This window comes from Myotis yumanensis, unplaced genomic scaffold (assembly GCF_028538775.1).
Source record: "Myotis yumanensis isolate MYYU_CA2020_CCGP unplaced genomic scaffold, mMyoYum1.0.hap1 SCAF_4, whole genome shotgun sequence".
Taxonomy (NCBI): Eukaryota; Metazoa; Chordata; class Mammalia; order Chiroptera; family Vespertilionidae; genus Myotis; species Myotis yumanensis.
Window position 1 is genome coordinate 112,111,695 of NW_027223755.1, and position 104,778 is coordinate 112,216,472.

General features: G+C 46.7%; 3 protein-coding genes across 3 annotated transcripts; 2 read left to right on the forward strand and 1 right to left on the reverse strand.

Annotated features, from left to right (window-relative positions):
- Nucleotides 1–23,858: 23,858 nt before the first annotated feature.
- On the forward strand, nt 23,859–40,295 carry CRYM (crystallin mu). Its single transcript, XM_070413704.1, has 8 exons — nt 23,859–24,062; nt 24,489–24,642; nt 26,422–26,484; nt 31,916–32,017; nt 34,192–34,375; nt 37,992–38,113; nt 38,731–38,815; nt 39,960–40,295. The coding sequence occupies exons 1-8, from the start codon at nt 23,893–23,895 to the stop codon at nt 40,022–40,024; spliced, it is 945 nt and encodes a 314-aa protein (XP_070269805.1). The 5' UTR covers nt 23,859–23,892; the 3' UTR covers nt 40,025–40,295.
- A 2,186-nt stretch (nt 40,296–42,481) lies between these two features.
- On the reverse strand, nt 42,482–55,554 carry ANKS4B (ankyrin repeat and sterile alpha motif domain containing 4B). The gene is made up of 2 exons (XM_070413705.1): nt 55,363–55,554; nt 42,482–45,003 (listed from the first exon to the last, which is right to left on the reverse strand). The coding sequence occupies exons 1-2, from the start codon at nt 55,524–55,526 to the stop codon at nt 43,923–43,925; spliced, it is 1,245 nt and encodes a 414-aa protein (XP_070269806.1). The 5' UTR covers nt 55,527–55,554; the 3' UTR covers nt 42,482–43,922.
- A 23,480-nt stretch (nt 55,555–79,034) lies between these two features.
- ZP2 (zona pellucida glycoprotein 2) lies at nt 79,035–90,955 on the forward strand. The gene is made up of 18 exons (XM_070413830.1): nt 79,035–79,096; nt 79,193–79,272; nt 80,066–80,149; nt 80,513–80,607; nt 82,405–82,557; nt 83,572–83,613; nt 83,757–83,921; nt 84,658–84,754; nt 84,846–85,027; nt 85,771–85,897; nt 87,178–87,359; nt 87,437–87,528; nt 87,620–87,744; nt 87,849–88,038; nt 89,227–89,362; nt 89,431–89,527; nt 89,926–90,006; nt 90,790–90,955. Exons 1-18 carry the CDS (start codon nt 79,035–79,037, stop codon nt 90,933–90,935), a joined length of 2,136 nt encoding a protein of 711 aa, XP_070269931.1. The 3' UTR covers nt 90,936–90,955.
- The last annotated feature ends 13,823 nt before the right edge of the window (nt 90,956–104,778 follow it).

Here is a 104,778-nt window from a genome sequence, read left to right on the forward strand (position 1 = left end):
GACATGGGAGGACGTCATAACTGAGAACCTGAGAGGAAGCAGTTCTCTGTCCCTGTTCTGTTGATGGACATGGACTAACAATGGGCTTTAGAGAGCAGAAATTGAAGCAATTAAAATCTAGGGTGTCTGAAGAGTAACCTGTGTTATGCCCAGATTTCAAGATTCCCAAGAAGCCACCAGGGAGCCAGCCAGTCCGATGCAAAAGCAAAGAGTCTTTTATTTTAAGCCCAGGCTTAGCTCCTCTACCTTCCTTACTGACGCAGCAGCAGGTGGCAAAGAGAGGGCAGTCTGCTCGAACCAGGGGTTTCATAGAGGGTTGGAGTAGGGGCGGGAGAGGGGGCTGTGCCCCCCGCCGATTGGCCAGGTGCGAGCTGGTGACCCATTACACAGGATGTGGTCATAACTATGGCGCGCACTTCCCTTGATTGTCATTGGTTAGTTTAAAATCCTGGGCGTGGCCAGCAGAGGCCTGGGCTTCCGGGAAGAAGGCCGCACGTGGCCCCAACATGGAGGATACAGGCAAGATGGAGGGCATAGCCCTCGCCCTTTCAACCTGCAGTCTCTGCTCCTATATCTTCACAGTTTCGAATGTTTTTTTACGTTAACAGAGCTATTACCACAGGTTTAGAACAGAAATGAAGTAATGCACTCAAAAGAAAGAAGCCTTAATGTTGGATTTTCTGCTAGTGTATACGCCTCTGCTTTTTTTTAAAACACCAAACTTTAACATGTCAAAGACATCCAAAGGAATGACTGATGGGTTACTGAAGCTTCTTTTCATGCCAGCAGAGCAAGAACCAAGAATTCTGAAAGGTGAAGCAATGACTTCTTTGGATACATAAAAACAATGTATTAAAAGCATGTCATAAAATGCAGGAAAGGGAGGCATGTCACATAATAATTAGAGCCAAAACATGCTGCAGACTTTACTGTCCTGACTGGAGGCGAGAGAGAGAAATTCCTTCAAGAGTTCACAGCCCCCGGCAAGGAAGCTGCTTCAGCCAAAAAAGGTCCAGACACGGCCTGGCGGTTTTGTGTTTGTTCTTTAATTTTCATATAGTGACAGCTTTACTGTGAACTTGACCTTACAAAGTTAGAATAGCAATTACACTTAATATTATCTCATTAGAAAGTTTAAATATGACATTATCGATATGCCCTTTCTGAAATTCCAGGAGATATTTATTGCTACCTATTTTTTCACCTGGCATATTCTTATTTTCTTACCCACCATTTGCAGAACTGGAAGCATCTGCCTGGCCAGGCAGATTGGCAGAGTGAATATTTTTACTAGTTTCTATTACTCCATTTTCTGAATGTAAGACCTTAGATAGCAGAGTGTGGTTTTTCCTCATCCGTGTAATGCACTGGTCATTAAAATAAGTTGAAGCTGCATTCATTCCACGCATCATCATGTACCTACTCTGTGCCACAGTGAGGTCTCCGGTCTCTTGGCTGTCACCAGAGTTATGCATCTGAGACACCCTTTTCTTTCTCACCTTTTGAGATGGTCTCGGGGTGAGTCATTTCACCCAAGTGGTATCATCTCCCGGGGGCTCAGTTTAGAGGGCCCCCATGCTCGGTTGCCTGCACAGGCTGCGCATCTACTTTGTGTTGGGCAGTGGGGCACGCAATTTATGATGTGATCCAGTTGGCTCTTCCAAACCCTGCAAGGAGGGCCTCTCATGCCCACCCCATCACCTTCAGAGAGTGAAGCTCAGAAAGGTGGTGACCTGTCCCAGGTCACACAGCTGTTGAGACACCAAGTCAGGGTTTCTCATTTCCAGGTCTGGGGCCTCCATGTTCTCATCACACCACATCTGTGGCTCCTCGGCCCCTTCCATTCCCTGTAGGCGGCAGCTTTCCTTATCACCCACCCTGACCTTGGGGTCCTTGATTCCCAGCACAAAAGAGCAACCTGAACATCAGTCTGTGGTAGCTGAATAATGACCCCCATCAGTGTCCATGTCCTATCCCTGAACCTATGAATATGTCACCTTAGATTGCAAAAGGGACTTACAGATAGATTAAGCGGAGGCTCTTGAGATGGGAAGATTGTCTTGGATTATTTGGGTGACTTCAATGTTACCACAAGTCCTTAGAAGGAGGAGGCAGGAGAGTCAGGACCAGAGAGAGATGGAGGAAGGGGCCACTAGCCAGGGAGTGTGGGCGACCTTGAGAAGCTGGAAAAGGCAAGGACACAGATTCTCCCCTGGAGCCTCCAGAGGGACTCAGACCTGCTAACACTTTGATTTCAGCTGCAGAATAAATCTGTGATGTTTAGAAAGGAAAATTAGCCCTAGCCAGTTTGGCTCAATGGATAGAGCGTCAGCCTGCAGACCCCAAGGGTTTGATTCCGGTCAAGGACACGTACCTCGGTTACAGGCTCCTCCCTGGCCCAGGCCCTGGTCAGGGCGTGTGCAGGAGGCAACCAATTGATGTGTTTCTCTCACATTGATGTTTCTCTCTGTCTTTCCCTCTTTCTACCAATCTCCCTAAAAATCAATGGGAAAATATCCTTGGGTGAGGATACACAAAACAAAACAAAAAGAAAAATTAAAGTTGAAGTTGGATTTAAACCCTTGCTGCACTATATACTATCAGTTATAATCATGGGCAAGTTACATTTTTTCCCATTTAAAGAATGAGGATGTCACCTTTACCTCATTAAATTTCTGAAACATGAAAGTATAATCATGAGGACTTCAGATAAAACTTTCTCACCTTAAATGGCAACCTGTCATTGCTATTTTTGAAGTCATGATCAAATACAATAGCAGCCAGCACATGAATAGACTTTTCATACTAAATGTACTTCTCAAAACATGTTTCTGAAGAAAGGCCTCAAACTGTAGACAGAAAATTCTAAGTAAGTCATCATATAATGCAAAATGTCTAATGATTATTCCTACTATACCATGAATACCATAATCCTGTCATAACATTATACATTTTAGAACATTTTTCAAATACTAGTAGCCCAGTGCATGAAATTCGTGCACATTAAAAGGGAATTAACTAGCGGAAATATTTTAATATTGCTATTTGCCCTTTCTCTATAATAGAAGTGTGAGAGATGGAAAGAAATTAGAAAAATGTATATGAAAATAATATATAAATTTATTTATTTTTTAAAATATATTTTATTGATTTTTTACAGAGAGGAAGGGAGAGGGATAGAGAGTTAGAAACATCGATGAGAGAGAAACATTGATCAGCTGCCTCCTGCACACTCCCCACTGGGTATGTGCCCACAAACCAAGGTACATGCCCATGTCCGGAATCAAACCTGAGACCTTTGAGTCTGCAGGCCGACACTCTATCCACTGAGCCAAACTGGTTAGGGCTAATATATAAATTTATTAATAAATAAACAGTAATAAAAGGATATAACAACAAAGGCTGATATAAAAACAACAGTGATGCAAACAATGACTGATAAAGTGATCAAACTTATTCTAATATCTCCCTGTACACCACATTAAGAGTGAAAACACTTTCAGAGTGCTTGACTAATTTCCCTTGTGATGAAGTATTTAGAACTTTAACTGTAACGTCATATGCTCTTCAAACTCGAGAGAAAGCAACATAACTGATCACGTGAAAAAACAGGTTCAGGTAGGAATATTCCTACTCTGTCTAGAGTTTGTCCTTGTGATTTATTAATAATCATCACAAATGCTGGCATCACGGGAAACTGTCATCGAATTAATTGAAATGGGAGGCCAGTGTCAGACAGGGACAAATCAATTCTTGGAATCAGAACAACCTCTCCCTCTGTTAATACTTCAGCTTTTTTTAAAAAATATATTTTATTGATTTTTTACAGAGAGGAAGGGAGAGGGATAGAGAGTTAGAAACATCGATGAGAGAGAAACATCGATCAGCTGCCTCCTACACACCTCCTACTGGGGATGTGCCTGCAACCAAGGTACATGCCCTTGACCGGAATCGAACCTGGGACCCTTCAGTCTGCAGGCCGATGCTCTATCCACTGAGCCAAACTGGTTAGGGCAATACTTCAGCTTTGATAATGTTAGGTCGTAATCTTTTGATAATAAATCTGGTACCATTCCAAAGACCCCATTTACTATTAAGATTTCTCAATAGCATGATGATTGCACCACTTTCAATTTTAATTTATGACACAGCATTCCCGAAGGAGTAATACTATTAAGAAATTCGATGGCAAAATTTTCCTTTTCAGCATCATCTGTTGAATCAATGGAATCATCACTCAAATATGTGTGAAAATCTCCATCGAGTATATCCAAAATGTCTTCATTTAATTTTTGAACGTGCTCATTTTTTGGACAAAGAATTGCATGTTTAGATATATTTTTAATATTATCTATAGATATACTATTTCCAAAGGTAGCTTCAATAATAGATCCATTACAAATCATTTCACAGGGGATTTCAGTAATATCCATTCCTAAATGAAAACTGCTATGAAGTTTGCATCTCCAAGTTTTACTAACTATTCACCCTTTGCACTCCGCTGTCCCCTCTCAGGGGACATCGGAATTCTAGCATATCACTCGGATGTCCCCTCTCAGGGGACATTGCAGTTTATTAGTGATTACGGGGAATTGAGTTATTTCAACGCAACTTTTTGAGACATGCATGTTTCCCTGAAGTTTTATCTTGAAATGGCACAAGAAATTAAATCAAAATATCGTAAAATTACTAAGATATATACAAGAAATGTCAGCGGGTTTTGTGTCGGACGAGAACGTGAGATGCGTGCTCACGACGGTCCGAGCACTTTGAGACGCCACTTGAAAAGAGCGATAAGGGGAGTTTGTAGAAGAAAGGTCGGTTTTCGAACATAGCGCGAACTGTATAGTGAGATATATAATTACAAATAAACAAGTCTACATCTGGAGGAAAAGATTTTCAAAGCTGAGCTCATTTTGGTTTGAAGCTTCGAGCAGTGCACATAGATCTAACAAGGAGAAAATCGGAAAAGTGATTCTTTTCTTAGTGAATAAATTGTTTGGTGAAAGCTATTTTGGTAAATATCATCTTGTCAGTTAGTAATAACAATTAGAAATTTTCAACCCATGCATTTATTCATATTTTTTATTAGAACAATGGCAAAGCATCCAACCACGAATGAGTCTCATGACACAAGTAGTAGTGAAGATGAGCTCCAGATAGACCTCTATACAGACACGTTAGAAAGACTAACTGTAGAACAAAACGACAGCAGTGATAGTGATATCGTTCAACCTAGAAGGCGACGAATTGTTCGCATAGATAGTGAAAGCGAAGCGATAATAGTAGTATGGAAGAAAACACACGGCAACATGACAACGTATCGTCAAGTGAAGAGTGGGAAGATGTTACCGAATCGGACGTTCCTCCAGCCACGATAAATTTTGATTTACACGAAGAAATAGCCGGACCACAAGTTCTGAGTAACATAAAAGAGCCCATAGACTATTTCACATTATATTTTACTGAAGAATTAGTAGACAGCATAATAAAAGAGACAAACAATTATGCCAAAGAAGAAATTGGAAAGAAACAGTTGCATACAGAAAGAATAATACTATGCTTCTTGCGTGGAAAGATAAAAGAATTATTACCATGCTCACCAATTATTATAACACAAACCTACAATCTACCCAGAGAACATTATGTGGTGGACATATCGTAACAGTCAGTAAGCCTGAAATGGTGTTAGAATATACGGCAAATATGGGTGGTGCGGATCATGCGGATCAATACGCTTCGACGTATTGTTTCCTCCGTAAATCGCTCAAATGGTGGAGGAAGTTATTTTTTGGGGGGTTGGAAATGTGTGTGATAAACTCATACATAATGTATCGCATCGAAAAACAAACAAGTAATGAAACGCCAATGACACACCACAAGTTTGTCAAGACACTTGTTGACCAATTAAAGGGCGATTTTCGTGTATTGAGAACGCGTCCATCCACATCTTCTGCGGACAATAGATTAAACAATAAACTACATATTCCCGATGTGGGACAAAGAAAACGGGATTGCATTGTGTGTTCTAACAGGAAAACACCTGGTGGCAGGCGTCAAACCACTTATTACTGTCAAACATGCACTAATCAGCCTGCAATGCATATTGGGGAGTGTTACAAAACTTATCATACTGTACAAAATTATAAACAATAAAATATTGTTTTTTTGCAAATATACATTCCTCGATGTCACCCAATTCATATAAGTCCAATATCATTATAATACGTTACTTGGTTCCAAAATTATACTAAATAATACGAGGGTCTGTAAATGCACGTTTCCGCCGCAAAGTAGCGTCGAGTAGCTGGTAGCCAATGTCCAGAATGGTTCGGAGTGCAAAGGGTTCACTATAAGCAGAATCCTCTGATCTCATATTTGTTTTAAGAGACAACTTTCTGAAATATCCCCAAACATTACAATACTTTAAACTTGTTTGTACTATGGCCGATCGCATAGCATGTGGTACAATACTGAGACATTGTCGAAAATCCCCTCCAAGGAGAACTTTCCCACCAAATACAACATTCAAATTCATAATTTCTCTTAGTAATCTGTCTATGGCATTTATAGCATGACTTGGATGCCATGATGCATTCATCAATAATGAGAAGTTGGGCCTTTTTAATAGTTTTAGCAACTTCACTGTTTATATTGAGTCTAGAAATTGAAGTTTCATTTAAAGGAATTGGTAATTTATATTGGGAATGAAAGGTTTTTCCACCGAGAAGTACATTTGCAGCAATTCCTGTAGACGCTGTGGGTAAAACAGTACCCCACAACCTCTAATATAATGTATTAAAACTTTATTGTGGGGAGCTGCTACAGTGTTTTGGACAGGTTCAAGCCTTGGACTGATGAGAGGGCACAGTCCTCTCATTGCCACGTGCAAGTCCCAGCTTGGAGGCCAGGGTCCTCCCAGCACAATTATAGCCAACAGCTATAGTTGTAAGCTTGAACCTATGGTCCAAACACATGGCCCCATGTACCTAGGCTTGATAGAGTTCAGGTGCATGCAGTTGAGTAGGATTGAAACCCAGGAGAATGTTGTAAACATCTTGATCACGCCCTTAGTTTGCCTCAAGGCATCTGCTATAAAATAAAGACATGGCTGTGGGCATGGTCGCTGTCTGTCAGAGAAGCAGCGTCCTACCGAGACCCAGCTTTCATTCTCTTGTCTGTCTTTTCTAAGCCTTTCAGCCGCCCCCACTCAGGTTCACCCTTGGCCATGCTGGCACAGCACACTTTATAAAGATATGCCTCCACGCTCTGAGGGCCGTTTCCTGCCTCAAACCTTGCCCTCATGGGAAACAGCTCCGGGAAACTGCTCGGGGAGGGCACAGCCATTGCCAAGACAACCCCTGCAGGACTGACTTCCTCTGGATGGTCGAGCCTCGGGTCGTGATGTTACACCCAGGGTTTTTATATAAATAGATTGGTATCATAACCTGATTTTCTGTCCACCATTAAAGAAAATCAATTCCAGGTGGACCATAAATATGCACATAAAACACAAAACAAAACAAAAAGCCCCATAAAAGATAATGGAGAAAAATATCTTCACAATTCTTGGGTAGGGAAAGATTCTAAACAGAACACAAAGACAATAAGTGTAAAGAAAAAGATTGATAAATGTGGCTTTATTAAATTAAGAACTGCTGTTCTTTAGAAAATACCACTACAAATGAGAAGGCAAGACACAGACTTGAAGAACTGATATGCAATTCCTATTTATAACCAACAAATAAATATAGGAATAACTTCTATAAATCAATAAGAAAAAATAGCCAATCAACTATAAAAATGGACAAAATCTTTGAACGAATCTGTCACCAAAAAATAGCCAACAAAGTTATGAAAATATGTTCAATGAAACTAATATTTAAAGAAATGCAAATTAAACTATAATTATTACACTGCACACTCATCAAAATGGCTTAAGGTTTGTAAGATTATATCAATATTTTTATTTACTAAATTTAAAACATTAAAATGTGTTTCTATATTGATAGAAATATGACATTTACCTAAAATTTTAAGTGATTAATGCTGTCTTCTAATAAGATCCAATGAACTAGTTCCTTCATATTTACCTGATACAAAGGCAGGAGTTCTTTTCTAGTTTCATACATATACTGGACTGAGCTAAGATAAACTCCCTTTGCTTCAAACTAATAGAAATGCTGGATACAACATAGCATAATTCATAGCTAATAAAAAATGAAAAAGAGGAAGGAAGGAAAGGAGGGAGACAAGGAGGTTACAGAAATGAATAGGAGGGTTTAAGATTTTGTTTCTACTCTCCATTTTCTAAAATCCTACACTTTAAGAATAAGCAAATATCTGTTTTCACCAATGTGAAAAATTTTAAACAGCATCTCTAAATAAAATTCACATGCCATATAACTCATTCTTTAAAGTGTATAGTTTAGTGGCACTTAGTATATTCACAGATATATGCAACCATTGTCAGAGTCATTTTAGAACATTTTCATTAACTCAAAAAAATAAAAACCTGTCCCTTCAGCTATCACTCCACTGCCATTTCCCTGGCCCTCAGCAAATACTATTTTACTTTCTGTTTAAAAAATACTTTTTTACAGTATAAACAATTTCTACAGAAATATCTTGGAAATGTCAGAAGAATAGCAGCGTGAGAGATCCCCTCGGCCTCTCTCCCGGAAACTTCAACAAGTTACTCAACTACAACTCAACAAAGGATTCCCTGCTCAATATAAAAGCACAGCTGAGAGACCCGAGTATTGAAGCATCTAAAGGTGGGCAACTGGGAGTCAGTGGGAAGGCAATAAGGGAGGAAAGCTCAGATACTAGTAGCCAAGGATGCAGCCCTGAAGCCAGGAGCAGGCGACCAGCTCCACTAATATGCCTACTGCCTCTATAGAGTTGATACAGCAGGTCCTCAGGTTACGTGGGAGATCCATTCCTATGGCACGAGGTAATGTGATTTTCGCCGTAAGTCAGAACCCACCTACATAAGCACCTACGTCACTCACATGGAGCACATACACAACAGTAATGAAGTGAAACAGTAAAAAATTTAAAAGAAAGATAACAATCCCTGACCTTAGCTGTGGTAAATAAATAATAAGAAACATAAAGCACATATGTACATATGTCAAAATGACGGAATTTTTTTATATATAAATAAATGGGAGATGGCGATGTAAACACGAAACGACGTCCGACGCGTCCGACATAATCCGAAGACTGTTTGTATTTTACCAAAGAGATTGAAACATTAAAAAAAGAACCAATCATAAATCTTGGAAATGAAGCAATTAAGGAGATTTGGAGTGAACAACTGAGCATAGAAAACAGAGCCAACCAGATGGAGGAAAGGATTAGTGACATTGAAGATAGGAAAGAAGATAGAGATCTGCATGTAGAAAGAAAAGAAAGAAAGAAGAAAGAAAGAAAGAAAGAAAGAAAGAAAGAAAGAAAGAAAGAAAGAAAGAAAGAAAGAAAGAAAGAGGGAGGGAAGGAGGGAGGGAGGGAAGGAGGGAGGGAGGAAGGAAGAAAAGAAGCTCTATGAGAACTATCTAACTCCACCAGAAAAAGCAATAAAGCTCAAAAGCTCAACTGGTGTGGCTCAGTGATTGAGCATTGACCTATGAACCAGAAGGTCACAATTCGATTCCTGGTCAGAGCACATGCCTGGATTGTGGGCTTGATCCCCAGTAGGGGGTGTGCAGGAGGCAGCCAATCAATGATTCTCTCTCATCATAGATGTTTCTATCTCTCCCTTCCTCTCTGAAATATATATATATTTTTTAAAGAAAATAAGAATAATAGGCATACCAAACGAAGAAGAGAGGGAATAGAGAGCCTCTTCAAATAAATAGTGGATAAGAATTTCCCAAATCTATGGGAAGAACAAGATCCTTGAATCCAAGAAGCAAACAGAACACCTAGTTACCTCAATCCAAAGAGGCCCTCTCCAATGTACATTTTATTAAAACTGTCAAAAATTAATTACAAAGAAAAATTCTCAAAGCAGCCAGGAAAAGAAGGAAGTGACCTATAAAGGAAAGTGCCGGAAGCCGGTCCATCCTTGCTGCTTGACACAGTCGCTGCAGGAAAGAAACATCTGCACAGCATATGTTTCAAGGGACCTGGCATATATAGCATATTGTTCTTAATATGTTTGCTCTCCTTAGTGCCATGTGTTTTAACCAAGGTCACCTCTCTGAGAAAGGTTGTTTCCCCAGGTGGGGATTTTTCCCTGAGGTTAGGGAGGGGATACAACCCCTTAATTAAGTGCCAGGCAGGTAGTTAAGCTATATAATGTTTACTCCCTGGAATGGAGATAAGAAACGCCCTAACCTTTGTAATAGAAATTGACAGGATTAAAATGGGCTGGTATAAATACGGATGTAACAAGACAATAAACATCAGATCCTCATCAGCTCCTGATCAGTTCCTAACCAGAGCTCCGACCAGAACTTTGGCGGGAGACCCTGACAAGAGAACCCGACTATGATGATCAACTGAACGCAGCCTCCGTGTCATTCCTTCTTTGCCGACTCTGTCCACACCTTTGGGGACCCCTGGACCTGCTGGGGTTGGACCCCAACAGGAAAGCCCATCCAAATTTCATCCAACTTCTAAGAAGAAACTCTATAAACCAGTAGAGAGTGGAACCAAATTATTCAAATGCCTGAAAGAGAGAAATTACCAGCGCAAATAATATATCCAGCAAATTATCCTTTAAATATGAAGGAGAAATAAAGACATTCCCAGATATATAGAAGTGAGGGGTTTTATCACCAGAAAACCTCCATTGCAGAAAATACTCAAGGGAGTTATTTTCCAAAACAAAGAATAGAAGGTCACAAATCTATGAGTAAGATCATCAACACACTTACAACATAAACAGGAATAATTTATGACAATAAAATAATAAGAAGGAGTAAAGGTATAACTGGCAAAGGAGGATGGAGATCAGATGCACTCAAAAGAAAAAAACCTATTGTATGTATGCAACTTTGTTTTTTATCATCCTAATGATAACCATACACAAAAATTCCCAAATCAGGACACATAACTTAAAAAAAAAAGAGGAAACAGGAAATAAGTATGGAAAACCACCAAACAAAAGCGACAGAAACACAGAGGAAAAGAACCAATGGAGACATAGAGTTACCAGAAAACAAAAGATAAAATGCTATAGAAAATCCTCATACATCAATAATTACCCTAAATGTAAATGGTCTGAATTCACCAATAAAGAGGCACAGAGTGGCAAAGTGGGTCAAAAAAGAAAACCCAACCATATGCTGCCTACAAGAAACACATTTAAGCTGCAAAGACAAAGGTAGATTCAAATTAAAAGTTTAAAAAATGATTCTCCAAGCAAATATAATCCACAGAAAAGCAGGTGTGGCCATACTTATATTTGACAAAATAGATTTAAAGACAACAAGAGTCAAAGATGGGCACTTTATAATGATAAAGAGGACACTACATCAAGAAAACATAACACTTCTTAATATATATGAACTCAACCAGGGAGCACCAAACTAAAGGGAGAAACAGCTCAAAACACAATCATAGTTGGGTATCTTAATAGTCATTGACAGCTCCAGATAGATCATCAAAACATAAAATCAATAAAGAAATATCGGCCTTACCTGAAACACTACAACAAATGGACAGAAAAAGCACTCAATAAAATCTAACACCCTTTTTAGATAATAAGTGGGAATTGAGGGATCATATCTCAACATAATAAAGGCCATATATTGAAAGGGCGAGGGCTAGGCCCTCCACCTTGCCCCAGGGTAAGGGCTACGCCCTCCACCTTGCCCCAGGGTAAGGGCTACGCCCTCCATCTTGCCCCAGGGTAAGTGCTCCATCTTACCTTGGCCACATGCTTGGCAAGGAACTTCTTCCCAGAAGTCTAAGCCTCTGCTAGCCACACCCAGGAACAAGACACTGACTTGCTCCTGGCCAATCGGCAGAGCACAGTCATTTCTCCTCCCCTTACTCCAACCCCCACTATAAAACCCATCTCCACACAGAGTTATCTCTCTCTCTGCTTCCTGCCGCTGTGTCGGCAAGATGGGGGAGCTGAGCTAGCTCGAATAAAGACTCTTATGCTTTTGCATCGGACATGGCTGGCTCCCTGATGTGGTTTCTTGGGGATCCTGAAATCTGGGCATAACATTTGGGGGCTCATCCGGGATCCCCAAAACCATCGAGGGACCCCCCAATCCGTAGAGTCTGACTGGCCGCGGTAAGTGTCTGTGTGGTGTGTATTCTGTTCTGTGTGATATATGTTATCTCTAAGGGACTTTTCCTGTATCTGGAGGAATGGCTTCTAGATGGTACTCACCGTCAAAACTCGGACTGGCTTTCGAATCTGGCCTATCTTTTAAAAAAGGTAGAAGAGAAGCATTCCTAGGCAGTTTTCTACTGCCTCTGTTCAGGGACTTGTTCTGTATCTGTTCTGTGTGAGCTCACTTCTGAAATCTGTAATCGCCCGCAATGATCTAAGTGGACGCACAGGGGGATCAAGGGCGGGAGGAGTCGGGGGACGCCTCGACCCTCCATCTGGAGGTGTGTAGTTTTGCTTCCGTGGAGTCGGAAGGTCTGTAGGAACCCCTCAATCTGAGACGAGGTGGGTCGCTCCCGCCAGTTTGGCGTAAGGCCATCGTCTAGTTGCTTCCATGGAGTTGGAAGGCTGTTCTTTGGGGCCCTCTGTTTGTCTGTGTCTGTGTTTTTCTGTTTTCTGTGGACTTACTGGACGGATGTTATGGGACGGACTCAGACTGCTCCTTTGGGTATTGTGATTGATCATTTCAAGGAGATTGGGGGAGGCTGTAGAGCTCCCTCAGGAGTTGGGAAATTGTTATTGTTTAAACTCTGAGTGAATGTCTGGTGAAAGTGTGTGAGTGTGGAGGGAGGGGGCCTGCCCTCTCCCCTCCTTTGTGTGGCTCCACGACTTCGGTCAGGTGGGCATCTGAGTGAGGATCTGTGAAAACAGGTCACCCCCTCCCCAAGTAAATGCGTCTGGGATTTCTGTGCACGTGTAGAGAGAAAAGCTGGCTTAAAACTAATGCACGCACTGTCCGATTTTGGATAGAGTTTTGAGCTAGAGTCTCTTTGCAGATGTGCAGGATGGAGCCCAAGACTGATCATTTACCCAAAGAAAAAAACGGATGCTAGCTAGATTCTAGACTGATTGAGAAATGCTGAATATTTTGACTTGCCAGCTAAAAGTTTAAGGTTCATATTGAATTGGGAAAAATTGTGTTATTGTGGTAACTAAATGCCTTTGCTTATTGGTACAGCCAGCATTTTGGGCTGCATGACTTGGCAGCCGCCATGTTGGCCGCATGGTTTGCCGCTCCCCTGGGGGCCACCATCTTGAAACAGCAAAGGCCCCTCCCTCTGATTTAGTCAGGGGTGGAGCTTTAAGGCAAAGTTTTATGGGGCAGAAGTATGCTTGCGGATTTATTTTTAAGCTAATCTCTTAAATCTAGAAAACCCTGCTTTCCTTAAACTAAGGACAATCAAAGGTTATGTCAAAGTCTTTAAAAGGGACTGATAGCAATAATCCAATGTCTAAAAGTCAGATAGAGACTGTGGTTTCATGCTGATATTCAAGGGCATATTTTTCCTTTGCCTGGGAGGGACAGTGCAGCTGTCCCAGGGTCAGGAGGGCTCCAGCTAACTTGCAACTCAGTGTTCAGGAGACCCAGGATATGCCTAAGTTTAACGTAGGTTACCCAAGGACTCTAGATAATGTGTTTATCCACAGCTGTGGTTTGGATTGCATGCTGTCTCTGCTTCTGTAAATTGATCTGTCCTTATTGCTTAAATATGTATCCTTGTTAAATTTGAATGTATTGTTAATCTGAGGAATGTCAATTATTTACATGTCACCTAAAAATTAAGACTAAAAGTTTTAACTAACTGAAAAGCATGGCTTTGGTGTGATGGGAGGAAAGAAATTTTGAATGGATGGTAGGCCAGTAAGCTGGAACTGGTTACTGGTGGTGGATTGTGAGAAGGGCTGGACATTGCCTAACTTCTCCTTCCTTGGTACCCCTGAAACATCAGAGGGTACTTCTGGCCTTGATTTTCTTGGTTTTTGGTTTTGGGTTTGTTTGTTTGTTTGTGATGAAAACCGTTTCTATCTGAATGAGACATAGGTCAAGAATCCTGTCCTGGGATGTGGGAAAGGCCCCCACATCTGTTCCTGTCAGGCCCCCATCAGGGGACTTGGGCGATGTTCCTGTTATCAGCTCAAGAGCCCACGACTGTAAAAATACTTGTTCACTGAAAAGGTGTAAGTGTAAATGTTTATTTGATGTTTGTAAGCATCCCTGTTTGTTTGCTGGGAACTTTGATTTGCTATGTGATATTCTGTGCTGGGTTGGGATTTTGGAATTCTGGGGTAGATTTAAAAGGTATTTGTGGCTTTTCTAGTCTGATTGGGACATTTAAGGGTGGGGCTCACAGTTCCTCAGGGCAGAGATTTCATGGGCCCTTCCCCCTGCCTGTGAAAGAAAGGCAACGGGCCCTAGAATCTGTACAAGACCAGCCCAACCCCAACTCCTCCTCATCAGCACAGACCAGGAGATTGGGTCTACAGCAGAAGGCACCGCCAGGAGACCCTCGAGCCATGTTGGAAGGGTCTCTACACTGTGGTGCTGACGACCCCCACCGCTCTCAAGGTAGACGGCGTCACGACCTAGGTCCATCTGTGATCCGGGAAGACTTCGTCACCAAATGGAGCGTCGATCAAGATCAACGCAACCTGCTCAAGCTCAAGCTACGGCATGCTTGACCTGCCTGATGCTGGTAACATTGCTCGCGATCACTCCTGCTACCGGGAGCCCCCACAATACTGTGTAATAGACTGAGATGATGCCTGCATCTTCATGGACATGGCTCCAAAGAGACAAGGATAATTCATAGGAAGGTCAAGAATAGACTTTAGTAGGATTTGGCTGCCTGAAGCGGCCATGATGCCAATATTATGTTTCATTGTATTGATATGTTATATTGACCTTTGATTCTCTTGCAGGTTTGAATGTATGTTGGCTGTCCTGGAAGGGGACTGTGTGGGGTGAACCCCAAGAGTAGAGGGTGTCTGGCTGCCAAGAGGGCAAGTGCCCAACTGGGCAGGGAAGGGTGCCCATCAGGTTTTGGTCTCTGTTGAGAGACAGTTGATGGTTGGCAGCCTGTATATTGTCTTGCAGGCCTGCGTAACCATGCCCATGTCAGGGGTAGTACAAACCTCAACTGTAGAAAGCTGGGAAAGGCCTGTTTGGAATAGAAGGTCTAAGGCATGGTTATGCATGGAAAGAAGGTTTAATGCCAACAGTTACTGTTTTGTTATAACTCCATGAAAAGGAATTGGCAAGGAAAAATCAGAAAATCTTAGAGCAGATCAGTATGTTTTTCTTCTTACATAATTCCTCTGAAATATTGGCAATGCTAAATAAGTCATGGCAATACATTTCTTTGCATAGATTCAATAAGACTGGTTCCTAATAGTGGTCTTATTAATGGAAAACTTTGACTGGAGTATCATGTTTTAAAGAGCCCTGTCTGAGCTCTAAAGACTTGAAGCCAGTAAGAATGCCATGAAGAAAGCCTGGTATCCTGCTTGGGAGCCCTGAAGATGGCTGGCGCTGGAGCATCAGGCCCATGCCCTACCATCACTGGCGGTTGGTAAGAGTGGAAGGGGAGCAATAGGGATGCCTCTACGTCCCTGTGGAACCCCCACACACTCTGGGCCACAATGAGTAGGTGGGCTTCTGAGATGGGCCTTAAAGCCTGGAGCGTGGGCTCAGGTGGAGTTGCTACAGGTGAAGGATTCACCTAACTCAGCAGATACTGCAGGCAGGCCTGATGGCAACTGGATGGCTTGGCTTCCTGGCCCTATGGGGCACATTAAGATTCAACTATGAGATTCCAGCAAAGGTGGTCGGTTACCATTCTTGTTGTGTTTATGCAAACATCAGGCCAAATTGAATACAGTAGATAAATTAATCTTGATTTGGTTATTTGATTGCCATGGAGGAATTTTAAGAAGAAAAATCCTATTTCAATAAAAGTTGTTAAAGCTAAAATGGTTTCTTTCCCTTCCACCGGACCATTTGTTAAGCATATAGGGATAGTTCAGTTGATAGTTCTGTGTGCCAGTTCGGGCCTCTAGCAATGGTGGAATAGAAATGCAGTCCGTCTCATGATTGAGCCGGAAGTTCCAAGACAAAGGGGGGAATGAAAGGGCGAGGGCTAGGCCCTCCACCTTGCCCCAGGGTAAGGGCTCCATCTTACCTTGGCCACATGCTTGGCAAGGAACTTCTTCCCAGAAGTCTAAGCCTCTGCTAGCCACACCCAGGAACAAGACACCGACTTGCTCCTGGCCAATCGGCAGAGCACAGTCATTTCTCCTCCCCTTACTCCAACCCCCACTATAAAACCCGTCTCCACACAGAGTTATCTCTCTCTCTGCTTCCTGCCGCTGTGTCGGCAAGATGGGGGAGCTGAGCTAGCTCGAATAAAGACTCTTATGCTTTTGCATCGGACATGGCTGGCTCCCTGATGTGGTTTCTTGGGGATCCTGAAATCTGGGCATAACATATATGACAAACCTGCACCCAACATCATTGTCAATGGCCAAAACTAAAACTGTTTCCCCTAAGAACAGGAACAAGACAGGGATGTCCACTTTCTCCACTCTTATTCAACATAGTACTGGAAGTCCTAGCCACAGGGATCAAATAATAAAAAGAAATAAAAAACATTCAATTGGAAAGGAGGAAGTAAAACTCATTATTCCCAAATGACATGATATTATACATAGAAAACCCTAAAGACTCCACCAGAAAACTACAAGCTTTAATAAATGAATTTGGCAATGTAGCAGGATACAAAATTAACACCCAAATATCAATGGAACTTTTATACACCAATAATGAATTCTCAGAAAGTGAAACTAAACAAATAATCCCATTTACCATTGCAACAAAAAAGCTAAGATAGTCAGGAATACTTAACCAAGGAGGTAAAAGACCTGTACTCTGAAAACTACAGGATGTTGAAAAGAGAGATTGAGGAAGATATAAACAAGTGGAAGAATATACCACGTTCATGGATTGGTAGAATCAACATCATTATAATGTTCATACTACCCAAGGCAACCTACCAATTAAATACAATCCCCATTAAAATACCAACAGCATATTTCACATATCTAGAAAAAATACTCCAAAAATTTATATGGAACCAAAAAACAACTGAATAGCCACAGCAATCTTGAGAAAGAAGAACAAAGTTAGAGGGATAATAATACCCGATATCAAGTTATACTACAAAGCCACCATAATCAAAACTGCCTGGTACTGGCACAAGAACAGGCATATAGGTCAATGGAATTGAATAGAGACCCCAGAAATCGACCCAAGCCATTATGCTCAATTCATAATTGACAAAGGAGGCAAGAATATACAATGGAGTAAAGACAGTCTCTTCAATAAATGGTGTTGTGAAAATTGGACAGATACGTGCAAAGAAATTAAAATAGACCCCAACTTACCATACACAAAAATAAATTCAAAATGGATAAAGACTTAAATGTAACTCATGAAACCATAAATATCCTAGAAGAAACCATAGGCAGCAAAATCTCAGACATCTCTCCTAGCAATATGTTTACAAATTCATTTCCTAGGGCAAAGGAAACTAAGAAGAAAATAAACAAATGGGATGACCAATCAATGATTCTCTCTCATCATTGATGTTTCTGTCTCTCCCTCTTCCTTCCTCTCTGAAATCAATAAAAATATATTTTAAAAATAATGAAAATATATTTAAAAAATAAAATAAATAGCTTCTGCACAGCAAAAGAAACCATCAACAAAATGAAAAGGGAGCACCCCTATATGGGAGAACATATTTGGCAATGATACATCTGATAAAGGGTTAATATACAAAATATGTAAGGAGCTCATACAACTTAACAAAAGGAAGACAAACAATCCAATTTTAAAAAGGGCAAAGAACCTAAATAGACACTTCTCCAAAGTGGACATACAAATGGCCAAGAGACATATGAAAAAAACTAGTGTCTTGGTGCATGGATTTGTGCACATTGAAAGAAAATTAGTCCCTCTGGTGCAGGAACTAATGCAGGCGGTCCCGGGTGGTGGCTGGCAGGGCTGGACTGGGTGAGATGGGCTGGACAGGCCCTGGAGCCAACCTTCTGTGGTCCCTCCCTGTCTGGCTGCCCCTGGGCTGGCACCGCAGCGTGAAGGGTGTCTGCTGAGTGAGCAGGGTCCCTCTGGCAGGTGGGATCCCTCGGCCTGGCCTACAGTGATCAGGCTGAAACTGGCTTTCTGACATCCCCTGAGGGGTCCCAGAGTGTGAGAGGTATTGCAAGGAATTGGGCTCCCTCCTCTCTGGTTCCAGGGTGTGTCAACCAAGAACCGATGCTGCCGCCAAGTGACCACAGCTTGGTAGCTCCTGCATTGAGTGTCTGCCCCCTGGTGGTCAGTGCGCATCATAGCTACTGGCCAGTTGGATGACCACTTAGCCTTTTACATATATAGATGCTCAAAGTCACTGATCATCGCAGAGATGCAAATTAAAACAATGAGGTATCACCTCACACCTGTTAGAATGACTATTATCAACAAATCAACAAATGACAAGTGCTGGCGAGGATGTGGAGAAAAGGGAACCCTAGTGCACTGCTGGTGTGAATGAAGACTGGTGCAGCCATTATGGAAAACAGTATGAAGTTTCTTCGAAAAATTAAATATGGAACTGCCATTTGATCCAGTCATCCCTCTTCTAGGAATATATCCTAAGAAACCCGAAACACCAATCAGAAAGAATGTATGCTCCCCTGTGTTCATAGCAGTGCTTTATATAAATAGCTAAGACCTGGAAACAGCCCAAGTGCCCATCAGTAGATGAGTAGAAAAAAAGCTGTGGTATACTTACACCATGGAATACTATACATCTGTAAAAAAAAAAAATAAAGGAGGATCTCTTACCCTTTGAGGCAGCATGGAGGGACCTGGAGAGTATTATGCTAAGTGAAATAAGCCAGTGTGGATGAAAAAAAAAAAAGGCCACATGCTAAACTGACAAGATCAAGGAAGGTCTTGCAAACAACGTAAAGACCTAAAGTAACCGCAAAGGATGGTCTAAAATTAAAAGTTTAACTAAAAGCAGTTATGGTGGGTAGTTATGTCCTAGGCCTGTATCTTCCCTGATGAGGGCAATTTTTACCTTAACTGAGCCTATTGTCCTTTTGCATCTAAGATAATACCTATGAAATGTAACCCCCCTTTCCCCTGACCCCTGGGGCACAACCAAATGCCCTGGGTACCAGGAGATCATAAATTCCTTCATTGTTATTGTTATCATGTTAATTGTTGACTGTAAACTATCCTGCACCCACCTAAGTATGTGCCTATCATTTTACTTTTTATCCAATCCCAGAGGTTTCCCCGCTTTGCTTTCTCCCACCTCCCTAATCTATCACCAATGGGTTTCATGTAACCCACCTTTGTCCCCTCCTTTGATTGTAAATGTATAAAAATAGATGAGAACTCACCATCATCCAGAGCATTACCCCAATCCATTGAGATTCTGCTTCCTGGCAATTGTTGACAGTTTGACTCAAATAAACTCACCAAAATTCTTCACAGGTTTGAATCTTTTTATGGTAACACCAGTCAGAGAAAGACAAGTGTCATATGATCTCACTCTTGGAATCTAATGAACAAAATAAACTGATGAACAAAATAGATCCAGAGACACAGAAGCATGGAACAGACTGGGGAACCTCAGAGGGAAGGTGGGGAAGGGTGGGTGTGTGGGAAGAGATTAAAGAACTTGTATGCATCTATGCATAACCCATTGACACAGACAATAGGGTGGTGAAGGCCTGGGATGGAGGGTAGGGGTGGGCTAGAATGGGTCAATGGGGGATGAAAAAGGACATGTTTAATACTTTCAACAATCAATATTTATTATTTTTTTAAAAGACATATAGAAAGGAATGAGAATGACATCAAATCTTCTGGGATGCAATGAAAGCAGTAATACAAGGGAAGTTTATAACATTACAGGCCTAGCTCAAGAAACAAAAAAAATCACAAGTAAACAACCTCACATCACATCTGAAAATACTAGAAAAAGAAGAATGAAAGCAACTGAAAGTCAGCAGAAGAAAGGAAATAATAAAAATTAGAGCATAATTGAATGAAATAGAGAACAAAAAGCTGATACAAAAAATTGATACAACAAAGAGCTGGTTCTTTGAAAAGATTAATAAAATTGACAAATCCTTCTTTTTTTAAAATATATTTTTATTGATTTCAGAGAGGAAGGGAGAGAGATAGAAACATCAATGATGAGAGAGAACCACTAATTGGCTGCCTCCCGCATGCCCTGTACTGGGTATTGATCCTGCAACCCAGGCATGTGCCCTTGACCGGAATTGAACTGGGAACCTTCAGTCCCCAGGCCGACGCTCTAGCCACTGAGCCAAACTGGCTAGGGTGAGAAATTCTCTTTAGACTCACTAAGGAAAAAAGAGAAAAGTTCCTAGATGGATAAGTTCCTAGAATTATATAACCTGCCTAGGCTAAATCATGAAGAATTGGAAAATCTAATTAGACTGATCAGCAGTGAAGAAATTGAAACAACCATCAAAAACCTCCCCAAAAGCAAAAGTCCAGGACCGGATGGCTTCACCAGTGAATTCTACCAAACATTCAAAGAAGATTTCATATCTATCCTTCTTCTAGAACTCTTCCAAAAATTGAAGAAGAGGCAATACTTCCTAATAGATTTTGAAAGGGCGAGGACTACGCCCTCCATCTTGCCCCAGGGTAAGGGCTACGCCCTCCATCTTACCCTGGATCCCATGTGCTCGGCAAGGCTTCTTCCCGGAAGCCCAAGCCTCTGCTAGCCACACCCAGGATTTCTTTAAACTAACCAATGACAATCAAGGGAAGTGCGCGCCATAGATATGACCACATCCTGTGTAACAAGACACCGACTTGCGCCTGGCCAATCGGGAGGGCCCACAGTCCCCTCTCCTCCCCTTACTCCACCCCCCTATAAAACTCCTCTTCCCACCGGGCTAGCCCTCTCTTTGCCACTTGCCACTGCGTCGGTAAGGAGGGTAGGGGAGCCAAACCCCGGTTTGAATAAAAGACTCTTTGCTTTTGCATCGGACACGGCTGGCTCCCTGGTGTGGTCTATTGGGGATCTTGAAATCTGGGCATAACAATTTTATGAGGCCAACATAACCCTGATACCAAAACCTGGCAAAGATAACACAAAGGAAGAAAACTACAGACCAATATCTCTGATGACTACAGATGCAAAAATCCTAAACAAAATACTAGCAAATCAACTACAACAGTGCATCCAAAAAATAATACATCAGAATCAAGTGAGGTTCATTCCAGGGACACAAGGATAGTTCAACATTGCAAATCAATCAATGTAATGCACCACATCAACAAAAGGAAGGATGAAATCATATGACCTTATCAATAGATGCAGAAAAAGCATTGAGAAGATACAACATCCATTATGATTGAAACACTCAACAACATGGAAATAGGAAGCACCTCACCATCATAAAAGCAATATATGATAAACCCTCAGTTATATCATACTCAATGGTGAAAAACCGGACACTTTTCCTCTGAGATCAGTAAAAGACAAGGATGTCCGCCCTCACCTCTCTTATTCAACATAGTGCTGTAAGTGCTAGTCGGAGCAATGAGGCAATAGAAAGAAATAACAAGTATCTAAATTGGGAAGGAAGTAAAAGTCACTTTTTGCAGACAATATGATTCTGTACATAGAAAATTCTAAAGACTCCACCAAACAACAAACAAATACAGTAAAGTTGCAGAATACAAAATCAATGTACAAAAATTCACCGTCTTCCTGTATACTAACAGCGAAACATCAGAAAAAGAAATGAAAAAAATTCCTTTTATAATTGCAACCAAAAGAATAAAATACCTTGGAATTAACTTAACAAAGAATGTGAAAGTCCTATATACTGAAAATTACAAAGCATTATTAAAAGAGATGGAAAAAGACACAATGAAATGGAAAGATATCCCGTGTTCATGGATTGGAAGAATTAATAGTTAAAATGGTAATTTACCTAAAGTAATGTACAGATTTAAATGTAAAAATGGGCAAAAGCTTGAACAGATCTCACCAAAGAAGATGTATAGGTGGCAAATAAGCATACGAAAAGGTGCCCTACATGAGCTGTCCTCAGGAAAATGCAAATTAAAACAACGAGATACTCTTACACACCCATTGGGATGGCCAAACCCCAGGGCACTGACCCCCAAGGACTGCTGAGAGGCGCCGCTGAGGAGCTCAGTGCAGAGCGCACGGTCTCCTCGTGGGTCTGGCCAGAAGGGGGCGGCCAGGGCTGCAGCGCAGACGGTGCTGAAGCTTGGAGATCCAGCCCAAATCTGTCTGGCAAGACACACTGCCAAGATTACACGACAACTTGCCTCCCTCCCCGCCGCCCCTCCCTCCCCGCCGCCCCCCCTCCCCCCCAGCCTGGAAACGCCTCTGCCTCCCTCTCTGCCAATGCAGGGGGGTGGCTGGGAGCAGAGTTCTGGAGGAACTTCAAGGGGAGAGCCCAGCGCCTCTGCTCGCTCGCTGGGTGACTTTGGACAAAGCCCTCCTCCAGCGCTCGGAGCCCAGAGGGACAGGAAGGCGCAGGACAACACCTGCCCACCACAGAGCGCGGCCCAAAGAGACGATGCGCAGCGAATGCGCGGGGCAGCCCCGGTGCAGAACCTACAACCCGTCCCTGTTATCATTGTTGTTTTCATTATTTTATATTTAGCCTTGGCTCATTCCTCCTCCTTCATAACCAGTATCCACCCACTCCTGGCCAGAACAAGTTCTCTCTTTTCTTTGATTATCAAAACCATTCACTTTCCCATCATTGACTGCGCGAGGAGTATTCACCGTCCTGAACCCTGGGCTACCTTTCCGTGTCGCTGCTGTTCTATGTCCTCCTCTCAGATGTAAGATTTTTAAAGAAAAGACCCAAGTCTAAGTCATCGTGTGCATTTCGGCTCTTTATGTGACTGAGGCCCTGGGACTCCCCCTCTTTTAAAGGAGACGGTTGGCTGAGTTAGTTGCCCTGAGAGAAAACTGCACGCAAAGCGATGGATACCGGCAGTGCTGTGGATGGGAATGGAGTAGAGGCAGATTGGGGAAGGACTCCAGACGGGGCCAGAACTAAAACAAAACCGTTTTTAATAACAACACCTTTCACCTAAGATCTCCCAGCGCGCGGGCTGGTGGCTCAGGTGAGTAGAGTCTTCTTGGTGCCCACGGCTGAGAGCCCATCCGGTCAGGCGGTCAGGCACATACAAGAGTCACCAATGGATGTATAACTGAATGGAGCAACAGGTCTCTCTCTCTCTCTCTCTCTCTCTCTCTCTCTCTCTCTCATCAATAGCAACAAAATCTCCCGGCAGACTGCAAACATTAGCAGGGGGGAGCCCCGCCGTCGTCCCCCCCACCCCCTGTCTCTCCTTTGCAGCCGGGGGCAGAGAAGGCCGACAGCGGAGGGTGCTAGGAGAGCGGCGGCGCCCGGCTCTGGGAGGACGGCGACCGCGCTCCTTACCGGGGCAGAGTGAAGCGGGGACTGGCCTCCGGCCGCCACGGAAGCTCCGACGCCGGGCCGCCACGGGAGGGGGCCCGCTCCCGGCGCGGCGGCGGGTGGGTGGGGACCGGCCGCGCCCCGCCCCGGGGCGGTGACCGCCGCGGGAGCTCGCAGGGCCGCCGGGAGCGGACGGCGGGTTAGCGGGCGGCCGGGCGGCGGCGGGCGGCGGGATGAGCGCGGCGCCCGTGTTCCTGAGCGCGGCCGAGGTCCAGCGCCACCTCCGCGGCTGCAGTCGCCTCCTCGAGCCCCTGGAGGCGGCCCTGGCCAACTTCTCCAGCGGCCACGCGGGGGGCGTCGCGCAGCCGGTGCGCACGGTGGTGCCGGTGGCCAGGCACCGGGGGTGAGTGCGAGGCCGGCGGGGCTGGAGAGCCGGGGAGGAGGAGAGAGGAAGAGGGGAAAGCGGGGGAAGGAGGAGGGCGGGGAGGACGAGGAGGAGGACGGGGAGGAGGACGGGGAGGAGGACGGGGAGAAGGACGGGGAGGAGGACGGGGAGGAGGGGGCTTGTCTAATGGCGCGGACCACAGCTGCGCGGCCCGGGCGCACTCTAGGGAGTCAGTCCCCTTGTTTACCCAACACCCCTGACGGGTGGGCAGGACGTGCCCCGGGTTCCCGGCCAGCAGGCGGCAGAACTGGACTCTAGAACGTGCTGTGGGCGCTGCCCTGGGCCCGGCGGCGGGGAGGGGGAAGGGAGGGAGGGGAGGCCGGGCAGGGGGGTAGGGGGGGCCGCGTTGGGGTGTGGGCGGGGTTGAAGCCTTGCCCCCCGCAGGTTCCTGGGGGTCATGCCGGCCTATAGTGCTGCGGAGGACGCCTTGGCCACGAAGCTGGTCACTTTCTACGAGGGCCCCCGCGCTGTCCCCGCCGGGCCCTCGCACCAGGCCACCGTGCTGCTCCTGGAGCCCAGCACCGGCGCCCTCCTGGCGGTGAGCGCCCCGCGGGCGGGCGGGCGGGCGGGCCGGGCCCTGAGCCGGGGTCTCGGGGTCTCGGTGACGACCGCACGGGCCTCTGAGTGACGGCTGCGACCGGGGAGGGTGTCTGTGACCGGGGGTCTGCGCCGGGACCGCCTGGAGACCGCACAGCCCCGCGCCGCTCCCAGGCTGCGGCTGGAGAGCAGTCAGCTCGCCACCCTCAGGCCCAGACCAGTGACTCCGGTGCCCAGCGGAGCAGCACCTGAGCGAGAAAGTGTGCGTGCGGTGACGCTCTGTATTGTGGGGAGAAGGGGGACCCTGTAGCCCCTGAGCCTTTCCGAGGGCACCCGGTGCGCTGTTTTACCATTGAATGGGAGTGTCACAGAGAGAGCACCCCGTGAGCACCCTGAGTGCAGGCCTGTTCCGAACACTCCGCATGCAGTGACACTCAGGACCACCCTACCAGATGAGGAAACGGAGTCATGAAACAGCAGGCAGGCGAAGGACTTGTGTGCATGCACATCAGCATAAGTGCTGGATGTGGACAACAGGGGTGAGGGTGAGGGTGAGGGCGGGATTGGGGGGATGAGGGGACATCGGGGGGATAAGGACACATTTGTAATATCTTATTCAATAAAGGAGGAAAAAAAACAGGCCCCACTTACCCAGGCTGAGGCGGTAGTAAGGGACTTCAGACACACTCAGTGCAAGTCCAGGGCCTGTGCCCTCCATCACCTTTCTAACTGCCACCTACTGAGCACTGAGCACGTGCAGGGCAGGAGAAATTTCCCTCATTCAATTCTGCCACCATTCCTCCCTGGAGTTTCTTGTTACTCCCGCCCTCCACCCCCCAAGTTCCCATTGAGGTCCTGAGCCACTGTGTCTGAGGCCACACGGCTGGTTAGTGAGAGACCCAGCAATGCCCGTGCCACATGCAGGCCCATGCTCTGTGCCCCCCAGGCCCGTGCCCTGCCCGCAGGCGCCTGTGATGCCAGGCAGCTGAGGCCCCACCAGACACTCTCCACAGTCCACCCAAACCTACCCTGGGTCCTTAGCTTCTCTCTGAATCTCCTACTTCCCAGGAAACCTAACTGTTCATTCCTCCTCTGAGAAGAGAATCTCGCTCAGCCGTGGGCAAACTACGGCCCGCGGGCCGGATCCGGCCCGTTTGAAATGAACAAAACTAAAAAAAAAAAAAAGACCATACCCTTTTATGTAATGATGTTTACTTTGAATTTATATTACTTCACACAAACACTCCATCCATGCTTTTGTTCCGGCCCTCCGGTCCAGTTTAAGAACCCATTGTGGCCCTCGAGTCAAAAAGTTTGCCCACCCCTGATCTAGCTCATCCCGTGGCGTTGACACCCATCTGCCTGCCAACAGCGGCTCTCAGGGATGCGGGCCCAGCCCAGGCTTTCCAGTTACAGGTGGGCCGTGGACCCTTCCTGGTCTGCTCAGCAGTGGCTCCTTTCTTGTCTATAAAACAGGAACACTGTACTGCCTGGTGGGGACCAAGGGAGATGGGTGGCAGACACAGAGGACAGTGGCGCTGGGGATGGGCCTGCCTCGTCTTTGTTTTCACAGGGAGGAAAATAGTGCTCAGAGGATGGTTAAGATGTGTGTTCAAAGTTGCAGGTCTCAGAAGTGGAAGAGTTGGGTCCAGGTGTAACAAATGAGCCTTCACTTTGTCGGGCACAATAGCGCCTTCGCGGGCTACGCTTCTAGAGTGCCCTCTTTCCGCGAACACGGTGGGTGGGTGCTCCGTGCTCGCTGTCTGTCCTTCCTTCCAAGGTCATGGATGGAAATGTCATAACTGCGAAGAGAACAGCAGCCGTGTCTGCCATCGCCACCAAGGTGAGCGTGGTGCCTGGGCGGGCTGGGCGGGTGGGGCGGGTGCTTCAAGCTTGCGTGTCTAAGGGAGAAGTGGGGGACTTACCTTGGTCTTCTTACGAACATAGCTGGGACTCTGCACGCCAGATATGGGGTGTCAGGTGAGCGCAGTAATTCACAGCTTTATTAGCTACCACTTAAGCAGCCTGGCCAGATTCCAGGTACCTGACATGCATTATTCCTGTTGTTCACCTCAATCTTGCAAAGTAGATGTGATTGCCTATATTTGCCAGTTACAGGGAATGTGGTTCAGAGGATGTGCGAGTTGTTCAGGATCACAGAGCTACTAGGTGGCAGAGAAAGAATTTAAAATTTGACCCCTTTGACCCCCAGGACTGCTTTTGCCCCTGCACTACTGTTTCTGGTAAATCTATGGTTGCTCAGAGGCCAGAGCCACGCTGCACGGGAAGCAGAGAGCGAGCCAGACCGACTCCTGGACTCCTGCTGGTCAGCCGGACTCACTGAGGCCCGCGCCTGTGCAGTCGGGGATGGCAGCGAACAAAGCGGAGTGACACACAGTATGATTTGCTGAGATAATTAGCAAACAAGCAACCTCTTTTGAGTTTAATAACATGCCAGGATTTGCTTTAAAAACAACAATACTGCCACCGCCAACAAAAAAACAAATAGTACGTTAGTATTTGAAATTAAAGCAGAATCAAAATTATTGGGAAGGGGTTACATTTTAAATTATTCAGAAAAGACTTCACTGAGGAGGTGACATCTGGGTAAAGACTGAAGGAAGCCAGTGAGTGAGGTGGGAAGGGGCGGAGCTGGGAGTGGGGCGTGTTCCCGGCAGCTGCAGGGCCTCCTATAGCAAAAGCAGGATTTCCAGAGGTGAGTTACCAGCCCTGGACGACGGCTGTGGGGTCTTGCTCGTCAAGTGGAAAAGGTCTGGGAACGCGGGGCTAGAGGCCTGAGTGTGAAGGAAATGGGATCTGGCAGCGGCTGGCCGGCGGAGACCAGGCGGGCAGGCTGTGTGTGTGGTGATGCGGAGGGAAGAAGACGAGGATTAACTGGCCATTGTACAGGAAGGCAACCTAAGCACACACCTCGTTGAACTGGTTTTTAAAAATCCTATCCGGACCCAATTCAAATCGAAATAACACAGGGGCTCCCTTGGCAGTGCTCGTCACTGACTTAGGAACAGAGTGACAGGCGGCACTGCCTCCCATGGGTGAAGGATGCGGGTCCTTTCCAAAGCCCTCCCCAGCCCATCGTCTCGCCTTCACTCGGGATTCAGTGAGGGAGGCAGAGCGAGTGTCACTGGCCTCGCTGAGTGCACAGGGGATGGAGACGCCTGCCCCCCCCCCCCCCGTCACACACAAGTAGCTGTGGGTCTGCCAGGGCTGCCTGGTCTTGTCCCCTATCAGTGGTGTCCAACCCAAGCAGTGCAACAGCGTTACCTGGGGACTGTGTTCCCCAAACCCTGGTCGAAGCCGCTGAGGGCGGGCACGAGAACCTCGTTTTTTAAAAGTCTCTGGTTGATGCTGATGATCAAGCAGCTTGGTAACCAAAGGCTTCTAGGCCACCTCTCCTTCGAGGTGCCATTGCATTGACAGCAACATGCGCTCCCAAGCCCGAGGCTGTGGCCTCAGGGCTCCCTTCCCCTCTTCCCCGGCAGGTAGATTACTCTGTAAGGAACAAAGGGTCTGTCTGCTCCTTGCTCTGGGAGAGTGCGGTGTTTTGGTGTTTTCTCCCTCACCTCTTCTCTCACCGAGGCTTCGGGAGAACACATATTGGAGTTCTCAGGCCAGGGGACCTGTACCTGCTTTGCATTTGCGTTGCACAGAACCTGAGTTGGGGACTCTGGTGTGCTTTCCCCAGGCGACACTCTAGCAAGATTCATGCTTGGCATGTGGTTACTCAACAAATGTTAGAGTGCCCACCCGGCTCCAGGCCTGTGCTCAGCATGGGGCCTAGAATGGTTAAGTAAAACTAGACGCAGTGCCTGCCGTCAAGGAGCTCCAAGTCCCTTTGGGGAGACATTATGCAAAGATCACACCAATAAATGTGAAGCTACAGCCCTGCCACATACACTGAATGAAAGGGGTGAAGACCTATGAGAGTGTACAACGGGGTGGATTGGGGAGGCTTTTCCTGAGTGAGGGGTATCTGAGCTGAGATTTGAAGGAGAATAGGAGTTACTCGCGAGGGGCGGGAAGAGGAAGGAGCCTGGGCAAAGGCCCTGTGGGGACAGAGGCATAGGTGCCTGGGAAACTGCCAGGAGGCGGGTATGGCTGGAGGTCAGACTCCCATGGCGTGAGGGGGCTGGGAGGTAGGAGAGCCAGACTGAGAGGCCTTATCAAATGCCACTGAAACACAGGCTTGCCGACTCTGTGAGTGAGAAGCCCAGCAGATTCATGTACGCGTTTTTAATGATCTGCATGCTTACAGGAAAAGACTGAGGTGTGGCGAATCCTGCTATGATTCAATAAATCTTAAAACATTATACTGTTTACAAAAAGATACATCAATTATAACGTTACCCTCAAGGCAACAAATGATCGAGTAAGGTGACCCCTCAGAATTAGACATTTAGTTTCAGAGCATGAGGGTCACTTTTCCAGGACACTGCAATGTCCGAAGCCCAGGCTTACTCCCGGAAATAGATCGCTATTAGCTGAGAACAGAAGCAGTGGGTTAGTGGAGGAAAGATCACCCAGGTCTCCTGATTGGGCACTGGCCTGTGATATCGTCATTTTGAAACCTTTTCAAAGCAGATTCTGTGATGATAGCTTGTGTCGGGAGTGGTATCCCTCCTGCAGCAGTAGGGGAGGTGAGCACCTGGTAAGGTTTCTGAGCCTCCTTTGGCCGGTAATTAATGTTAAGAAGACCGGTACTTTAAGGTGACACTCCAGAATCTCAGTAATCAGCATTGTAGGAAAGATCAGACCCCAGAGCTGAAATTTTGCTAAATAAAATAGAGAAAAGACAGAACGGGGTCTTACTTTAAAAACTGGTGTCCTTCCTTTAAGCCAGTGGTTCTTAACCCAGGACAGCCGTGCCACCTGCCCTGGGGCACTGAGCATCTGGAGACAGTTTTGATTGTCAGAGGTGGGGGTGCATGGATGGAGGTGCTACCAGCACCTAATGGACAGAGGCCAGGATGCTTCCAAATACCCTGTGGTGCACCCACCTCCCGCCAGCAGAGTGGTCCAGCCCAAATGTCAGTAGTCTCGAGGTCAAGAAACCCTGCCCTAGGGCCAATTCTGTGCAAACAAGGCAGCTCCTGTCCTCATGGGCCTGTAGGTCAGTACAAGCAAATGCATTTATAAGTGCTGTCAGAAGTAAGAAAGATTTCACTGAAGAGCTGACATGATATGAATTGATGAGAACCCCATGCCCAGACACACACACACACACACACACACACACACACACCCTCAGTCTGTGCCACAAATGCCAGCTCCACATTCCGCTTTAAAGTGAGACGGGCTGAGAAAAGACAAACAGGGACGGGCTCAGCAAATACAGCCGAGACCGGGTCTGGAGGGCACATCTCCAGGCAGCACTTAGCACCTGGGAGCTCTGAGGCCTGGGCGTGGCTTTTCACGTCCCTAAGAGGGGGTAGCATTAGAAGGAGTGTGGGCTTTGGAGAAGGAAAGCTGTGGGTTTAGCACTCTACCACCCAAGTGGTAGTTGTGGGGCCCTGGGCAAGTTACTGGTCTGCTCTGGGTCTCAGTTTCTTCACCTGTAAGAGGAAGATAGGATAGAAGTGTCTAGCTCACGCAGTCATTGTCTGGACTAAATGAGGTTGTGCAGGGAAAGTGTTGGCATATATTAGGTGCTCAATGAAGGCGCCTTCTTTCTCTCCTGCTCTCCTGAGAGGAACAGAAACACAAAATGACACCTCCTTGATTTCCCAAGAGATTTTTAAAAAATATGTTTGTCACCTAGCACTGTAAATGTAAGGGGCACAACATGTTAATTTAGCACATTTATATATTGTAATATGATTGCCACTGAGCGATAGTTAGCACCTCTATCATGTTATATCATTACTAGAGGCCTGGTACATGAATTTGTGCATGGGTGGGGTCTGATGGGGCCATCAGGGCCAGGCCGGCGGGGGAGGGGACATGGAGGTTGGCTGGCCGGCCTCATCCCCAGTCAGGTTGGGAGATGGGGGCAATGGGGGCCAGGCCAGCTGGGAGGAGTGGCCAGGAGGTTGGCTGTCAGCCCTGTCCCCAACCGGTAGGGGGGTTCGATCAGGGGCAGGGCCAGCTGGAGGGAGGGACTGCAGGAGGTTGGCTGGCCGGCCCCGCCCCTGATCTGGGGGAGGGGCTGTGGGAGGTTGGGGCGGGCCGATTAGGACCCAGATCAGGCTGTTTGGCTGATACAGTGCTCGTATAGCGACCGGTCATTTCAGTCGTTTCAGTCATTCCGTTGTTCCAGTCACTTGGCTTTTATATATATAGATCCTTTCTTTTCAGTGGTTACAATGATTAAGTTCTAGTCTTTTTGCAAGTTTGCTGATTATAATACAACTAGAGGCCCGGTGCACGAAATTTGTGCACCCTCAGCCCAGCCTGCCCCTATCACAGTCCGGGAGCCCTCAGTGGATGTCCTACTGATGGCCACAGTCTGGCAGCAGAGGCTTGGAGCAGGCGCCGTGTGTGTGTGTGTGTGTGTGTGTGTGTGTGTGAGAGTGTGTGTGTCCCCCCGCATTGGAGGCTCAGAGCAGTCACCCTGTGTGTGTGTGTGTGTGTGTGTGTGTGTGTGTCTGCTGGGGGCCTGGCCCCAGCCACACCATGGAGGCTTGGAGCAGGCGCCCCTCTGTGTTGATCTTTCAGGCTCCTGGCCTCGCCTGCGTGTTGTTCTCTCCCTTGAGCTGTGGCCAGGGTGGGGTGCTGCCTGCCGGCCGTGCTTGCCTGCTTGTGGATCACTGTGACGACCGGGAGCAGGCCCTGCTGGGGGCTGCCTGCTGGCCAAACATGACGCCACAGTGACCCACAAGCAGGCCCTGCTGGGGGCTGCCTGTGGCCTGCTTGCCTGCTCAAGGGCCTGCTCACGGGTCACCGAGGCAATGCCTGCTGGGCTCACATTGCCAGGGTGACGCCACCAGCGTCCTGCCCCACTGCTACGGGCACCGCCATCTTTGTTGAGGAGTTATGGTTAATTTGCATATTACTCTTTTATTAGATAGGATTATTAGATAGGATGTTCTTGTCTATATTCACTGTACCATGTGTTAGATCTCTAGGGCTTAATCTAAAAAAGCCAAAGTCATGAAAACAGAGCATTAAATGGTGGTTCCCTGGGGATGGGCGGGGGTGCTGCCAGCGCATGCTTGAGGGAGCTGAAGGTGGGAGGAGCCACCCGGCTCAAACTCATGTGTTCCTCACTCACTGCAATGTCTCCGTGAGCCTTTCTTTTCATTTCTCTCAAATAGTTTTTGAAGCCACCCAGCAGTGAAGTGCTGTGCATCCTGGGGGCTGGGGTCCAGGCCTACAGCCACTATGAGGTCTTCACTGAGCAGTTCTCCTTCAAGGAGGTAAGTCCTGGGAGGGCTGGGTACTGGGGAGCTGCCCTGGCCAGGGTCTGCTCCGTCACTGCAGCAGGGCTGTGCTGGACAGTGAGGGAGAGTCCCATCTCAACCATCCTTGAATGACTTTCCCAGAATTCCTGGGTCCGACAAAGAGGCGGGGAGGCCTGATCACCTCTTCCCAGTGTCTCAGCGCACAGGGTTTGTCTGAGGGTGCAGCCAGCCTAGCAGTTAGTTTAAAGGGCTATATTATATCTGTTGCCTAGTCCCCTCACTTGTCCTTTTGTGCCCTCCCCCCCCCCCCCCCCCAACACACACACATCTCTTAGGAGAACCTGGGAGTCTAAGTCTTCAGGGTTATGGATTCAGGAATTGGGAGAGGCCTAGAGAGCAGGAGCCTACAGCACCCCCTTCTACAGCCCAGATATGGGCCCACCTTTCCCCAGACATGCCTCACTCTTCCTACTGGGAATATTTGATTCTGCTTTTATTTTTTGCACATGTGTGAGAGTGCTGGGGCTGATTTAAAGTATGATGTTTTTAGGATAATTGGGAAATGTGGACTATAAGGACGAGAACAACAGAAAAATGCCCTTATGTCTATTTTAAAAACAGCAACAATTCACAGTTTCCAATCTTTCCTCACCAGCATTTTAGGTTTTAATCATATTAGATATACAAAGTTATATATCCCATCTTTTCATTGAATGTTCTAACGTCACTACTTTAATAGATTCCTTAATTTTTGTATAATATTTGCATAACTTTCTATCAAGAAGGGTGGTATGGTTAACCATTCTCTTATGACTGGGCGTATTGTATTGGGTTTGCATTTGCATGCACAGAACCTTGGTTGATAAACTTATGTAGACACAGGTTTATTTCTACATTATATTTCCTTATGAGAGATTGTTTAGGTCTCATTTTCAGTTGAAGGCTGGCAGCCCCTCTCCAGACATGGCTATCTGCTAGGCAAGCTGTCCAGTCCCACCGCCAGGGATCTAATTGTAGCTACTACACTTGCCCTTTACATCACTGCACCATTCACTCCTCAGACTCTCTGATCTTTAACTCCCTACAGGCCCTTCAGAGAGCAAGTTATTCCACACAAAGCCCTGCCACAGAGAACCCCATACCAGCTATGACTCCTTTATCGTTCCCATATTACAGACATGAAAACTTAGGCTAAATGAGGTTGAGTAACTCCAGGGAAGTAAGTGAGAGAGCAGGTTTGAGTCTAAGCCTATCTAGGTCCAGAAGTTGCTCTGCTAATTATTGGGCTATGTAGTAGCTATTGCATTAATGATGTTGTATGTCCTATGTAGAATTGAAAAATGTCTCTCCTAAAATGGGGGACATCTGTAATACTCTCAATAAAAAAAATCTCTCTATATATAAAAGCCTAAATGACCGAACGACCAGTTGACCAGTCACTAAGATGTGCACTGACCACCAGGGGTCAGTGCACTCCCACAGCAGGAGTGCTGCTCAGCTGACTGACAGGCACCAGACACCAGGCTTACAGCTGGTGAGTGCAGTTGTGACAGTTTTTGAAGCCACCCAGCAGTGAAGTGCTGTGCATCCTGGGGGCTGGGGTCCAGGCCTACAGCCACTATGAGGTCTGCGCTGAGCAGTTCTCCTTCAAGGAGAGCCTCTCCCACCTCCAAGGCAGCACTATGGAGCGGTGGCAGCAGACACAGTGGAGCCATGATGAGCGGGAGCTGGTCGGTGCCCGGCCTGGACTCGGGCTCCTCCCCAGCCTCCTGACACTTTGCGCACTACTACATCCCTTGGGGGATGTCAGACTGCCAGTTTTGGCCCGATCCCTGCAGGCAGTCTGACATCCCCCAAGGGGTCCCTGATTGCGAGAGGGTGCAGGCCAGGCTGAAGGACCCCACTGGTGCACGATGGGCCTTTAGTAAATAAATAAAAAGAAACAAAGAAAAACTCCCTTCTTTAAGAAGGAAGGACTGGAGGAAGGTCATTTTCAAATATCTGGCCAGGTGTCTGCGCAGATTAATGTTGCCTCCTTGATGAAACTTCCCTTCTTCCTGGAGTGACTTACGGTCATAAGCACAGCCTGACCCGAGGGCTTCAGCTTTCCTCGGGATGTCTGGGCTCGTTGAAACGCAAATAGCCAAACATTCATGGCACTCACGTCCCTCTCGCTGCCCCCAACGAAGGTGAGGATATGGAACCGCACTAAAGAAAATGCCGAGAAGTTTGCAGACACAGTGGAGGGAGAGGTGCAGGTCTGTTCATCCATCCAGGAGGCTGTGACCGGTGCCGATGTGATCATCACAGTCACCATGGCAACAGAGCCCATTTTGTTTGGCGAATGGGTGAAGCCGGGGGCTCACATCAATGGTAAGTGGTGTGGTGTCTGGTAGTTGGTGGTGGACTGGCCCCTAGGCTGGACCAAGGGCCGCAGCTGCAGAACTGTGTTCTGCCACATGCCAAGCTTCACACGGGCCTCAGAGACCTGTGAGCCCTAGAAACAGTATTCACTCCAAAACATGAAACAAAAACCACAAACCTGAAACTAGTAGAATTTCTATGTAACGTAACATTATGGCAATTGGCCAGTCACAGCTCAGTTTTTTCATGTAATGAAGTTTAAATGACAAAGCCAAATGACTCATTTATTTTTAACATTTAGAACTACAAAAAATTACAACACAAAAGACACTTAATGTGAAATGTGAATACTTGCTGGTATGTGATTGGATGGGTGCGACTCTATATAAGAGTTTCTGCCTGGCTGGTGTGGCTCAGTGTGAGTGTCACCCTATGAACCAGGAAGTCACTAGTTTGATTCTCAGTCAGGGCACATGCCCAGGTTGTGGGCTTGATCCCAAGTAGGGGGTGTGCAGAAGGCAGCCGATCTATGATGTTTCTCTCTCATCGATGTTTCTATCTCTCTATCCCTCTCACTCTCCCTCTCTAAAAAAGAATAAATGAATAGATAAATAGAATATTAAACATGGGAATTCCTGGGGCCTCTGAACATAAAATGGCCCTGGGGTGATAGCAGGAGCTATTGCAGATGCTGTTCTAAACTCTTTATGTGTGCTACCTGTCATTTAATCCTTTCAACAGCCTCACGAAGTAGGAGCTATTTTTATTACAACCCCTTTTTACAGATGGGTAAACTAAGGCACAGAGAAACTAAGCCAGTTGCTAACTTGTTCAAAGTCAGAGGTCCTTAGCCGCAGAGCTGGGATTTGAACTGAGGCTCTTAAATGCTACTCAGTATTAGTTTTCAGTAAGAAGACTGGATTCTGGTGCATGAGCAGGCAGAGACTAGGGCATTTAAACATGCTCTCGGTGTCCCGTGTTTTAGTGACAAGCACATGCCTGAACTCAGAACCTGAGATCCCTGTACACATTGGCAGGTGAGCTGCAAGAGCGAGTGTCATGATTACACACTCATCCTCAAACACTGGATGCCTGCCCTGTGCCAGGCACTGCTGCGGAGGCTGCCGGTCACGGAGACCACACTCAAGGTCCCTGCTTTCTCCTGAGGGGAGATAGCAACAAAGAAGTCAACAGATAAGCGGATTAGATGGTTCCAGCTAAAGACCAGTCTGTGAAGGAAACCAAGCATGCACCTGTGAGGAATGGGAAAAGCAAGTTGAAGGTCTGAGCCTGCAGGACTGGTGTTACGATGTGGGCCCATGGGGGAGGCAGGCAGTGGTAGGAACGTGTATCGAGCCTGGCTTTGTGGACAGTAAGACCATTCCTGAAAGGATCTGGGAGATCAAAAGAAACCACTACTTGGTGAAACGAACATGAGCTGAATCTTCGGCAAGATGGACTTGATTTTTTTTTTCCCAGCTGAAAACAGCACATGTTTGTTATCTCACAGTTTCTGAGTGTGGTTCCGCTGGGTCCTCTTCCAAGGGTGGCACAAGGTGCTGTCCAGGCTGCAGTCTCGCAGACAGCGTGGCAGCCTCTGCCAGGCGCAGGCGGTGGCTGGCTCCTTCCAGTGTAGGTGCAGGTGTCCGTTTCCCGGGACCCTCTCTGCTCCTGGCAGCAAACTCCACCTCCCCTTCCACATGGACGCTCCATCTTCAAAGCCAGTGATTGCAGAGCCTCCTCACATCAGACCCTCTCACACTGTGAATTGCTCCCTGGGAAAGGCCAAGGGATTTTGAGTCAGGATGTCTTTGATGTTTTCCTGGCTGCAGGGCAGACGTGGTGCCCGAGTTCAGAGAGGCCCACTTAGGAGCGTGCGCTGCAGGTGCAGTCAGCAGGGAGCCCCAACAGCAGATTGCACTTGCTTTCCAGCGGGGCTGAGGCAGGCTCAGCCTCCCCTCCCCTCCACTTCCCTGTGGCAGAGTGCACGGGAGAACAATCAGCCAGCTCTGAGGGAGGAAAGTTTACCTTTATTTCACAGATCTGCTCATCCAGGGGAATTCTGGATCCAAAGCCGGAACTGAACTCGTGGGGAGGGTCTGACCTATAGCTCCTCCTGTGGTGACCCCTGAGGGTCCCTGCCCCTCCACCCAAGTCAGCTGTGGCCGGGCCCTGGGGTTAGGTTCTGCAGCTCCGCCCAAGTCCGTCAGAGTGGGAAGTAAGACTACAGTTGTAACCAGATACTGAACTAGGTTGTAAGCGCCCCCCTCCCCATTTTCCTTTTCACCTGCACTCCACCAACCAGGGTCTGGCTCTCCCCCAGTCTAGCCCCTCTGAAGCAGGCCAGAGCCAGCCTGAGCGGCCCTGCCTCTGCTGCCTGGCCCACCTCCATCTGCCAGAGTGGCCTCACCCAACCCTTTGAGAGCTTGTCCTGCTCAGAACCAGGGAGCAGAGCAATGAGAAGAGGTGGCCTGAGAGGCCGGGGTTTCCCACCATCTGATGGTTTATTTACGAGCTTCGTTAGTGCCTTTGTGCTGGAGAACTTCTCACACAGACGGTCTTCAAGATGCTCAGGTTTTACACCACTCTCTCTCTGAGCATTAGGGCGAGGGAGAACAGGAGAGAGGAGCGGGCGGCAGGGAAAGCTGGCGGCACATGACGCTGCCTTACGCTGGTGCAGCCTCACCTCTCCCTCCAAGGTGGGTTGGCTGCGGGCCAGGGCTGGGCCCGCCAGCAGATGTGTTTTGCTTGGGCCATTGAATGTTTTAAAAATCAAGAAATAACACACGCAAATAGATGTCCCACTTCTGTTCAAAAGAAACTGGAATAGCTAGCAGTGTAGCAGTGGCCTGCATCCCCCCGCCCGCCCCCCTCCCCCCCAGCTCGCTGGTGACTCGGCCCTCAGAGGGCCTGCTTCTGCTGCATGCTTGGGTCTCCACCGTTCCCAGCCCCTCTGACAGCTTCGCTCATAGTCGCTGTCTGCATGGCCCTGCAGGCACTTGGTTACAGCTCTGTGTTAGCCGATGTGCCTGGCCAGGTGTCAGCAGAGTGGCTCTGGGCTGCAGAGGGCGTGAAGCTTGCACCAGGGTGGAGCCAGCTTGCTCTGCATTGGCTTCTCCCAGACACTGGCACGAGGCTCCCTGGTCACAGTTAGGAGAGAAGTGGTTGGAGGTGAGGGCAGGAATGGCGAAGACCAAACAGGCAGTCGGGGGTCTGAAGAAGTGCCAGGGTTTGGGTAAGGAAGTCACCGCCCCCATAAATGGAAGAGGGTGAAAGGAACGGCACTGTCTCAGAGCCTTAGGTGTACACGCACAAACTACATACCTGTGGCAAGCACCTGAGCTTCTTTGAGCCTCAGTTAGTGCATCTTTTAAATGGGAACCAGACACAAAGTGAATTAAATAATATGTGTGACACATCTCCCAGGTGGTAGGTACCCGATAGATGAATGCTTAGTTGCCTCACAATCTTTAGGGAATGAGTGGGCTAGGAAGTGGCAAGACCACACATGGCAGGCTCTGTCTGTTCTTGTGAATGGGCATTCATTCAGTCTTGCTGGCGCAGAGGGGCGTCCCCGATACCCCCGGCCCCTGTCTGCACTCAGGTCTCTTGTGCTGTTCCTTAGCCGTGGGAGCCAGCAGACCGGACTGGAGAGAGCTGGACGACCAGCTCCTGGCGGGCGCTGTGCTGTACGTGGACTCCCGGGAGGCAGCCCTCAAGGAGTCTGGAGACGTGCTGCTGTCGGGGGTGAGCCTCTGCTCCTGGTGCTGCTTCCCGGTGGCCTCGCCGGGCCCCAGGCTCATGGGCTTCCCCGTCTGTCCCGCTCCAGGCCTCATTCACCCCCACCTCGTTGCGGGGTGACAGAGCCTAAACATCTCTCACTCATTTCTAATCCCCTTTTAGAATGACATGGCCATTTTGCTGGTGGCCTGTTTTTGCCCCTGTGCCTGGAGAGAAAGGCTGCTGGCTTTACCAGGGGCCTAGGGAATTGGGCCTGTTGAGCCTAGAAACCTCCAATGTTGCCAACAAAGTATGGCGATGGTGGGCCACCTTCTGCCCTCTCTTTGGTGATCGGGGCATGTAAGCCAGAGCGGCTGCAGAATGAGTGTTGAGGGAGGCACATGCCGTTTCCTGCTGACCAGTGTCCCGCAGGACACCCCGCCGTGGGAATTCGCCGTGTCACACAGGCAGAGGGTCCCGAGCGGGTTCTAGGGGGAAGCATCGTCCTGACCGCACCCAGTTTACAGATGGTCTGTTTATCAGGTTTATCTCTTAACCCACTCCCAGGCTGCCCCCTGCCACCAGCTGTACAGCCCACTGGGCAGGCGTGTGCTGCATGGCCGGCCCGTGTGCTCACTTTGCAGGCAGAGATCTTCGCTGAGCTGGGAGAGGTGGTGGCGGGAGTGAAGCCAGCCCTCTGTGAGAAGACCACGGTGTTCAAGTCTCTGGGTAACGCCATTGCTCCGGGCACATCTAACCATTGGGGGGAGGAGGAAGGAGTGACCAGGCCCCGGGGCGGGCTAGTTGTGACTCCGCCATTTGGGTCCGTTATTTACGTGCCATAGTGACGTGCTTGTGCCCATGGACTCGAGTCAGGCAGCCCTGGGGCGGGTGCCTCTGCCGCTCCTGGGGCCTCACCGATCCACGCAGGGCTCCCTGCCTGGCGTTTGGTGCGTGTGAAGTGCGGTGTAGGGTGGCTCACACACAGCACATATCAGCAGCCTCATCTAGACACAGATGCCACTGAAACTGCTGCAGAGGTGGGGGTGAGAGGGAAAGAGGTTAAAAGATGGAGAGCTGAAGGGAAATGGCAGGGAGACCCAACCCGAGGCTGCTTTTCCTGCTGGTTGGGGCACAGCCCCCATGGGGCCCAGCCGGGCTGCAGGCGGGCCCAGCAGGGGCTGGCTCAGCCAGCTCTCCACCCACCAGACAAGGAAATGGACACATGTGGCAGGTGCATATTAAACACCTGCGATGTGCCAGGCTCTGTACTGGGCTACAAAAGTTTCCTCAAGTACCCTGCCCTTGAGGAAAATAATACCCATTTGAGGTGAAGGAGTTGGCGTTTGGATGGAACAGGAGCCAGTGCACTGCAGCCTGTGGGCGGAACCTGGCCAAACCACCAATTTTTGTGCCACCTGAAAGCTAGGAATGGTTTTTACATTTTCAAATGGGGGGTGGGTGGGGGGGTTGTGTGTGTGAATGAGATTTCAGAACATGAGCATTATATGAAGTTCCGACTTTGGTGTCCATAAAGGAAGTCTGGCTGGCACACAGCCGGGCTCACTGTGTCCCTGTGTCGGCACTTCTGCCCACTCAGGAGGCCGAGCCCACAGCGCAGGCCACAGCAGTTACCATCGGGCCTGCACTGCACGCTCCTGACCCCGAACGGAACCGGGGATGACATTGGAAGTCCGCTGTGGGCGTTTCTTGCTGAGCATCACATTCCCTGCCGGGGCCTGCCCTCCGCAGACCCTCTGAGCCTCGCTTCCTGGACACCATCTTGATGCCCTGATGGCCGTCAGCACCACGGACAGGGCTGCTTCAGGAAAAGCTGTTCTGACAAAAAGTGACCCAATTTCTGTCCTTCCAGGGATGGCGGTGGAGGACGCGGTTGCGGCCAAATTGGTGTATGACTCCTGGTCGTCTGGTAAATAGCGTGAAGCGTGGCCGCCGAGGCGGTGCTGCAACTCCAGGGGCCTTGCCGCCAGTTGTCCTGTAATTTCTAGATCAAACGAGGGAACCCCGTGCCCCACGGGCTGTAGTGTTGTGCTCATCCTGTCTTACCTTAATTGGCGAGATCCTCCTTGCGTGGTAGCTGAGGGGAGCTGGGTGGCCGGCCCCGCGGTGCGGCTGCAGCAGCACCCCTTCCCCAGGCATCCCACCGGCTCTTGTATCTCCCGGAAATAAAGTGATTTCCTTTTCTGCAGTTTTTGCTTCGGTAACTTCTGTCCCTCATGGCAAGGAAAGCGAGGGCACAAGTGCTCCCACTCACTCGCTGGGGGAGTGCCAATGACAGTAATTAATTTTGTTCTGTTTCTTAAATTGAGGTACAATGTGTGCACCACAAAATTAAAGTGTACAGGTCAGTGGTCACAGAGTGGTCAGCCCTCACCACCGTGTGATTCGGGGCATTTCCATCACCTGAGGAGAAGCCCCAAGCCCTCCGCCCAGCCCGGCAACCACTCACCTACTCCCCATCGTATAGACGCGCCCCTTCTGGGCGTTTCATATAAGGAGAACCAGGCATTGTGTAGCCTTTTGTGTTTTGCTTCTTACAATTAAAGGTTCTGGGAACAGTTTAGCTTCCACGTTGGTCAGGACTCCTTTGGTGACAAGTGGTAGAGACCACAACTCCAACTGCCTTAAGCTGAATGCATCCTTGGATGGGGAATGGCATTTATTGGCACGTGTAGTTAAGAAGGATGTAGGCAACGGTCAGCCACTGCTGCACCCGGGCTCCAGGTGCCAGCAAGACCCAGGGTTCTGCATGGTTGGCACCACCATCAGCAGGTTTCCCCAGGGGCAGGGTGGTGGCCGGCAGCGCCTGTCAGCCCCTCCAGCAGCCCCCGCAGAGACAGGGTCTCTTCCTCAGCAGTTAAAGTCCCAGAACTGAGGCTCGCTGGCCCATCGCGGTCGCGTGCCCAGTCCGGAGCCTGGCACCGTGGCTGAGAGAGGAGTGCCCTGCACAGCTCGCACCGGCGTGAGGCAGGCCTGGCTTCTGGAAGGGAAGAGGGAACCCTTTACTTCGCTTCATTTGCTCCCTGACATGTAGGCCCCACACTAATTCTGACTGTTCTGTTCATACATTTTGAGCCAGTGCCCAGCGGGCTATAGTGTTGTGATCATCACAGACATAGCATTTACCCTTTAGTTCAGGGAGTGGTTGATAAGCCTAAGGACTCTACCAGCTGGGCCACTGTCATTACAGTAAAATGCCACAGTTCAAAACATACACTTAACTTCCAATGGCCCCTCCCGGCCTCACAGGTTCAGTTATTCACTGTGAAGACATGTTTCCCCCTTTCTAACCCAGCACTGTGATGGGATTTTTATATGAGGTATTTAAATCCATGTGTCCTTCAGATCCATACCCTTCTATCTCATCCCAGAATCCACACAAAGGCTGAGGGATAATCCCCGTGAGAGCGTTCAGTTCTGAGCAAACACACGCTCCCCCCTTCCCCCGCCCCATATTTGCTGAGCCAGTTGCTACCCCTCCCTCCAGCAGGGCAGCACAGACAATCCCAACTAGAAAGGATCACCTCAATGAAGTGGTCAGAATGAAATCGTACAGGCTGAGTTCCAGCAGCACTTCCACTGCCTGCCTTTCCCTGTCTCAAGCACCGGGGCGTTCCACCCTCTGCCTTCATCCTGCGAGAGGGGGTCCGGCACCTGCAGTTCGGGTCCTAACAGAGGCAGGATCGGGCACAAGTGCTTCCCAGGTGACCACTGCATTTGTGCACATTATGGAAAGCAAATACAACTTCACTTTATTCCAGACCAACAAAATGCAGTATCTGCAAACATGATCATCCCTTCGTACATTGTTATCTACTCGAAGACTGACACCCCTCTGAATCCATCCATTGTGAATCCAGCCAGCTGTCCGTCACACCCCTCCCCATGCTTTCGTCCTCCGTGGTGCCTCCCAAAATACACAGACCGACGTGAGCCAGGAAGCATGCTGAAGAAATCGCTGTTTCTACTTTATACACGTAATTGATGGTAAATGTCATCTGATGTAAGTCTGGCAATAAAAATGCAGTGAAGCTTAACTATTCAGTAAGGTTTTGGTTTGAATTTGAGCTGCCACTCAAAAAGTGTCAGAGCAATGTTGCCCACTTACATTACAGAAGCGGCATGGACTCAGACATGCACCAACGGGGATGGGCAACAGGAAATGAAAGAGGCACGTAGTTAGCTAGACAATGTAAAGGTTACTTTTATAATCAAATTTTCCTTACAAAGAAATTAGGTATTTTCCCCTTTAAGTTTCAGAGGGTAAGTGCCCTTAGAAAAATCACCAAATAAGCCAGACTTTGTCCCCTGTATGTTTGTTTCCCTTCCTCCCACCCTCTTGCTCAGGCTTCATAACAAAATACCACAGATGGGGCAGCTTAGACACGGAACTTTATTTTCCTACAGCTCTGAAGGCTGGGAGTCCAAGCCCAAGGTGCCTGCAGGCCTGGTTCCCCTGAGGCCTCTCGCTCTGGGTCACAGATGACTGTCCTCTTGCTGTGCCCTCACGGGGCCTCTTCCCTGTGCGTGTGTATCTCTGGTGTCTCTCTCTTCTCCTTATAAGGGCACCAGTCATATGGGACTAGGGCCCCATCTATGACCCCATTTAACTTTAATCACCTCTTTGATAAAGGTCCTATTTCCAAAGCCAGTCACATTGGCAGGTAGGGCATCAGTCAATGAATTTGGGGGAAACACAGTTCTGTCCATAGCAGGTACCCTATATTCTAGTTCTCTCTTCACTCTCCCTACCTGACACCCTGTCTGGGTACTTAGGCAGAAGTATAGTAGATCCACTTTCTTTACTTGCAAACATGTAGACATCTGTTAGAGAAGTGGTTCCCAACCTTCTTTTGGTCACGTCCCACCTAAGCATCTCTAAAATCCTGATGCCCCCCGCCCCACATCCCCCGTGACATAGAATTCCTATTACTCAAAAAGTGAACTCCTGTTCACATAGAGGAAGCCTAAAAGGCTATTAACTTGGTCTAAACAAGCTTCCAAAGAACATGGCACCCATGAAAGAGAAAAATAAAAGATCAAAAGGACAGTTGAAATACTGAGAAAGAAATCACTAAGAAATTGTTAAAAAATAATAATATGAAGTGATATGAAAAAATAGCAAATACAGTTTCAAAACATAATAGAGCACTGAAATGCATAAATATGTCACAATATATATTTATATACTGTATATGAGGCCCCTAGAACCATAATAACTGCAAAAAATTCATGGTTAATAACTCATTCTCTAATTGCCCCCCTTAAAAATCAAATTGCCTGCCTCCCCTGTGGGGCATGTGCCCCACGTTGGGAACCACTGTGTTAAAGGTTTATATACATTTCAGTTGGGTTTCAAATCTTACACAAAAGAAGGAACTTTGATCTCCACCAATAAACAAAGTCTAGAGCTAAGGACAGAACTGGAGTTAGAATCCTCAGGCCATGAGAGTCAGAAAGTAAAAAGCAGTGTGATGAGAGTTATAATCTTAAACCTAGAGTTGGAAAAGTAAAGTCTTTTTCTCTGCCATCCATTTAACCCTTTCCATATTCATAAATATTAAAAATAAAACTGAAGAGAAACGCCATTTTTTATTCCCAGGTCTCCTTGAGTTTCTCACTGGTGGTTTATTTGTATAGGTATAGAGACTTTCTCAGAGTAGTTTGGGCCTCAAACTTTTAGGTGGGCATTTCCAAAACCCTAGACACCATCCCCAGCTGTGGCATTCAGTAGAGAGCAGGTACTGCCTGGAGTGCATCCAGTGGGCACTGCCTTGCCCGCCCTGCAGGCTCCCCCTGCTGGTCAAGCACGCCATCACAGGCTGGTGTCGACCAGTTGGCCAGGCTGCTGGAGCACTTGCTTCCTTCTGTTTATAGCATTGAGAACTTTCTTCCTGGGACCCAGCTGCATTTGTATGCTCTGAAGGTCCTCATCGGAGCAAAGCAACAGAGCTTCTAGATCAATCTGCTCTCTCATGAAAAACGGAAGGAATTGTTCCAGGTGGTGGGACTGCAGGAACACTTCCAGGGGTGTAGCGTCCCCCACGTCTTCCTCCCACTCTACCACATCCTCATCCCAAGGCAAGGCCTCTTCCAAGTTGTTTCCATCTCCCTCTTCATCAGCCTCTGCTTCCTCAGGCTGTGCTGCTCCTTGTCGCTGAAACAATTCACTGGACATTTTAAACTCCAACTCTCTCTTGTCGTCTGACATGTCTTCAGGACTCAATATTCTGTTCCTTCTAAAAACAATATTCCCTAGACCTGGACGACTGAGAATGGATTCGTGTTGCGCACAGCTGTCCTCTGCTGAGAGCTTCTCTCTGGACTCCCCTGAGAATGTGTCTTCTTCCTCCTCGCTGAACACTTCCATCACGTTCCTCTGCCCGTTTCGGCACCCCTTCCCTCCCTGCTCTGCTGTATCTTTATTCTTCTTGAACTGTATCTTGAAGGTGCCTTTAATGCCCTTAGACAGTGACCCAAATGTGCTGGAAGCAGACGCATTTGAAAGGGATGACCTGGAAAGAGTGCTCTTGGAAGAAGAGAGGGTCCCCGCTTCCTCCTTTCTGTAGGTGCGGGCCATCTTGTTCTGGTGCTTCTCCTGGAGCCGCTCACACTCTTTGATCTGCCTCCTGGCGTTCTTCTGAGCCTGCTCCTTCAGCCTGGTGACCTTCTTGGGGTTCATGATGTTCTGGGCAGTGGCTGCCTTATCCAGGAGAGCAACACATTCACTCTGCTCTCTGCTGGCAGCAGCATCCAGTGGGGACTGTAAATCATTGTCCAAGGCAAAGATGTTGGCACCAAAGTTGATCAGGAATGAGACGCAGTGGGCGTGACCATTGGAGGCTGCGTAATGTAGAGGAGTGTTTCCCCAGATGTCGCATCTATCAGGGTCCCCTCTAGAAGAGAAAATATCAAAATTACAGCTCATTGTTTCCTCTGAATATAAGGTCCTAATAAAGAAAGGAAGAAAGAACAGTGCTTGTTAACCCTGCCTTGGCATTGTTAGAAGATAACCACTGAAAGTCTAGGTATGTCCCATCCGGACATCACACGGCCAGAAACAGAAAGAGCCCATTTCTATCCTGGGTCTCATTTATTTTAAGCAAGAAAATATTTCCAAAACACTCCCTCAAAAAGCAACTTTCATGTCTCATTGGCCAGAATTGGTTCACATGCCTAATGAGAGGGAAAGAGAGCTGCGACATATAACTCAGATTAATTAAAATTTCTCCAGTAAATGTTTCACAACTGGCTCATCCAGGAAAACAATCAAAGCCCTGCTTTATAATGTGTGCCAATTTATGTGGTGTAAACACAGCCACCATAGTGAATTTCAAGCTACTTATGCAACATTCCTGGACATGGAATTTGGAGGATGTGCTGTAGCAGACCATTATATGTTATTCCCACCATGTAGATAGAATAGGCATGCATAATCTTAAGAGAAGAAATAATAGTAAAACAATTAGGAAATAAATCATTTTTAGTATTTTTAAATATAATTCTTTAAATTACGGGTTTATATAATTTTATTAACAATGTTTGTGTTTTACTCTCAAACTTCCCAGCAATTTAGCAGTCATCTTTCATGAGCTACTAAGAGCGGTTTCCAGCACACCAGTCCCCCGCTCCCCTGAGTCACAGAGCAAAGTAAAGCAGCCATTATTCACAGGAACATCGCCACCGATCCCTCACCTTACTTACTTCCATGCAATTACAGTGTCACACATGTGAAGAGTTTTGCAGTGTTTTAAGGTGGAATTGGGGGCACTAGTAGATGATATTCAGGCCAGAGACCCATTCCTGGTACAGAGATGGCCATGGTAGGTGCTCAGTGAAGATCTGTGAAGTCGATGCATGCCTACTGACGTCCTGCCCCGGTTACCCCACCCCACCCCGGGCTTGAGTTACAAACAGGCACAAATGGAAAGTAAGTGATACCTATTGTTGCCCATGGCCCTGGCCCCACATCACGCTGGGAATTCTGATAATACAGGTCTGAAGAGCCCCAGCCCAGACTTCCTAAATGAGAATCTGGATTCCCAGATTGCCAGCTCACTGCCAGGCTGAGAAGAGCTGTACTAGTTAATGTGGCCTAACCAGAGTCCAACAATTTGATGAGTCTGATTCCTAGCTCCCCTGTGGAAACCCTGGCCTCCTCATGCCTTTCAATTACGAGCATTTATACATTCACTGCCCCCTTCTCCCCGCCGCCAGCAACCAACCCAATCTTCATCGAGCAGGAAGATGAGGATAACTATCAGATGAGTGAAATGACCAAGAGCGGGTGATGGACCGCCCAGGGGCACACAGGCAGCACACCTGGGCTCCGGCACCACACAGTCATGCTTACACACCCAGCTTTCCTCCGTTCCCAGTGACAGGGCTTCAAGCTGTTCTAGGCTGTTTCCTCATCTGCAAATTGAGGATAATATTACCTACTCACAGAATCATTATGTGAATAAATTAATATGCAAATCATTAGAGAAGTGTTTTTTTTTTTCAGGTCCATCTATGCTGTTGCAAAAGGTAAAATTTTCTTCCTTTTTACAGCAGAGTAGGAGAGAGAGAGAGAGAGAGAGAGAGAGAGAGAGAGAAACATCGATGTGAGAGCTGAAAGGGGATCAAACCCGCTCACTAGGTGACAGACCAGCAGAGGACACTGGGCTCAGATGGACTAGAAAGTCCCAAACGTGAAAGTGGCCCAGCCTCATTTCGTGGAACAGCCTGCGGTCACCTTATCCCGCACAACAGAAGGCAGCAGCACCGAGGGCCAGACAGCAGGCCACCGATACCAATGGCGCCTGCAGCCCACAGCCTCCATGGCCAGCACTGATCGGCCTGAAGGACAACGAACTCTATCCAATCAGACTAGAACAGTTACATCCCCCAGCCTCCACCCTTTTCGATTTTTGCACATAAAATTCAACTCCAAGGACAGCGGAGGCTGAATCCTAACCTTCCCAGGTGTGGCTCCATCCCCCTTCCCTCTAATAAATGCCCCTGTTGCTTGCTGCATTCGCCTAATTCCAACCCACGACCTTTTGGTGTATGGGATGATGCTCCAACTAGTTGAGCCACCCGGCCGGGGCAAGGCCTGTGTCTTTTTGTCCTTCATGGCATCTACATCTCCTGGCAGGAGTGTCAAACTCAGCCTGAAGACGCGGAGCGGGTGGTGTGAGAAGGGAACAGGGCCAGCTTTGTCCTTCCAAGCTCCCTCTAGGAAGACGGCCGGTGCTCAGCCGTGGCTGAGTGCCACTTGGAAAAAGCAGGCACAGTATTGCCAGAACTTCCAGTTTCAAGCCAGAAATCCAGGATTTCATGAGAAACTTTTTGATTTTTAAATGTTGGCTCAGATTTAAAAGGAAAGGACAGTGAAGTCCAAATAAAACTATCTCTGGGCTACAGCCAGCCTGTAAACTGGCAGCTGGCAACCTCCTCACGGGGTGACTGACTGCCACAGGTGGGGAGCCCAGAGTGTTCTTACACACGAGCAGAGTGCACGGAGCTGTACAGAGGAGGGGAAGGAAGTATTAGATGACACAGTTGTGTTGGGTGGTTGCTTCCCAGGGGCTCTGGGCACGGCCTGATTTACTTGTCTTGAACCAAAGGAAGCCTCTCAACAGCAGTGCAGTTATTGCTGTAACTAAACACCACATTTAAAGGACAAAGCGATGAAGACATTACTATAAATATAACAAAACACACTGATTACTTTATCTGCAATTAGTCTTGGGATTGGAGAAATTACAAAAGAAATTATTGAGAGGAGTGAGTGGTGGTGGGATGTTAAAGGGTATTAAGAAGCTTGGGTTAGCCCTAGCCGGTTTGGCTCAGGGGTTGGCATTTCTGTCTGCAGATTGGTGGCTTTCGGGTTCACTTCTGATCAAGGGCATGTACCTCCTCGGTTACAGCCTCAATTCCGGCTGGGGCGTGTGTGGGAGACAGCCAATTGATGTGTCTCACATCAATGTTCCTCTCTCTCTGTCTCGCCTCCCCCCTTCCTCTCTTTCTAAAAATCAATGGGAAAAAAATATCCTCTGGTGAGAATTAACAAAAAACATTTTTCTTATAAAAGAAGCTTGGGTTAAATCTACACACTTCAAGCCACAGAGTAGTGGAATTTTCCATTTCAAGGGATCTTCAATGATCCTTTTAAGATAGAAGTAACATGAAGAAAACCTGCGGTGGTTGCAAATATGAATCTTCTGCCCCAGCTGGTTTCGCTCAGTGGATAGAGTGTCGGCCTGCAGACAAAAGGGTCTGAGGTTTGATTCTCGCCAAGGGCACATGCCCGGGTTGTGGGCTTGATCACCCCCCTACTACAGGGCATGCAGGAGGCAGCCAATCCGTGATTCTCTCTCATCATTAATGTTTCTATCTTTCTATCTCTCTCCCTTCCTTTTTGGAATCAATAATAATTAAAAAGAGGTCTTCTGTTAAGAATATTTTGAATGCAAAATTCCAGGTTTACAGATGAAGCCGTCAGTAGCGACTCACGCCCCAGTGCATCTCAGTATGTCCACTTGAAGAAATCCTACTGACAGACCACCTTCCAAATGGATGTGCAACTGACATCAAAACAGTTTCCAGTGACAGGTTCCTGGGGTCTTCAAACTCAGTCTTTGTCGTTCAACCCCGGTGTCTATATAAATATAAATTCTCCATGAAATCATTATATACACATCCAGGCAGGTGTTCACAAACGGGCCCCACCTCATGAGTCCAAAATTGATATTACATGGTTTCTTGTGGACACATTTAGTCATGTTGATTTTTTTCCTATCTCCCCTTTTTTTCTAAAAGAGAAACTCACTGAAAAGATTTTTAAATAACCATATTTTGCCCTTGGATTTTGGTAGATCAGTACATTGGGGCAATACTTTTTACAGCTGGATTGCTCCTATTGTCACTAAATAGGCAATTTGCTTATATTAAATTACTATGAACATTTGTTCCATTTCAACTTCCCCTTGAAAGTCGACTTGATTTTGTGTGAATTTCTTTCTCAGAAAAAAAAAAAATCATTCTTTCAAAGACATTTTTCCACATAAGAAGGAATATTAAGACTCACTAATAATCAAAGAAATTCAAATGAAAACAAACCCTACTCTGTATGCACCTATCAGATAGGCAGTGATTAAGAATAGGAGTCCAGCCCTGACCTGTTTGGCTCAGTGGATAGAGCATCGGCCTGCGGACTGAAGGGTCCCGGGTTCGATTCCGGTCAAGGGCATGTACCTTGGTTGCGGGCACATCCCCGGTAGGGGGTGTGCAGGAGGCAGCTGATCGATGTTCCTCTCTCATCGATGTTTCTAACTCTCTATCCTTCTCCCTTCCTCTCTGTAAAAAATCAATAAAATGTATTTTTTAAAAAAATAATAGCAGTCCTGCTGGGCATGAGGTGGGGACAGACACAGCTGGAGGACACATAAAGGCCTTCTGTTCCAGGCCAGCATGTGCCACAGCCTCTAGCACAGGGCATGCTCTTGAATCAACAACTTGCCTCTAAGAATTTATCCTAAGGGAATACCAGATCCTCGTGTAAAGATAAATGTCAAGGATGTTTGTCCTAAGTTATTTATAAAAAAGATTGGATTTAAGCTAAACATCATGAACAAGCAACTGATTAACTAAATTATGAGGAAATCATAAAACAAACCATGAAGCCATTAAAAATAGGCAGGATCTCGACTCTTTAAGTGCAAGTGGTCCATGATGTGTTGCCAAATAATGAGGAGCAGGTTTTAGAAGAGTTTGTATAACATGATGGCCCTTCTCATGGGGAATATACATGTATGAGCCTGTTCTCACAGGGAGAAGACTGGCAGAACATCCATTCAAATGTCGATGACTGTGAGGATTGATGTGGTTTTTATTTTATTAAATGTATCTTTCCAATATGATATGAAATGTTACAATAAGTAGTTTTCCTTTAAAATCAGAGAGGAAGGAAACATTTCCATTTTAGAAAATGAAACAAAACTAAAATAATTCATGAACATTTTAAAAACAAAATAACATTTTGTGTAATTGGGACCATCTTTCCAGTATAGAATGACATGTGTAATTATTACTTTCCATCATTAAATTTAACTAAGAAAGCAAAACAGTTTTTTGTTTTTTTTTAATAAAGGCAGAGTTTGGATATTAATGGTCACCACATGGTCTCAGTTGGGTAGTGACAGATAAACACTGAAATCATCAGACTGGAATAGACCTCAGTGACTGATTAACTTCTAAATTCAATTTTTAATTGGTTTCCCATTTTAGCTCCCTTAAATCTAATTGGCAATTGGATCTCATACAGGTTCCTGAAGATTGGCTATGGTCAAAATGTGAGGTGACTTAGGAAAACCCTCAAAAAACATTTTTTTCAGCCTATACCGGGCCAACTTCACACAACCAGTCTTAAATGCTTCTGGGAGAAGGAAGCAAAATCTGAGATGTGCTAGACCAATCAGAAGACAAGAGTTGAGAAGGAAGAACTAGAAGAAGTAGGGCCAGAAGAATTTGTTTGCCCACAGTGTTTAATAAATACAACTTAACGGGCTGGATTTTGAGATTGCATTGAGAGAAATTACCTTGTCAAATAAATGGGAAAAGGATGAATTGTATAGCAAATTGTGTTGGGATAAGTGATTAACTACTTGGGGAAGGTATAGTGAGATCAAAACCTCAAGCCTTAAATCAAAATAAAGAATATATGAATTAAGTATTCAAAATAAATAACTTAATAAAATAAATAAAACTTAAAAACTGCTAAAAACATGTTTTCATTTATATTTAAAATATTTGCCAAAACCGGTTTGGCTCAGTGGATAGAGTGTCAGCCTGCGGACTGAAAGGTCCCAGGTTCGATTCCGGTCAAGGGCATGTACCTGGGTTGCGGGCACATCCCCAGTAGGAGATGTGCAGGAGGCAGCTGGTTGATGTTTCTCTCTCATCGATGTTTCTAACTCTCTATCTCTCTCCCTTCCTCTCTGTAAAAAATCAATAAAATATATTTTAAAAAATATATATTTGTTGTAAAAATGTGAATTATGAATTGTGAAAATATTTGCAACATCATGACAAAAGACTGGTATTATAACTTTAAAAATAATTTTTTATGAATCGATGAGAAATGTTGAAGATCTCAATAAAAACATGGGACAAGCCCTAGCTGGGCTTGCAGGTTCCCTCCCCGCCCTGGTTGGGGCACATGCGAGAGGCAACCAAATGATGTGTCTCTTTCACATCAATGTTTCTCTCTCTCTCTCTCTCTCTCTCTCCCTCACTCCCTTTCTCTCTCTCTGAAAAGTAATGGAAAAAATTGTTTAAAAAGTGGGAGAAGGTTATACACACACAGTTCATAAAAGTACAAATATGGCCACTAAACATAAAAAGAATTTTCAACTTCACTAGTAACCAAGGAAAGGAGCATTAAAGCCACCATGATATATCATTTTGGACCCATGATATTGACAAAAATGTGTACTTACTTTCTAAAGAATAATTTGTCAATATACACAAAAAACTATTTAAATTGTGCACATGCCAATTTAAATCTTACTTTGGAGAAGTTATCCTCAAGAAAATGAGAGCAAAGATTTATGTACAAATGTACTCATCACAGCAGAGTTTAAATAATGGGAAACAGATTATTTATCCAAAAAAGAGACTTAGTAAGAAATATATTTATTGCCTTGAATAACAAGTCCCTAAAAATTAAATTATAAAAGAATGTATAGTCACAGAGAAAAATTATCATTATATACTGAGGGTTAAAAAAATAGGATGCTACCAAAAATGTATACTTAGATATCATTTTTTGTGTGGGTGTGTGTATAAATATACACACATTTATACAATACCTTTACATGTATATTTATATACACTACTAGAGGCCTGGTGCTCAAAAATTTGTACACTCGCGGGGATGGGGGTCCCTCAGCCCGACCTGTGCCCTCTCACAGTCTGGGATCCCTCGGAGGATGACCACCTGCTGGCTTAGGCCTATTCCCTGGGGGATTGGGCCTAAGCTGGCAGTCAGACATCCCTCTGGCAGCCCGGAAGCCCTCGGGGGATGTCCACTTGCCAGCGGGGAGCAGGCCTAAGCTGCAGTCGGACATCCTTAGTGCTGCTGAGGAGGTGGGAGAGGCTCCCACCACCACCGCTGTACTGGCAGCCATCAGCCTGGCTTGTGGCTGAGCAGAGCTCCCCCTGTGGGAGCACACTGACCACCAGGGGGCAGCTCCTGCATTGAGCATCTGCCCCCTGGTGGTCATTGTGTGTCATAGTGACCAGTCATTCCCAGTCTTTCTGCTGTTAGGGTCAATTTGCATATTACCCTTTTATTATATAGGAGTGCCTGGCCAGCCTGGGTGAGGGGCTGATGGCTGTTTTCAGGCTGGCCACAGCCCCTTCAGTGTGGGGATCCCCACTGGGTTGCCTGGCCATCCTGGGTGAGGGGCTGAGGGCTGTTTGCAGGCTGGCCACAGCCCCTTCAGGGTCGGGGGTCCTGCTGCGGTGCCTGGCCAGTCTGGGTGAGGGGCTGAGGGCCATTTTCAGGCTGGCTAAGCCTCCCAATGAGGATCCTCACACCATGAGAGTGTGGCCAGCCTTAGTGAGGGGCTGATGGCTGTTTGCAGGCTGGCCACAACCCCCAGCCACCCAAGCTCCCAGTGGGGATTTATTTGTCTTCTATAATTGAAAATTTGTTGCTATGAGAGGAGGCCACAGCCGGCTCAGGGCAGGTGGCAAGCTTGGCTTCCTCCATCGCCTGGGCAACCAAGCCTCCTGCTTGCTCCAGCTCCATGGCTGCTGGCCGCCATCTTGGTTGGGTTAATTTGCATATAGTTGTTCTGATTGGCTGGTGGGCGTGGCTTAGGGCATAGCGAAGGTACAGTCAATTAGCATCTTTGTCTTTTATTAGTGTAGATATATATTATACTAGAGGCCTAGTGCATAAAATTTGTGCACTGGGGAGGGTGTGGGGTGTGTCCCTCAGCCCACCCTGCATCCTCTTCAATTTGGGACCCCTCAGGGGATGTCCAACTGCCAGTTTAAAACTGGCAGTCAGACATCCCTTTCACAATCCAGGACTTCTGGCTCCCAACTGCTCACCTGCCTGCCTGATTGCCCCTAAACGCTTCTGCCTGCCAGCCTGATCACCCCCTAACCACTCCCCTGCCAGCCTGATCGATGCCTAACTGCTCACCTGCCGGCCTGATCACCCCTAACTGCCCTCCCCTGCCGGCCATCTTGTGACTACATGGGGGTGGCCATCTTGCGCAAGGGCGTGATGGTTAATTTGCATATTACCTCTTTATTATATAGGATATACAACATACAACTGTTAATAGCATGACATTATACAACATTTTTCTTTTATAATTTGTGTGCATATATATGGTTTATTTTCTGGGTTCAGCTTAAGTTACATTTGTCATAAATAAAGACCAGCAGAATAATGAGCGTAAGATAATGTTTTAGGCATACCAAAGGAGAGAGACAGAGATGGATAGGGAGAGAAGGAGGGAGGGTGGGTGGGAGGGAGGAAGGGAGAAAGAGAGAAAGAGGGAGAGAGAGAACCTAGGCATTGCCGTTGCCATTTAAATTGGACCTCAAAGGGAGCAAGGGCTTCCGGTTGTGAAGGAGCTGCCATCGTGCGTTTGGAGCAGAGGTGGAACACTCTGAGTAGAGGAGGAATTTTGGGAGAGGGGAGAGCTGGCAGGGTGTTATGATCCGGAGAACACTGATTGATGGGGGTGGGGCAGGGTGTCATCAGCAGAAGGGATGGGAAAGCGCCATTCCACTGACTTCCTCATTCAGTTCTCAACTCAGAAACTCTGCCCACTGCCTTTGGTTCTTCTAATTTTTCCTAAAGTGCCCTACTTCAATAAAGGGTGCCAACACTCCCAAGATGTTGAAGCCAGAACCTGGGGCCTTGATCCTCCTGCTCCTTTATCCACCTGCCCAACAGGGAATCATAATGAGTTGTACATTTAAACTGCCATCAAATCCATCCATATCTCCCATTAGCACTGCTCTACCCTTGCTCATCTCTCATCTAGACCATTAAGAGAGTCCAGGCTTTCTCTCTCATGGCTGCACAGCTGCCTGAGCAAATCTGGCAAACACAAATCTACCTGGCGCGGCCCTGTGCAGACCCATGGCAATGCTGCCTGTGCCCCGCACAGAGTTTACAAGGCTCTTGTGATCTGCTCTTGTCTCTTACCACTTGGCCTCTCTCACTCAAGCCATGACCAGCCATACTCAACTTCTTCGGTTCCGAGAATGCACAGTGCTCTCACGTGGAACACTCCTCCTTCCACCTTTATTTGGCCAGCTCCTTCTCTTCCTTCAAATCCCAACTGAAATGCTCCAGAAAAGCCTTTGCTCACCCGCTTTGTAGCACATATCATACATGACTTAATTTCTGTCTTCCTCTCTCCAATCCGATCACCATGAGGACAATATGTGTCTCTTGTTGACTGCAGCATCCCCAGCAGCTAGCAGAATGGCTGACACATAGCTGACATGTATAAATAAACAAGTGTTGAATTGAAATAAACTCACTGGGCTCCTTTGTTCACACTTTTTTCTTTCTTTACCCCTCTTGGGTTATGGTTGCCAACACAGCCTGGCCCCTCTGTTAACATGCAGAAGAAAAGAGCTAGCTGGCTCTGAGCTAGAATCTGTAGGGAGGCGGGAGGGGGTGTGCATGGATGTGTCTGACTGCCAGAGAGGTGATGAAGGTAAGACAGACTTAAGGTCTCTTTTACAGCTTGTAAAGTCAGCAACTTCATCTAAGAATCATGGACCCGCCCTAGGTTTAAGAGTTAACAGAAGGCTATGGGATTTTAATGGCAGAGATAAAAAAATAAAATGACATCATTGGTTCCAGTCAGGGTTGACATCTTAACACCAAGTAAAACAGTGATCTCTTTGTCAAAGGGGCAACCATTTATATTATGGACAACATTTTTTTAAGGCACAGAATTAAAATATCCTTCCCATGAGGGTGAAAACATGCCTTAGAGTTCAGGGTTTCTCCCCTGTATGCGGCTCACAGAGGACGAGCCTGCCCCACGTTGCCAGTTCTCAGTGAGTAAAGAGAGCATCTCCAGGCAATGTTCCCCCTTTCTCCAGAAAGACAATTGTTTAGTCTAGAAGGAGGTAAAGTATTTTCACTGAGTTCCCTGCTCTTGCTGCTGGTCTGCCAAATCCTACGGAAACAGTTTCCCGGGGAAACTCCAGGCTGCACTCACCCTCGGCTGCAGATGATCTCCAGGGCTTCCAGGTTCCCGTGGTAGGCGGCCAGGAGTGTGGGCGTCATGCCATCCTCATCAGAGAGGTTCAGATCCCTCCTGGTCGCCTCTTTCAGAAGTTCCAGGTAGCTGTCACTGGCAGCTTGGTGGTAGCGAGAGGACATGTTTCCTGCTCACCGACGCTTGGCCAGGTATCACCTCCAGGCAGAGCAGGATGTTGGTGGAGCAGCCTTTCTACAAAGCTGGTTAATCAGTGACAAGGAAGAGTGTCACCCAGGGCAAAGCTCACTGCAGCCTCCCTCCTGGAAGGCAGCCAGAAACACTGATGGCACTGAACTTGGACTCTTTCTTTCCAGAATGGCCATGACGTTAAATATTGAAGACTGCTGTGTTCATCTTGAGTGTTTTGGGGACACATTTAATTTTTGAATTTCCATGAACAAGTCTTGAATATAATATTGGTTATCTAGGCTTAGAATGTTGAAAATAATTGCCAAAAAATTCAGAACTAGTTTAGGGAACTAAACTAGTTTGCCTGGGGAGGCCTATTTTTAGAGCTGTTTTATTGAGGTTCAATTTACATACTGTGAAACTCATCCATTTTAAGTAGACAATTCAATGATTGTTAGTAAATTTACAGAGTTGTGTAATTATCACCATAATCCAATTTTAGGACATGTCCATCACCCCAAAATCTCCCTTATGCTCACTTATAGTCAATCCTCATTCCCACTCCCAGCTCAAGAAAGCACCGATCTGCTTTGTGTCTCTATAATCTTGCTTTTCATGGGAATTCCCTATAAACGGAATCATAAAATATACAGTGTTTTTTTAAACATGTATTGAACTACATTTTTAGATTTTTAAAAATACATTCTTTTTTTTTCTTCCAACTTTATTTTGTATTGGTGTCAGTTGTACACCTTAGTGTTTAGACAATCATGTACTTTACATAGTACTCCCATCAATTGGTGCCATAGTTATCACAATATTATTGATTATATTCCCTACCAGTATGTTTTACTTACATCTCCATGACTACGTTGTCACTACCAATTTGAACTTCTTAATCCCTTCACCTCTTTCACCCAGTCCCCCAGTGTCCCTCCCTTCTGGCAACAACCAGTTCACTCTCTGTGTCCATGAATCTGTTGCAATTTTATTCATTTATTTTGTTCTTTAGATTCCACATATAATTGAAACCATATGGTATTTGTTTTCCTCTAACTTGTTTTACTGAGCATAGTACCAGGTCCATCCATACTGTCGTAAATGGTAAGATTTCATTCTTTTTTATGGCCCACTCATCTATTAATGGTCACTTAGGTTGCTTCCATGTTTTGGCTATTATAAGAAATACTGCAATGAACATAAAGGTGATATATTCTTTCCAATAAAATAAGTGTTTTAAGTTTCTTTGGACAAATCTCCAGAAGTGGAATCGCTGGATCATAAGACAGTTCCATTTTTAATTTTCTTAGGAAACTCCATACCGTTTTCCACAGAGGCTGCACCAGTCTGTATTCTCACCAACAGTGCATGAGGGTTCCCTTTTCTCCACATCCCCACCAACACTTATCATTTGTGGATTTATTCATGATAGCTATTCTGACAGGTGTGAGGTGATTTTAATTTGCATTATGGGTTTAATCTCATTGTGGTTTTAATTTGCATGTCTCTGACATCAAGCATCTTTTCATATGTCTAGTGGCCATCTGTATGTTCTCTTTGGAGAAATATTTGCTCAGGTTCCTCGCCCATTTCTTAATTGTATTGTTTGTTTGTTTATCTTTTTGTTTGTTTTTGGTGTTGAGTTGTAAGCGTTCTTTATAAATTTTGCATATTAACCATTTATCAGATGTATCATTGGTGAACATGCTCTCCCATAAGGCTATCTCTTCCCTTTGTTGGTTTTCTTTGCTGTGCAAAAATATTTTAGTTTGCTGTAGTCCCATTCATTTATTTTATCATTTGTTTCCCTTGCCCAAGGAGATATGTCAGAAAAAATATTGCTATAGAAATGTCCGAGATACTGCCTATGTTTTCTTTTAGGATTTTTATGGTTTTGAGTCTTACATTTAGGTTTTTAATTCATTTTTAGTTTATTCTTAAATATGGTGTGAAGAGGTGATCTAGTTTTATTTTTTATTTCTTTGCAGGTATCTGTCCAGTATTTACAACACCATTTATTGAATAGATCATCTTTACCCCATTCTATGTTCTTGCCTCCGTTGTCAAATATTAATTGACCACATAGGTGTGGGTTTATTTCTGGGCTCTCTAGTCTGTTCCATTGATCTGTATGTCTGTTTTTATGCCAGTACCATGATGTTTTGATTACTATGTCCCTATAGTATAGTTTGATAACAGGTAGCAGGAAACCTCCAACTTTGTTGTTCTTTCTCAATACTGCTGAGCTATTCAGGGTTTTCTTATGGTTTCATATACATTTTTGGACTGTTTCTAGTTCTGTGAAATACACCATTGGTATTTTGACAGGAATTGCATTGACTCTATAGATTGCCTTGGGTAGTATGAATATATTAATGATATTAATTTTTTCTATCCAGGGACATGGAATATTTGTATCTTCTTCTATTTCTTTCTTCAGTGCCATATAATTTTCTGAGTTCATGTCTTTTACATCCTTGATGAAATTTATTCCCAGGTATTTTTTTATGGAATTGTAAATGGGGTTGTTTTCTTAGTTTCCCTTTCTGATAGTTCATTATTGTTATATAAAAATGCAACCAATTTTTGAATGTTAATTTTCTATCCTGCTACTTTACTGAATTCATTTATCCATTCTAGTAGTTTTTTTTGGTGGAGTCTTTAGGATTCTCTCTATATAGTATAATGTCATCTGCAGATAATGAGAGTTTATTTCTTCCTTTCCAATTTGAATGCCTTTTATTTTTTCTTCTTGTCTGATTGCTGTAGCTAGGACTTCCAGTGCCATGTTGAATAAGAATGGTGAAAGCAGACATCCCTGTCTTATATCTGATCTTAAGGGAAACATTTTTAGTTTTACCCCATTGAGTATGAGGTTAGCTGTGGGTTTTTCATATATGACCTTTAAAATGTTCAGTTATGATGATAATTTTTATCATAAATGGGTGCTGGATTTTGTCAAATGCTTTTTTTCATCTCTTAATATGATCATGTGATTTTTATCCTTCATTTTGTTTATGTAGCATGTCACATTAATTGATTTTCAGATATTGTATCAACTTTGCATCCCAGGAATAAATCCCACTTGATCATGGTATATGATCTTTTTAATGTATTGCTGGATTCAGTTTGCTAATACTTTGTTGAGTATTTTTGCATCTACATTTATCAGGGATATTGGCCTATATATATTTCTTTCTTTGTAGTGTCTTTACCTTTTTTTGGAATGAGCTTGGAAGTCCTCCCTAAACTTGAATTTTTTGGAATAGTATGAGAAGGATCTGTTTTAGGTCTTCTTTGAATGTTTGGTAAAATTAATCTGTGAAGCCACCTAGTCCAGGACTTTTGTTTGCTGGGAGTGTTTTGAATACTGCTTTGATTTCATTAGTTGTAATTGATCTATTCAGATATCTTCTTTTAAAATTAAATCTTTATTGTTCAGATTATTACAGTTGTTCCTCTTTTTCCCCCCATAACTCCCCTCCACCCAGTTCCCACCCCACCCTCCGCCCTCACCACCCCCACTGTCCTCATCCATAGGTGCACGATTTTTGTCCAGTCTCTTCCTGCATCCCCCATACCCCTTCCCCCCCCCCCAAGAATAGTTAGTCCACTCCCTTTCTATGCCCCTGATTCTATTATAATCACCAGTTTATTCTGTTCATCAGGTTATTTATTCACTTGATTTTTTAGATTCACTTGTTGATAGATGTGTATTTGTTGTTCATAATTTTTATCTTTACCTTTTTCTTCTTCTTCCTCTTCTTAAAGGATACCTTTCAGCATTTCATATAATACTGGTTTAGTGGTGATGAACTCCTTTAGCTTTTCCTTATCTGTGAAGCTCTTTAACTGACCTGCAATTCTGAATGATAGCTTTGCTGGATAAAGTAATCTTGGTTGTAGGTTCTTGGCATTCATCACTTTGAATATTTCTTGCCATTCCCTTCTGGCCTGCAAAGTTTCTGTTGAGAAATCAGCTGACAGTCGTATGGGTACTCCCTTGTAGGTAACTGACTGTCTTTCTCTTGCTGCTTTTAAGATTCTCTCTTTGTCTTTTGCTCTTGGCATTTTAATTATGATGTGTCTTGGTGTGGTCCTCTTTGGATTCCTTTTGTTTGGGGTTCTCTGCACTTCCTGGACTTGGAAGTCTATTTCTTTCACCAGGTAGGGGAAGTTTTCTGTCATTATTTCTTAAAATATGTTTTCAATATCTTGCTCTCTCTCATTTTCTGGCACCCCTATAATTCGGATGTTGGTACGCTTGAAGCTGTCCCAGAGGCTCCTTACACTATCTTCATATTTTTGGATTCTTTTTTCATTTTGCTTTTCCGGTTGGGTGTTTTTTGCTTCTTCGTATTTCAAATCTTTGACTTGATTCTTGCAATCCTCTAGTCTGCTGTTGGAACTCTGCATAATATCCTTTCTTTCAGTCAGTGTATGCTTAATTTCTAGTTGGTCCTTTTTCATAACCTTGAGGGTCTCACTAGATTTCTTGAGGGTCTCACTACATTTATCGGCGGTCTCACCAGTCTTTTTGAGGGTCTTACTAAATTTATCAGCGGTTTCTAGAAAGTCCTTGAAAAACCTTAAAAGTGTGGTTTTGAACTCTATATCCAGTCGTTTGCTTTCCTCCATTTCTGTCATTTGTGTCCTGTTTCTTTGTCTCCGCATTTTGGCTGCTTCCCTGTGTTGGTAGAGTGGCTTTGTGTGCTAGGTGTCCTATAGGGCCCAGTGGCTCAGCCTCCCCAATTACCGGAGGTGGACACTCTTGGTGCACCCATTTGTGGGCTTTGTGCACAGTCTTGTTGTAGTTAAGCCTTGATTGTTGTAGGTATCACTGGGAGGAATTGACCTCTAGGCCAATTGGCTGTGAGAGTCAGCCGTGTCTACGGTGGGAGAACTTCTGTGCTGAAGACACACTTATGAGGCAAGACTTGCTTCAGTGGGGCTTTGGTGCTCACTGAGTCTGCCCCCTGAGTGTGTCCCTTATGGATCTGAGGAGTTGTAATTGGATGGTCCCACTCTGACCACTGGGTACACTGGCTCTTGGATCTAAATACTGACTTCTGCGCATGGGCCACTAAGTTTCAATTGCACTGTACATACGTGCCCACACGTGGTATTTTGTGGAAGAGCCACACTCAAGGGGCCAAAGAGTCGCATGTAGCTCGCAAGCCGCAGTTTGCCGACCACTGCCTTAGACTATCCTCATTAATTTTTTTTTCTTTTTTGCATCTCTGATGGGTGTTTTCCGCTAACAAATCACTGATCCGACCTTCTGCTTCATCTAGCCTTCAGTTAATTCCTTCTTGTGTATTCTTCATTTCAGATATTGTATTCTTCATTTCCGACTGGTTCTTTTTTATGGCATCTATGTCCTTTTTTATGCTGTATAAGTTTTCACTACATTTCTTGAGCATCCTTACAACTATTGTTTTGAACTCTGAATCTGGTAACTTGTTTATCTCCACTTTATTTAGTTCTTTTTCTGGGGATTTCTCCTGTTCTTTAATTTGAGACATGTTTCTTTGTCTCCCCTTTTTGGCTGTCTGCCTTGGTATGGTAGCCTTATGTAGTAGGTGTCCTGTGGGGCTCAAAAGGGCAGTCTTCCTTATTGCCTGAGGTAGGTGCTCCAAGAATGTCCCTTGTGTATGTCATGTGAGCCTTCCTATTGTAGCTGAGTCTTGATTATTGTTGGCCCATCCGTGAGCTGAATTACCTCTCTGGCTGTCTATGAGGATTGACCCTGAGCACAATGTATAAGCTGCTGTGTGGGGGGTTGACTCCACAAAGCTGAATTTGCCCAAATAGGTTCTGGTGTCTGCTGATAACTCCCTTTGTGTGTGTCACTTGTGGAGTTAATGGGGTCATACTCTCATGTGGTCTGAACCACTGGTTGTGTTTGTTCTGGGGCCCCTTAGAAGGGGATCTGGTGCCAGTGTTAGTCAATGTCAGGTGCTGCTTGTGACCAATCCTGGGCTGCCTATTTGAAGCTATTAAGCAACTCACAATTTATAACGGCCTCTTGGTGTGTTGGGAGAGGCATAGCTGCACACCAAATTGGTTTCCACCAGCATTGAGCCCAGGGACAGGTCAGCAAAGGGCCCAAGTCTTCCTGAGATCCACCTGCACCTATTAGCTACCTGCTAAGTTGTCATTGAAAGAGCCTCTGATAGTACAGGAGTTGCATAGGGAGGTTCTAGTGAGTCAGGAGATAGGGGCTAGTGGTGTTCGCCATATTGATACAGATTCAAATTCAGCACCAGTGCTGGGTTTGAGGCCACTCAACAACAGTCTCAGAGTACACTAAGGTCAGCTGCCACCTGTTGTGTGCCCGTGGACCTTTGTGGTGGAGCAGGGTCTCATGGAGTCATCAGGGTGAGGCCAGCAGTGTTCATCAGGTCCACACAGACCAAGATTTGACCTTGTGAAGGGAGGGCTCTGCACAAGAAGGTAGAAATGGTGCAGGATTTTGGGGGAAATTGGTTCTGCCCCATAGCCCCACCATTCAGTTTTTCCTAGAGTCTTTCCAAACCCACTGGAGCCTTCTGCGCCAGGGACCATGGTGGCACAGCCCACCGACAATACTCCCTGAGTGCAAGCTCAGAAGGGGGGCCACCTGGGGTTTGGAGAGTGACACTAATGGTTCTCTCCTGGTGGGGCTCATGGATCCCCTCTGGTCTGCAGGAAGCGGGGCTCTCCTGGGTATGTGGCAGTGGTGCTCAGTTCAGCTACTCCTGTCAGCGGGGACAGGGAGGTAGGACACCCCACACAGCTCCTCTGCTGTGCAGTGGGGAAAGGGCAGTGGTCTCCGCCCCAGAGCCACACACCTCTGTCTCTGATTCTCCCTGAGTTTGTTCAGAAAAGTCTATGCCATGGGCCCAGGCAGCAGATTCCTCCATTGGGCATGAGCTCTGCCAGGTGGGCTGACAGGGGGCTCAGGAGGATGGGGCTTGTGCAGTCCACCCAGGCTGATGCAATTTGAAAGAGAGTGCTCAACCCAGGCAAGATGGTATCTGTAGGCAGTGCCAGCATGCCCACAGAAGAGGGTCTCAGCACAGGGACCCTGGTGGCTGTCCCTTCAGCTCTCTTCTCAGAGCCACACAACTCAGTCTGTCTTCACAAGACTCTAATCTATTCTGAGCCACCCTGCCTCCATGGATCCCAGGGTGAGTGGCTGTGAATGAGATTTTGTGCACTGGCCCTTTAAGAGGGCACCTGGCTTTCACATAGACTCCTATCTCTCCCTGCCAAACAGAGGTTTTACAGCCTCTTCTGGGCTCTGTTGCTCTGGGCTGGGAACCCTGCATGTTTCTCAGGGAGGACTTTGTGACTGAGATATCCATCTGCAGCACGTGGGAATGGGGCCAGCCCTTTTCACTCCCACCCCTACCCCCACCCCCCACTTTCTCACCAGCCTCGATGTGGCTTCCTGAGTAAATCCTTGGTTATAAGACTTCTGTTCAGCTGGTCTTCAGTTGGTTATTCAGGTGGATTGCTCTATAATTTAGCTGGAATTACAATTCAGGCCTGGGAGGAGGTGAGTGTAACTTCCACCTGCTCTGCCACCATCTTCTTCTTCCACACATATATAGTATTTTGTGTCTTGCTTGTTTTTAAGCTTCACATAATTTTTGGAGGTTCATCCATGTTACAGCACGTAATAGTACTTCCTTCCTTCCTGCTCAGCAATACTCCACTCTGCTAATACCCCGAATTTCCTATTCTCATTCAGCCGCTGATGGACATTCGGGTTGTTCCACTTTGGGTTTTATAAGTAATGCTGCTCTGAACACTCACATCCAAGTCTTTGTGGACATGTCTTTTCATGTCCAAGGAGTAAAATTGCTATTGTATAGCAATTTGTATTTAACTTTTTAAGAAATTGCCAAACTGTTTCCCAAAGTGACTGTATCCCTTTACATGTCTCCAAATCGTCACAGCCCTTGCTATTGACTCTCATTTGTTTATGGCCATCCTAGTACATGTCAGATGGTAGCACTGTGGTCCAATGTGCATTTTCCCAATAAGTAGTGATGTTGAACACGTTTCAAAGTTCTTATTATCCATTCTTACATCTTATATTTAAATTCTTTGCTCATTTTTCATTTGGATTGTGTGGCTTATCATTATTGAGTTATAAGAGTTCTTTATATATTCTGGGTACAAATTCTTTATCATAAATATTTTGAACTGAATGAAAATGAAAACACAAAATATCAAAATGCATAGGATATAGTTAAAACAGAGTTTAGGGGAAATCCTGCAGTTTTTAATGTCTATATTAGAAAAGAAGGAAGATCAAATCAATAGCTTACACTCCCACCTTTCCGAAAGGAGTAAAAACAGAAAAATTAATTTAAATAAATAGCACAAGAATATAAACCGAAAAACATGGTCCTAATCTATCTGTAATTTAGAAATGTAAATCGACCAAATTCACCAGCTAGAAGACTCAGGTGTATCTTATTTACAGTAGACACATCTAAAATATAAAATTGTGAAAAGACTGAAAGCAAAAAATAGGAAAGTTATGTCAAGCAGATACTAACAAAATTGGTATAGCTATCTTTATATCAGACAAATACAGTTTAAGCCAAAAAAATTACTAGGTCTAAAGAGACAAAATACCTAATGATGAAAAGAACAGCTCATCAAGAAAATATGGTGCCCCTAAAATTGTATGTATTTAATTATAGAGCCCCAAAATAAAGAAAGCAAAAATTAATAGATCTTAAAGAGTCAGAACAAATCTACAATTACAGTGGGAGATTTCAATGCACCTCTTAATGTAATATATCAAGCACACCAAAGATTAGTGAAGATTTGAACACAACAAGCTCAATCAAACAGCCAGATATAAAACTCTGCATTCCGTAAAAAAAATGCATGTTCTTTCCAAGCACATAGAGAATATTTATAAAAATTGCCCACCTAATAAAACCAGTGCAGGTCTCAACAAATACCAGATACTAGGCTTCATGCAGGCCATGTTCTCTAAAGACACTACAATAAAATTAGAACCCATCATCCTACACAACTGATCAAATAATCCCATGCATTCTCTTGTGCTATAGTCCTCATCAAATATATACCATTTTGCATTGAGTCTTTTCTCTTGAATCCACCATAATTTTTTTCTATATTATTACAATAACTTTAGTATGCTTCGATAATGGTCCACTGAATTGATGTTCTATTTTCAGTTCTATTTTACTTGAAAGTTCTATTTTAAAAATCTGTAACTGTTTAGACCTCATCTCTCTTTGTCTAAGTCTTTATTCCAAAATGAATTATTTGCCAACTCTGAGCAAGTTCAAAGCTTTCATCTGCAGTTTCCTCAAAACAGTAACTGGCCAGAGGGTCCATATTTGTTTCCTTTTCTGGTTCCTATAAGAATACACATAGAAGCTGCAGAAGTGGTTAGGGGGCAACATTATATACCTGCAAAATAATATTTTTTTTTTAGCCCAGAGAGAGTGAAACATCCAAACATAATTGTGGTTACTTTGAGAGAAAGATATAGTTTAAGCCAAAAAAATTACTATGTTGTTCCTCAATTCAATTTTGCATGAGCCACTTTAATTTAGGTACAATTGCATTCATTAATGCACTCTGAAATTGAACATTATTATAACCAGAGAGAGCTTCTCAAAGATAGATTATTTGTAGTAGAATGCTAAGTGCCAATCAAACAAGGAATCTGGTACCACATGATGAGGATGATGGTGATGATGATAATGATGAGAAGGAGAATAAGGATTAGGATGGAAACAAAGAGGATGACAGAGCAATTATAGAGGAAAGGAAGAAGGATTGGAGATTCAGGACAAGGAGGAGAAGGAAGTTTCTTGATTCCAGTAGTACTTACTACAACTTAGACCAACTTTCCTGTAAAATGGTAAGAACATCAAGCTTTTTTTTTTTTTTAAGGTAAAGATCCTGATATCCTTTTGGCATTTTCTTGGGAAAACTTCTTCCTTGAAAGAAAAATGGATGGGGGGAGGGGAAGGAGAAGAGGAAGTAGAAACAAATCTTAACTTGCAAATCCTCCCTTCAAGATGAGGGAGGGTGAGAAAGAGGGTTGAACTTGGAGCTAGAAGACCTGGAGTCCATATGATCTGGGGAAAATTAGTCCAGCTATCTGAGTCCATTTCTTTGTGGATAACACTGGGGAATATTGCTCATAATCATATCTTCATCACCTAAACTTACAGTAGTAAATATGAAATGAGATAAAAATCCTTACAAACTAGAAAGTATGGTTTAACAAATTGGGAAAAGAGCATGACCAGGGCTTAGTTTGCAGATAGAGAGAACAACAACTCAATATTTGGTCAATTTTTTTTATTCCCCAAAGTCCAAAGGAAGCAAATTGGTGGGAGATAATGAAAGCAGAGATTAGTGAAAATAACTAACATATGTTAGCATATATTGTAGACACTAACTCCTTGTGAGGAATGTGGATAATTGTGGGGCAATGGCTTTTGACTGTATGTTCTGAAGTATTGGTCTTGTGGAAATAAATATTTAAATCTGTTCCAACAGTCTACTGCTGTACTCTCAGAAGTTTGGAGACTACCTCCCACACACACTAGTGGGGAGATTTGAGGATAAGATTTAGTTGGCAATGACCGTCTCCAGCATTGTTTGGCTATCTAGCCAGTCAAGTTCCTCATCAAACTTCCTGTTGGAACCAACCCTGGGCCCCCCTCCCAACCCCTCCTCACCCCCAACCCTCCACTCCCCACCCCACAACCCAGTAATATTAGCATAACTTTGCAGAACCATCCTGCCAGTGACTCTGTGTCTCACTGGCTGCCACTCAGGTTCTGAGCAGTAGGCTTTATTTCCTCCTTTGCTTTCCTAAAATCTAGAAACTCAGTTTGTTACCTGGCACCTCAAGCATTTAACTATTTCACTTTGAGAGGCCCTTCTGCCCAGATACCACTTCTTTTTGCCAATGGCCCAGAGGAAATCAGGGTTAACAATACCCCAGGGAGGAGAAACCAAGATGGCGGCATAGGTAAACACCGGAGATTGCTGCCTCGCACAACCACTTCAAAAATACAACTAAAAGACAAAACGGACATCATCCAGAACCACAGGAAGGCTGGCTGAGTGGAAATTCTACAACTAGAAGGAAAGAGAAAAGCATACCGAGACTTAGAGGAGGTGTGGTGCGGAAGTAAAATACAGAGGTACAGAGGCGCATGCGGAGAGGGTTGGCGGCTGAGGACACGGTTGTCTTTTTCAATCGGGAGGGAGTCTCAAGCTCTGAGCGAGTCTCTGGGGACCCAGACTCATACGGGAGAAACAGGACTGTCTGGCATCGGTCGGAACTCAAGGGCAGCTTTCCCTCGGGGGGTGCTTGCAGTGATTGCCCGGACACTGAGAAGTAGGGCCTCTGAGGGCAGGACTGAGAGCAGCCATAACTGCTTGCTCTGCCCTGTATCCCCTGGGGCCCCTCCCTGTCCAAGCCACGGATGCTTTTGCATATGAAAGGCCTGGCCCTTTGCAATCTGATAATTACCTAACAAACTGCAGCTGGCTCAAGGCCCCAGGGCAACTTGCATTGCCTCACAGCTGGCTCCTGCTGGATAGCCTCAGGCAGAGGCTAGATTAGCACCTCCTTAGAGATCCAGGAGCCAGTGTGCCAGGTGGTCAGAGTGGGACCATCCAGATTGCAGCTCCTCGGATTCATAAAGGACACACTCAGGGGGCAGACTCAGTGAGCACCAAAGCCCCATTGAAGCAAGTCTTGCCCCAGAGGGGTGTCTCCAGCACAGAAGTTCTCCCACTGCAGACACAGCTGATTCTCACAGCCAATTGGCCTGGAGGTCAATCCCTCCCAGTGTTACCTACAACAATCAAGGCTTAACTACAACAAGACTGTGCACAAAGCCCACAAGGGGGTGCACCAAGAGTGTCTACCTCATGTAATTGGGGAGGCTGAGCCACTGGGCCCTATAGGACACCTAGCACACAAAGCCACTCTATCGATACAGCGAAGCATAAAAAAAGGCAGAGACAAAGAAACAGGACACAAATGACAGAAATGGAGGAAAGCAAACTACTGGATATAGAGTTCAAAACCACACTTTCAAGGTTTTGCAAGAATTTTCTAGAAACCGCCGATAAACTTAATGAGACCCTCAAGAAATCTAATGAGACCCTAAAGGTTGTGATAAAGGACCAACTAGAAATTAAGCATACACTGACTGAAATAAAGAATATTATACAGACTCCCAACAGCAGACTAGAGGATTGCAAGAATCAAGTCAAAGATTTGAAATACGAAGAAGCAAAAAACACCCAACCGGAAAAGCAAAATGAAAAAAGAATCCAAAAATATGAAGATAGTGTAAGGAGCCTCTGGGACAGCTTCAAGCGTACCAACATCCGAATTATAGGGGTGCCAGAAGATGAGAGAGAGCAAGATATTGAAAACCTATTTGAAGAAATAATGACAGAAAACTTCCCCTACCTGGTGAAAGAAATAGACTTCCAAGTCCAGGAAGCACAGAGAACCCCAAACAAAAGGAATCCAGAGAGGACCACACCAAGACACATCATAATTAAAATGCCAAGAGCAAAAGACAAAGAGAGAATCCTAAAAGCAGCAAGAGAAAGACAGTCAGTTACCTACAAGGGAGTACCCATACGACTGTCAGCTGATTTCTCAACAGAAACTTTGCAGGCCAGAAGGGAGTGGCAAGAAATATTCAAAGTGATGAATGCCAAGAACCTACAACCAAGATTACTTTATCCAGCAAAGCTATCATTCAGAATTGCAGGTCAGTTAAAGAGCTTCACAGATAAGAAAAAGCTAAAGGAGTTCATCACCACTAAACCAGTATTATATGAAATGCTGAAAGGTATCCTTTAAGAAGAGGAAGAAGAAGAAAATGGTAAAGATACAAACTATGAACAACAAATACACATCTATCAACAAGTAAATCTAAAATCAAGTGAATAAATAACCTGATGAACAGAATAAACTGGTGATTATAATAGAATCAGGGGCATAAAAAATAAATAGATAAATAAATAAAATAAAATAAAACAATATCCCAGGGGCAACACTTAGAGAGACTCTTCCACCAATGGTTCTCTTCCTCCCCACAAAGCAATGGCATTTTCAACTTTCTTGTCGTGTTTATAATTTTTGGCCTCTCCTGCTTCAATAGCACTACCTGCTAGCTGGGTGGTCTAACCTGGTATCCCATCCACCGTGGAGTCCAGTCCTGGCCAAGAAGATGGAGAATTCACTGGGGTGGAGAATTCACCTAGGATTTCGACCTACCTATAAAACAGAGTCCTGTGTGTTCTGTTGCTCAGAGAGAGGATAAGAGGGGAAAAGACTAGTCCCATTCCACCCCAAGAAAAACCAACGCCAGCAAAGTGGAAGCCAAGTTTCTCCCTTGTTTTTCTGGAAAACCATTCACTTCTAATTGGGAAAGAAATTCAACAGCTTGTGTAGCCGAGAAACACATTTTTTAGTAACGAGATTGTCCCCTGCACCTCAAGAGATCTGGCCTTCAAAAGCAGACTGTATTTGTTCTCCAAAGCTATTCATGTCTAATTACAGAGGAAATTCACTCGTATGGTAGAAGCACATTTTTTACGTACTAAGGGAAAAGAAAAGATCCAAGCAGAACATTTGCTCTTAACAAAATTACTTTATCTAATGAGGACCTTATTATGAATTTTAATGAAAATAAAAACAATACAGAAAGTAAAGGGAATTACAAAAGTCCTGTTGTTACACAGAAAACTTACAGGAATCAAGACGAGGGTAGAACAGGCAGACTAACACAACACTGTAGGTGTTGAACTTGGGTTTATGAGAAACATGTCTGCTGAGGTAAAAACATTACCTGCATTTTCAAGTGCATTATTAATAAAATGTTACTCAGACATGTTGTCTTCTCTTTAGCACAGTAATAAAACTCTACAACCTATTTGATGTGGGGTTTTCCTACTTAAAAGAGATTTCACAACCCACTTCTCCTTTGAACCCATATAACACTTTTTTCCCCACAGAGGTCACTGGCCTTGTTTTCCTTAGAGGCATTAAATACAAACATGAAGCAATCAAAGGAACCAGTGTCTGCCCTTTTGGTTTTTCTTCTCCAAATGAAAACATTTACAAAAATACTTAGGTGGGCAAGTTGACTATTAAAATTGTAATGTCCCTGAAGTATTGATTAGCTTAATTTATTCACATAAGTTTCAAGCTATTCAAAGCCTTATTTTTTACTCCAGAAAGACAGACAGAGCTGTTATTGTGCCATCTGCTTGCATGAGGAATCTCTTGGCATCTCTTAACTGCACATTTTATAAATTCTAAGTACCAGATGGCTTTCACTGTCACAGTGGAAGGCTTTATAAAGATTTTCAAAAACAAATTCTTTACAATGTGAACACTGGCTGGTCTGAGCAGGGGCTGTGAATTTAAAGTGCACACTTGGATCAACTGCTTTGTCAACTGGACAAATTTCCTTTGTTCTTATGCCCTTTCCCTTCATAATTAAGTTTTGCTTCTGTGAATTGAAGACTTCAATCAATTTACAGTAATCAGTCTGGCCCACATGGCTCAGTGGTTGAGCACATACCTATGAACTAGGAGGTCACAGTTCATTCCTGAGTCAGGGCACATGCCGGGGTGTTGGACATGCAGGAGGCAGCCGTTTGATGATTCTCTCTCATCATTGATGTTTCTATCTCTCCCACTTTCTTCCTCTTGAAATAAATAAAAATATATTAATATATATCTACACTAATAAAAGAGAAACATGCAAATTGGTGTCACTCTGCTATGCTCACCAGCCAATCAGGATGAGTATGCAAATTAACCCAACAAAGATGGTGCTTAATTTGCATATGCAGGCATGGAGCGAAGACTGAAGGCTCCGCCCGAGCAAAAAAGATGACTGAAGACTGAAGACAACTAAAGACTAAAGACGACTGAAGAGGCTTGGCTTCTCTGCTGCGGCCGGAATGAAGGCCTGGGTCCCGGATGCCGGAGGAAAACTGGTGCTGGCAGCCAGGGGAAGGAAGGCCTATTGCACAAATCTCTTCATGCAATGGGCCTCTAGTATATATATAAAGGCAGTGACTGTGATGACGGAAAAGACTGTTTGACCGGTCACCATGCAGTGCTAGCATAGATGCATAGACATAGGTAAAGTCTATGAGTGAACTAAGAATGAACAAGACAAATGCTTGCCTTCACGGAGCTCGCACTGTAAGAAGGTTAGGTCAGGGATGAGAATTCAATATTGCCACCAGCACAGCCCTAACCAGTTTGGTTCAGTGGATAAAGCATCGGCCTGCGGACTGAAAGGTCCCAGGTTCTATTCTGGTCAAGGGCATGTACCTTGGTTGTGGGCACATCCCCAGTAGGGGGTGTGCAGGAGGCAGCTGGTTGATGTTACTCTCTCATCAATATTTCTAACTCTCTATCCCTCTCCCTTCCTCTCTGTAAAAGATCACTAAAATATATTTAAAAAAAATTGCCACCAGCACAGACCTGAGGTGCTGCTTCTCAGAGCGGCCAGAGATACACCCAGTAGCGGACTGGGGGCATGACTGAAGGGCTGGCGCTGATGTGAAGGCAGGGCTGTTCTGGATTTCTCAGAGGAGCCAATGGCTGCCTAGGAGGCGGAGCTTTTGACGCTGACTGACATAGAAACTGATCAATCAGAACCTAATCTGGGTGAACTGCGAAGGCAAAACCTAAGGCGGGGGCAGAGAAGGGGTTTTAAGGGCAACAGCTGTTTGGTGTAAGGTGTAAGAAAGTGGTTCAATTTTTTAATAACCAGTTTGGCAATATAGTGCATATGGCTGGCTATCAGTCCACATATAGGGATTATGTATTTTTGTCTCCTGCTGAAAAAGGCTCCCCCCTCATTTAAGCAATCCTATCCTATACAATCTATCTATACTAATAAAAGGGTAATAATATGCTAATTCGACCAGGTCGACCAGCCATCTTCCAGATGTCTGATTTCCTTCTGGACAAAGCCATGGTTGTGGTGGCCAAGGCAGAGGCAGTTGGGGCCAAGGCAGAGGCAGTTTGGGACAATCAGGCCACCAGGGGAGAGCAGTTGCAGGGCTGGGCAAACTTTTTGACTCGAGGGCCACAATGGGTTCTTAAACTGGACCGGAGGGCTGGAACAAAAGCATGGATGGAGTGTTTGTGTGAACTAATATAAATTCAAAGTAAACATCATTACATAAAAGGGTACGGTCTTTTTTTTTTTTTTTTTTTAGTTTTATTCATTTCAAACAGCCCACGGGCCGTAGTTTGCCCACGGCTGAGTTAGGGGCAAGATGTACCTTAGTAGCAATGGGGCAATGGCCATAGGGGAAGCAGAAGAGGAGTGGGAATGGCTGTACTGGTTGTAGAAAGGTAGAGGGCCTCCCCTCTTTAGGGCATTCACAGATGCATACGGGTATATTTTCCTAAATGTTCTCTTTCCTCTATATTTTTCTTCTCAATAACTGGGACTTGTTTTTTGTTTGTTTGTTGTTTGTTTTGTCCCTTATCATGATACAGTAAAAAGACAATACATTTTGTATTCACCGAGTTGTATTTCAAGCTGGGAACTTGTATTCGTTTTCTAGGGCCGCCCTAACAAAGCACCACAGCGGGGCGGAAACCACAGACACCTGGTTCTCTCCTCTCTGGAGGCTGCTAGTCAGGGTGCAGGAGAGCTGCTTCCCCCCAGGCCGTGAGGGAGACTCTCTCCAGGCCTCTCCTGCGCGTGTAAAAGGCCATCTTCTCCCTGTGTCTCCACATGGCCGTCCCTCTGTGCATGCCTGTGTCCAAACTTCCTCCTCTTACAGGCCACCAGCCACATGGCATGAGGGCCCCGCCTACAGACCTCATTTCAATTTATTCACCTCTGCAAAGACCCGATCTGCAAATACGGTCACATTCTGAGGTCCTGAGTATTAAGACTTCAACATGAGTTGGGGGTATGGTGGGGGATGTTAGGTTTAATGTAAGGTTTAATCTGAGATATAAGATTCAATCTGACCAAAGCCAATAAATTGACCAAGACAAGCAGGGTAAGAGCGAAATATCGTGTTTATTGGAAGCTCTCGGGTGAGGTCCCACGGTCTGGGGGTGCAGGCCGGGGGAGTCACACCCGCTATGCCTGGCAGAGATTTTTTATGCTGCTGTTGGACCAATCAGGTTTATCTGAGGTAGCTGGTGGCGGGTGATTGATGAGCGGGAAGTTGGTACAGCTGCACCCTGGCCATCTTGAGAAGTCTCCGGTGGTTATTTATTGGCCATCAGCACAACAGGATGCTCTGGTGGGTCCCAGGATGGCAGCTATTGTCCAGCAGGATGTGGCTCGGCAGTTCTGGGTTGTTTTGTCCAACTCAGCTGGTGGGATCAGGAAAGACCCTATTTTCCCAGCCCCAGACCTTACAGGGGACACATTCAGCCCACACAGCTTTCTATTTAGTAGCTATCACCTGGCGGGGCGGGGAGTAGGGGGTCATTTGAAGGACCCTTCATTTCCTTTTCTTATTCCTATCACAAAAGTGTCTACATCAGAGTCTGCACAGGACCTGTACACAGCGGGCCTTGATAAAAACATCCTTCCCTCCTTCCTACAGACTCATCAAATCACATGGTTTTGGAGAACCACCTGCTCCTTCCCAGTACTCCCTGTGAAATGTGGATTAACACCTGCCGGGGCCCAGGGAGGAAGGAGTGTGTCAAAGAGAGGCCTCAAGGGAAACTGAACAGAGCTCCGCTGTCACCTAAGTAAGAGGCAACCTTAGGGAATGGGCACACTGGCACCTCCATCACTGTCTATTGGCCAAAGCAAAGCAAAGCACAAGGCAGTCCAGATTCAAGGCAGGGAGGCCCGAGGAAGGATCGCCCGGAGCAGGCTGACTCAAAGCACAGTGGGGAGGATAGGAGTGGGGCGGGGCAGGCGGGGGGGGGGGGGCAGGCATTGGGACCTTTACAATCAGTCCCCCACATCCTTCAGAACTTTAACATTTAACATATTTTATATTTTATTAACTACAAGGAATCTGCTGCATTGCCAAGGAACCTTTTCTCCATTTCTGTCTTGACCATTGCCCTAGCTGTTAGCTGTGGGGTAATGTGTTGATATTTTATGTAAATGAGTCTTCATTGAGAACTTCTGAGCCCTGTCATCTGTTTATCTAAGCAGCCCTATCTTTGTATCCCCAGGTCAATGAAGCCTTTTATTCCTCTATCCTAATTCTTTCTGAACCCTTCACCATTAGGAGGTTTATCAGTTTGGATCTGTCTGAAGACCCAAAGGGGAAAATAACATTAACATAGTATAGTTACATTGTTAGAGGAACTAACATAAGATATTCAAGAACATTTTCATTGACATACTCTTATTTTTCCAAGTTAAATTTATATTTGACATTTGAAAGCTATTTTAAGCTGATTATCATAGTGGTAGAAGTTTCTATATTTATTTATCGTATGCTGCTGACTCTAGTAACTGCCATCTTGTGCTTTTAAAGCTAAGTGAACTGCAAGAGCAGCACAAAGTGTGTAAGTGCCCCCTGGTGTGCACACGCATGGGAAATAACAACTGGACTGGCTGGGAGTCCGCATCAGTCCTGATTGCTCACGGAGCTCTGTGACTTCGGGCAGTTACTAAACCTCTGAGGCTTAACTTCATCTCACAATAGGGAGCTGGACTCTGGAAGCCTCGTGGACGAAAGCCATTCACTTCCGTGTTCTACTTTATACCAACAGTTCTCAACCTGTGGATTGCGACCCCTTTGGCGGTCGAATGACCCTTTCACAGGTGTCGCCTAAGACCCTCCTGTATATCAGATATTTACATTACGATTCATAACAGTAGCAACATTACAGTTATGAAGTAGCAACGAAAATAATTTTATGGTTGGGTCACAACATGAGGAACTGTATTTAAAGGGCCAGAAGGTTGAGTACCACTGTTTTATACCATGAAGTTTGAACACTATAGCTCATGTATAGTTAAATCAGATAGACTGCTATTGCTCTTATCACTTTAAAAATCATTTTAATTATCACTAAACAATTCAATCAATACAGAAGTAAATAAAGTAAAAAGAGCAGGAATCTTCCATCTCCCTGTTCCTATTCCTAGGGATGGTATACATATGAGGAGACAGAAGGAAGCTAGGTAGACAGGGGCAGGGCCACGGGAAGGAAAGTAACCCAAGAACCCAACTAGGCAGGTGGGGGGGCGGGGGTGGGGGCGGGTAAGGACACAGGTGAGAGGCATGAACTTTTAAATACTAAGACAGAGAATGTGCAGATAACCAATCACAAGGCAGTAAGGCGTATAAACCAATCCTAAGGATGTTGCTAAGACAAAATTCTTTGAAAAGACCAATCAGGAGCTAGCAAGGCTGTATCCACTCCCTAAATTTAAAGGTATGTTTCCTTCCACTCTCTCTCTCTCTCTCTTCTCCCCTGCAGCAATGGATTCCTGACCTTCCCTGGTGCCCACGTGGCTTATGGCCATGTGGACCTCCACACGTGGACTAACAGACTTTAATTTGCATGGATGCTCTCAATAAACTGTGTTCCACTAACCATGTTTGTCCATAACTTTGTTCTGCTTTGAGAGACAACAAACTCGGACTCAAAACACCCACATTTGGTTTCATATACATGACCAGTGAAGCAGGAGCACAAACAAATCAGAACAGACACAGTGGTGAGCTGCCCGGTTGGCCCCTTCGGTGGACTGCCTTCCGGCCTGCATGCTCTCCCCAGGACCACACTCAGCTCTCTGGCCTACCCTTCTAGACTTTTATTGCAAATACCCTTTTCTATTCCCATACAGACACATAAATGTATAGACACACACATAGGTGGTTGTTTTTTTCTTCTCTTTTTTAAAGCAAAATATGGGAACATACTAATTACAATTTTAAAACTCCAATTTTATTGTGGACATTTTTAATATCCATATTCAGAGTTCCAACTGAATCCACAAACTCTCTTCTTTTTCTTTTTTTAAAATATATTTTTATTGATTTCAGAGAGGAAGGGAAAAGGAGAGTTAGAAATGTCAATGATGAGAGAGAATCATTGATTGGCTGCCTCCTGTATGCCCCCTACTGGGGAATCAAGTCCACAACCTGGGCATGTGCCCTTGACCAGAATTGAACCCAGGACATTTCAGTCCACAGGCTGACGTTCTATCCATTGAGCCAAACCAGCTAGGGCCACAGACTCGTTTCTTTAGCCCCTGAAGAGAATTCTCCAGTTTATCTAACCATCTCCTGATGATGCCATTAGACTGTCATCACATAATCCTACATAATAAAAGCCTAATATGCTAAGCGTCTGGTCATCCAGTCATCCATTCAACCAATCAAAGCGTAAAATGCTAATAATATGCTAAGGCCACTCAACCACTCACTATGACATGCACTGACTTCTAGGGGCAGGTGCTCCAACTGGTAGGTTAGCTTGCTGCTGGGGTCTGGCTGATGGGGACTGAGCAAGTGAGGCTGGACAGGTCCTGGAGCCCTCCCACGGTCCCTCCCCAGCTGGCCAACCTCCTGTGTCCCTCCCCAGCCCCGATCATGCACCGGTGGAGTCCCTTGGCCTGGCCTGTGCCCTCTCATAATCTGGGACCCCTTGGGGGATGTCGAAGAGCTGGTTTTGGCCTGATCCTGCAGGCCAGGCTGAGGGACCGCACTGTGCATTAATTCATGCACTGGGCCTCTAGTATGTTTATAATTGTTGTGAAAAATAAAACAATAGGCTTGGAGTTTAAGAATTATAAGCTATTTATAAGAACTGCATTTCAGAAATAAGGAGGGGGCCTGCCCCAGTGAGGCCACAACCTGCATTGTTTCATGTGTAACAACCTAAAACTCCCTCAGGAAATACCTGGTGGTGAGCTGGTGAGAGTGGCCTCCTGGGGACCCGGGCGAGGCCAGGGCAGCCCCAGAGAGGAGAGGGGGCAACTTTAGTCATAAATTGGCAAGCTTCAAAGGGCTCTTTGAAAAGAATGTGGAGAGCTCACATTTGAAAGCGACCCCACTGTTTATCTAGTAAAGCAGTGAGGATATAATCATCTCTGTAAGGATTTCAGTTTCCCAGCTAGTGATCTGAGACAGTGGTTCGTCACAGAACAGCTGCATCTTCCTCATCCCCAAAGCTGGCGGCCCAGCTGCGTGTGGCCTGGGCACTTCTGCGGGACTGCTTCTTACAGCTCAGGACTGTCCCGATCACAGCCTGGGCTGGGCCAGGCGAGGCAAAGGGAATTAACCTCACACACTCACCACCTTCAGCAGCTCCCTCGGTGGTCTTCTCTCCACGCCTCCTGTCGGGGACGTCGTGCTCCCCCTTAGTCTCCCAAGGCCCCTTTGGCCTTGGGCTCTGGCCAGAGTGCCCTTTCCAAGGCAAGCCCCACACTCCAGAGAACACAGTCTTGCAGTGAGCCTTAGGGTAGGGCCTGGGAGGAAGAGCCAGTGTTGACCTGCTACCTCTCCAACCACCTTCTTAATAGACCTTGAGTCTCACTCCACTTTCCTACCTCTATGTTCTCATCATAGCCTTAACGATGGTGGTAACAAATTACCTTCACATTTGCAGAAAAGGTACCACCTTTGGGAAAATGTGCTTAGGAGGAGTGACTATTAATACCATGCCACTGCTGGAATCCGTATCTGTTTATTATCTCTATCCCTACACCTGCTTAGCCTGGATTTCCCTCCCTCTCCCCAATTCCACTGCGACATAACCAGTTAATTCCCATGAAGAGGTTAACCACTGGCAGCCACTTATTTTCTCTCTCCAGGTATTTCCCCATCTTCCTGACCATAAGCCTCACCTGTGTATTTGTCAAACAGGTTACCCCCGCCCTGCCCCTGGAGAGCCTGCTCCAATCGCTTCCAAGTGGGACCCAGGAGGCTGTATGTCAATGGGAGCCCCATGGGATCTTTAGATCCAGGAAGTTGGGAAACACTACCCAGCCTGCAATGTGCTTCAGACACCTGAGTAGAGATTACTCCTCAATTCACACCACAAAGATAGCACATGAGCCAGTAATTGCAAGCACCACCTCCCACTCCCACAGAATCTGAGCCTATAAACCTGTTACCGGGCCCAGGCTGCAGCATCGAGGTGTCTCAAATGCAACGAGAGATGCTGAAAAGAAATAGTGATTTGTTCTCAGAAAATCTGAGTTCTCAATCTGGCCCTGGCAGTCAATAGTCAAAGCCTGGGCAAGCCGCTGTGCTTCCGTTTCGTCATCTGCACTCCCTCTATTGCTACCCATTATGACCTTCCGATTTAGACCACTATTCCCTTTGACCCAGAATTTCTACTTCTAGGGCTTTTTTTCTGAGGAACCAGGGAGAGGTACAAGAATGTCTGTCATACAATCCTATATTACAAAAGGCTAATATGCAAATTGTTCCCTTGACCAGGGGTTCAATCAGGAGTTCAACCATGGGGCGGGGCTGGCCAGCCAACTGCCTTTGGCCCCTCCCCCCAATTAGTCCCACCCTCCATCCAGATAAGGGGTGGGCTGGCCAGCCAACGGCCCATGGCCCTGCTCCCCAGCCAGCCCAGCCCAATCAGCCTGATTGGGGTGGGCCAGCCAGACCCCACTCAGAACGAATTCATGCACCCGGCCTCTAGTTATTTATAATGATGAAAACTTGGAAGTCATCTTAATGTCCATCATTAGGGAACAACTGTTAAACACTGATGTATCTAGACATGGAATATGATACAGCCTTAAAGTGATAATGGAGATCGTGTTTAGTATGGAAGCAGGTTACGACACAAAGTTTAAACTCTGATCTCAGGTTGAGGTTGTTTTTTTAAGTGTGTATGGTGTTTGTAGAGAAAATCCATAAAGTTATACACCTAAATATTAGCAGTGGTGGAATTAGGGGTAACTTTTTCTTTTTCTCTATATGTACCTGTAATTGCCAGTGTCGTTTTGCAGTGAGTTTAAAATGATAGTCAGTGGGGAACAATGCTCCACCCACTTCTAGAGCTAGTTCGTGCAGGGGCCAGGGGCCCCCACACAGCCACAGGCGGGCGTGAAGGAAAGGGCTCTGCTTAGAGGCAATGTGAACACGAGGTGTTCTTTCCTCAATAAAGCCCATCTCCCTCTTTCACTGGACATTGGAGTTGTAAATATTTTGTCCAAAACATGTTAATTTTCCCGTGTTATGGAGAAAAACACCAATTCACCCACCTGGAGCCCATTCCAGGGAACTCTGGCTTCCCGGCTGGCCTGTGAGCAGCTGGTGGACTAGCCTAAGGCAAAGGCAGAAAGGGGCTGGCCTCTGCTTCCAGGCCTTTCAGAGAGAAAGCTTTCCCTCCACCCCTCTCAGCTGGGGGCTGGAGAAGGTTCAGGTGTTTCCAGTGGGGAGTAGGCGGGTGCCAGCCAGCTTCCTGCTCTAAAAACACGAGCATCCGCCCCCAGCCTGGCTGGTTTGTGGGCGCCTGGACCATGGCGTGCTGGCCGAGAGGAGGTGGTGGGAGTCCCTCAGGCTGGCTCAGGCCAGGCGGGAGGTGAGTGATTCCTGGGGCAGAGGGAGGGGACACCATGACCTTGTCTGGTAAAGTCCATTCCTTAACTCTCTCTCCCGCCCCCTTCTGCACCTATAGGTCACTTTCCCTGTTGTTATCCCTTGTGACTCTGGTGTACTCAACAGAGGTTGCGCAGCTGAGGACTTCCGCCTTCTCAGGTACACCGCCTGGGGGGCAATGCCCTTCCCACCCTGAGCAGGTGCAGCCGGGGCCAAGTGGCCAGGAAGCACAAACACGGGTGGGATAGTTTCCATCCCCCCTTTCTTACCCTGAGCAAGTCACTAGAATTTTCTGTGGCCTACCTATGGCTTCCTGTAGAATGAAAGCGCTTGCAAAGACATCTGCCCGCTGCCTCACACTTCATGGCATCCAAAGAGCACAGGATGCAACCTAAGGCCCTCTGAGAGCAGCAGTCCTCAAACACCGACTCATGCTTCAGGAAAACAGCAACACAGCGGCTGAATCAGAGCTGTTCCACCTGAAATGAGCGTTTTTCTAAACTTTCACCTGAGCTAGAGGTGCGGAGTAGCAGATTATAGGCAGAATTTAACCTTAGAACGCGACCTTGAGTTTACACAGGGCCTTTTTTAAAGCTTCAAATTGAAGAATCTTTTAGACAAAACTTTTGTTCTCCAGTTCTTCACAGATGTGCAGTCCCTCCTCCCCACCTCGTCAGCGTCACTGTCAGGGCCCCAGCCTGGTTTCCGCACAGGTGTTACCCTAAGCCAGGTGTACCCCTGGGAGCTCGGCAAGCCCTGGCACTTGCAGTGCCTGGTATCACACTGAAGTATGTCCTTCCCGCTAAGGTGTGCTCCCCTGCGGGCGGCGGACAAGCTGCCTCTCCCAGCTGGCGCCTCCCTTGATGCCTGTGGGAGAGGGAGGCCTCCTTATACTTCCGTGGGAGTCACGCGCCTATAGTTCAGAGGCCCCAACTCTCTCTTTGTTCTTCAGGTACTGTCACTTGCCATGAAGATAGAATGACAGTGGAGTTTTCAAGCGATCTTGGCACTGAGAAATGGCATGCATCTGTGATGGGTTGGTAATGTGTGTATTCCTAGCTTAGTCTTAGCAGAACACCTGGGCTCGAGGCCAGCCCCATTTTTCATAAACTCTGGAGCAACGCATCCAGTTCCCATAATGCCATGGGGGCACTTGCTTTGTATGATGTCTCCAAGCGTAGAAGACGTGTCTTTCTCTTACCTCAGAATCTCTGGGGAAACTTTAGCTGTGGGTCACAGCATCTCTCAAAGCTCAGGCCACATCACGCAGACAATAAAAAGTGAAGTAATTAAAGAGCCTTAGGAATGGATCGGCAGTCTTGGCTCTGAGGCTTTGGTTGCTTCTGTCACTGAATGTACTTCTTGGCCACCCCTCTCTAAATTTCTCTGGCTTCTGTAGATCCCTTTGGTCTTGAAATGCTGAATTGCACTTATGTCCTCAACCCAGAAGAACGCACCCTACAAGCCCCCTATGAGACCTGTACCAGCAGAGTGGTAAGTAATTGCTTTGAGGAGTGAGTTGGGAAGTAGTAACCTAGTAGTTACTAATACTCTCCTACTCGAGAAGGGTATAGGCTTTGGACTAGAACAGTGTTTCTCAACCAGGGGTGACATTTTTGTTTGTTTTTTGCTTTTGTCTACATGGAGGACATTTGACGATGTTTAGAGACATTTTTCAGACATTCTTGGTTATCAAAACTGGAGGGGAGGAAGCGGGCACTGGCGTCTAGTAGATACAGGCCAAGGGTGCTGCTAAACAGCCTATATTGAATAGGATGACCCCCCACCCCCATAACACAGAATTATCAGGCCTGGAATGCCAATAACGCTAAGGTTGAGAAACCCGGAGTTGAGGTCTTGGGCTTGAGTCCAGGGTCTGCCACTATCTGGCTGTGACCTTGGGCAAGTTAGCTAACCTTTTTAAGCCTCTGCTTGCCCATTGGAAAATGGGGGTTGTGGTACTCTCTCCACACAGTATCTAAAAAGTAATGATCTAAAGCAGATCAGGAGTTGGAGCAGCAAATACTCAAACAGGAGCTACTAGTATTTTTATCTGTGACCTCATGGGAAATGGGAGGCCATTATGGTGCTGGCCGAGTCCCTCTATGCCAGTGGTTCTCAACCTTGGCTGCACATTAGAATCACCTGGGAATCTTCTTAAAATCCTGATTTCTGAGCCTCATCTGGAAATCCTGTTTCTTTGTTATGGGGTAGGGCCACCACATTAGTAACAAAGAAACAGAATTTCCGGAGGATGAGGCCCAGAACTCAGGATTTTAAAAAGATTCCCAGGTGATTCTAATGTGCAGCCAAGGTTGAGAACCACTGCTCTATGCTATCAAAACAAGCGTTGGAAAGCAAGCTGCAGCTGAGCAATAGGGCTTCCTCTGTTGTCAGGCTCCAGTCCTGCCCAGTGAAGGTTATTGGGGGCAGTAAAAGCAACCTCTCTAAGCAGCTCTCAAGCTTGAGCGTGAGGAGAATCACCTGGGGACTGGAAAGTAACGGCTTCCCTCCTTTAGTTGATGATGTAGACCTGGGTGCCTCCTAGAAACCTAACAGGCCACTTGATCTGACCCCACAGTGAAGAGCCAGCAATTAAAATGTTCACCTCCCAACCTTAGGAAGCTTACAGCTGCATTCCTGTAGACCAGGGGTCTGCAAACCACACGTGTGGGTGCCAAGTCCAGCCCATGGCGTGTGTGTGTGTGTGTGTGTGTGTGTGTGTGAGAGAGAGAGAGAGAGAGAGAGAGAGAGAGAGAGGAGAGAGAGATGGTCCTCAAGCTAAGAATGGCTTTTATTTTTAAAAAGTTTTAAAAAAATACATATTAGAAGTTCCATATGGCCTACAAAGTGTAAAGTATATACTAACATTTAACAGAAAAAGGTTGTCTGACTCCTACTTTCAACCAAGTTCCTTAAGGCAGGGAAATACTCAAAGATGGCTCTCCCTGCACCCTGGCTGCTACACTGATGCTCAATGAGTATTTGAATGACTTGGTAGAGGCCCCAAACCAGCCAGGACTGTGGCTTACGGTAGACTGACACAGGGTAAGGATAAGAAGAAAATGAAAACTGAACTTCAATCACTGAAGTTCCAGGAACTGTTCTCTGCCAATGTATGCATTCTGCTGGGCTTTCTCACGGGCTGGCTGTAGTCTTCTGGTGTCCGGATGAGGGACCTTCCAGAACCTGCCGTCCTGGTGACCACTCCACGGGTCAGACGGCATCTGGAATCTCCTTTCCCACGGAGGTCCTAGCACCTCCTGTTCTTACGAGACCATTTGCACACAGCTTGGTCAGCACCAGATGACCATCAGGTTCATGGACAACAGTGCTGCTATGGGACGCAAGGCTTTCATGTATCAGGTCAGCTGTCCAGCTGTGCCGGCAGGAGGAGCCCAGGAGCACCCAGGATCCACCCTGTGCACGAGGGATCTCATGTCTGTGAGTAGAGAGGCCGACAGCTTCTCCCACAACCCACACAGAGGAGTGTGAAGTCTAGACAGAGTCGGGCTTAGGAACAGGGTCAGAATTGCGATCCTGTATTCACGACTTATTGGCTCTGTGGCTTTGAGTTGATATTTTAAACAAACCAACTTTTTGTTTCCAAGCCCCAAAGTGGGAGAAAATAACACTTCCCTTGCAGTGGTTCTCAACCTTCCTAATGCCGCGGCCCTTTAATACAATTCCTCATGTTATGGTGGCCCCCAAACATAAAATTATTTTCTTTGCTACTTCATAACTGTAATTTTGCTACTGTTATGAATCATAATGTAAATATCTGATATGCAGGATGTATTTAGGCGAGCCCTGTGAAAGGGTCATTCGACCTCCAAAGGGGTTGCGACCCACAGGTTGAGAACCGCTGCCTTATACGGTGTCTCTAAAAATGCACTGAGAGGACACACACGGGCTTAGCACACCACGCCTGGCCACAGGAAGCTACAAGCACATTTATACTTTCTTGACAAGCTGAATACCTATCAGGTGCCAGGCGCTGTGCCAGGTGATAGGATCCAGTAAATGAGCAAAACAGCCCTATCACACACTCATGGATTTCATAGTCTAACGTAGCTAATTTCGACAACAAAAAGATAAAAGAAATATTGGTACTTTATTATAACAATAATGGAACTGCATGGCTGGACATAATACTGGATTCCTACAGACTTAGTACAGCTGTGCATTGAAGAACTGAGTGTCTGAACTTACAACTGGAAGGGAGCTTAGATCTTCCCATTGCCGTCTGGTACCAGGAGCTCTAGAGGCGAGATGATGTCTAAGGGCACAGTTGGGTTTATGTCTGGTCCTGCGCTTGTCCCCCCCACCCCACACCCAGGCCTCGGTGTGGGAAGCACACACAGCTGTTCCGGGGGCCTTCTGCCTACTGTCAGCAGCCCGATTCAGAAACTCTCCTCCAAGTCACAGCCTCATATCTCGTGTTTTTTTCCCTTCCAGTTTACCTTTTATGGTGTTCCTGGCATGGCTGATGAAAATACGGTATGAAAATCATTTTAATATTCAGACATAAGTAGCCTTTTTTCTATATTAAAGGAAACAAACTTCAATCCTGTTGAAAATGTTAGACAATAGCCTTGGAGGTAAGGGCAGTACAGCCCTCTAAGTGACACTGTTGACTTTAGGATCTCCAGCAGCAGATGGGATGGAGCATTGAGGTTGGTCATGGTGCAGGAGCCCAAACTCTGACCCTTCTGGAGGCCATGGTGCAAGGATATAACATCCTGATTGACGACTACAAGATGACCGTGCAAGTGCCATTCAATGCCACCGGAGTGAATCGCTACGCGGTGGGTGTGAGTCTTTTTGTGCCCCATCCAGGCACAGACCACTATTTTTAAATCCAAGCATGACCTCAACCGTGTCTTCAAAGTAACTGAGAACACAACGCACTCAGCAGGCATTGCAGTCTTACTGTGGGCCACGCACTGCGCTGCGTGCTAAAGACACAGTGGTGAACAGAGATGGCCCTTACTTCCACCCGCTCTCCCTCGTCCCCAGAGATCTCAATCTGCTATCAAATACAGAGCGGGAGGCCACTAAAGTTTCCCAAGCGTTAGGTTCTATTAGTGTTATCGTTCTCCTATACTGTCTTGCAGTAGGGACCCGTGCTCTTCGAGCCAACAGGAAAGACTCAGTGTTAAATGAGCTAATGTGTCAAAGGGCTCAAACACCACATTTTAGCAGGAACAGTCCTGTACCATCAGGTTGCTCAGTCTTGTAAGCATTCTCTCTGGATGATGATACCATAAAATAGTCATAAAATAAGAGCAGCTTTTGCTCAGACCCAGAAATGATCAGCTACAGGCCATCTCAGTAGACAACACTAGCTTGCCAGATATTAAAAGCACAAACATTTAAAACTAGAGAACCTGGCAGAACAATCATTGTACAAAATGCCTGAATTCTACTTAGGCCAAAATAGTGCCCAGTACTTGAGTATATGCTTGCCTTGATTATCCTTCTAGCGTTGTTTAGAAATTGAATTAAAGCAAAGTCTCTGATAATGTTGTCCTCAACCCCCAGCAAGGTAACAGTCATCTCTACACGGTGCCTCTGAAGCTCATCTATGTAATTTTTGGACAAAAGACCATTATATCAGCACAAGTGACTTGTCTATCAGGTAAGGTCCAGGGGGCCAACTCCAGGGTGGAAGACATTGTTCTGGGGCTTCATCAAAGCTGACATCGACACCTGCCGGTCATGCCCTCCAGGTCCTGTGACCTGCAATGCCACGCACATGACTCTCACCATCCCAGAGTTTCCTGGGAAGTTAAAATCCGTGAGCTTTGGAAACAGAGACATTGCCATGAGCCAGCTGCATCGCAACGGCATTGGTACAGAGGCAGCAGGTGGCCTGAGGCTGCACTTCAGCAAAGCTCTTCTCAAAATGAAGGTATGTTGCCTTGTCAACCACTGAGTGTGGGAACCTGACCTGAAACATGGTCTCACAGGTAACCCTGACATGGCCGATGACTTGCCCGTCCGTTACAATGGCCAGCGTGGCAGTCCAAACTCTGGGAGGCCTCATCTGGTTGCTTTGCGTAAGTGAATTCCCCAGTAACTGAAGTTCACTTGCAAATATCAAGCCTTTTGAACCTCCACAATAGAAGCTTACCTCAGTGTTTCTCAGCACATTGAACAGTACAAACTGCTTCCTACTTTCTAATGATGAGTGTCTTAGGCCCTCTTAACCCAGGACGGCTTGAGCCAAACAGAGGGTCCCAAACTGCCGTCCTGACTGATCCACGGCCAGGGACACAGGCACGCGGGCAGAGCCCTCTCCGCAGGCTGCTGGCAGGGCACTGGGTTCTCCTTTGGCATTTGACCTGGTAACTCGGAGTCAGTGTCTTGTACAAAGAGCACACAGTGCTGGGCACTTGAGGGCATGAGTTTAAAGCAATGAACGTCCTGTGGAGGGAAGCATCCTGACACAGAAGTGACAGGGTCTCTTGTCCTGGCTTAAAGGGAAACCAAATTAAGTCTGGGGTGCGTGCTGCAGGGATTCCTGCCTTCCCCCTTCCCCCCCCCACCCCCACTCCCCCGCCACACACACACACATTGCTCCGGGCCCATGGGATGGTCTCCGGGCCCACACGGTGGTCTCTGATGCTGATTGACATTCTTCTCGTGTTTCAGTTCTCAGAACGGTGCCTGCCCTATCAGTTCTACTTGCCTTCACTCAAGCTGACTTTTTCCTTCCGACGGGAGATAGTATCCATGGTGCTTTACCCCGAGTGTCTCTGTGAGTCCCCAGTTCTTACAGGTAAAGACCTTTGAGCAATGGCCTCCACGTTCTCTGTTCCCCCTTAGCCCTTCCTGTGCCTGCGGGAAGAACGGGCATGGCTTACACTCCGCACTGCTTACACGTCCAGGAAAGGAAAGGCTGTCAGACCAGCTGCTAGGGCGGGGCTGCGAGAGGGAGCATTTCCACACGTGCACTCAGGTAGGCCCAGGAGGATGCTTCACATCAGGAGCCTGAGCCTGTGGCCCAACCTGTAACTAAAGAGATTAGAAAAGTTTAAAGACTTATCCCGAACTCCTGCCAATTTCTCGAAAAGAGTCCGGGCTGGCTTTCCTCCCGTGCAGCATCGCCTGGGCCCTGGGCTGCTGTTACCCACCCCCCACCTAGTCAGGCCAAGCCAGAGAGGGAAGATGCGTGCCTCCCCAGCCACCCTGAGTGAGTCCTGACAGAAGGGACATAGGACACCAGGCACTGCTCTTTAAGTCACAAATAACTGGACTCTTAAGTCACGTCAGCCCTTCTCGGGGTTTTCTGTAGATGTCTCACCCCACATGGCACTTCCTTCCGTGTCTCCTGCTCCCTCTTCCTTTGGATAAACTCTCTCTGTTCAGACAAAGCAGCTCCATCGTTGCCCGGGACCTTAGGGTCTCCCCTTGTAACTCAAGCCACTTATCAAGGTATTTTTATTTTGAATCTTAGAGGACATTTACTAAAGCTGGGCCAGTAAAACAAGGGAGGGCCTAAGGTTGAAGGAGAGGGACACCGTGGGGATGTGAGGCTGGGCTGGGCTGCTCTGGCTCACTAAGAGGTCAGAGAGAAGGGGGCCTTGGGGGGGGGGGCGTGCCCAGATGAAGTGCAGCTGCCCTGGTTGCAAGTCTGCTGGGGTCCCCTAGCGTTTGGGAGATGCAGCTTGTGCGGAAGAAGGAGAGGGGAGGAGGGGAAGGCGCTGGCGTGTGCTCCTGGGAGGGAGAGGGCAGGCCCAGGCCGTCCTTCAGAGGGCTTTCGGAGGCGGGGCATTTAGAAGAGGGTCTCATAGCACATTGAACAGCTTTGTTGAGGCACCAAAATGAGACTTTTTTCTCTTAACTTCTTCTGCCCTTGGGTATGGTTGGCGAATGGCACTAATTGGATTTCTGCTCTGTCTCCCTAAGTATTTTCCCCAAAGACTTAAGACACATGGGGTGCCGCCTGGTGAAACCCAGGGGACTCCTCCCTCACACTCCAGGCGCAGGGAGGGCGGCATTGCCTGGCAGACAGACCGCTTACAGGCTCCCAGCATCTCACGGCCACTCTCATTACAGGCGAGCTGTGCACCCAGGACGGGTTCATGGATGTCCAAGTCCACAGCCATCACATGAGCCCAGCTCTCAGCCTGGCCACCCTCAGAGTGGGGGACTCCTCCTGCCGGCCCCTCCTCGCAGCGGCGCCCCGGGGGCTGACGCGGTTTCGCATCCCCCTGAACGGATGTGGGACGACGCTCCGGGTCAGTGAGCGGACAGCACGGGCTGAGGCTGAGCTGAGCGAGCTGGTGCGCACTCTCCAACCTTCTCTCACCCTAAGGTCCAGGACGGCGAGGTCATCTATGAGAATGAGATCCGCGCTCTCCCGGCCGGGCTTCCTCCACGCGCTGTGTCCAGAGACGGGGAATTCAGGTGGGACAACTGCCACTTGGTTGTTTCTGCTCCAGCGTAACTCCGAGCAGCTCTGTTAACCTAACACTCCCCGCGCCCCCCACACCCTCAGAGTGACAGTGAGGTGCCACTACCGCGCGGGGGCCGTGCTGGCCAACACCAGCGTCCAGGGCCTGCCCGCTGCGGGGGGCTTGGCGCGGCCCGGCCCGCTGGCCTTTCTCCTACGGGCCTACCCAGGTGAGCCATTGCACCCCGGAACCCCCACCCCCACCCCACCCCCACCCCCGCATCTGCCCGTGCAGCCCGGGCGCCCTGGGCCTGAGAGGCTGCTGCGCTTCCAGACCAGTCCTACCTGCGCCCGTTCGAGGACGGGGACTACCCTGTGCCGCGACACCTGCGCCAGCCCATCTACCTGGAGGTGAGCGTGGTCAACAGGACCGACCCCCACGTCAAGCTGGTCCTGGGCGACTGCTGGGCCACGCCTGCCGCCGACCCCACCGCTCTGCCCCGCTGGACGGTGGTCAAGGACGGGTAGGTCCCTCCCACGGAGCCCGGCGAGCCCGGGGGCCCACGTGCAAAGCCCCGACTTCCATCCTGGCTTCTCAGGGTCAGTCCCGGGCTCAGTAGCCACACTGCCCGTCCCCCCGGGTCTAGAAGAGGGGGCTTCCCCAGAGGCCGGGCTCCTCACCTGCGGAGAAGCCGCCCTCCGGTCCCTACCCCTGCGTGCCTGTTGGCCTTCGTCACTCCACGAGGGACTTCACTGGCAGCGGCTCTGCTTCCTAAGGAGCCCAGAGTCTCCTGGGCGAGATGGTGCGACTGGGCGCCATCTGCCTCTAGGCCTGAGCTCCCCTGGCGCGGGCTCCGCCTGTGGGTCCGCACCTCCTTTTTCTCCAGCTGGTGCCCTCTGTCGCTAGGCTCCTGGCCTCCGGGTACAGCCCTGTGGCCACGGGAGCCCTGCTGCGCGCAGCGCTCCTCCACCCACAAGCCTGTCCAGGGCTCCTTCTCCAGGGAGTCAGGCTGAGCCCTGCTCCCCGACCCTGCGGACTCTTCTTTCCTTAGCACCTACCACCTAGCACACTGCGGTGGTGTTTTTAAACCTCACTTGAGAATATGTTTTTATTGATTTTAGAGAGAGGGAGGGAGGGGGACAGAGAGAAACATTAACGTGAGAGAGAAACATCAGTAGGCTGCCTCTGGTAAACAACCCGACTGGGGACTGAACCCACAACCCGGGTATGTGCCCTGACTGGGAATCCAGCCCACAGCCTTTTGGTGTAGGGGACAATGTTCCAACCAACTGAGACACCCACCGCCCCCCCCTCCCCCCCAGCACACACTACTTTTTTATAGCTCTCACTCTCTGCTAGCATCTAAAGACTTCTCTACCTTTTTTGTCACTGACATATACTAACTGCCTGGGACATAAATAGTCAGAAGAATCCAGCCAGTGTTGTCTGAAGACACACATATCAATCTTGTAGTTCTTGTGTTTAGCTGGCAAACAAATAGGTACTTAAATTGTATCGATACAATTTTGATAGCAGGAAAACCAGCACATGCTGCTTAGGATGGCATGGGTACTGTTGAGAGGCCAAATCAGAACCAGGTGCAGTAACACGTACAGCAGTGGTCCCCATGGTGCCGCGTGTGACTTAATCTGGGCAAAAGTTGAGTTGCCCGGGTGAATGGCTGACGTCCTCCCTGGCACATGCCTCCTAGCTGTGCATACAACCTGGACAAGCACAGAACCACCTTCCATCCCGTTGGCTCCTCTGTGACCTACCCTGCCCACTACCGGAGGTTCGATGTGAAGACCTTTGCCTTTGTGTCAGCTGCCCAAGTGCTCGCCAGCCTGGTGAGTAATTAACAGCCACGGGCGGGGCTGTGGGTGCCTGGACTCACCTCGCCCTCCTGCCGTCCCAGGTCCACTTCCACTGCAGCGCCTTCCTCTGCGATCAGCGCTCTCCCCACTCCGCTCTGTGTTCCGGGACTTGCCCTGCGTCACCGAGAAGCAGGCGAGGTAAAATTTCAAGTCCTCATTACTGTGAATTTACTCAAAACAAGCCTTATCATTTCAAAATTTAAGGATGAGGCCTCATTCTTTACCTACTCAGAGTCCAGGCAACCGTGGCCCAGTCGGCCTTCCCGTTTGAGTCTGACATGGGCAAGCTCTTGAGCAGCCCTGTGGACAAGTCTGATCTTTTACAGACATGACTCTGGAAGGTTATTCTTCTTGAGTCTCGGTGGATTCAGACGTAAAATTCTTCAGGAGCCACTCTGTCCTTAGGAAGGTGCGTGCCCTGTCCTGCCAAGGCCGCACACTGCCCAGCTGCTCTGGGAGGCCTATGGACACACTGCTTGGCACTCATGCGCACTAGTTCAGAGCTCAAACTCTCAAACTCTATTACCTGTCTCCAGCCACAGGGGCCACTGAAGAAGAGAAAACAGTAAGTCTGCCGGGACCCATCCTCCTGTTGTCAGATGACTCCTCGGGCAGAGGTATGGACCTGGAGCCGAGGGCCCTTCCTGGCTGCTAGTGTGAGGCTGTGTGTGACATTTCATTATGCGAACATATGCATGCTCACCTCTGAACAAGAGGAGAGCGACAGTCTCTTCCCAGGGATAGCTTCTGCTTTCCCAAGTCCCCTTAACACAGGGGTCATATAGTCTCCCTGCAGTTCTATAGCTGCTTTTAAAAACTGTATCTTATATCTGTACAGAGACCTACCTCACTGTTAATAGCTAACTAGATTTCCATCTAGGTTACCTCCAGTTTTGTCACTCATGCCACATCAGAAGCCTCTTAATTCTTTGCCTGCTATATAACAACACCAGGATATGTTTCTGGAAATCAGATTAATGGGTCAGAAGGCATGTACCTTGATACTGCCAAACCCAAGCTATTAATATCTTATAGCCTCATCCCAGATGGTCTTAATTTTAGGCCTAGAATTTGAAATTAAGCTGTCTTCAATCCCTAACTAATACCCTGGGAGAGCTGTTGGTCCAGGACGTTGTGTTAGACAACAGGCTGGGACTGTAAGGTCCTTTTCAGCCATCTGAGTTTAGGTCAGTAAAAGCAAGTGGGAGCAACATTGAGTGTGGAGAGGAGGCGCTGGTGCAAGGATTAAAGCTGTACCCTGTTGCCAGCTTCCCAGAGGAGTACTTTGAGGGTTCATTTCACTCCTTCTCTGAGGAGCCCTCATATGTAAAGCTTCAGCTTCAACTTACGCTTATGATTTAAACATGAGCTTAAGACTCAGACGTCTGCTTCTCTTCCAGACACAGTAGATGCTGAAGGGCATGGAACTGCTGGATTTGTTGCTTTCAAAACCATGGCGGTTGTAGTTGTCTCCACAGGTGTGGTAGCAGCTCCAGGCCTCATCTTTTACCTGCGCAAGAAAAGAACCAGGATGTTAAATCAGTGATTGGACTTTTAATAAAGTGGTGGCAGTGAGCCTCTTGCTTTGTCTTCTTATTATATCAGACTAGAGACCCGATGCACAAAATTCATGCAAGAGTAGGTTTTCCTTCCCCCGGCTGCCGGCACTGGCTTCCCTCTGGCACCCGGGACCCAGGCTTCCCTCGTAGCCCCAGCTTTCTCTGGAAGGTCGTCCAGAAGGACATCCGGTCTAATTAGCATATTACGCTTTTATTATTATAGATGAAGTCCAAGGACTGTTCTTTAGAGTGGGTGCTGTACCTTCCCATAATCCTCTGAGCAGTTTTGGTCTGTGTGGACGTGAATAAGGAAATTGATGACTCCATTGCTTCTTGTCACTTAGTTTTTTCTGACTCCCATCCCCAACACTGGCAGAGAATTTAATCAACAGTGGGGCTTAGGAACAGCTCCCTCTGGGGGTGCATTTAGGTGACTCCAATGCCTTCTGCTCCTTTAATATACAAGATGTGGGGGAGGGGCAAAGGAAGCCACCCCCAACCCTTGGCATAATTTCCCTTCTCTGTAAGGGAAGGAAACCAGGTGTTCTACTTAGGAAATATTTTCTAACTCAGATTACTCTTTCAAATAAGTAGACAGACAACTTTCTCTGAGAACTTAGAGATTTAGCCAAATTCTCCCATGTACTCCAAATCCAATTAAAGAGCAGAAGAGCCCTTTGGAGGAGGGTAAGGAATCCTATAAGGTTCCAGCTTCCTGAGGTGCAATTACAACAGTCCTAGTCTCTTTAAGACTCTCCAGCTGAACACCAGCTGCTTCGCTGAGCCGGGAGAGCTACTTTTCCACTCTGACCCCAGGCCATCACCACTCTGACATGAGGCTTCAGCTGTGTATCACTCATGACCTTTGGATGGTGGTCTTCTTCACAGCATACATAGCTCTAACAGGCCACACTCCAGATCGCAAACAACAGAGTCGGCGAAGAATGAATGACATGGAAACTGGTTTCAGTTCATCAGCATAGCGAGGTTCTCCCTCCAGGATCTCCAGCGAAGTTCTGGTTAGGAACTCCAACCAAGTTCTGGCGCCATGTTCTCTCGCTAGGTTCTCCACCCAGCTTCTCCAGGTTCTCCAGCCAGGTTCAGTCGCCAGGTTCTGTAGCAAGGTTCTCCGGCCAGGTTCTATCCAGGTTCTTTTGCCATGTTCTGTCTAGGTTCTCCAGTGAAGTTCTGTAGCCAGGTTCTGTCCAGGATCTTTTGCCATGTTCTCTGGCTAGGTTCTGGTTAGGATCTGATGTTTATTGTCTTGTTACATCCGTATTTATACCAGCCGATTTTAATCCTGTCAATTTCTATTACAAAGGTTAGGGCGTTTCTTATCTCCATTCCAGGGAGTAAAGATTATGTAGCTTAACTACCCGTCTGGCACTTAATTAAGGGGTTGTATCCCGTCCCTAACCTCAGGGAAAAATCCCCACCTGGGGAAACAACCTTTCTCGGAGAGGTGACCTTGGTTAAAACACATGGCGCTAAGGAGAGCAAAAATATTAAGAACAATATGCTATATATGCCAGGTCCTTTGAAACATATGCTGTGCAGACGTTTCTTTCCTGCAGAGACTGTGTCAAGCAGCAAAGATGGACTGGCTTCCGGCAATTCGCTTGTATCCTTCAACCAGAAACACTGGATCTAAATCAGAACTTTCCCTTAAAAAAAAAACTTGTAAAGATTTTAAATCTCTGTACATGGTGGGGGTTGGAGTTGGACTAGAAATATGGAAGTGTTTTGCACACTCTTTTCAACTCTGAGTTGTCATATTGGGTTTTTCAAAACCTAACCCTCCTTGAGGAAGAATATTAATATCTTGAACTTAGTCATCATGTGACACTCGAAGCGTTTACACTGAGCCTTCAGCCTTAGCTCCCAGCACACTCTCATTCTCAGTCCCGGCTTAGATATATAAATGGGGGAAGGAAACAGCTGTACTTATACTGTGTGAGAAGTCTGGTCTTTCCAGAGTAAGGCTCAAGTCATCGCAAGACCATTCTTCGGGCACTGCTTCCTAAGGGAGTAAGTCATTCTGCTAATGAGACAGCAAGAAGAGGCCTTGGAGTCAAACTTTTCTGGGTGACTACTGTTAGGTCGAAAGGGGTCTAGGAGCTGATGCATGCCTCTGCCAGGCAGATGGTGACGTAGATACTAGGCCCTTCCTAGAATTCATAACAGGCCAGTGCACCAGGTAAATGGTGACGTAGATACCGGTCCCACCCTGGAATTCCTAACAGGTCAGCTACCAGACAGATGACACCTGGAAACCGTGTCGACCCCCGCGGCGGAACTCCCACAGCTCATGCTCCCCCGCCCTCACTGAACAGCTGTATAAAAAAAGCGCTCCCCTCCCTGTTGGTGCGGATCCACGTGCCCTGTCTTTGGGGTTCGTGGGTCGCCCGGGGACGCAGAATATAACCTCTCCTTCCTTCCTTTTCTGATCAACACTCTTTATTTCCTACGCTGCCTCCTGAGCCACCTAACCTAACAACTACATCATGTTAGTGATACACAAGGAACCAGAAACACTGCATGTGTTTTACTTTTTAAAGTGGAATTTAAAAATGTTGGTTCTTAAATGGCTGAATAATGACCACCCCAGCATGCACACCTCTTAATTCCCATAAACAGAATATTCTTCCCTTTACATCACCCCAAATGGACTTTGCAGATGTGGCTTGAGGTCTTGACATGGGGAGATTACCCACGGGGGCCCAGCCACAAGGGTCCTTATGAAACAGGCAGCAGGTCGGAATCGGAAATGTCCCAATGGAGGCATCACAGAGATGTGTACACAAGCTGAGAAATGGGGGCAGTCTCTAGCCTCTGACAGCTTGGAAGGCAAGGAAGTGGGTTCTCCGCTAGAACCTCCAGAAGGGATTCTGACTTCCAGATTGTAAAATAATCTGTTTTAAGCCTCTGACTGTGTTGTTATGGCAGAAATAGAAGACTAATATACCCTCTAATGGGTTGCTACCCACAACCTGAAATACACTTGCCCAAAATGCTCATTTTACAAGTGAGCACCTTGCCCTGGGTGTCACCCACAAGGTGGTCTGTTTGTGTGCAGTCATAGGATCAAGGTGACGTGGACCTCGAAGCTGCCCCACAGGGGGACTCAGTTCTTCTGTGTTTGCCACAAATGCCAAGGCAGAACTGTCAGAGGAAAGCCACACTGGCTGGGAGCAGCACTGGGTGGACTCTTGTTGCCATGGTTTCCTGGAACAAGTAATGAGCAGTCGATTCAAGTCCCGTTCTCAATTTCTGAAGGTACACGGGGGAGGCAGTCTAATCAGCAGAGATGATTAGTGAAGCTCAAATCCTAAAAGGCTGCTCCCTCATTCAATCTGGAGCCTGCAATCTCCCTTATCAGTAGCAATGGGCTGCAGTTGTCATCCACGTGCCAGGATGTAGATGAAGGGCATTTGGGATTCTCTACTGGGCAGTGCCATGGAGGTTGCAGGGGGTGGGAATGGACTTGTGTGTCTTGGGAAGCCCCTCGAATGCACCTTTCCCCCTGCCCATTCTGCTGCTTCAGGCAGTTTTATGGAATGCCTAGGGAGGACTCTAGAACAAAAGCTGAGTTGGAGTTCCAGACCTACGTCTTTCTCGTTGTGTGGCCTTGGCCAGATGGGACATCCTGTAAATCGGATAAAACCTCCTTTGGAAGCATGTGAGTGTTCAATGAGGGTCAGGGTGTTGGTGTAAGAGCTGCCCAGTCAGCAATGGAGCCATCTAAATACCAACATAACAATGTGGATGGTACAGGACCACACACTGAACCTGATACGCTCAGGGCGGCCTGCGTGGCAGCCTTACCAGCTCAGAGACCTAAAGTAACCACCAGGATGGTCTGAAATGAAAACATCTCAACTGAACACGAGTCATGGCGATAGTCCTGTCCTCACTGGTATCTTCCCTGACAAAGGTCAATTTTTATCTTAACTGAGCCTCTCTATTATCTTGTTGCATCTACAATAACAGACCTTTGGAATGTCAGGATGATCCTGACAGAGCAGGCAGGTAGATAGACGTGAGCACAGCAGGAATGATAGGCCAGCTATGGAATGTCCCCAGGGTACTTAGCAATGGGCAAAACTAGAGAAACCATTATCATAGGCCAAGACATTACCCCAGGATGACCTTTTCACCCCGAGGAGGAGCAGGGGCAGGAGAATGGCCTCACAGACTCCCCACAAGCCCGTGCCCGACCCCTCCCTTAAGCACTAAGCCCTCAGGACCCTGAGGGTCTAACCTGCACCATAACCTCAGGAACAAAGCCCCAGGCTGCTGACTACAGGGGCAGCTGTGCTCAACCTAGAGATGACATTTAGGCCTCGGCTGTGTCTCAGCCCCAGGCCCCGAAAAGCAGCAAAACCAGATGGAGCAGAGCCATGGTGACTGCAGGACCAGCTGCAATGACTAAACTCCCTGCCCTGGTGTGGACCAAGCTGTGTGCACCAGGACCCGGAAAGGACACATCAGGAAAGCTGATGAATATTCTATTGAGATCCTCCCCTAAGACCTCCCCTAAACTCCCTGCTTTTGGAAAAGAGATAAAAACCCTTAAAATGAAGGACCCAGTGCTCTCTCTCTCTCTCTCATACCCAGCCGAGTCTCTCTCAGGCACTTACCTTTACTTTCTTTCTCCTAAGCTCCAAGGACCCTTCTTTTGCCTCTAAAACTAGTTTCCTGAGCCCATGCAGCCCAGCTGGCTCACTTCTGCTTCTCTGACTTTCTTTCTCTTACTATACTTTCTCGTGCATTAGAGTTCTTAACTCTGAGTTCATTCTTAGCTGTGAACTCAAGAACCAAAGTCTAACGTGTTAATAATCCCCTTTGCCAGACCTCTCAGGGTATAATCTCCCACCAGAACATGAGACCACAGAACCCCTCACTGTCTTCTTGTTTCCTGCATACCATCTCTATGTTCTGTAAATGTTAATTACTAACTGTCCTATACCCACCAATGTGAAAGTATATGTCTATTCGTTTTACTTTTTATCCAATCTCCCTTCCTTGCTGTCTCCCACCTCCCTAATCTATTACCCATGAACTTCATCAACACCCTTGTAAGGACAGAAAACAGGCCGTTCCTTTTCTTTACTGTGGCCTTTCCACAATTTATGAGAGGCACCTGATAATTAAACCCCAAGATTGTTGGCTCCCCTGATTCAAACAGTTCCTCTAGTCCAGTGGTTCTCAACCTTGGCTGCACATTAGAATCACCTGGGAATCTTTTTAAAATCCTGATTTCTGGGCCTCATCTCCAGAAATTCTGTTTCTTTGTTATGGAGTGGGGCCACAACATTAGTAACAAAGAAACAGAATTTCCGGAGGATGAGGCCCTGAAATCAGGATTTTAAAAAGATTCCCAGGTGATTCTAATGTGCAGCCAAGGTTGAGAACCACTGCTCTAGTCAAACTGCAAGACAAAATAAGCTACTCTTAAGGCACACTCTCTCCCACCTCCTGCTCCCTGCTGTTTTAACAGCTGCCCCACCTCCTCCTCATCTCCTTCCTTCCCCTCCCTTTGGCTAGCCTCTTTTGAACTCTTCATAACTTTTGTTCTAAGCTTGTTTTATAGGCTTGGGAAAAATACTGATAAGACACCTCCTTAGGACATCTGCTAAAAAGTAAACAAGCTAACTTTTCAAGACAACCCCCACCCCCATATCTGCTAGACTTCAACACAATCCCCTCCCTTCCTTGTTTCCTTGTTACCTAGCAACACCACCTGCTTGCTCTTTAAAAGTGAAAGCCACTCTTTCTTCCCGCCCTGTATTGACTAACAATAGGACTTTCCTCCACTGGAAAGTAAAGCAGATTTCCTCTCTGCATCTCTTCTCTTAGTTGTGGATTCTTTCACAGCTCAGTCACCAGCCAAACCCTAACACCCCTTATGGAAAGGTTAATGTGATGGTACACGGGCAGGCTAAGTAGCTGTTATGCCCAGATTTCAGGATCCCCAAGAGACCACACCAAGGAGCCAGCCGTCCATGTCAGATGCAAAAGCATAAGAATCTTTATTCAAGCTAGCTTGAGCTCCCCCCACACTCACCAATGCAACAGCAAGCGGCAGAGAGAGAGCCAGCTCTGTGGGGAAAGGGGTTTTATAGTAAGGGGAGGAGAGAGGGCTGTGGGCCCTACCGATTGGCCAGGCGCAAGTCGGTGTCTTGTTACACAGAATGTGGTTGTATCTATGGCGCACACTTCCCTTGGTTATCATTGGTTAGTTTAAAGAAATCCTAGGTGTGGCTAGCAGAGGTTTGGGCTTCCGGGAAAAAGCTCCTTGCTGAGCACATGGCTGCTTCCCAAAATGGAGGATTCAGGGCAAGATGGAGGGCATAGCCCTTGCCCTTTCATTCCCCCCTTTGTCTTGGAACTTCCGGCTCAATCATGAGACGGACTGTAATAATTCGAGGGCTGAAAGTCAACAGCATTAGGAGGATTACAAGGGGTCCCGAGAGGTCCGCTGTCTTCTTGAGGGTGATCTGCAGCAGGTGTGTCTGGTTAGAGGTCACCTTCCACTCAGGCTCCCTGCTGTCCTGGGCACAGAAGGAGCTGGGCTTGTGACCTGGCAGAGACAAACTATAACAAATGGTTCGGTGGAAGGGAAAGAAACCATTTTAGCATTAACTTCTATTGAAATAGGATTTTTCTTCTTAAAATTCCTCCATGGCTATCAAAAAGCCAAATCAAGACTAATTTATATACTGTATTCAATTTGGCCTGATGTTTGCATAAACACAACAAGAATGGTAACTGACCACCTTTGCTGGAATCTCATGGTTGAATCTTAACGTGCCCCGTAGGGCCAGGAAGCCAAGCCACCCAGCCGCCATCAGGCCTGCCTGCAGTATCCGCTGAGTTAGGTGAATCCCTCACCTGTAGCAACTCCACCTGAGCCCACGCTCTAGGCTTTAAGGCCCATCTCAGCAGCCCTCCTACTCATTGCGGCCCAGAGTGTGTGGGGGTTCCGCAGGGACGCAGAGGCATCCTTACTGCTCCCCTTCTACTCTGACCAACCGCCAGTGATGGCAGGGCATGGGCCTGACGCTCCAGCACCAGCCATCTTCAGGGCTCCCAAGAAGGATACCAGGATTTTCCTGTGGCATTCTTATTGGCTTCAAGTCTTCAGAGCTCAGACAGGTTTCTTTAAAACACGATACTCCAGTCAAAGTTTTTCATTAATAAAACCACTATTGGAAACCGGTTTTATTGAATTTATGCAAAGAAATGTATTGCCATGACTTATTTAGCACTGCCAAATTTCGGAGGAATTACATAAGGAGAAAAACATACTGACCTGCCTTAAGATCTTCTGATTTTCCTTGCGAGTCTTTTTCATGGACTCTTCAGAGTTATAACAAAACAGTAACTGTTGGATTTCTTTTATCAGTCCCCCCTAAGTACTTTGGCATAACTATTTACCCTCTGTTTAGGGAGGCAGAATGTAAATTATTCACTCTCTCTGAATTACTGGCCTGTACTATTTAATTCAGCACAGGCAGGGGCCCGTAAAATCTCTGCCCTGAGGACTGTGAGCCCCAAACAGACAAGAAAAGCCACAAATACCTTTAAATCTACCCCAGAATTCCAAAATTTCAACTAACACAGAAATATCACAGAGCAAATCAAAGTCCCTAGTACAGAAACAGACAGAAATGTTTAAACAAATAGAAATAATCAACATTCCTCAGATTAGCAATACATTCATATTTTTAAGAGACACAAACAGAAATTCCACTAGCTAAACAATTTTAAACAACAAAGATACATATTTAAGCAATAAAGACAGCAATAAAAGCAATTTACAGAAGCAGAGACAGCATGCAATCCAAATTACCATTTTGGGTAAACACATTATCTAGAGTCCTTGGGTAACCTAGGTTAAACTTAGGCATGTTATCTAAATTACAGTCCTGGGTCTCCAGGACATTGAGTTGACAAGTTAACTGGAGCCCTTCGATCCTGGGACAGCTGCACTCTCCCTCCCAGGCAAAGGAAAAATGTGCCCTCTAAGATCAGTATGAAACCACAGTGTCTACCTGAAATAATCATCACCATACTTCACTTTAGAAATTGGATTACTGCTATCAGTCCCTTTTAAAGACTTTGACATAAACTATTTAACTTTTGTTTAGGGAGGGAACATATAACCTTTAATTGTCCTTAGTTTAAGGAAAGCAGGGTTTTCTAGATTAATAAATCCGCGAGGCAAGCACACTTCCTGCCCCATCCACATTTCTGTAGTAAAACTCCGCCTTAAAGCTCCACCCCTGAAATTCCATCCTGCCTCAGTGAGCTGACACTCCTTTGGCTAAATCAGAGGGAGGGGCCTTTGCTGTTTCAAGATTGCAGCCCCCAGGGGAGCGGCAAGCCATGTGGCTGACATGGCGGCTGCCAAGTCATGCAGCCCAAAATGGTGGCTGTCTACACTGTTTTTTGCAAACCAAGATCCCTAGAAGATAGATGGCCAACATTATTTTGCAGACAAACTGAAATCTCATTAGCTGTTTATACCTTTTATAATTATCTTAAAGAATATCAATTAAATTTAAACTGGTCCTTGCATCAAAAATCTTCAGTTGAGGTCACAAAATCAATCCTCCCTTCTCAATCAGACCAATAAGCAAAGGCATTTAGTTACCACAATTACACAATTTTTCCCAATTTGATCCAAACCTTAAACTTTTAGCTGGTAAGTCAAATATTCAGCATTTCTCAATCAGTAACATTTTTAAGAATAAACTTCAAAAATGCAAGACATAAGCAACCAACAGATTCAATTCTGTCCTCTAGCAATATTTCAGCATTATTTAACTTCAAAATGCCTAGACATAAGTTTTTTACAAACAAACTTTGTCCTGACCCCATGATGATTGGTGACAAGAGACAGACAAGGGAGGGGGTGACCTGTTTTCACAGATCTTCACTCAGATGCCCACCTGACCGAATTCGTGGAGCCACACAAAGGAGAGGAGAGGGCAGGGCCCCTCCCTCCACACTCACACACTTTCACCAGACATTCATTCAGAGTTTAAACAATCCATCCAATTTCTAACAATTTCTCAATTCCTGAGGGAGCTCTATAACCTCCTCTAATCTCTTTGAAATGATCAATCATAATACTTAGAGGAGTAGTTTGAGTCTGTCCCATAATATCCGTCCAGTAAGTCCACAGAATAAAACAGAAAAAACACAAACAGACAGCTAAAGGGCCCCAAAGTGCAGTCTTCCAACTCCATGGAAGCAAAACCGAAAACTAGACGATGGCCGTATGCCAACCTGCGGGAGCGACCCACCTCATCTCAGATCCTTGAGGGGAAGCTACATCCCTCGTGAAGTGAGGGGATTCCACATCCCTCCAGAGGGGGAGGGGAACATCTTCCGACTCCCCCAGCCCGTGGTCCTTCAGCAGTGCATCCACCTAGACCGCTTCGGGCACTACAGAATTTCAGAAGTGAGCTCACACAGGACAGAACACACAACACAGGACAGAACATATAACACACAGAACAGAATACACAACACACAGACACCTACCGTGGCCAGTCAGACTCTCCGGATTGGGGGTCTCTCGAGGGTCTTGGGGATCCCAGACGAGCCCCCAAATGTTATGCCCAGATTTCAGGATCCCCAAGAGACCACACCAAGGAGCCAGCCGTCCATGTCAGATGCAAAAGCATAAGAATCTTTATTCAAGCTAGCTTGAGCTCCCCCCACACTCACCAATGCAGCAGCAAGCGGCAGAGAGAGAGCCAGCTCTGTGGGGAAAGGGGTTTTATAGTAAGGGGAGGAGAGAGGACTGTGGGCTCTACCGATTGGCCAGGTGCAAGTCGGTGTCTTGTTACACAGGATGTGGTTGTATCTATGGCGCGCACTTCCCTTGGTTATCATTGGTTAGTTTAAAGAAGTCCTAGGTGTGGCTAGCAGAGGTTTGGGCTTGCGGGAAAAAGCTCCTTGCTGAGCACATGGCTGCTTCCCAAAATGGAGGATTCAGGGCAAGATGGAGGGCATAGCCCTCACCCTTTCAGTAGCCATCTCAGACGGTAGGTGAAGAAAAATGGAATTTATTTAAGGAAAGGGGCTGGGGGATGGGATACCCATAGGGAAGGGCTGTACAGCCAAGGGCACATTGGGGTGATGATGGCAGCCCCTAGGAGCTGGAGTTCTATCCTTACATGCAGTTACTAGCGGGAAGCTCTTGTCCACAGTGGGTCTGGGGGCAGAGCTGGTGGGCTTCGAATGCAGATGGATTGCAGGTGTGCAGTCCAGTGTCTTTAGGACAGTTTCCATTGCTTATATGGCCTGACTCCTGGTGTCCAGAAAGTTTTTCCTGATCTTTGTTCTCCTGTGGCAGGAAGCTTACAAATGGCCGTTAAGGATCTTATTGCACTATAGTCTTAACACTTATATCTTCCCCTTTAATCCTAGATAATAAAAGTCTAATATGCTAAGTGTCTGGTCATCTAGTTGGCCGTTCAACCAATCACAATGTAATGTGCTAATGATATGCTAAGGCCGCTCAACCACTCGCTATGACATGCACTGACCACTGGGGGCAGACAGTCAACTGGTGGACCAGTCACTATGACGTGTACTGACCATCAGGGAACAGATGCTCCAACCGGTAGGTTAGCTTGCTGCTAGGGTCGGGCCAATCAGGACCCAGACATGCCCTGGAGCCCTCCCGCAGTCCCTCCCTGACCGGCCAACCTCCCACCTTCCTCCTCAGCCTCAGTCATGCACTTGGCCTGGCCTGCACCCTCTTGCAATCTGGGACCCTTGGGGGATGTCAGAGAGCCTCTTTCAGCCCGGCGGCAGAATGACCAGTTGCTATGATGTGCACTGACCACCAGGGGGCAGATGCTCAATGCAGGAGCTACCCCCTGGTGGTCAGTGCACTCCCACAGGGGGAGCACCACTCAGCCAGAAGCCAGGCTCATGGCTGGTGAGCACAGCAGGGGTGGCAGGAGCCTCTCCCATCTCCGTGGCAGTCAGACATCCCCTGAGGGCTCCCAGACTGTGAGAGGGCACAGGCCGGGTTGAGGGGACCCCCTGCTGAGTTCATGAATTTCGTGCACCAGGCCTCTAGTTATAAAATAAATGGTAAAACTGCCATTTTCTCAATCTGTTGAGATTTTACTTCCCTACAATTGTTGTAAGTTTGACTCCATTAAATTCATAAAAATTCTCTATAGGTTTTGTTAGGGACAGAAATAGAATATTGGAAACTAATTTTAATTATAAGAAACTAGGAGCCCAGCACGCGAATTGAAATCACGCTGCGCCGCTTACACTCTGGTCCGGCCCTGCCTCCCTCTCTGGCCCTTGAAGCAGCTGCAGCCGCTGCTGATCAGGCCCTTCCCCAGTGCAGGTGTGCAGAGGGCCCTGCCACCCCGCCCCCGATGCTGTGTGCACAACCTCCTGTCCGGTCGACCTGTTACCGCGTCCCGGTTAATTAGCATATTTCTCTCTCTCTCTCTCTCTCTCTCTCTCTATATATATATATATATATATGTTAATCCTGCTCTGTTAACCATGATGGTTCCTGATTAGAGAAAGCACACTCTCACCTCGCTGGGAATCATGCGCCCTGGGACACGGGAGCTCACATTGGAATGCAGTCTGTCCTCCTTCCCAGAACTGCCTGTCATTATGGAAAGATTTACCACCTCATGGCTGAAACAATCTAGTCCAGTGGGCACCTGCTCTTCACAACCCCAGTCCCTCGTACCTGTAACTTGGTGCTGGGGTTCCTGAGGCACCCACCCTCCTGTGACACCCCTCTCCCCCAGCCCACATGACTTGTAACCTGGATAGTAATTACCCAGTGCCTACTTTCCCATACTTGTAATTCCTACATCCACACGTCATCTTTGTCCTTCTACCCAACATAAGCAGCCGGCTTATGGTGGGGGCAGAGCAGATTTTTGTGGCTGACCTGCTGCTCTCCCGTACTGCTGGCAGGATTGGAATAAATGCTCATATGATTCAACCCTGTATCTGCTTAATTGGCTCAAGTAATGGCAGGCAGCACAGACTGCTTGGTTGTCCAGTTACAGTTTGGACATTTCTTACATCCACATAACAACACTGTTTTAAGCACTTGAAATAACAACTTTGAGATATTATAAACAAGTGTAGGTTGGACAAAGTTATGGACTAGATGATAGGTTCTTAATCAGAGGCATATTTGGTTACATATACATGTCTGGATCCTGTCTACTAAACTAGGCTCTTTAAGGAGTGGGGTCTAAGCATGTTTAGACTCTAGAAGGCTCATTAATGGCCCCCAACATGTCCATATCCTTTGTCTATGGCAAAGGCACTTGCAAGACATGATTAAGTTAAGGATCTTGGATAAGGAAATTATCCAGATTATCCAGGTGGCCCTAAATGTAATCACAGGTAACCCTATAAGAAGGAGATAGCGCCCTGGCAAATGTGTCCCAGTTGGGTGAGCATTGTCCCATGCACCAAAGGACATCCAGTTTGATTCCCAGGCAGGGCACATACTCAGGTTGCAAGTTCCATCGCCAGTCAGGGCGTGTACGGGAGGCAACCAATGGACGTTTCTCTCTCTCTAATACAAACTTTTACAAAGGGAGACAGAGGAAGAACCCCCCTCCCCCTTTGGGTGATAATGTGATTTATAAGACTAGAGGCCTGGTGCATGAAATTCATGCACTGGAGGGGGGTTCCTCAGCCTGGCCTGCACCCTCTTGCATTCTAGGATCCCTGGGGGAGGGTGGGGGGTAGGATTGGGCCTAAGCCGGCAGTTGGACATACCTCTCGCAGTCTGGGATCCCTCACTCCTTACAGCCCACCTGCTTGCTGCTCCTTACTGCTTGGCTCACTGCATCTGCCCCCTGGTGGTCAGTGTACATCATAGCAACTGGTCATCCTGGTCATTCTGCCATAACAGTCACTTAGGCTTTTATTATATAGACTAGAGGCCTGATGCATGAAATTCGGGCAAGAGTAGGCCTTCCTTACCCTGGCTGCTGGCTGCCAGCTGCCGGCTGCTGGCTGCCGGCACCAGCTTCTCTCTGGCATCTGGGACCGGGGCTAGATTCCCTCTGGCCACCCACAGGCACCTGGGACCTGGGCTTCCCTCCAGCCCTGGCTTCGTCCAGAAGGATGTCTGGAATGACTTCTGGAAGGACATCCAGTCTAATTAGCATATTACCCTTTTATTATTATAGATGTTCCTTTGGTCTTAGTCCTAGTTTCCAGCACAGCTTCTAAACACTTACAATTTTCTAAGAGTTGAGAGCAATCAAATTTTTTGTTATGTTAATGTATTTTGAAAAGCCCTTGGTAACTTAAGGATGAGGGCTGGTTGCCAGGGGAACCAACCCTGAATAGAGGATTGGAACTCTGGTCCCACCCCACTGAGACGAAAGGAACTTGAGGTTGAATCAATTGCCAATGGCCAATGATTTTGATCAATCATGCCTATGTAATGAAGCTTCCATAAAAATTCAAAAGGAGCCCTCGTCAGTGTGGCTCAGATGGTTGGAGTGTCATACCTGTGTATGAAAAGGGGCCACATGCCAACCTGACAAGCTCAGGGAAGGCCTGCATGACAGCCATGCCAACTCAGAGACCTAAGGTAACCCCAAAGGACTAAAACTTTAAAAATTAAAAAGCAGTTTATGGTGGGTAGTCATGTCCTAGGCCTGATCTTCTCTGACAAAGGTCAATCTTGATCTTAACTGAGCACATTGTCTTTTTGCATCTAAGATAACACATCATTGGAATGTCAAAGTAATTTTCATTTTCTCCAGATCCCTCAAAGCATAGGCACTGCTC

Bases quoted from the DNA above. Each gene is read 5' to 3' on its own strand.
- ANKS4B (XM_070413705.1), bottom strand. From the start codon at position 55,526: ATGTCCTCTCGCTACCACCAAGCTGCCAGTGACAGCTACCTGGAACTT. The intron at 45,004-55,362 runs GTGAGTGCAGCC...TTTCTCTTCTAG, and splicing joins GAGATCATCTGCAGCCGAGG to AGGGGACCCTGATAGATGCG.
- ZP2 (XM_070413830.1), top strand. From the start codon at position 79,035: ATGGCGTGCTGGCCGAGAGGAGGTGGTGGGAGTCCCTCAGGCTGGCTC. The intron at 85,028-85,770 runs GTATGTTGCCTT...CTCGTGTTTCAG, and splicing joins AAGCTCTTCTCAAAATGAAG to TTCTCAGAACGGTGCCTGCC. The intron at 87,529-87,619 runs GTGGGACAACTG...CCACACCCTCAG, and splicing joins TCCAGAGACGGGGAATTCAG to AGTGACAGTGAGGTGCCACT.
- CRYM (XM_070413704.1), top strand. From the start codon at position 23,893: ATGAGCGCGGCGCCCGTGTTCCTGAGCGCGGCCGAGGTCCAGCGCCAC. The intron at 26,485-31,915 runs GTGAGCGTGGTG...TCTCTCAAATAG, and splicing joins TGTCTGCCATCGCCACCAAG to TTTTTGAAGCCACCCAGCAG. The intron at 38,114-38,730 runs GTGAGCCTCTGC...CTCACTTTGCAG, and splicing joins GAGACGTGCTGCTGTCGGGG to GCAGAGATCTTCGCTGAGCT.